At 41.7% G+C, this 121,896-nt stretch overlaps 3 protein-coding genes across 3 annotated transcripts; all 3 read left to right on the forward strand.

The window, feature by feature from the left end:
• The first annotated feature begins 6,794 nt into the window (after window positions 1-6,794).
• On the forward strand, window positions 6,795-71,091 carry DDAH1 (dimethylarginine dimethylaminohydrolase 1). Its single transcript, XM_056845006.1, has 6 exons — window positions 6,795-7,107; window positions 43,397-43,496; window positions 45,757-45,830; window positions 46,218-46,337; window positions 69,428-69,571; window positions 70,634-71,091. The coding sequence occupies exons 1-6, from the start codon at window positions 6,802-6,804 to the stop codon at window positions 70,748-70,750; spliced, it is 861 nt and encodes a 286-aa protein (XP_056700984.1). The 5' UTR covers window positions 6,795-6,801; the 3' UTR covers window positions 70,751-71,091.
• A 21,131-nt stretch (window positions 71,092-92,222) lies between these two features.
• Window positions 92,223-105,819, forward strand: BCL10 (BCL10 immune signaling adaptor). The gene is made up of 3 exons (XM_056845121.1): window positions 92,223-92,309; window positions 101,423-101,711; window positions 105,424-105,819. The coding sequence occupies exons 1-3, from the start codon at window positions 92,223-92,225 to the stop codon at window positions 105,786-105,788; spliced, it is 741 nt and encodes a 246-aa protein (XP_056701099.1). The 3' UTR covers window positions 105,789-105,819.
• Window positions 105,820-113,372: 7,553 nt separating this feature from the next.
• On the forward strand, window positions 113,373-118,231 carry C2H1orf52 (chromosome 2 C1orf52 homolog). Its single transcript, XM_056845233.1, has 3 exons — window positions 113,373-113,627; window positions 116,301-116,508; window positions 117,853-118,231. Exons 1-3 carry the CDS (start codon window positions 113,373-113,375, stop codon window positions 117,930-117,932), a joined length of 543 nt encoding a protein of 180 aa, XP_056701211.1. The 3' UTR covers window positions 117,933-118,231.
• Window positions 118,232-121,896: the final 3,665 nt, after the last annotated feature.

Below are 121,896 nucleotides of genomic sequence, written 5' to 3' on the forward strand. Positions count from 1 at the left end.
CACTCACTCATGGGGGAGCCATTAAGAACATGATTTTAAAATAAGATACATAATTGCGTCAATATAAATAAAAGTCACTCATCCCTTGAGTTCAACCCAGGCTCGCCTACTCTTCATAGCTCGCCATCCAAATTTGGCCACTTTAAAGGTTAGCTCCATGTTCTTATCTGAGAGCATGTTAGAAAGGCAGATTGCTTTGGATCTCCCTGGGAAGCCATCTATTACAGAGGAGATGGTTTCACGTATCTTGCTATAGATTTTACAGTCAAACATGACATGATCGAGGGTCTCTATACTCCCATCAGAGCAAGGGCACAGACGTTCACTGTAAGGCAACTTTTTATATCACCCTTCTGATATAGCTGAAGGAAGAGCATTACAGCGCATCAGAGTAAAGGCCCTCCTGTAGTGAAGTGGGTAAGATATGACATTGGGGCCAAGATGGTACGAGTGCTTCGGTTGTAACACACATTATTAACTCTGTTTAGGGTACTTCCAGACAAAAATAAATTGCATGTGTCAGTCGAACTGGATCGGCATGCTTAACACCTTCAAACTCACCTAATCTTCATTCAGACTGCTGCTAGTTAAAATGAAGAAGCAGAATCAAAGGGGTAATAGCTTGCAGTATTATCAAGTCAATCAACCTGGGCTTCCTGCTCATTTGTCTTCCTTCTTTGATCCTTCTGGTGCTAGAGAAGCTGCCATTTGGAACTGTCCTTAGAAGAAGCACAGGTACTTATTTCACCTAATGCTCCATGATGGATCTGACATTTTTTCTGCTGCTATTTCTCACATTCAGAAGGAACAGCAATTTCTGCAAAACCGGCAACAGGGAAGGTATTGGATGGGAAGGGGAAAACACTGCTGTAAAAATATTCTTCAGAAATCAGCTTTGGACAATGTTGCTGTGTATATGTATACAGTCAAACTCGAGGGAATAGACAAAATTGTGAATCCCTGTGAATACTTAGCAATTATAGCACCATAATCTGTATTACTAAATGTAGGATAAACAGGGAGTTCCTTGAGCTAGTTACACACATCTTAAAGCAAAATGCTGTCTGCTCAGGACAAGAATTTGGCCAAGTACACCTGAAACAGAACAAGGCAATAGAGAGGATTGTACTATTTCACAATACAGCTGGGAGGATCACATTTTTAAATGCTTTGCCATGTTTTAAAGAAGACTCCCAGCAAATAAAACCTGGGAAAGCATTGAAAGGTATTCCCTACTTACAAACAGTTTTTTAACAGAAGGAAGAATTCATAATTTAACTCTCCACCTGCACTCTGACGTGGTACAGTCCACTCCATATCACCTCATTTTGCTTCAAACGTAGACCCAACCATAGATATCTGACAATAAGACTTCTAGGAGCTCATCTCTTCCTGTTCTTTCCTTTTCCTGCTCATTCAAACACGAGTGCAAAGTATAAACAATGTGAGACAAAGTAGTTCAGAAGCAACTGTGAAACTCTGGGTCATAATATGAAATGACCAGGGGCACAGATGGCATTATTATCAAGTGGACTGGTGTATCTTCAAAGTGCATGCTTGGCAATATCTTAACGGATGTTGCTTGGCAACAGCTTAAAGGAGTCATCCTAAGGTTTTCAGCTTCTTTGATAATCTGGTCTTATTCCACTTGGGAGGACTGCAGGCCAGAATTCATATCCTTCTTGCAAAGATTGAAAAGAACATTACTCAGTTTTCTGTCTCACTATGGTTAGTCTGAAGTCAGGAATAAACTGTAATGCTCTGAAATGACAAGGAATCTTTCTTGAGTGGGCAATTCCCCTACAAGGGTGAAGTTGAGACAAGTGCTTGGTATATATGGTGTCTGAGAAGCAACAGTTTTGCAGCTGGAATGGGCAGAAAGTGCTGTGATTTTGCTGAAGGTGAATCACCTTGGGGTACAAGATCAGATAGGAGGTACCTGATCTGCTACCTTGTAGGAATACCTGTTTACTTCCTTTTATTCGCAATTTGTATACAAAGCAAATATTACAAAGATACTGTAAAATCTAACAAAAAAGCCACATAACATCTTTTAATAAGACCATCCAAAATTACACAACATAGTATGCAAGCTCTCAAGTTCTATAGAGCACTTTGTCAGATTCTAATGGATTTTAAAGGGAGGGAGGGAAGATATTTTAGGGCATGATCATAAGGCCTCTGCATATTGGATAGAATCTTTTATTGACTCCTAATGGATGTAGGGTGTGGCTGCAGCCATGACATTTTGGGAAGAAGTAACAAAAGAAGGATGTCAGGCAACTGAAAGCACAAAGATCAGCAGCTGATCAAATGATTCTCTGACATCAGATGAAACATACAGCTCAAAAGACTGAGAGCACAAGAAGCAATTCAACAAGGACAAGTGCAAAGTTCTACATCAGGGTAACAAAAATGAGAAACATGCATATTGAATGGGGGATACACTTCTGGGTAGCAGTGTGTGTAAACAAGATCTTGGGGAATGGGTAGACCATGAGCTAAACATGAGCAGCTAGTGTGATGCAGCAGCAAAAAAGGCTAATGCGATCTTGGGGTGTATCAACAGAGACATAACATCCAAATCACAAGATGTCATAGTTTTGCTGTATACTGCATTTGTCAGGCTGCACCTGGAATACTGTGTGCAGTTTTGGAGGCCTCACTTCAAAAAGGATGTAAACAGAGTGGAGCCGATGCAGAGGAGAGCAATAAGGATGATCAGGGGCCTAGACACCAAGCCCTATGAGGAAAGGCTGAGGGATCTGGAAATGCTGAATGTGAAGCAGATGTTGAGGGGGAACATGATTGCTCTCTTTAAGTATTTGAAGGGCTGTCATTTAGAGGAAGGCAGGGAGCTCTTCCTGTTGGCAGCAAAGGATAGGACTCATAGTAATAGGTTTAAATTATGGGTGGAAAGGTACCAGCTGGATATTAGGGGAAAGTTTTTTTTACAATGAGAGTAGTTCAACAGTGGAATCGTCTGCCTAGGGAGGTGGTGAGCTCCCCCTCACTGGCAGTCTTCAAGCAGTGCCTGGAAAACACTTGTCAGGGATGCTCTAGGTTGATCCTGCATCGAGCAGGGTTTGTACTAGATGGCCTGTATGGCCCCTTCCAGCTGTATGATTCTATTAAAATACCATGGTAGTCCTTATGTTAACAGTACTGGGAAGGTAATTTTAGTAGATTGCAATTCAAACATGATGTTGTTGTTTTTTAATACATGGGGATCATCCCCAAATACAAATTCTTCTTTGACCTGGCCCAAATAGAACAATGGATGAAAAAGGTGTTGTAGTCCAGGGTAAGAAAAATATCTTCTTTTAAAATTTGCCAATTAAATCATGGTACACGAGCATTTGGCATTACTAGGATTTGATAGGACAAGCAGTGCTTATCTTAGCCAATTTATAGTAAAGTAGAAAAGGCATTTCTGGGCTCTTGAATTTTACACTGATAATGTGGGAACCAGGTAAAAATGTACCCTAATGGAATCTGCCACCTGAGCAAGTGCTGCTTGTCAAATATAGACCATGGCTCAGTGGTAGAATGTGCTTTGTATGTAGAGGATCCCAGATTTTATCCTGTGTATCTCCAGCTGAAGGATCTTAAGCACAGAGATTGAGAAAATCTTTTCTGTACCTCAAAGCTTGGAGAATGACTGCTAGTACTAAGATAAATAAATCCAAGTATTTGGGTAAAGGTAGGTTGTGTAAAATAGAAGAAACACCACTGTAGATTATAAAATCAGGTCCAGCAAATTATGCCTTTTAGGGGGGCATTTCCCCTATTATATAGAGGCCAACCCAGATTTGCCACTGATCATACAGCCCCAGGGAACCGTAGCCAATCAGGAAGTGCATCTGCTTGATAGACCATGTTTTCAAGCATGTGCTTGTTGCATTCATACTTCACATTTTCAGAAGTGCACTTGAAACATCTTAAGTGTGCATCTAAAATATATTCTGTAAAGTGGCCCATAAAAAAGGTGATACATGGGAAGCTTCCAAGTATTTTTGCTGGAAGGATAACAGATAACAGCAACACAGTCTGCAATCCTAAGCACACTTTTCTGAGAGTAAGCCCTACTGAATAAAATGGAACCTACTTCCAAATATGCCTCCTTTGGACTACTGCTGTAAACTGGAAGAGTTTCTGGTGATTCCTAGAGAGCGTAATATCATGTCCATGTTTTCATAGGAAGTGACATGACACCTTTACCCAACGGTGATTTTTTAATTTTGTTCCTACCGCTGGCTGCTGGAGTACCGGCGGGCAATGGGAGCTTGGAGCGTGAGATGTCCTACCACCAATGGAAAAACGGCAGACATAAGGAAGGATAACTGACGGAATGCCAAAGAAAACAAAAGTCTTCACACACTGGCAAAAATGGCAACAGAATGGTTCAGTCAGGTCTTCCCGGGGAAAGAGTTTCAGAGTTTTGGTGCCATGACTGAGAAGGCCTTCTTCTGGGTTGCATCCTTCTAATCTCAGAAGGCAGCAGCACTCAAAGCAGGGCTTCAACCAGAGTGGTCATGTAGGTTCCTAAGGGATTAGGTGGTCGTTTCAGGTATGTTGTTCCCAAGCCATATAGGGCTTCAAAGGTCAAAACCAGTCCCTTGAATTGTGTCTGAAAAGAGATTGTAATGTGGGCCCTACAACCAGCTCCAGTCACTATCCAGTTGAAGTTTCTGAACACTTTACAAGGGCATCCCCACACAGAGCACATTGCAATGGTGTAATCCAGATGTAACTACAGCATGCACCACAGTGGCCAGATCTATTATGTCCAGGAAAGGCCACAGCTGGCTAAAAGGCACTACTGGCCACTGTTGCAGCCTGCTTATATAGCAGTTTGCCTGAGTCCAAAAACATCCCCAAACTGTAGACCTGTTCCTTCAAAGGGAGTGCAGCCTCATTCAGAATGGGTGACACTTAAAATCCTGGCCAGACCTTCTGCTCACCTGTAGCACTTCCATCTTGTTGGGGTTAATCTTCAGTTTATTAACCCATGTCCACTACAAAACTGCCTCTAGGCATTGGTTGAGGGTTTTTACAGCCTTCTTGGGATCAGCTGAAAGTGCAAGGTAGAGCTGAGTGTCATATGCATATTGATGACAACCCAGCCCAGATCTCTGGCTGACCTCAACCAGGGGTTTCATGTAGATGTTGAAGAGCATAATGGGCAAGATGGAGCCTTGTGGGACCTCATAGGCCAAGAGGCTGAGCAGCAAACCCCCAGCATCACCTTCTGAAATCTACCACCCAGGTAGAATCAGAGCCAGTCCAGAAAAATACTGTGATCGATTGAAAGCCACTGAAAGATCCAGGAGAACCAAGAGTCACACCTCCTCTGTCCACCTCCCAGAGTAGGTCATCCACCAGGGTGACAAAGGCTGTTTCAGTTCCATAACCGAGCCTATGACCAGATTGAAAAGAATCCAATCAATAATGTGGCACCTATATTGAATGAGAAAGCCAGTTCAAGCATCAGGGGTACATTATTTTGAATTTGGTAATTCTAATTCAGCATTTTCACTGATTAGATCCTCCCTTTAAAGGAAAATGGTAACCTTTAGATCAGCAACAGAATGCTCTGGAAAACTGACATATTCCCCATTTATTATATTGTCGAAGGCTTTCACGATCAGAGTTCATTGGTTCTTGTAGGTTATCCGGGCTGCGTGACTGTGGTCTTGGTATTTTCTTTCCTGACGTTTCGCCAGCAGCTGTGGCAGGCATCTTCAGAGGAGTGGCAGGCATCTTCAGAGGAGTAACACTTGTGTCTCCCCATTTATTCTTTTGTGTAGGGACTGCCCTGCTTTTCCAATATAGAGAGCTGAAGGGCGTTTCTGACACGTTATCGGTGCAATCTTATGGAGAGTTACTCCAGTGCAATTTATGTAAGGAAGTTTTGTAATGGCCTATGGCTAAACAAATAAACAAATACTCCTCCTCCTCCAGTGCAGTCCTATGGAGAGTTACTCCATTTCAATAGACTTAGACTGGAGTAATTCTGAATAGGATTGTGCTGCATGGCATATATTAAATTGGAGGATGAGCATGTGACTGAGCCCAAAATGATAAGGCTGATGCTATCTATGACAACTATGGTCTCATTCCTGGCAGAATGTCATTTTAAAACTTTTTATTTCTTGGAATTTTGCAAAACAATAAATAAAAATAACAATACAATAAAATTAATTTTAAAAAAGGACAATGGACAGGAGGTGCCCTCTAAAATCTACTAGTGTCAAAATGTCATTCTGATGAAGAACTTGTGGGTGTCTGAAAGTTTTCAAAACTAGAAGTGGTGTTGCCCAGAATTTATGTATCTGAATACGCAGATTAATAGAAGTGGTCTTGATTCTGTATCTAGTATTAGGTACAAAGTCAATCTGCACCAGCAACTGCGTAAAACTGACCTACTGAACAGAGTGCAGTTGACAGGTATCTGCAAGGTTGCAGACCAGAGCACAGGTAATTTTCTTGTTTCCTTTTGGCCAGTTTGAACCAATCGGACGCTGCGACCAAAACCGTGAGCCAATGGGTGCTTCCTTGGACGCGGGCTGCTGGAAATGTTGGTGTCGCTTGACCAATCCCAAGCAGCTCCTGCCTCTCGCGTGCGCCCACCTCCTCCTATTCCGAGGGGAGGAGGGCGCTTGCTTCAGCAGGAAAGGAGGAGCGGGGAGACGCTGGGCAGCCGCTGCGCCTGTCCGTGCGCGGAGCCAGACGCGAAGGCGGGCTGCGGTGCCTGCCGCGGCCGCCCTCCTCCCTCCCTCCCGCTGCCCCTCCGGCGACATGGCCGGGCTGAGCAGCAGCGCCTCGGGCTTCGGGCGGTGCAGCCACGCCGTGCTGCGGGCTCTGCCCGAGTCCCTGTGCCAGCACGCGCTGAGGCGCGAGACGGGCACGGAGGTGGACTTCGCGCGCGCCGAGCGGGAGCACCAGCTCCTGGCCGGCGTGCTGAAGACCAAGCTGGGGCTGCAGGTGCTGGAGCTGCCCGCCGACGAGAGCCTGCCGGACTGCGTCTTCGTGGAGGACGTGGCCGTGGTGTGCGAGGAGACGGCCCTCCTCACGCGTCCGGGGGCGCCCAGCAGGAGGAAAGAGGTAGCGCGCGGCGCGGGCTGGGGCGCGGGGCGCAAAAGGCTTCGGCAAGAGCGGAGGGGAAGAGTTGGCCCCGCCCTCCCTCTCTCCCTCCCTCCCGCCTTCTCTGGGATAAGCGAGTCAACTCCCCATCCCAGCAAAAGGTGTGGAGACGGGGAGCAGGGAAGGGGAGCGCCTCGACGGCGCCGGCAACAGCGGCGCCAGCTTCTGCCGCTGCACCTTGGGATGGGTCGGGCCGCCGCCCAGGACGGCCAAGGAGGCGGCCGTTACCTCTCGGTGACTTTGAGCGAAAACGCACGGTGGCTTGAGCCTCCTTTCTTCCCTGTTCCAGCCAGGGTTCAGCCAGGATCGAACGCACGAACGTTCGAACGTTCGATCCTGGCTGAATCCTGGCTGGAACAGGGAAGAACGTTCGTGCGTTCGATCCTGGCTGAACGTTCTTCGAACGTTCGTGCGTTCGATCCTGGCTGAATCCTGGCTGGAACAGGGAAGAAAGGAGGCTCAAGCCACCGTGCGTTTTCGCCCAACGGTGGGGCCCGAAAGGAAGGCTTGTGGAGGGTGCTAGGCGTGGGCTGAAAGGGGGGTGGGGGGAGGGTGCAAAGAGCCCTGCGCGCCTCTTCCCTGAAGGCGGACTTCTTCGGGCGCGCTGGGTGTGGAGTGCGGTGCTGTAAGGCGTGGCAGGCTGAAAGGAGGGGAGGCGGGAGAGAGAATGGCAGAGCGCAGGAAGAAGATGCCCAGGGCAAATGCCGCCTCTCTGGTGTCCATCGCGGACTCAGAAGCCCTTCCATCACTCCTCTTTCACCAGGCTTGCGCAATAGCTGCAAATTGGGCTTGAGGGGGGGGTGGGGGTGGGGGTGGGGGACGAAATATTTCTGAAGCTAGCATTGCCTTGTAGTGAATCTCAGTTTTCATCTGGTGCTGGTGGTGAGGGAGAGATACTGAGCCCAGATGCGTTGGGGAGGGGGGTGGAGGCTTGTTTTAGAAATGACTGCAGTTCGACTGGTCTGAAAGGATAATTTGGCTCCTTTCTTTGCATCCTCCTCCCAGTTTAGAAGCAATGAGGGTTGTTGTTGTTTTTTTAATAAGTGAGAGGGAACAAGATCTTGCACATATGCTTTTAGGGAGTACCAATGGCTTTTGTTTCAGAGTAAATCACAGCAGGTTTCTTTTTAATGAAGTCAGATCAAGGGTAATGCGCATCACATTTATCACAAATATTAAAAACCTCAGGAATCTTCACAAGAATTTTTTAAAAATTCTACCCTTGCATGAACAGTAGGAAAGTTGGGTGTGGATATTACTGAAGAGACACATTTTCTGCAAATTCTGAACAAGGTTCTTTAAAACACAGATTGATATGCCTTTGGAAGTACAGGGAACAGCCATTTGAATTAACCTTAATATAGTTTGTCTTTGAAAAAGTGCACACATTCTCTTTATTAGCCTGATGGCTCATTGAAGGCATATTGTATTTCTGCCCACAACTACAAAAAGTTGAAAGATGCTTTATCAGCCATACCAGTATAGATTTCTGTTTGGTTTAACTAGAATCTGTGGCTTGTTCAATTCTTTAACAGTTTTCAGTCCTCTGGTAACTTGAAATGAAAACTAATGTGCACAGCTGTGCTATCTTTAAATGAGGCGTAGTCTTTCTGCAAGAGACTCTTCAGCTGCAGATATGAAACCCTTGTGTCCTGAATTCATACAAAATTAATAATTCATGGTTTCTTTGAGTCATAATATTCTTAACTGAACATGACGTTGGGCAGGTGTATTCACCATATTAAGTATAAGATTCCTTGCATAATCACACATTGTAAAGGCTCAGATTGAGAAATAGTGATTATTTTTGTATTTTACTTGTATGTAAGATACATAAATATCTTACAATATTTATGTATCTTACATAAATACAGACTTCACTTACTAATTAGGTCAAAACACATCTGTTAAGAGTTCTTTCCTTCCTTGAGTGATTTTGTGTAATTTTGGGGTCATCTTTAGACTCCATGTAGGAAAATCATTGAAGTAGATGGCTCTGTGGGAACATGTGAGCTAATTTATTTTCATTTTACTTTGTGATGTGTCTTCCATTTTAGATGATCATACAGATTTTCCATAGTTTGCTTTAGGACTGTGAAGAGCTCCAAAAGGATCTCTTCAAACTGGAGGAATCGGCATTAAAATGACAAATGAGATTCAATGTGAGCAAATGTTAAGTGATGTTTATTGGGGCAAAAAATCCCAAGTTCACTGATGGGATCTGTGCTGGCAGTGACAGACCAGGAAAGGGATCTTGGGGTGGTAGTGAATCACTCGATGAAGACGTCAACCTAGTGTGCGGCTGCTGTGAAAAAGGCAAATTCCATGCTAGCCATAATTAGACAAGGAATAGAGAAGAAAACTGCTGCAATCATACTGCCCTTGTACAAATCTAAGGTGAGACCACACTTGGAATACTGTGTACAGTTCTGGTCACCACACCTAAAAAGGGTATTGCAGAGCTTAAGAAGGTGCAGAAAAGAGCAACCAAAATGATCAGGGCATTAGAGCAACTGCCCTATGAGGAGTGGTTAAAACGCTTACCATAGTGCTGTTTAGCTTGGAAAGAAGGCAGTTAAGGAGAGACATGATAGAGGTCTATAAAATTAGGCACGGTATGGAGAGAGTGGATGGGGAGAAACTTTTCTCCTTCTGTCATAATACTAGGACGTGGTGTCATCTGCTGAAGCTGGAGGGTGAGAGATTCAAAACAGATAAAAGGAAGTATTTCTTCACACAATGCATAGTTAAATTGTGGAACTCCCTGCCTCAGGATGTGGTGATGGCTGCCAACTTGGAAGGCTTTAAGCGTGGAGTGGACATGTTCATGGAGGAGAGGGCTATTCGTGGCTAGTAGTAAAAATGGATACTAGTCATGATGCATACCTATTCTCTCCAGGATCAGAGGAACATGCCTATTCTATTAGGTGCTGTGGAACACAGGGAGGATAATGCTGCTGCAGTCACCTTGTTTGCGGGCTTCCTAGAGGCACCTGGTTGGCCACTGTGTGAACAGATTGCTGGAATTGATGGACCTTGGTCTGATCCAGCATGGCTTTTCTTATGTTCTTATGTGTGCTGTAGTTTGGTGCAATTTTTATTAAAGTTCCCACATATAAGTTGGAGCAAATCCAAGTATATTTTGCATCATTCGGTTTTGGTGTGCTGAAGTGCCCCATGAGCTGTAATTGGTTTCCAGGGCATAAGACAGTCATGTCGGGAACCACCTAAGCAATCGGTTCAGACAGGCAGGGAGGAGATCAGCCAGCCAGAAAATGAAATAAAAGCAGTCAGCAGAGTCTGATTTGGGAAATGGCTGAAACAGATTAGCAGCTAAGAAAAACTGGGCTGTTTAATAATACAACAGCAAAATATAGCAAACGTTGTCCATGCAGTACCAGCTGCTGAAAATCAGCAAACAAAAAAGTATATTGCATGAGTGTTATCCAGAGACTGTTGTGGAAGTCCCATAGGAATTATACAGCATTTCACATATTTGAAAAATGTACCATTGACTTCTATATGATGAATTTACATCAGAAATGACAGAATTATGTGCAGCAAGATAATTGTTAGTAAGCTGTGAGAAAGACATTGAAATCTCCTGTTAATTCAAAGTACCCAGAAAGTGCACCACAAAGTGTTTCATTTCTGCATAGTTCATTGCTCAGGCTTTGCATCCTTCCAGACAATGTCTGCCAATACCAGGTAATTTCCCATGTAACAACACTGAAAGTCAGTGTGCTTGTGTTATTTGGTTACTGCTGATGAAGAGATATGACAGAATTAGCAAAACTCACAGGAGATTTTTCCTACAGCACTCTGCATTAGTCAAGCTCTTGTTTTGCTTCCTTCCAGTTAAAGGGCAGACCCAGAACAGAAACTCTTGCAGATGTATAGGGCTGGGGTCTGTGCAGGCCTCACAGTTCTACACATGTGCTAAATGTAAACCTTTTAAGGTACATGAGTGGGGTCCTCAAATTACAAGGCAGAAAAACTGTGTTCTGGCTTACACCCTGTGTTAGATGTAGTCAGCTATTGGTCCCTAATCCAAATAAGGTCCCTTTAAGGGTACAGCATACCTTTGCCAGTTACAACTCTTTCTCCTTTTCTTCTTTTTACCAGAAAACAGACATCTCAAACACCACTGGGGAGATTATATCACTAGGGATGAGTAAGTCAAGGAAGAGTAGGCTATCCAGAATCCATAAAAAGCATGCATGGTTATTACAGAGAAGCAATTTCACATATCTAGTTTCACTTCATATTGCCATCAACAGGAAAAGGGGAGAATTGAGAGAAAGTGAAAAAGGAGGGAGAGAAGATGAGAGACTGGAGTGAAAAGAAGCAGGGCTAGATAGTTGGGGCACATGTGAAGAAGGGTGCGCCTGTCTTTATCTTAGAGTGATATGTTAACCTATTATCTTAACTGTACAAGACTGCTGAAGGTATAACATGTATGTTATGGTAAGGTACTGGTCTAATTCTTTTTTATTCATTGAGGTGTTTATAAGTAACTGATTATTTATTCTTTAAACCCGTGGCCTTCTTTCTTCTTCAAACAAGACCTCAATGATGGTTACCCCCTGAGCAAGTGACATTTTAGCATTCTTCTTTTCTTAATCTGACAGGACAGTAGATTTAACCTAATGCTGTAGTGCAGGAGTGTCAAGCTCATTTGTTACGAGGGCTGGATATGACATAAATGTCACTTGGCCGGGCCGGGCCATGCCTCACCAGCCCAAATCGGGACTGGCGGGGGTGGCTGCCTTGGCTGGTTCGCGGGCCGGATAAGAGCTCTCAAGGGGCCAGATCCAGCCCTTGTGTTGCATGTTTGACACCTCTGCTGTAGTGGGTATCTTATGGGTACTTGCACTGCTCTGTTGTTTTGTGCTGGCCAATGGCCGTAACAATAAATGTATGTATCTAGTAGGTATCTGGTATGTTCAAATAAATTGGAAATTCGTGGGGGAAATATGAGTACTGATTATATATAGTACAGCCTAACTAAAGTACAAACCTCAGGTTTAGATAATACGGTTCTTATTACAGACCCACCACTTCAGCGGTGGGGCAGCAGAAAGGCAAAGCACAATACATGTTGGAGTGAAATGGCCACAATTTTATTAGTTACAGCTGATGGAACCCTGGTGCGGCATAGGGGCAACAGCATTGGCCAACCCGCTTGCCAACCATTTAACATTGCATTAAAATTTCTTAGTTGCTCTAATCAAAACAAACACAAAATTTTGAACTGTTAACTTCAAGATTAAATACAAAACCAAATGTCTTATCCATTTCTTATGAACCTAACTTCATAACAAAATCTAGGAAACTTCATGCTTAAGGAATGCAGCCTGGTATTCAGGTGCAGGTGATTGATTTATTAACTGTGGGGATCCTTATGTTTAGAGCATGCTGAATTATTGTTGAAACTTAAAATCATGCCAGATCTTTCACAAAAACTGTCTGGCGGTACACCTCTCCCCAAGTTTTTAAATCTCACCTAAAACTTTCCATCTACTGTTCTACACAGGAGATGGGGGAGACTGTTTGTTAAGGAATTAAACACAAAATTACATAGTTGCATTTATAGAATTCACAGTGGAACAAAGGTATTGAAGAGCAAATGTCCAGCTGGTATGTACAATATTAAAGGAATAAACTGTTGACTGTGAGCTACTAGCAAGACTCGGATGTAATAGTGAATTTGCATGTACAAGACATTCTAAAATGTCCATTTAATTATTATCTTGGGTCAAGGAAACTTGAAAAAGACATTATAGACCGGGGTGTCAAACATAAGGCCCAGGGGTCGGATCCGCCCCCTTGAGAGTTCTTATGCGGCCTGCAAGCCATCCATAACAGCCATCCCCCCACACACTATTGATCTGGGCTAGCAAGCCTGCTGTGGGCTCGCCAGCTAAGACAGCCATCCCCCCAGTCCCGATCTGGTCTGGCGAAACCACTGCTGGCTCGCCAGCCAAGGTGTCCACCCTCCTGCTCCTGATCTGGGCTGGTGAGGGAGGGATGGCCTGGCCCCACCAAGTGGCATTTATGTCATCATCTGGCCCGTATAACTAATGAATTTGACACCCGTTATGGACATTTCACTTTCTCTACTTTGAAGTAATTGTAATTTGCCATACAAAATAAGTTAGATGGACACTGAATTAGAATTTTTGCTTGTGATGGAACACTCAATTTTCCCAATGCGCACATTGTAACTTATCCAGATTGAAAGAAAAAAAGCACACAGCCAAGTGCCCTAAGGATGCAGTTGACCTAGGTAATGGAATTTTTTTGTCAGTTGTGCTGAGGTATGCAGTCATCAAGTGAGACCAAGTTGTTTGAACAGTCCAAGGATCCAGAAAACCCACGGCCATAACTTTTTGGACATGACAGGAGTCAGTGCTCATTGGAAGAGGAAGGAAATTTGTCTGAATCCACAAGAAATGCACAGGATGAGCTAGCTGTCTGACAAGCCCTTGCCTGAACAGAAATACACTATAGTAGTTCAAGTGTGAGAGCTGAATAGGCCTCAAAGCAAGTCACAGAAATTAAAAACTACGAGAGGACCGAAGAACATACACAAAGATGGCAACTTTTTTATGATAGATACTGATGTTTAGAAACATGTTTATTAGACAGAGTTATTAAGAATAAGAATTGATGTAGTACAAGAAAATTGTATTAGAATTAGGAAATAAGGACACTAATAGTTAAGAGAAACATTTTATGTAGATGATGAAGTAGTCCGTGTGCTGGTGAAAAACAGTGATTGTAATTCTACTTTCCTTTCCCCATTTCCCTCTTTTGTATTTTAAAAAACATAATAAAAATTATTTTTTAATTTTTTTAAAAAATGTGGGTTTCCATTGATTATGACACCAGCTGTAATGGAGGGAGTGTCTAAACGTCATTAAGCATTTCCCTATGGTAGTAAAGAAACAAAACAGCAGCAAAGTCACTGTGGAGAGAATATCAGATAATTAAAAAAATAAGTTCATTTCATTTTTCCATTCTGTGGTTTTTTTTGGGGGGGGGGACGATACAACACGATTGCAGTATATACATTGCAGTTTACAAAATATTACAGGTGGGGGGTGTAAAACACCACTTTGACCTCATGACCCCAGTGAACTCATTACGGTTGAAAATACTTATAGTGTAGAGTTACAGATTTAAAATGAAGTTTTCGTTTTCTGCCTCTCAGGGTCAGTTTGAATCCACTTTCTGTTAAAAACTAGATATAGAAGCACAATTTAGGGAATTCTGAATCATAGCTCTTTGCCATTGTAGTTGTCATCTGTAGTTCAAGAAGAAGAAGAAGTTGGTTTTTATATTTCAATTTTCTCTATCTTTAAGATGTCTCAAACCAGCTTATCTTCCCTTCATATCCCCGCAACAGACATCTTGTGAGGTAGGTGGGCCTGAAAGGTTTGGAGAGAACGGTGACCAGCCCAAGGTCACCCAGCAGGCTTCACATGGAGCAGTGGGGAATCAAACACTTCTCTCCAGATTAGAGACTGCCACTCATGTAGAGGAGTGGGGAATCAAACCCGGTTTTCCAGATTACAGTCCACTGTTCCTAACCACTACACCACACTGGCTCAAGAACTAAAGGCAACGAGAAGAGTAATACAAGGAGTTCTTTTTTTTCTTCCCTGAGACATTTTTTTTTAATGATCTGAACTGATTTCTTACTATCAAGCTCATATTCACTGAATTTCAGTTGATAGAGAGTCAGTATAGTGTAGTGGATCTCCATTCAGTTCACTGGTGACCCTGGACCAGTCTTATGCCTTAGCTCCATTTGGGGCTCAACAAAGCATTGATATATTCAGACAGTGACTGAATTAACTGATCCAAACTGGCTTCAAATAAAAATGGTTCTACAAACTTATTAAAGTCCTGAGAAGGATGTTGAAAGATTATGATCCGCTGAATATAATTTCCACACACACACCCCGCACAGAGTTTAATTCAGTGGTCTGGAGACATGCAGCTGGTTTTTGCTTACATAGAATTGAAATGGCTTACATAGAATTAAAGTGGCATAATTTACACACACACACACACACACACAATTGTAACAATGAACTTGACAACTAGGGTATAACTGTTGGGACATTTGTATTAGACTTATATATATTTAGAAACAACATTTATTGTGTGAGAGTTATGTGCCATCAAGTTGCTTCTGATTTATGGCAATCCTAAAATTAATGACCTTTAAGGTCTTACGAACTGAAGGCTGTGGTTTCCTTTACTGAGTTAATCCATCTCATATTGGGTCTTCCTCTTTTCGTGCTGCCTTCAACTTTTCCTAGCCTTATTGTCCTTTCCATTGACTCTTGCCATCTGATGATATAACCAAAGTATAATAGCCTCAGTTTAGTCATTTTAGCTAGGGAGAAATTGGGCTTGATTTGATCTAGAACCCACTTTTTTGTGTTTTTGGTGGTCCATGGTATCCATAAAACTCTCTTCCAATACCACATTTCAAATGAATCCATTTTCTTCTTTGTTTTTCAGCTTTCTTTATTAGCACAAGAAATTATCAGTTAAAGTGTCAGAAGATTTAGATGGTTTTTTTTCCTGTGTAGAGCACATGACCAAAAATTGAATAAGGCACATATTTAAAAATAGCTCTAACTTGCTCCTAGTGGTTAAATCACAAAGTAGTGAGATTAATTGTAATATGCCTGTTTTAAATACCAACAGCTGTCCCCCCAATAATTAAGCCTAAAGTCTTCTTAATAAGCTTAATAGCTGTTTAAATGTGTGAAGCCATAATTAGAATTTCACATTCACAAAGATTCTACTCAAAATTACATATGGCAACAAATGTTTCTTGACTGTGATACAACTACTGATTATTAAGTTTAATTCCTTAACTGATCAGGGCAGCAATGGAAACTGCTATCTGAAAAGGGCATTTATATTCAGAATCTGGTAACATAAATATATTTAAATCTATTTAAAAGGAAGATGATGATGCTAAAGATGTGTTGCTCCATAGTCCTAAAATTGGTATATAGGTGTGCTGTTATTTCAGGCCTGCTTGAACAGATGACAGGATATGCTATTTACGTTCTTGTTTACAACACTCCGATTACATAATCTCAATAGATTTCTGGAAAAGTTCACAGTTTTGACAGTCTGATACTATGTTTTCTCCAACACTGAGCACCAATGAGTTCAGTGGTGCTTAATTGTGAGTATCAAAAGATAGTTAAAGGGCGTTAATGGTTAATTATATAACGAGTGATATTGAGTAGGGCATCATTCAGATGTCACAACAAACGTCTGTTGGGCCATAACGACACAAACATGGATTGTCACCATGCTTACACATTCCCCCCCCCCCCAAGCACAGAGCACGATCAAAAACTTTCTGATTTTGTAAGCTTTGCATCAAACTCTAGCTGTGATGTCCCAGTCTAGGCATTGGGGTTTGTTTTCTCCTTGCAGTCAGGATTCTAAATTGTTAAATTTTGGTTTGTGGTTTGTAACTCCAGCTTACCTAGATACCCGCCACCAATTGCCATCTGAAATAAAACCATTTTATGAGCATTCTTGAGTGAAGGTGTCCTCCACACCCATTCTGTAGACCATGTTAGAGGGATGGACCTACCAAAGAAAAACCTAACTGTTGCCATATGAACTAGAAGAAGGCTGTCTGAAGAGTGTAGTTAGTGAATGGGAGAGAATTGTATACAGAGAGGTGCAGTTTGTTAAGTATAAGACCATGAAGCACTTAAAAAGTTATAACCAGTGCTTTGAATTAGGTCTGGAAGCAAATAACCAGTAAAATCTGGCAGTTTGTTTTACCTTCACTGTTCAGTGTTTCGAGTGAGAGCAGGTTGCCCAGAGCCAGGCAAGTAAAGGGGAAGGAGTATAAACAGAGTTGCAATTGTCTGAGAAAAAATGCTGTGTCCCTTTAGTAGGGCCTTAATGGTATGTTATTTACCTCCCTGCCATGAAAAGCTTCAGCTGCCCGTTTCTACACATTAAGCCTCTATAAAAGACACAAGCCATTTTTCTTCAAGTCTTTTCACTGCTCTAAGTACAAATTCCATATACTGTAAGGGTTCCCCTGCCTAGACTTTGTTGCCCATTCTCAGATTTGGTTGGACCACTGAAGAGACTGTAATACTACCAGGACTGTATATCTGTGATGCTGGTGGGATTTTTTTTAAATAGTAGAAGATCATGTGATTGGAAAGCTTAGTGCCAAAAGATGATAAATAGTAAAGTGAATGAATGCCAGTCCTCCTTGCCATTAATTGGGTGAATTGGCTTCTTTACATTGCACATTAGTACCAGCAGTGGGCAAAAACGCATGGTTGCTTTATCCTCCTTTAATCCCTGTTTCAGCCAGGATTCATCCTGCATTGTTCACCCTCTTGAAAAAGGATGTGTCGTCACATCCAGACTAACCAAAGTGGTTATCATCAGCTTGGTATACTTGCTGTGGTCCTCAAGCTTAATTTGTCTCAAGAACCTCAAACTCCCAACCCAGGTTTTTACCCTTCTGCACACAAAACAGCCACAGCACAGGAGGTTGCTGCTTCTAGCAGTACTTCCATATGACAAGCCATTCATACATGCTTACCACAGTGATTATTTTATTTTCTACATACCACTGCAAACCTTTATTTTTAAAGAGGCTTGAATTGGCTTGCAGAAAATCCTATGCTGTGTTGTTACACATAAGTCTGTGTCGAGGCTGCACTATGGTACTGATTACTTTAGTATAGATGTATTTTTAAGGATCCAGGAGAAGGAAGACAAATTTTTCCCCCTTCTTAAGCGTGAAACAGCTTAATCTGATAGTTTGGGATCCAGAGTAGAAGGATGAGTCATCTTTGAGATTCTTCTCACCCAACTTGATGTGCCAGTATAGTTATTAGATAGTGAGACTCCGGTTCAAATACTCACTCTGCCATGGAAGCTAGGGTAAACTTTGGTTAACCTTGTGTAGCCATGGACGCTTGGTTGACCTTGGTTAACCTTGTGTAGCACGAAGAGATGTTGTAGGCAGGTGGTGTGAAAAAACAAGAGCATGTGCTGAATTTTGTATTGAAAAGTCTAGGCTCCTTAGCAGAATGTGATTTAGAAGTAACTGATTATTGTGTATTAAAGATGCATTTTAAGAGTCTTGTGGAAAAGAAGAAGTAGCACCAAATAAAAAAGAATATTGTTAACAGAATATTATTTCTGTACCCCTATAAGAGCAGTTTCACTCTGTGAGATAACCTACATTTATTCATCCATGAAGTACACACACCAGCAAGACATTCTGATTGTGTACTGTGAATAGAACAATCAAGGTTATCAGAGCTGGGATTTTGGGTAAGAAAATGTGTCATCAGATACCAGGCCTACTTTATAGTGCCATTTTGGCATGGAGCAAAAGACCAGCATGCAGGAGAACAATGGATTATGCCAGTACTGTAGGTGCCTGAGCCAGAACCTTCTTTAAAACCTGACCAAGAAATGAGATCATGTCAGTCAGTCTGGAGCAGAAAAAAGGAAAATAATATGTAATAGTAACTGAGCTAGGTATGCCGTCTGGCATAAAGTTCAGATATTTGAGGGTTTTCCCTATGAAGTCTTGATTTAAGAAAATTATGTATAGAGTCATGGAACATTTGAGTGGGTGTCCTAAAACAGCTGAATGAGTCTATGGAGCAATACATTGTAAAACTTTGTGTAATAGCGCTCTCTTAAAAAACACAGAGGAACAAAAAACGTGAAAGCCCCCAAAAAAATCATTTTAAAAATGTTTTGTTGTAGCATTTGAAATGAAAAGACAGATATTTATTCAGCCCTCTTGAACAACATTTTCTCTGACAAATGAGTGATTGCTTTTAAAAACCATGTTTAAAACTGCTGCAAAGCCCCTAGGCCACCAAACCCTTTTACTTGGCATACTGGACTGGTCCTCCACCTTGAGGTGCTGGCAATGCTGCCAGGGATAGTGTTCTGGTAGGAAGCAAAGTGTGCAGTTTATGCCCACCATCACCTCCAAAATCCATGTATCCATCAGCTGGGTTCAAGGTGACCCTCTGAGGTGCTGGCAGTGCTGCAGGGACATAGTACAACCTTTATCTCTCTCCTTCCCTTTGTCTGCTAGAACAGCTACATCTTTACCAGCAGACAATGCAATTTTTTCCAGCTCTTGGGCCAAAAAAGTTGCCTACCTCTACCATAGATCCAAGATTGAATAGAAGTAATAACAATGGTAGTTTATTTGGATTATTAAACAAATAACACTGTCAGAACTCAGTATTTTAAAGTACCTTCAAAAGCTGCAGAATACAAAGCATCTTCAGGCATGTAGGGCAGATTAAAAGTCTGCGAAGAACATTGTTCCCGTAATATGATGGCAAGACCTTTGTACCACTCAACTTCAGCCTTCTGTTGTGACTTGCTCATTGCAGATTCCCCCTTGTTCCACATCAAGTAAACAAATACACAAAAACAAGGAACACGCTAACATGAAACAATTGAGAAGTTTATTTCAGGACATGCAAACGTTTTGTTTTCTAAATTCTAGTTCCATGCAGAAGACTTTCCTTTATGTTGGGTAGACTGCCATACTGTGTTGGGTAGACTGCCATAAAGATTGATTGATCTCTTGATCCTAGAGTTGCTGTCCTTTTAAATAGATGCTTAATGTGTGGAAATCATGGCATAGAGGTAATTATCATCACGTGGTAAATAACATCTCATTAAACCTCTGCTAAGGAAACAGAACGCTCTTCTCCAAGCAGTTGGCAACCTTACTTAATCCTGTGTGTGGTTGTTTCCTCCTTTGACACACACACATGAATTCTGATATGTTGTGCTGAACCTCTGCCAATATGTTTTGTTGTTTATTTGGAGCCTACTAATTATTCCCCCCTTTTGGATGCACACCTTTATGTGGTAAGGGGGTTTGTGTGAGTCAGTGAAGCTGGGAGCAATGCCGTAAGGGGTCTAGACCAGTGATGGCGAACCTTTTAGAGACCGAGTGCCCAAACTGCAACCAAAAACCCACTTATTTATCACCGAGTGCCAATGCGGCAATTTAACCTGAATGCCACCCCCAGAGGGGGCCCAGAGGGAGAGGCTAGGGTTGCCAAGTTCCTCTTCACCATGAGTGGGAGGTTTTGGGGTGGCGCCTGAGGAGGGCGGGGTTTGGGGAAGGACTTCAGTGCCATAGAGTCCAACTGCCAAAGTGGCAATTTTTTCCAGGGGAACTGATCTCTGTTGGTTGGAGATCACCTGTAATAGCAGATCTCCAGCTAGTACCTGGAGATTGGCAACTAGTTCCTTAGTGTTTTCTCTCTACATATAAAGACAAATGGAAAGGTGTTTGGAGGATAGCTTGTGGCACTTCAAAGGTGGAATAGGACTGCACGCCCCTCCGCCCGCACAGACCCAGAGGGTGCCGGAGAAGCCGCTGGAGGGAAAGAAGGAAGGAAGGAAGGAAGGAAAGAAGGGAAGGGAGGGGGAAAGGGAAGGAAGGGAAGGAGAGAAAGAAAAAAAAAGAGAGAGAAAGGGAGAAAGAAATGGAGCAAGGGAGAGAAAGAAAAGGACAGAGGGAGACAGAAAAAGAGGCCATTTATGCATGGGAGGTTTTGCCTTGGATTTGCCACTCGGTGGGGCGCGGTGGCAGGCTTGTGAGAGGCGAGCAGGGTGGGGCAGAGGGCGCCTCCTTCGCACCCACCGACCAGCCATGCCCCTCCGCCCGCACAGGCCCAGAGGGCGCCGGAGAAGCTGCCGGCCATGCCGAGTGTGAGCGCTCGGCTTCTGTTCCCCGCTCTCCCACCCGCCTGGACGGCCGCGCACGCTCCAGCGGCGGCAATGGCGGCAGCTTCTGTGGGAGAGTCCGGGGGCCACCGCCAATGATGTCGGAGGTTCCCCACCCCTGGGCTACAGCCTCCCCCAACCCTAACCCAACCCTAACCCTAACCCTAACCGGGGCGGGGCAGAGCCGGAAAGGCCAGCGGCTTGGAGGAACCGTGCGTGCCGGCAGAAAGGGCTACGCGTGCCGGAAGTGGCACCCGTGCCATAGGTTCGCCAACACAGGTCTAGACTCTGTCAAGAGACTAACCTCCTAGCAGAGTCACTCAAGATGGAGTGGTCGTAGCTGAGACACTAGATGAAGATGCATCCATCCACTTCAGGGACCAATGGCCACATCAGCAGAAGAGAACAGGCAGTTCCAATGGGGATGGGGGCAGAGGAATCCTTGAAGGTTAGCTACTGGGCAGCAGCAGTAGTGGAAGGTGAAACTGGCAGAGGATCTTTCGTAGACAATGGCAGCGCCACTACAGCTAACCCTGGTTAGTACTGTACAGAAGAAGGCACTGGTGAACCACTTCTGACCATCCCTTACCCTTTGATGAGACAATCCAAAATGAAAAAAGATATAGCGCTGGAAGATGGGTCCCTCAGGTCGGATGGCACTCAATCAGCTGCTGGGGAAGAGCAGAGCACAAGTATGAGTAGCGCTGTTCTTAATGATGCGATTGGACTAAAGCTGAAAGGACGTTCAGTGGTTGACGTGAATGGATGCAAAAGGAAAGTTTAAAGCTGTTCGAGGAATGTAATAGGAACATGGAATGTGAGAATCATGAATTAGGGTAAGCTTGAAATTGTAAAACAAGAAATGGAATGTTTAAACATTTCAATCCTGCGAGTAAGTGAACTAAAAAGGACTGGATTAGGACATTTTCAGTCAGAAAATTATGAGGTGTTTTACTCGGGGAATGACAAAAACAGAAGAAACAGAGCTATAAGGCAAAGTCTGACCTATTGATATCAATCAGACTTCAGGGAAAGTCTATCAACATAACCATCATTCACGTTTATGCCCCAACTACAGATGCTGATGAGGAAGAAATTGAAAGTTTTTATGCAAGTATTCAGGAAGAAATCCCCTGATTATTTTGGTTGCTTTTTTCTGCACCTTCTCAAGCTCTCCAATATCCTGCTTTAGGTGTGGTGACCAGAACTGTACACAATATTCTAGGTGTGGTCTCACCATAGATTTGTACAAGGGCAGGATTGTAGCAGCAGTTTTATTCTCTATTCCTTGTCTGATTATGGCCAGCATGGAATCTTCTGAGGAGAGAGGAGTTCCTGGGGCAAAAGCAGATGGATAGGCACAAAGCTGTTATTTACTTCATGCTACAGTTACTGCTGCTTGTGTTTGGTCATTTGGACACATTAAACAAAGCTCTTCAAAAAAGTAATCTACAGTTCCATCAAGCAGAGCTTGCTTCTGCGAAGGAGAGTACAAAGCAACTGCGGAACAACTTTGAACAGTTCTGGACTGGTCGCAGACAGTCATGGCAGCAAAAGAGGTTTAGAGAGTCCTACTGTTCCTAGGTGCAGAAAGCCTGCACGACATATTGATGCTGGGTGTGATCCTCACCAATTTCAATCTCCTAAGGATTTCTACAGGAAAATCTTTTATGAAGTCATTGATAATATCTACAGCAGTTTACACAATTGCTTTTCCTCAGATGTGTCCCAACACATGAGCAAAATTGAAAAGTTTGCCATAGGAGAGGATGATAGTACATACATTCTATACTTCTATAAAACTGACTTGGATGCTGCCCGACTACAACTTAATCGGGATATGTTTTTGGATATGGCAAGGGAGAGGAAAGTCACTTTTAGCTCTTTGTGATGTGATTGATCTATTCAGCGGAGAACCAGGAAAATGTCTGCAGCAGCTACTACCAGAATTAGCTAAATTTATCAGAATAGTCCTTGCCATACATGTTTCCTCCTGTGCCTCAGAAAGGTCATTCTCATGCCTTTAAATAATAAAGCTCTTTCTATGGTCATGCATGAGACAGGCAAGGCTCAATCACATGGCTCTTCTTCATGGACATAAACAGATCTGTCAGGAAACTGATGTCAATGTTATAGCTGATGAGTTCATTCAGAGAACATCAGTTAGAACAAACACATTCAGTGTCATAGAATCATAGAGTTGGAAGGGGCCACTAGGGTCATCTAGCCAACCCCCTGCACAATACAGGAAATTCACAACTACCACCCCCAAAAACCCCAGTGACCCCTACTCCACACCTTGAAGATGGCAAAAAAAAAAAAAAACCTCCAGTATCCCTGGCCAATCTGGCCTGGAGGAAACTTGTTTCCTGACCCCAAAGTGGTGATCGGCACTACCCTGGGCATGCAAGAAAGGGCCACGAGAGCCAAACATTGATGTAAACCTTCCTGCCCTCCCCTAAGGTCATAGAATCAGCATCGCTGACAGATGGCCATTTAGCCTCTGCTTAAAAACCTCCAAAGAAGGAGGTTTAAGTACAAGTTATTTTGAATTGTTACATCTTGACAAGTGGGTTGTAACTAGATGAAGCAATCAGTTTAGGTTTATCACTAATCATACCAACACATGCCAACTATTGGGGTGGGGAGGTGAAGGGAAATTGGGAAGGATATGTTGGATATGGCAGGAGGGGATGCTTGTGGGAGCAGCAGGAGGAGGTAATAAGGGATTAGGAGAATATTTGATTTACTGTAATTTTTAAAATGTAAATAAAGAAGCAGTTTGCGTTGTTAATTAAAAGTTAAAGTTGTATTTCAACTGTCTGAAGATCATTTGTTGAAGCCCCCTTAAATTTCTGGGAAGCCCCCCTAAATTTCTGGGAAGCCCCTCCCTAAATCCCCCATGGCCCTGCCTCCATAGATAGTGGCAATGGAGGCCCCTCTCTGTGATGTCACTGGATCCTCCCTAAGGTGTCATAGTAATGCCTCTGGTCCAGCCCCAGCCCCCCCCCCCGGGAAATTGGAAAGTCTAAGCCCCTGCTTGGAAGACTCATTCATAGTAGTTTTACTGTCTGGAGATAGCAGTGAGGAGGTTGGGGAAGATCCTGTGAAGAATTATCTGTTCATCTACAGCAATTGCATGAATTTACACAGTCCCTTCACATCAAGCAGTACCACCCACACACAATGCCAGGCCATCGCAAATAATCCTAATGCAGACCTTCCTGCAACTGTGACATGAGAGCAAGAGATTAGAAGTTCGTGTACAGCAGATAACTCAATCAGGTGAATCCAATTACACAATTCAGATCGCGTCACATGTATGACATATGGTATATTATTCAGGAATAAAGCATTAGAATGCTTTCTAGAAAGGTTTATTCGTTTTTTATAGATGGCTAAAATTCCTCATTACTATGTATGGGTGTGAAAGCTGGACAATGAAGAAAGCTGACAGGAAGAAAGTAGATTCCTTTAAAATATGGTGTTGGAGGAGAGTTTTATAGATAGATACCGTGGACCATCAAAAAGACAAATAAGTGGATTCCAGATCAAATCAATCCTGAACCATCCCTAGAAGCTAAAATGGCTAAGCTGAGGCTGTCATACTTTGGTAACATTATGAGAAGACAAGAGCCTCAGAAAAGGCAATAATGTTAGGAAAAGTTGAAGGCATCAGGAAAAGAGGAAGACACAACATGAGATGGACTGACTATAAAGGAAGCCATGGCTCTCAGTTTTCAAGACCTGAGCAAGGTCTTGTCCTGTTAACAACAGGACATTTTGGAGGTCTTTAACTCATAGGGTTGCCATAAGCCGAAAGTGACTTGATGGAACTTACCGGTAACACACAAAACACAAGGCTGAGTCAGTCCCAAGGATAAGTAGAGAATCAATGGCACATATCTCAAAATACTGGTGCAGCAGCTCACTCAAGAAAGTAAGCCAACAGTCACAAACTACAGATCAGTAAGCTTTAAATGAAAAATTCAGTATACAGAAAACATTTACCCATTGTACATCACCCCCCTACGCGCACCCAAAGAAACATGTTCCCACCTCTTTATAATACACAAGAGCGTTCTCTCTCTCAAATCCACACACAAAACAGACGCATTCTTTCTCTCATGCGTGCGCACGCTTACTTTCTCTCCTATGGAACACTGTTTCCCCCCTCACTTGAATGTTGCTTCTGCCCATTTCTCACCTTCTGCTGTTGCTTAGCTGACTTGGCTCTGTGCTTGGCATCTGCAGCAATTCTTCCTCTGCTGCTTCCTTCATCCCTGACTCCAGGATGGGAAGTGAGCTCGGCAGGTGGCCTTGGCTCGCAGCCAGAAGGATCAGGTAGGAGCAGCACTGCTGGCTGAAGCAGCTGCTGAGCTTTGGGTAGGGTTAGATGATTTGAGGGAGCAAAGCAAGGGCCAGTGACATTGGAACCCTCCTTCCACTACAAGGACTGAGCCCTCTTCCCTCCTTTGGTGCATTCGCCACCATTCATCCCTGTGCTCTCTGTTAAGAGGAATCACTCTCTGCCAGTGGCGGACTGGCCATTGTGTCAGCTTGCCCGATGGCAAGTGGGCCCCCTTAAACATTAAACAATTTGTTAAAAATAAAATTAATAAAAATTAAATGATAGCCTTATAGTTGTGGGTTTGTCTCCTGGCAACCAATATTTTTAGACCCAGTCCGCCACTGCTCTCTGTATACATCAGAGGAGGAAGGGTGCTAGTCCTGTTGGAGTTGTCACTGTCCAAACGGAGAGGTCTGGCAGTGGTGTTTGTGGTTGTACAGGCGCACATTAGGGGTCAGCTGTGGGCCCTCCATCAATGCTGAGTCCTAGGGTTGCCAACTCCAGGACAACTGGTTATGGGGGGGGGGGTTTCTCAGTGAGGCATAATGCCAGAGTCCATTCTCCAAAGCTGCCATTTTCACCAGGGAAACAGATGTCTGTTATCTGGAGATAATCTGTAATTCCAGAAGGTCTCCAGGGCCCATCTGGAGGTTGGCTACCCTGACACTGACCCCTGGTTAGAAAATATGAGGGGGGGTGTTTTTAGAATTCATGCCTGTACAAAGCCTCTTGTCTTTCACCGACTTGTTTTTAGCATGGGTTCTTGACTATACCTGAATTTACTAACGGTTTGATAAGAATACCTTGAATTGAAATGTGTCACATGCCCCAATCTAGCTGAAGTTAAGTGAGTCTCACAGTACAATCCCAAACAGGGGTTATTGCCTCCCTATCCCATTGTTTTCAGAAGAGTGTAACCTTGTTTAGGATTGCACTGTAAACTACTATGCTCTCTGTAGGATTTAAATGGGTTGTAAATTCAGCTGGACATATAAAGATTAATTTTAACAGAATTGGGGCTACAGCCTTTTAAGAAATATTGCTTCACAAAGGTAGCAGTACATTCTACTCTCATGAACCCCCAGAGCAAAGAGTTATGAAACATCTACACCGTTTGCTTGAAGAGCATTCTGGTCTTTAACAATAAACAGAAATCATAAATTTAATATTGGAGTAGCCTTTAATAACATTTTAAGCCAATGAGACACAGGACAGAAGACAGTAAATTCAAATATCCTAAAAAATGAGTGATTTAATTTTCCGCTGAAACTGGGTTTTGGCTTGGATAAACAAGAAATGGAATGAAAGTGCAAAATACCACAAGAGTGTCTGCTGTTGTCTGGCCCAACCAGAAGCAGGAAATTCTTGTGAGATCCTGTCTCCTGAGATTGTCAGCCAGCTCTGAGGCTTGCCTGTTGCTAGTTACTAGAGAGCAAGGAATGTAGATGAATGCAGCATCTATGAAAATGTAAAAAGTAATGGGTAGCTAGAAATTTTTTTTTGCATTGTTAAGGAAATAGCCCTTGGGTTTTTGCTTTCTCCTCTTAACATGTGGTAGAATTTGCTTGTGCTTTAGCCATCTGGCTTTGTTTTGCTAAGCTCTGCTGCTCATCCTGCAGTACACCTGGAGCCCTCTTGGGGCAGACCGCAAAGAGGGTTGAAATGGTATTTCTGGCCTGAGAACAATTACATGAGCAGAAAGTTATGCTTAGAAGCTCAGTAATGACAGAATTGCCCAGTGGGGAATTCAGATTTGTCTTTTCTGAGCATTTCATAGCAAGCCTCACCAGACCAGGAAACAAAACTATGAGTTATGAACATGACAGAGATACAAGGGCAGGAACGTGTGGAAAGAGAAACCAAAGGAAACTTTGTAGGTCTGATCACTTGGCAAGGAGATATAACCATTGCATATGCAGTTCACATGCTTAGTTACTTTGCAATGCCCCACCTCTTAATACCTACCTACATGAAGCAATTTCAGGATACTTTCCGCAGTATCGTGTTATGCAGATTTTCAGCGCAGCCCACCTAGAGTTGCTTGCCAGCCTCCTGGTAGAGCCTGGGTAGGGTTCCCAACACCAGGTTGGGAAATCCCTAGAGATTTGGGGGGTGGTCTTGGGGAGGGCAGATTTTGGAGAGGGGAGGGAGCACCGCAGGGATGTGATGTCATAAAATCCATCTTCTAAAGATACCACTTTCTCCAGGTGAATGGATCTCTGTAGAGTGGAGATCAGTGTAATTCTGGGAGAACTCTAGGCAACTCTAGCCCTGGAGATCTCCCAGAATTTCAGCTACAGAGTTCAGTTCCTTACAGCCCTTGGAGAAAATGGTTGCTTTGGAAGGTGGACTCGATTGTATTATATTCTGCTGAGGTCACTTCCTTCTTCAGGCCCTGCCCTCCCTGGGCTCCACTCCCAAATCTTACAGAATTTTCCAACCCAGAGTTATCAACCCTAAACCTACCACTCCTTGCTATTTCATTTACTACTCAAACTAAGAGGAAAAGGCCCCTCGCAAGGCGGCAATTCCGGTTGTAAACCGGAAGTGCCGCGCGCATGCACGTTTGCTTGCTGACCCTCAGGTGGTCGGCGGGCAGAGGGGCAAATGGGGGTTTACCTGCCGCCACCGGGCACCTGGCAACCCTAATATGGCAGCAATGTTTTTCACATCAGTCAGCTGAGATGGTGTAATGGCACAGAACCTTAGGAACAGTCCAGGTTCTCAGGGAAGAAAATGTCTGCCATTGATTAACTATTAGGGATGGGAAAGTTATTAATTTAGCTGGGATTGTATCCTAAAGTAGGCCTTAGAGATAGAAAGATAAGGATAAGAAATGTAACTGAGAACTTAAAAAGATCCCAGAAGAGAGGGAAGTTTAGGATAAGTGAGGAAAAAGACAGAGGAGATGAGGCTTATAAGAGATGCAGGAAGTGTGAGCTGTATTTCAGAATTGATTTGAACTAACCACCACATCTTTAGCTGCAGGCTTCTAATATTAAGGGCTTGCCTGAAAAAATTCATGAGGCAGAACTAAACATGCAGGAAATAAGCTTTCCTTCACTATCCCTACCCACCCAAATTATGTAATGGCTCTTGAGTTCCCATGCTTCATATTTTACTTTAATTGAAATATTTCAACATCTGTAAACAACTAGTACTGTTTGTTTTTTAACTTTAAGATCAATTAGGTTTGATAGACCAAAAGTTAATTGTAGGAGAAAATGTTCTGTGCTGGGTAAGTATCTACTTCCATGAAGTATGTTAGTTCCAGATGTTAAACTGCTGTTTTTTCAGAAGCCTTGTTAAGTTGCCAGACCATTTTGATTTTTGAAGGATTTTCCAAACCCCAGCTGATTATCACAGCATGTAGGAATCCAGATTCAAAGTTTGGCTATGAAGTCATCTCAGCAGCTGCAAAAAATATGTGCAAAGAGACAGGTTCATAGAACTATTCTCTCATGCCCTTAAAAGGTAAATTTTAAAAAAAGTGGATCTCACATTCTGATCAACATACTTTATAGCCTGGTACTTGATTGGCATTTCACTACTGGAAAGTACAGCATCAGACTCCACAAACGTAATGGTGTCCTCAGCATCAAGTGCATATAAAATCCAGAACCCTTGTTGGAGGAGAAAGGGATGGAAGTCCAATATATTATGGCAACTCCCCACATCCAGCCATCAAGCCTCTAATGATGCTGCACCAAGAAACCTGTCCGACAGAGCTGTCACAGTGCGTTCATGGTGCCTGCTGTAGTCTCATTCTTAGGAAGTCTGCTAATTTTGGATATTTCTGTAACCATCTCATCCTCTGGCCAATAAATTATTGAAGCTGCATCCTTGTACTCCCTGCTGATCTACCATATTCCATTGTTGTTCTCACTATTCTATCATGCCCACCACATAACCCCCTGAGAACAATATCTTTTAACATCAGCAACTTCTAGACAAGGGCTGTTATGCCAGCGAAGAAAGTCTTGCCTCTTCCAGGATGACAGGGTGAACTTGTGCATTGTTGCAAAAAGAATGGTAGCTTATCCATTCTCCCACTCATCAGGGATCTGCACCCTTCCCAACTCTTTTACCTTTGTGTCAGTTTCTTCCCTTCCATACACCTTTTACAGGCATGAAGGAAATGTGGACAGAGGCTGGTAGAGCACAGCAAGAACCAGTTCCTCATACAAGAGCTGCAGTGCCCTGGTTGGGCCCATTTCCTCTGGGCTAGCAGCCACAGGTGACAGCCTGGCACTTGCATGCCACTTGGGGCACTGTGCATTCTTCATGATGAATTAAATGTTGCCTTTGACTCAGCCACAGCAGCTTTGGACAGATGGTTCCAGATGGGATTCTTTGGGATCCTGCTTGTGAGATAACTAGGTTGCGTGGTAGACGTGCAATGCCATCCTGAGCAGATATATATCATAAGCCCAATAACTTGGATGGACTTACAAGGGTGTAACTCTTCTTAGGATTGCATTGTACACCACCATGGGATATACTGATTTTGATGTCTGCTGAATGTCCTCCTATGAGGAACGAAGATGAAATTCTTCCTTGGTAAATTTTTGTTCTTCTGGTAGAACAAATTTTTATACAGTCCCACTCAGTGTCTGGCTCACTTGTATAGTGGAAAGGGTTGGAAATTGGGTGAGAGTTCATCTTTTTGAGCACATTTCTAATTCATATCCTGTTCTCTTAACTGTGTTTAATCTGGATTGGAACCTGTCAAGGAACTATAGAAAGGTCTCATCATTTCAGGTTTATTAGCTTGCCTACGCAGTCCTAGAGGTGAATGCCCTTCTGTGGGACCATCTCTCCCATTACCCCCCCCCCCAAGAGCCTTGCACTCATCTGGAAATAATCTCTTTGTGGTACCCAAGAAATATGTGGTTGTCCTCAACCAGGTCCAGGGCTTTTTCAGCCCTGGCTCCAGCTAGGTGGAACACTCTGTTCAGTGAGACCCAGGCCCTGCAGGACCTAGTTCAGTTCTGCAGGGCCTGTAAGATGCAGATGTTCTATTGGGCCTATGGTGGAAGATAGCAGTGGTTTTCCATCAGCTGGTTTCCCTCACTCCCTCCCTTCCCTTTTTCTCCTTCCTCCCTTTCTTCCGTCCTTCACATCTTTCCTTCTTCTTCCCTGATTCCCAGCTTCCCCTCTTCTTTATGGTCCTCCCTAGTTCTTTTGATGGACCCAGTTTAGACCTCATGCTTCCCAGTTGTCTCTTAGGTCTCCCTGTTATCCCCTTCCGGGACCAGTCGCTTTCCCTGATTAAGAATGATTCCCTCACTTAACCTACTTACATTAAAATGAGGGACCACCACTAGGGAACCATTTTTAACTATTAAGTTTTTAAGGTTCATATTGTTGATATCAACCAAATTGTGTGTGTGATTATGTTGATGTTTTAATGAATGTAAATTATATTGTTAGCTACCCTGAGCCCAGCCTTGGCTGGGAAAGGGTGGGGTAGAAATTAAATAAAATTAAAAAATAAATAAATGTCAACCACTCTAGGTAATATGCATTATATTTCATAAATTGTGTAATCTGTGCCTATGTATTGTAGCACAGATGGTAGTGGTGCTTAGCCAGTGTGGTGTAGTGGTTAAGAGCTGTAGACTCTAATTTGAAGAACTGGGTTTGATTCCCCACTCCTCCACATGAAGCCTTCTGGGTGACCTTGGGCTAGTCACAGTTCTGTCCAAACTCTCTCAGCTCCACCTACCTCACAAGGTTTCTGTTGTGAGGAAGGGAAGGGAAGGCGATTGTAAACTGCTTTGAGACGCCTTAAATGTAGAGAAAAGCAAGGTATAAAAACCAACTCTTCCTCTTCTTCTTATTAGAACAGAACTGAATATAAGAGTCAGTGCTGTGGCTGTAGTTTGAAGCTGAAATATCATATCCCAGTGCTTTTTTAAACTGTAACGAATATTTTAGGATGGTTGAATAAAAGACTGAATTTTGGCTTGACAGACATTCCGTGCATCTAGATATGAAAACACATACTTCTGTTTAGGTCATATTCATGGAGGATTCTACAATGCTTACAGTATCTCCCACATTGTACAGGTTAAAACAGTTAAGCAACACATCTAAAACTTACAACAACAACAGCAGTCAAACTTGTGCAGATTAAAAAGACCTAAGTGGATAAAACTACTAAAATTAAAATCAGAGAGGAAAAAAAGCAAAAAGTATCCTTAAAATTAGCAGTCATAAAACTATAGTGTGGCAAAGGTTAAAAAAGACTGAAATGTAAAGCATCAAAAGCATAGTGAGGCAATTAAATTCATGTAAAATTTTAGCCTGGTGAAAATCGTAGCTCATTCTTTTGTAAATCAATGGAAAATAAGATTTTTAAAGGGAAATTGACAGTTTTATGTCAGTAACATGTAGACCATGACAGAAGATGATGAGATTAGTTATTTTGTTTTGGTTATACTTGGCCTGAGAGAAAAGTTAATGATCGCTGCAACCAGACTTGAAGGGGTGGGGGATGGGGGGATGGAATGGGAGGCCCAATAATTCTTTTCTTAATTGCTTTGTTTCTTTTCAGTTTTAAAAGGAATTAACCCTATGACATTTAAAAATGTAAAGGTCACCTGTGCAAGCACCAGATCATTCCTGAGCCATGGGGTGACATCACATCCCGTTTTCTAGGCAGACTTTTGTTTGCAGGGTGGTTTGCCAGTGCCTTCCCCAGTCATCTTCCCTTTACCCCCAGCAAGCTGGGTACTCATTTTACCGACCTCGGAAGGATAGAAGTCTGAATCAACCTTGAGCCGGCTACCTGAAACCGACTTCCGTCGGGATTGAACTCAGGTCGTGAGCAGAGCTTGAACTGCAGTATGGCAGCTTACCACTATGCGCCACGGGGCTCTTTATGACATTTACCTGGCATCTATTTGTGAACTGGTGTTTTGCCAGTATGATAACAATATAAGAGCCCCACTGGATCAGGCTAAGAAGTCTGTCTAGTTTTCATCACTGTCTAGCCCAGGGTTCCCCAACATGGTGCCTGTGGGCACCATGGCACTCACCAGTACTTCCCCTAGTGTCCAGTTGTTTGTGTTGTTTGGATGTCAGAGAATGTGAACTAGGGGTGAGCACCATTCCCCCCCCCCCCCCGATATTTTGCCACCTCCGAGACCCAGCAAACAGGTAAGTGAGGGGGAGAGGGAGGGAGGGGGAGATGGAATTCCCCCAAGGTTTTTTTTTTTTTAATGGCGGCTGGGCTGAAGTGGGCCAAAAATGCAAAAAAAATGGGAACCGCTTTTTGTCTCCCTTAAATTGCTGTCATTTTTTCGGGATAAAAACCCCTGAAAAATACCAATAAGGTATTTTTTTTTTTTTTTTTTAAAGTTCAACTTTGCTGAATGCACATCTTTAATGCAAACCCCTCCCTTGACACAGTTTGATTGATTATGTGCCCTCCTTTATTGAAGATGTTAGTAAACAACAATAGATCCTCCCCCTTTCTGCTCATTTGTATGGTGCCACATGGCTGTATTTTTATCTTGAGCCTGGATAACCTTGTGCCCTTTCAACCCCTTTATAAGTAAGTCTGTTGTTGAAAAGCAGATAGAATTTATCATCAACCTGTATGGTACTCCACAGCAATATATGCAAATACAAACTTACACTTACCTAATAGGTTCTCTTACACTAAACTATGTCTGAAAGATTTCTTTCCATGGATAGGTCTATGTTTATTCTTTACAATATGCTGTATTTTCTTTAATCAAGGCTTGAACAAATATCCTGGTTTGGGCTTGTTAATATTGTAGTATACATTAGGAAATAAAAGTATTAGCCTTAGGCTTCCTGCCCTCTCTGCTTCCTTCCTTCCTTGAGCCATGTTTTTGGCAGCCTTACTGCACTTGTGTATTTAAACTAGCAATAAGCTATTTGAGTTTAATCTTGGCTTCCATAGATTGAAATGAAAAGGTTCACCAGAGTCACAGTGAAAAGTCTATTGAGCTCGCTGTTAAAAATTTACATAAGGTAGTAAGAACGGCTCTCTAATGGCAAGTTTTAAATATCTATTCATTCCAGTTCTTCTGCTCTCAAACAAACAGCTGGAATATATAGATGGGAAATACATGTACAAATGATATGCTGTATTTAACATTGGTCTTTAACCTTTGTATTCTTACAGTATTAAGGATGTACTGTGCATTTCCCATTTTAAATGCAGCCCAGAAGGTTTTGCATCAGTGTTATGGATGATCCCAAAGAGTTATTTGAGATGTGAGGATTGCCTTTCATTCTGTATGAGGCAGCATAAGCTAGGGTAGGGCTTAAACTGACAGTACTGAAGCGCTTTCCAAGTATGATTATTGATCTCCACTATGTGCTTATTTGGAATCACATTTTACTTTGGTGAATCACATTTTACTTTGGGAGCCAGCGTGGTATAGTGGTTAAGAGCGGTGGAGTCTGATCTGAAGAACTGGGTTTGGTTCCCCACTCCTCCACATGAGTGGCGGAGGGTAATCTGGTGAACTGGATTTGTTTCCCTACTCCTACACACGAAGCCAGCTGGGTGACCTTGAGCAAGTCACATTCTCTCAGCTTCACCTACCTCACAGGGTGTCTGTTGTGCGGAGGGGAAGGGAAGGTGATTGTAAGCCTATTTGAGTCTCCCTTAAGTGGTAGAGAAAGTCGGCATATAAAAACCAACTACTCCTCCTCCTCCTCTTTGTTCTTCTCCTCCTTTTCCTTCTCCTTCTTTGATGTGGATTAGCTATGGTGCCAGGTTCCTCTTATCTAATGGCAGGAGGTTTTTGGGGCAGAGCCTCAGGAGGGTGGGGTTTGGGGAGGGGAGGGACTTCAGTGCCATAGAGCAGGGGTGTTGAACTCATTTGTTACAAGGGCAACATATGACATAAATATCATTTGTTCGGGCGGGCCGTGTGTACCAGCCCAGATCGGCCACGTGTACTAGTCCGCAGCAGGCTCGCCAGACCAGGAGCAGGGTGGGTTGGGAGAGGGCTTCCTCAGCTGACGAGCCCAGCGTGTACATTGCCCTCCCCAGAAGCCCCCAACCTTGGGGGTGGCGGAGAAGGGCGATTTGTGCACTGGGCTGGAGCTCCCAACCTCCAATTCCCGCTGCCTGTGGACTTGGACCTCCCTGTGGAGTTCCCAGCCAGCAAGAGGCATGGGTCAGAAGGCCCCCTCAGCCCAGAATCGGGAGTGAGGGGGGAGAGTGTGGGGGGTGGCTGCCTCAGCTTGTGGGCCAGATAACAGTGCTCAAAGGGGCGGATTCGGCCCCCAGGCCTTATCTTTGACACCCCTGCCATAGACTCCAATTGCCGAAGAGGCCATTTTCTCCAGGTGAACTGATCTCTATCGGCTGGAGATCAGTTGTAATAGCAGGAGATCTCTAGCTAGTACCTGGAGGTTGGCAACCCTAGGATTAGGACTCATACATGGACTTTCTACTAATTTAATAGGGTGATTCTAACCCTGTGCATATTCCATTCCTTTTTTGTTGTGAACGGGAAGGATTTAAGTCTGTTTATATTTGGTTTGTGTGAATTAACACATTAAAATAGTCCTTATAATAGCTTTGTTGATTGTTATATACATTATTTAGCCATATTTAGGCTCTTTTGATTTAAGTTACTTTATATATATTCACAGTTGACATTGAGCAGGAGTGCTGTATAGTACTGTCAGTGCCTGGAGGTTGGCAACCCTAGGATTAGCCCAGTCATTTGTTGCACTGTATAGTAGAAACGTAATGACATTTCTGTAGTTTTGTTCCATTGTTTTATGGCCTTTTGCTCCTTTTCCAAGCATCTCAGTAGTCCCTGAGTCTGGGAGCAGGGGAGTTTTTTGCTGAATAGGGAAACTGCACTGCACGCTAGGTTCTGTGTCCCAGTCCTGGCCCTGCCCTTACATCTACGGCTGTCTGCTGTGGACTGTCTGCTGTCTCTGCTACTGCATGGGTTACTATTTAGAGATTTGCCAATCCTGAGGACTAGCTTGACTACGCACGTATAAGTAGGCCACCTGACAGTTCGAGGGAAGCCATCCACACCAGCAGCAGAATACAAGTCCAAACATTTGCCTCTATAATGACTCCTCACCATGAAAACTGAAAACCATTCCTTGATCCTTCTACCATGTCTTGGGAAGTTCTTGGTGGAATGTTCTCTCACCCAGTGTCACTTCCACTGCCCAAGCAACACAAGCAGTTGCTTGGGGCGCAACAGGGAAGGAGGCAACCGGCATGGCTTAGGCCTGCTGTCATCTCCAAGCCTGGCCAGCTCCAAACATTGGCAGTCCCTTGGAGGCAGGGCAGCATGAGCTGGGAGGAGGCATTTGTTCCCACTTCACTTGTGCCACTGGTGCTCAGAGTCAGTGGAAGCAAATGAGAGCAAGCGTGACCTCCTCCACACTCATGCCGCTGCTGCTCAGCCTCAAGATGTACCGTCGTGGAGCTGGGCATCCATGGGGCACATGCTGTGCTGTGGTCCTGTGCTTGGGGTGGTAGAATGAATTGAGCCAGCACTGCTGTGCTTCCGGTGACCCACCCCTCACTCTGTTTATGATGACAAACGCCACTGATCATTTGTATAGATTGTTTTAACTGATTGAACAGTGTTGAGAGAAGTCAGGCATAGCATCTTCCAAAAGGGGGGCGGGAGGATGGATCGAACATTTTCTTCAGTATCCATCCAGAAGGAATTCAGAAAACTCCTCAGTTTCTTATTTGAATGTTCCAAGAAGAAAACAGTGTTTTCCAAAGGTTGTAGGATTCCGGGGATGGGGGTGAGAAGCCCTTGAAATTACTGTGTTGGATTGGGTAAATGCTTTGAGCTGACATTTTAGGGTTCCATGATATCATTTTCCATTTTTTCGTGATTTCATAAATTGATTCGTATCCTTTGTTATTCAGCATCATGATGCAACACTGGAAGTAATAAAGGGCCAAGAAAGAAAGAAGGTCCTTTTAGGTCACTTACAAAGTACTGCTTATTTCATGGTATCTTCATTTTCTGGATTGTATTTCAGAAGACATTCTATTCCCACATAACTCTCAAAATATATTATTTTCTGTCTAAGTTACCAGTAACACTATTTTTCTTATGCAATTGGGAAAGGTCAGGCTACATATCTCTTGTAGGGAGTGAAACCTGGTTGAACTTTTAAAAACAGTCTAATCTTTTCTCCCCGACCTCAAACAGGAATCAGAGCATGAATCATTAATTGAAAGTTTATGTTGAAGACTATGAAATCTTTTGAAAGATTTGCAAAGAAATTGCTCTTTGAAAGGAGATTTATTTGATGACTGTTTGATAGCATATTGTCCCAGGAAATGTATATCAGATTGATGTAAAATGTAAGCTAGTGGGGAATAGTCACCACCTAACTTCTTTAAAGCTCTAATTTAGATGCAAAGAAAGGTTGACATTTGGCATCTTGATGCAGTAGGCACAATGAAGAAATTTAGGTCATTGAATTTCATTAGCAGAATACATGTGACTGGAAAATGTTCTAATTGGCCTTCAGAATATGAACTCCTTAACCAAAAAGTGGCATCTAATTGACCCAGAGATATGTATTGGTGGGGGATTAACAACAAAAAAATTTCAGTCTTCTGTGATTCCCTACTCTTTGCGTGTTCCTCCATTTTATTGAGGTCAGTTATCTTATATATCATGCCCCTCCCCACTTTTTTTTTTTTTGCACATAACAATGTATATGATGATGGTGTTAGGGTCATGATTACCACAAATATATTGAAGGGGAGAATGAAATGAGCTTGTAGCATGAAATTGACAACATTACGTTTTTATAGTTTCTCCTTGGTGCCTTTGCTACTGTATAGACCAGTGGTTCCCAACCTTTTTTTGACCAGGGGCCACTAGGACTTTTTTGTTCGGAGCAGAGACCCCAAGGTTCAAAATAAAAATTCCGAGAGTTTGAAAATAAACTTTAATCATAACTGTTAGTGAAACATTAAACTTAGAATAATATTTGAATATATATATTTTATAATAGAGAACTTTTAATTGAAAATATTAATTTATTATGGGTTTATGACTTTGTTTCGCAAACCTTAATTTAGTTCTCGCGGACCCCTGGGGGTCCACGGACCCCTGGTTGGGAACCAGTGGTATAGACAAACAAAAATATTTGTGCACAGACAAAATGAAATACTTCATAAAGTGCAGTTTTTTGTTTGTTTTTTTACAGCTGGTGTCATGCTTAATGAAATCTCCAAGGTTTTTGATGTTTATTTGTTTTTTAATTCTGTGTCTGACTTCAGGATTTTCAGTCCCACACACTGGATTGTGTGTGAGTGTGTGCGTGTAAAGTGCCGTCAAGATGTAGCCAGTTTATGGCAACCCCAGCAAGGGGCTTTCAAAGCATGTGATTAAGCAGAGGTGGTTTGCCATTGCGTTCCTCTGCAGAGTACACACTGGATTAGTGCCGCACATTTTTTAATTCAGACAAATATTTCAGTTCTGGCTATTACATGTGTGTGCTAAATTCCTCAGAAAATCATGCAGTTGTTCTGCAATTCAAGGTATTAAGTGGATGAGGCAGTAAATCATTCAGGAGGTTGTCAGGATTATCTTAGACTCAAACAAGATGATATACTAAATGCATGGCTGTCACTAAGCCTGGCAAGCTTATTTCCTTGATTGATTAAATTGAAACTTTTGACTGGGGCCATTTGTGTATATAGTACCTGGTTAACTTTTGGTGTTTAATAAAAAATATAATTTTCATCATGATCATTAAAAGTAGGTACCTAATAGTACTTCCTGCTTAAGAGGTATTTCAGCTAGTTTTAGTGCAATCCTATGTGCAATCTAAGCCGAATGATTTCAGTAAGTGTGTAAGATTTCACTGTTTAAAACAGTGCAGCTTCTGAAATGGAATAAATGGTCCAAACATCTTGTGTCAAAATCTAAACAAACAGGACAGAAACAGTAGTACTGTACAAAGTAAAATCTGGCATCTTGGTTGTTAGGGGAAGAAATGCTCCTGTATGGCTTGATTGTTATCAACATCTTAAAGTGGGTTTATTAGCAATTTAATGGAATATTGGTTATTCAGAAGCAATAATGGCTCCAGTTGAAATGTCCATTATGCTCTCTCTTTCCCATACACTTTGGAATGTGGCAGCTGAGCTTTCAGCAGGGTTCATGAATTTTAAATACTTTTCATTGCAAAAAAAAAAAAGAGGCACATAGCGTGTGGTTAATGGTGGACTTGGAGCTAGCAGTCACTCTTGGTATTATGAGATATTAGGTGTCTCAGAGATAATGAATGCTTGGCTTATGCAGGTGCATTCTTGGCCCACCGTGCATGTCCAGGCAGAATAGACTGTGCCTCACTGTGTCCAGCATCTAACAATTGACTATTTTGTAGTTGTGAGCAGAGAAGTTTTTACAATGTAGTTCTCTTAGCATTCTTGTATAAGATTTAAATTCTCTTATCATCATCTCTATCCAACGAAATATTTACTGGTATTTTGTAGCAAGCTAACAAATGCCAGGAAAGGTTTTCCATAGCTTTACAACCTATTTCTATGTCTCATTCTTTGGCAACGTTCTGCATTCTGCAGAAATCTCCCCCTTCATCAACCAGGACACATTTTTAGGGAACTGTTGTTGTTGTTTTTTAATTCCAAGCCATCAATGTAATAAGTACACCAGTGAATAATAACCCATACATACCAAAGTGTGTGTGTGAGTGTGTGTGTGTCTGTGTTTTTAAATCAGCAACTCTTTTTAAATTTACACCTCTTGTGTCAAGTGCTTTACAAACTGGGGGAGTTTCAAAGCTAATTTAGGAAGCAGTGGGGAAATCTGCTGAAATTGAAACTGATAGAAAGTGCATCTTTGATTGTGTTCATACTTATTATCCAGTTAAAGGAGTGATACGTGATAATTGCTTAGCCCCTAGGAGAGCCAGCACGGTGTAGTGGTTAGAATGTCGGCCTACAGTGTGGGAGACCAAGGTTCAAATACCCACTTTGCCATGGAAGATCACTGGGTGACACTCTCAGCCTAACCCACTTCACAGTGGAGTGTTGTGAAAGTAAAATGGAGAAAGGGGAGAATGGTATACATGAAGACAATTATAATGATGGGTGATGTTTGTATACAGAGAGGTAAAGCTGCATTTGTACAGACATGGGTGGGGGGAGAAGTAAATTTTCCGTTGCTAATAAAACACTTTGGATAATAAGGTCAGATAGTCTTGTTAGTTTGTAGCAGCAATAACAGGAGTCTATTTATTGGCACCTTAAAGAGTAACAACTTATCCTGGAATAAATGTTACTCTTGAAGGGGCCACTGGACTCCTGTTTTACTGTTTGGATGTTCACATCTTGCTTATAGAGGTCAGAACTAAAACCCACATAATTTCTGTAACAGCCATTTGACCAAGAATGTTAAAGAATTTCATCAGAACAGGCATAATTGTCAAAAGTCATAACTAGAGACCACAAAATACTGGAAAGAGTTGTTTCCGGCCTGTTTATTTGCTCCAGTAATCATTTGACATATTTATTCAGAGGCAGCTTGCCTACATTACTATTTGTTTCTATAGAAGAGGGGGCTTTTGGTGGGGGGAGATATATTTACATAATTGCCCCTAACAGTTACACAGCAGCAAGTTCTGAATATTCATGAAGGGAGAAATTCATCCCCCACTGAATGACATTTTAGCTCCAGCGTGGGTTTAAGCTACATATAGCTATTGTGCGGGCCATCTTAAAGAATGCACACAAAGGCAAGCAGAATTGAAACATTTTGATATGGATCCAGATTTTCACAAAGGCATTTATTCAACATTTTAGCTTCAGACCCGTTTTGTGAGATGTTGCATGCTGTTTGCCCTGGATAGATAAGAAAACAAAGTATCAATTTCTGTGTCTCTTTCCCCTCCTTCCTTCTGCTCATCAACCTGTCATTCTTATTCTCATTTCAAAAACATTTGTTTTGCTGCCAGAGCTGAGGTAACTTAGTGCCAGTAAATAACTTTTTAAGAAATGGTTTTAATTTAAAGCACATTGGTATGAATATGGAGAGGATGACTATTTTGCATAGAGCCGTGGTGATAATTGATGAGCTGTATCTTTGGTGCTGAGACTAATGAGTTCCATTTTTAAGTTCAGGGGCTGAGGAAACTACATTTTTATAAATGCCATCAAACACATTTAATGTCCTTTTCCTTCAAACGTGGTTCAGCTGGCTTAAACCCAGGGTCTTTCAAACAGATTTATTATGGATTAGATACATTCCATCTCACAACAGGAATGTGCTTATTAGGGGGAAAAATCACTACACAATGCAATAAAGGCTTAAATATTCAGCCACTTGATATATTGATGGTTACAAGTTATTATAAAAGTCTTGTACGTTCTCAAACCTAAATTTGAGCATATATGAACTGGCATTCTTGAGAAAGATGACTTCTACATAAAAAGGTACCACTGTGACAGTGGCAGAAGCAATTTATCTCCTTTTATAAACAGATGTATGTAGTCTGACCAACATCTGCCCTTTAACAAACAAAAAAGTTGTGCAAGTTTTTCAACTTAATGAAGTCTGAGTGGACAAGATAGGCGTATGAAGGGCCCCTGTTGGTTAGAGCCTGTGATGTTTCTCTCTTTCAACTCCCTGGAGCAGATTTGCAATTCTCTTTTAAAAGTTTGTGGGTTCATTAGTATGTAGGATTAATATGTAGTGAAATAAATGTAGGTGTGTTCAGACGTTAAAAATGGGAGTTAACACAGTGCTAGCCGAAGGAAAAGCTGATACTTTTGCTCCTGAGTGCTTACGATGCCGTGTAAAGTTCACCATATGAAAGCAAGCATTGAATCCCCTGATAACTGGTTAAATCAGCATATTTTTGTGCTGTATTTGCTTTGTGCAGCATTTTGCAGATTAAAAAGCTTTTGGCTGTCTAACCCTCCCCCTTTAACTTTATTCAGCCATTTCCTGAGAAATAAAATATTGTGAAGAAGATCAAGGAGCAAGCCTAAGCAGAGGTACACCCTTCTGAGTCCGTTTAAGTCGTTTTAGAATTACACACACCTTGTGGAAGACATGGAAAGAAAATGAAAAAAAAAAACCCTTTCATCTGATCTGACATGCAACCGTGATTTTCTGTACAAAATTATCAGAGCAGATTATTTCTGCTCCAATGTAACCCGCTTTAAATGTGAGTTCAATATATTGGAACATTTTTGTTTAACATATTACACCAAAATCTTAAACAGTGTAAGTAATTTTTGTAAAAGGCCTAGATGACCAAACTTTGACATCTGGTGGTTAGGACAAAATGTTTAAATAGTGATGCCTCCTCACTTCTCATTTCCAGCCCTAATTCTACTAAAGCAAGAATAGCATTAAGTCCAAGCCCCATATTTTTTTGGTAAATGTTTCCTTTGAATCAGTATGGTTGTGAAACTTCCCCTATCTCTTCTGTACCAGGAAGATAAACTAACCTGTTCTTCAGCCTCAGCTCATTCATTTGGCATTACTCTCCCAGCGTCATACACAGAGAAGACACTGCTCTCTTTGTGCTACTATAAATCTTGATATTCCAGAAACTTCCCTTTTAATTCTCTCTCAGCTGCTTATCTTATTGCCACTACTACATCCCATAGCAGTGAGTCTGACATACTGGATATAATCCAAAGAAACCTTTGGTTGAACCTTGTGTCACTTCTTTCTTCTCCCTGGTCCTTTCACAGAAGTGATTGACTCACATGGCAAACAACTTTCAATGTGCACACAGTGTGGCTGCAGCAACATCGTGGTCACAAATGCTTACTGAATTTTGTAAGGTGGTTTGCAATTTTAAAACACGTAATCCTTTATAAACACACCATGTTTGTTTTATTGTCCTTGGGCAGTCACTCAACACTCAACAAAGCAACTGCATGGACTGACCGAAGTCAGTATTTCATGTTTATTAAGGAATAAGTGCTTTCATATGGTACAAAAATTGTACTAGAACGGTTTCTTGCTTATCAGGAAGAGGGCAGTTTGGAATAGTGGAATGGTTAGTTGCATGTATTGTATATTTTATATCTCCATGAATTAGTATAACTGTCATTTTTTTAACAGGAGGACAAAAAATCAACTGCTCTGTCAATGAATTTTTCTAGGTCAGGATTGATGCAATAGTATGGTAACATAAGGACACTCAAAGATTTTATTCAGATACCCATAAGACTTTACAGAAACAAAAGTCAACCAGATTTCCTGACATTTAAAAAATCCCTTTTGAAAAATATGCAGTGAAAGCCTTGTCTATACCAGAACGATGTGGGGTACTGTTGAAAATATAGTGAGCATTATCCTACCACTTGGCATGCAGAAGGTGTAGGACTCCATTTCAGTGGCTCTTTCAGACCCCTGCAGATATCAGTTGCAGGATTGCAGGACCCATGTGGAGGAGGAACAGCTGTGTGGGTTGGATGGGCGGGGTAGAGTGAGGGAGTTGAAATTGCTTCTCCCTTGAACAGATGTGAGGTGAGCTCAAGCAACTTTGAGCCTGTTAAACAGTTACTTTTTCTACAGGAGGTCATTGCTTCTTTGTAGGGTTGCAAGGTCCCTCTTCGCCACCAGCGGAGCCTAAGGAGGGCGGGGTTTGGGGAGGGACTTCAATTCCATAGAAGTCCGCTTTGGCCATTGGACTCTATGGCATTGAAGTCCCTCCCAAACCCCACACTCCTTAGGCTTGCCCCAAAAACCTCTTGCCGGTGGAGAAGAGGGGCCTGGCAACCCTAGTTCAGACATATCCAAACAACTCAGCAATCAATTCGCCTCCCTGTGCTTACAAATGGCAAATAGGAAGTAAACTGAACCAGCAGGTATTTCAGTATCTCTAGTGATATCTGTTAAATGGGAAAATAATCTTTAACAATATCTGAAAAACTGTATTACCTTTAAAAAATAATTTCAAGGACTGTGTTCTGGTTTGGTTAATGGATGTTCCCAGTGAAGCAAATGTGCAGTCCAACCCTATTTAATGTGACTTGATCCCAAGTAAGCATTGCTGAGAATGGCAAACTTAAATGGAAGTCTAAATTGTATATTTTTCATGCAGGTTGATGCAATGAAGAGAGCCCTTGAAAGCCTTAACCTGAATATTGTAGAGATGACAGATGAAAATGCAACCTTAGATGGAGGAGATGTTTTATTTACAGGTAATAAAAAACAACTCTGCCATTTAATGTTTGGTTGTGCAAAACTTATGATAGAGAACTGTTTAACTTCTGTCTGCAGTTTTTATTGATATAACAATTTTATGAGCTTGTTTGTTTGCCAAACAGCCTTTGAGTATTGCTCTAATGCAAAATATAGCTCTAATGCAAAAATTCCCTAATGCCAGAATCACAAGTGAAGTATACAAAGTACAACTAATTACATTAGTTTAGCTCTTAATCAGTTGCTGTAGTGGAAGTGTACTGTGAAGTGTGATAATATACTAGTCAAGAAGAAATTACTCTCTTGGTAGACAAATACTCTGCTATAAGTGCATAATATTCTAATTACAAACAGCCATGTTTGTATTGATAATTTTTCAGAACTTCTGTACGTTTGGTAAGTCATCACGTAGGATTGGAACCAACCAGCACCTTTACTCAATTTCACCTAGTTTCCCTCCTTGTACAGGCTTCAAATCATCCCCTACGGCTTTTGAATGTACAAGTCCCCAGATTCCTGGCATAATGTTTTTTGGTAGCCAAAGAGGTCCCAGGAGAGAAACTGGTTGGATCCAACCTATAAACTGCTCTACCCACATCAGCAGGTATAAACATTGCTCTGAGCAGTGTAGGAGGAGCCATAGAGGAGACAGCAACCATGCTACTCTAAGTAATATATAAAATGAATAATGCTCTTAGTCCAGTCCAAGCAGCAAAGCTGCCATGATAGGAGGTTGCTAAAGAAACAGGGGCCCTTAGTATTAATTGTGTGATGTGGCAACTGTGGAAGTAACACGTATCTGTGGTCAGGTTCCACTTGCATCATGAATGTATAAGAGTACTGACAGCTAACACATGAGTTACTTAGACTGCCCGGGTACTTCCTGCATCAGCTTCTATGACCCACTATCCAGGCCCAGCTTGCCTGTGGTATAGGCTATTACGTATATTGGGGGGGGGGCTGCCATCCTTAATTTAGAGTTTTTGAAGTAATGTTATTTTGTTGATTCCCGAGAATGAAAACTCAAGAAATTGAAGTTATCGTTTTATGTATCAATTTTGTATTAGTGCAAACAAACCTTTAGTGCAAAAAAACTGCCACCGTTAAGCTGTGGCTCCGTATTCACTTCTGTTTTGATCTTTCCACATTACTGCATGACATGCTAAGGGATTCCTACGTCTCCTCATGGTACCAATTCATTCGGCAAAAAATTAATTCCTTAGGAATTAATTTAGACTCACTAAATAATTATGGTGAGTCTCAAATTTTCTTCACCATCTGGTAAAGAATTAGGGACATTGAAAAACAGATCATAAATGCAGGCCCCACTATGACATGTTCCCCCTGTTTCCACGGACTGAGGACTTATATGCCTGGAGGTGCCCCCTACATACAAAACCTCACTAACCCCCTTCATCGGCGGGCTTTATGCTTGCCAGATTTAACATATTTCTCAGCAGTTCTCTCCGGGAGACTCCACAATATCCCGTTTAGAGACAGATTATGTCAATTTTGCCACCTCGAGCCCGATTCCATAACTCCCACCTTACTGATTTGCCCTTTTTTCTCCGGTTTCAGAAATCGTTTCATAGATCCAATCATTATGAATCTCCCTGGCCCAGCAAATAGGACTACCCAACTATTACTAGCGGAGAGTCCCCCAACTCTACAGAAGCAGTTGCAGAATATTTGGCAAAAACTTTAGCTACTGATTTTAACACTGACAAGTAATAGCTGTGCCAATTGCTTGTGTTCTTTGGTGCCTATAGTGGAACTCTACTATTGTATTATATTGAACTTGAGAAGTATTGTACTATTTTAACATGCTCTTTCTATGCTCTTTTTATGCCATTAAAGTTTTTTGACTTTAAACTTCTCAGAAAAGGGTTTTGCTGTTTGTCTTATTTGTCATGCCTTTCTGAAATTACAAAACCCAAAGCCTGTTTATAAGGATACTATAAAGTGTCAGAAATTGAAGTTGAATGGAAAATTATACAGAAAAATGCAGAAGGCCGACCAGTATTGCTGTGATGTGATTAGTACAGAATTTTAAATGGGAAGGGTGATATTGGTTTTCTTGCAAAGTACTACTTCTAATATTTTAAAACTATAGTTAAACTCAGTGTTGGATAATCATGTGTGTTTACTAATGGTCATTTCTATAGTTAGTTAATTATTTACTTAAGTATTTAATTAAGTAAAGTGTGTGTGTATCTAAATCATCTAGAACATAAATATGATCATCTTTTCTGTTTTTAGGAAGGGAATTTTTTGTGGGTCTTTCAGATCGGACCAATCGTCGTGGTGCAGAAATTCTGGCAGATACCTTTAAGGTTTGTAGATGTTAAGATTGCTGTCTTTACTAGGTAGTTCAAACAGTAGAGTATTTATACAGCATGAGGAGGAGCTAAAAATAAGAAGCAGCTATGTGACATGTTACGTAACCATTTTAAGACTACTAGCCGGCAACTGACACTTATGAATAAAATTACTACAACTCTGTATGGTTTCAGCACGTTTAATCCATTGTATCAGCTTCTTACCTTGCTATAGAAAAACATGCTATAGTTTTAGAGTTGGTTCTGCCCTGTTTAAGTCGTTAAGATATACGCATTCCTTTACGAAGAAACTGCAGTTTATCGATGTGGTAATTTGAGATTGCTAGCCTAATTTGAGATTGCTAGTCTAACTTCCCTTGCAAATACCTACATTCTATACAGGATTATGCCGTCTCCACAGTCCCCGTTTTTGGTGCTTTGCATCTGAAGAGTTTTTGCAGTATGGCTGGGCCAAACCTCATTGCCATTGGTTCAAGTGAAGCTGCACAGAAAGCCCTCAAGGTAAACCATGCTGGAAATCATGTGTGCTGAAAAATATTGCTTTTGCTCCCTGTTGTTTTCTTATAGACTCTATATAAGGGAGAACCTCTATATACACATAAATTTGCCTTATATTGATTCAGACCATTGATCTATCAAGTTCTGTATTGTGTGCTCAGACTGGCAGCAGCTCTTCACAAGTCTTTCACATCCCCCATTTTCTAATCCTTTCAACTAGAGATGCCAGGGATTGAACCCGGGCCCTTCTACATGCAAAACAGATGCTCTACATATGAGCCACAGCCCCTACGCAAATACCAGTGAGCCTGCTCCTGTAGTTTTCTGACCTGATCTACCTTGGTGGTTGCAATTGTAGCACTTTGCTTTTTATTTCCCCTGCTTTAAAGAGAATTTTTGCAGTTTAAAATATAGTTTAATGTTTGCACATAAATCATAGTGTACTTATTTTATAGAGTAAGTAGGCTGAACCTGTAATTGAACAAATTAAATGTGAAATAACCGTAATATGTCAATCCTGATAAGGAACAAAGAGCCAGAAAACCATTTTTCAACTGTCTGGCCAAATGTAGTAGTATCACATTTAGAAAGCTTTTTGCTGCTCTGTGTTAGAGTCATCATAATATCCAAAAAGGAAAACTTCTCTGGGAGAGCAGGAGCTCAGGGAATAAAGCCAGGTAATGCATTTGAGAATACGCATGCACTAGAGTTATCCATCAAGTACAGGGCTTTCTGAGTCAATTAACTCTCTTTCACTTAACAGATTAATTAACTGATTAAAGTAAATCTTTTGGTATATCAAAACAATGACATTTTGAAGATATTTAATTAAGAAATTTTTTTTTTGCAATTAACACAGACAAATCTGTGATTATTGACTGCAAAAAAATCATTTCCTAAATCAAAAGATAAATATAAATATAACATACATTGCCATCAGAAGCATACATCTTTTACATGTGATGGATGTGATTTTAAAATACCTGCTTTTTAAAATATGCAGTTAATCTTTTTATAGGAGGTGCTCAGTAGCAGATAAGTAAAGAGACCAGTAATGATCAAGACATGCTTTGCCAAAGGGAATATTTGAAGCCTGGCGTTTTCAAAGACAGGGCCATGTCCGCACTGCACGTTTGCGGGCATTCCTTGCATGTTCCCACTTCAACTTACCCGAAGGATTCCGAGGACGTCTCCAGAGCGCAATTTCGCCGCGTTAAGCGCATCCACTTATACGGCGAATTAAAAAAATAACACGTCCTCCACACCTGGTGCCTGAAAGTGGGAACATGCAATGCGTGTTCGATCCACTTCCTGCTGCCAGCCCACTTCCTGCTGCCAGCCAACCCCCGCACTCCCCCCGCCTCCCTTACTAACGCTGGACCAATCGCCGTCCTTGCTTGGAGTGCCGACTGGACATGTGTTGGAGCGTGCCGGTCTGGGCTTTTCAAATGCAGCAGAGAAAGGCAGCCCGGTGGGAACAGAAATTTAAAGTCGTATTGGATTCTTTTGTACTGGGCGTGTGTAAATTGCAAGGTATGTTTCTAGTGCATTCACAGGGCAGATTAGTCATTAAAGTGACTGACCTCTGCTCACACTTCAGACTTCCTCTCGCCCTCAGAATCACAGGGCTGGGAATGTCTTTGTGTCATACTGAACCAGCTAAATTGACAGGTCTCTGGGAACTCTTGGGATTGACTAGATTCCAGTGATGGCTGCTTATATACTGCAAATGAGCAAATTGTATTCTACCTTCAATATGTTGTCCTAATTGATCTTCAGTATCTCCATCATGATTCTAATATTCATGGAGCCCAAGGCGGGGTTGAACAGGAATGTGATGGGGAAAGTATACCTACCATCTTGTTTGGGTCTGTCTGTGGGATCCAGTGGACCCCCTCTTAGCTGTAATCAACTGGCCTTCTTAAGCAAGACTGCACAGAGTTTGGAATGAAGTGCCATTGGTAACACCCAACTCTTTTTAACCAAGTATTGCAAAGGAAACCACATCCCAGCAACTCAACTCTCTGAGTAACATGAAACTTCTCTTTTGCGGGATTACTGGAGAATACTGGCTATATTGCAGTCGAAGACACATTGTTGACTTACACTGCCTTATGGGATGTCCCCCAGAATTGTGTAACAGAAGATTAGCTAATTGTCTTGAATTACCAGAAAGGCCCACACATTCCTGACAGCGGGCTGTAACCCCAGTTTTTTCCATAAAACTGTAACAACGTCCAGATGGCTGTTTTAATGTGTTCATGTTGGATGAAACAAATGAATCAAATCACAAACATATCAAACAAAAGCACTCCCCAGAAGTGTGAGATGCAACAGTATATGTATCCCTAACACTATTTGTTTTAGGTTGTTAAGATTAAACTAAGTTTTTTTTATAAATGTGCTATTCAGCTGAATGTCTGCAGAGAGCCCTACATATGTACAAATGCGTGTTCTCTTCCTGCAATCAGAAACTTGAGCACATGTATACAGCCCATGTGCGTTCACTTATATGTGCACAGTTCTGTCTACAGATGCTCAGCTGAATGTGTAAATGGTGCAGGCAAAGCCTGTGGGTGCAGTCATTCTCAGCCCAGTGAACTTACACTATACTTTTCTTAGCATCTACATAACCCTGCAAAAGTCTGGGTGTTGGCCTTCTGTGGCTGCTAGGCCCTGATTCAACACATCTGTCCACTAGGGTTGCCAGGTCCCTCTTTGCTATCGGTGGGAGATTTTTGGGGCGGAGCCTAAGGAGGATGGGGTTTGGGAGGGGAGGGTCTTAAATGCCATAGAGTCCAATGGCCAAAGCAGCCATTTTTTCCAGGTGAACTGATCTCTATCGGCTGGAGATCAGTTGTAATAGCAGGAGATCTTCTGCTATTACCTGGAGGTTGGCAACCCTACTGTCAGCTGATAAGGCTGAAGCCACTTCGGGGCATGTTGCAGTAGAAATAGTTTCCCTGAAGGGTTACAAAATGTGTTTGAATGGGAAAGGGAATAGCAAAGTGTAGAAAATGCAGTTGAAACATGTATTTGCAGAGATACCATATACCCATTGGGGTGTGAGATTTCCTACCCCCAGCTCTTGTTGTGAGTGGTGGTGGACGAAACATTTTTTTTAATCGCATGACAGTATTAGGTCATTTTGCAGGAACCCAGAAATGACATCACTCTGCTCTTTGAGTTGCTAGGTTTTCTATTTTTACCATAGAGTTTCTAGTGAGTTCTAAAGCAGAGTGATGTCACTTCCAGATTTTCCCTGAAGTGATGTAACGCCATTTGCACCCCCGCTTCCACTGGTTCCAAGCCACTGACTAGCAACCCTGTGTATTTCCCACTCCACCCATATTTCCATTAATTAATTTGTACAGAACATTAATTTGTACAGAATAGCATAGTTTTCACAGTTTTAGAACATTTCATTTAACATTTAACATATTTCATTTAACATATTTTAACTAAAAATTGTAAATGTTTGCAGGTTGCCTTTAATTAAATCCCCATTTTTCAGTAGGCCGGAGTCAACAAAGCTTGCTGTTGAAAGGAGACAGCAATTCAACTAACCTGTGCAATGCTAGATCCTTCTAGCTGCCTGCCTAAGGATAGTAGGACCAAGGAGTCTCCTTAGACACATTCTTTCTATGTTTTTGGGTATGTGTGTGACTAATTTCTCCAGCTTGATTGGCAATTGGATCTCTACCCCAGCCACTTTTCTGTGAGTGGAGTTGGCCAGGAATATAAGGGAAAAAATGGATTTGTCCAAAAAGAAATCAGTAGTCTTTAATATCCCATATCTGTCTGTTGACCTCATGCCTATTCTACATTTATTTATTTAATTATTTATTTATTAAAACATTTAATATCTTACCTTTCCCTGTGGTTCAAGCTGTCTTAAATGTAAATTTTATACCATCAAGTAAATAGTCATTAATTGTTTCAGAAAGCACTACTTTCCTCTTACCACGAAGACTATGGCAGCCTGGAAGGGCAAACTTCGATTGCACAGGGAAATTACACAAGAGTACATACTTTCTCCCTCACTACTGCTTCAGCAATCAGATTAATAACCCCAGATTGCTGCTTTGAAAGAAAAAAATCAAAAACTACAGGAGATCCTAATCCTGAATTTCCCATGTCACATCAAGCTTCTTCTCTGCAGAAACCACTGACAACTACCTATTAGGTATTTTTTCTTTGATGTTATCTTCTTTCAGTCCCCCTCCTTTCTTGCTGTTCAGTTTACATGCTTAAATTCAGTTGGCTAGGAAGTTGGAGCAGAATATATTTCAGACTGGAAATCAGACATTTTAATTTAGGCATGAGACAGATATACCTATAAAAGGATTCCCCTTATTTCGCCCTGCGGATAGAATGGCACTACTTATGGTGTATACAGCAAAATAAAATTGCTCTAAAAGGATATGAAATATCATCAGGATCATTAATTTGTTTGTTATACTCTTATTCATGAGGGTTTTCTTTGTCTAGGATAGCTTTTAGCATTGTCCTGTAATAACATGCGGAATAGCAGGTTGTGTGGAAGACAGTGGTTATCCATGCATAGCAAAGCAAATGCTATTTATTTCCTTTGTATAAACCTTATTAGTATTGTCTAGCTGTTCTTAATGACAAATTCCTCTCAAAAGTAACAGGAACAACAATCTATAGAATTTTAAAGCTGTTAATCTACAAAACTGAAACGTGTATTTATGAACATCTAGAGGCTTTCTGTGAGGACAAACCCTCCCCACCTAATAAAAAGAGCATTTTCTTTAAAGGGGAAATATATTGGTGTCTTTTAAGAACTAAAATCTAGATCTACTTGCCAATCATATAGTCCCTGATAAATACATGATTACAATTGTTGCACAAAGTTCTATTTTAATTCCACTATTCATGTTTCTAAGTTGGTTTATTGCCTTTGTATGCCTGATTGTAGGCTTCCTAGACCTAGAGCCATCGGGTTTGCCATTGTGAGAAACAGAATGCTGAAGTAGAGGAATCCTTGTAGGTGGTATCCATGACTGATGGGCTCTATCACTCTGTACTCTATCAATCACATTTTTATCCCACCCTTCCTCCAAGAATTGCAGAGTGTTTATGTTTATGACTGAGGGGGGATTTGAATTCAGTTCTTCCCAGTCCTAGTCTGACACTCTCACCCCACCACGGCTATAGTCTCAAGCTATTTCCAGTATTCTGGGTATGCATTTTCCTCACTGTGTCAGATTATGACTCTGGTGTTGAGCTTTCTTGTGCTTGCTGCCACATTGTGATTATTTGAAGCTGACTTCACTTGGGATAAAAAGCAATCTTACTGGTTGCTTATAAATGCTCTCTCTCTCTCCCCCCCCTTCTCTCTCTCCCCGTTTACATTCTTTTAGAGAGGAGATGGGGAGCTCCAGAGCAAACGAGTTATTTTCCAGCCACTGTGCATTGTAAACTGAGAGTAGATTTGAATGGACAATAATGACTTGGAACCCTTGTTATTTATTTATTTAGAGAATTTTTATGTGGCCTCTCCAGGGAACTTGCCCAAGGCGGCTTACAAAGTGAAGTATAATAAAACATTTAAAATTCTTAATTAAAAGCCAGCATTAAAAAGAACATAAAAAGTAGATAATTAAGCAGCATAGAATAAATACTAGTTTCCAGACTAAAGCACATGATTAAAATGGTGATAAAACACCAACCCCTTAATGAAAAGGGATGTTCTGGGTAAACAGAATACCAACAAGTGGATAATAAACTGCAGTTGCATGAAACTTGGAAAGGGGTCGCAGACTCCAGAACTGAGGTTTTTGAGATCCAAAATAGAGAGTCGAACCTGAGATTTCATGGGATTGATGAGGAGTTCGGGAAAGATAACTCACTACAAAGTTTCACAGAACTGATTCAAGAGTATTTACAAGGGAAAAAAGAACCATGTCTCATTTACAATATTTACAGAATAAACACCAGCTTTGCGAGAAAAAACAAGGTACCAAGGGATATCTTGGTTAAGTTCTCTCAGAAGATAACAAAAAATACAATTCTGCAACTACAGAGAGAAAGTTCTCTTGTCTACAAAGGTAAACAAATCAATTTTTCAAGATTTACTGACTTCAGTTGTTAAAAAGAGGACAGAATTTCAACAATTAAGGCAATTCCCACTGAGAAGAGAAATAAGATACCGTTGGACCATGCCAACAGGCCTAGAAGTATTTTTACCTTTGGGCAGAAGAACTGTCACTAACCAAGACCAAGCTGACCTGCTGATCAAAGAATTGCAGATCACGGAAAATAATGAGAAACCGAGACCAAATGAGAAAGAACAAAGCAGTTCTTCATCTAGCCCAAAAAAGACACTGAGAAGACTAAAGAATAAACTGAACCAAAACAAAAAGGGAAAGACAAGACTCAACAAGAAAAAGACAAAGCAGATCAAAAAGAAAGTTCAAAACTAGACAAAGCAGCCACTTATTAAAAAATAGAGAAAATGGAAAAAATGAAGTTTATTTCTTTAAACATTAACAAACTTAATGTACCATCTAAGAGAAGCAAAGTATTCCATCAGCTCATAAAGCAAAAGGCAGACATAACATGTATCCAAGAAGCACATATCAAGAAATCACATGAATATTTATTGAAGAATAAGAAGTTGGGTCAATCATTTATCTCCTCAGCAGAAGAAAAGAAAAAGGGCATTGTTATTCATATAAGAAACCCGCAATTGAATGTGATTACTGAAATTAAAAATCCAGAAGGAAGGTATCTTTTAATAAAGCTTAGATCGGTGGAGGGGAAATTTTTGGCACTGATTAGTATTTATGCACCAAGCAATGGTAGATCTCATGTTTTTGAGAAAATCTTTCAGATTGTGTCAAAGGAACAAGAAGGATAACTAATTTTAATCGGAGATATGAAGGGTGTATTGAACCCAAAAGCTGACAGATCTAAAAACCACAAAGGTGGATGTCTCCCCCAAAATGTTTTAGAATACATGAACAGTCTGTAATTACAAGATGGAGAAGCAAAAACCCCACAAAAAGAAGTTACACCTTCTATTCTAACAAACATAACTCATTCTCAAGGATAGTCATGTGCTGGATTTCGAAGACTCTCTTGAGCAAATTAGAGAATGTTGAAATTTTACTGAGAACATTATCTAATCATAACCCAATAGAACTGACATGGTCTTATTTTAGGCCAGAAAGAAGAAGATGGAGGCTTGAAGACAACATCCTGTTAAAAGAAGAAGTAATACTTCAATGTAAGAAAGAACTCAAGGAATTCTTTGAATTGAATAAATCTCCAGATGTCTCGTTGGCAACCATATGGAATGCGAGGAAAGCCTATATGCGAGAAAGGTTGATTACTATAAACTCCAAGCTTAAAAAACAAAATTCAGAATGGAGAAATTGATGGGCAAAATAAAAAAAAACTTGAAGAACAACATATCAAAACGAAAAAAAGTATACTAAAAGAAATCAAGAGGAAAAAAATAGAAATTGACATGATTGATACAGAAGAGATGCAGAAGAAATTAATGTTTGTTAAGCATAAACATTTTGAATAAACCAGGAAGATATTTAACTCACTGTCTTAGAAGAGAAGCTGAGAAGAAAACGATAACAGGTGTTAAACTGAAGAAAAAAATAAGTTTCTTAGAAAAAGACATTCATGACCAATTTTTAAATTATTTTAAAAATTTGTATAAAAAAATAGATGGGAGTTAATTTCTTTTTTCTGTTTTAAATATATTAATATGTTATCTCTAGATTTCTCAGTTTTCTCTATATTGAATGTATCGGGAAGGGGGTCACACTTAGTGTGCCTGAGGGGACTGTAGGCTGAGAAATCTCACTTCCTGTAAGGCATGGTAGATTCTTTTCTTCATTTGATGTTTGGCAGAAACTCTGACCCAAAATTCTGACCCAAGGACTTGAATAATGGCCCCTGGTCCTCAGGATGAAAAGGTTCCACATCAGCCCCTTTACTGAACTCTGAACTACTACTTATAGCTCCAACTACTGACTTCCCATTAAAAAATATGTATTTTCCCTTTCTTGTACTCTTTGAGAACAGAAAAGAAAATGGTTTTTATTAAGAAGAGCAGATGTTCCTAACCACATAAGATTGAATAAGTCTATTGTGAATGCAGACAAAAGTTCTTTGCATTTTTTTACTTTGTTCCTGCATTTTACTCCTGTTTATAATTATTTAGACTTTCTGTTGTTCAAATTGTTGTGTTTTTCTTTTGGATATGTTAGTACACTGCGTAAGGTAATGGTTTTTGTATGTGAGGAGGGGCAGGGAGAAGCATTAAAAAGTATTGCCCAACGTTTGCAGTCTGAATTGGTACAGTTCAGGATTCTATTGCCTAAATCTGCAAACTCAGTCTACATATTGTACAGATTGACTCTTAGGATTCCTTAGCCTCAATATTAATATTAGGCTTCCAGAATACTGCTTGTTCATGGAACTAATAGATATCCAACATTACAGCTTAGAAAAACAATGTGGTGATTCTTCCTTAGTTGTAATAGGAAAATGGAAGAGATACAAGAGACAGGCATCTATCAGAGCAATCCTAAACAGTTCTACTCAGAATACTACTTAGGTCTATTCACTGCAGCTTACCCTCAGCAAAGTTTTCTTATGACTGCACTGTGTTCTTCCAGTCTCTACAGAGTCTTTGGGCACTTTCACACAGCCCAAATAATGCACTTTCAATCCACTTTCAATGCACTTTGAAGGTGCATTTTACTGTGTGAACTGGCAAAATCCACTTGCAAACGATCGTTAAGGTGCTGTGAAAGTGGATTGAAAGTGCATTATTTGGGCTGTGTGAAAGTGCGCTTTGAGTCTTTGATTCCAGCTCCATTCTAGTTCCTGATACTGTTTCATATTTTATTGACTTTATCTGGAAAAAATAACTATAATTCACACTGTCTTCCTGGATAGTATTCTAGTAGGCCAATGGTGCTCCTGAGTTACATCAGGAATTTGAGCTCTTTGAAATTTTGAGCATGCGCAGTGTAACTTAGATTTTATCTCAGCCAACAGATGTATATCTCCAAATTACAGTTTAAAATGGCCTCCCTGTCATGTGTGTTTTTTTAGAGTCACTTTTTAGCAGCCCGTAGAGTCCTGCTGAGGCAATAGTTGAAATGATGCCTATTTGTGATGTAATTCAGTTAAAGTTTCATTAGCCCTGGGGACACAGGCTAGACAAAATCCCCACCAAGAATTACTGAAGGAACAAAACTCTACTTTATTCTTATTATGCAGTCCTCCTGCTCATCCTTTCCTTCACATTTAAATCTGCAGATTCTGCTTGTTTACTTAGCTGGCTGGGCAAATATAAGTGGTCAGCTACTAGGGTGCGTATAATCCTGTAGAGTTTGTATCAGCATTACCAGGCAGCATATTTTAGTGTTCCCTGTTGTAGGTACCAGAAGCTGTGGCTTATTCAATATTGAATCCAGTAGCCAAAGAAGCATCTCTTGTGCTTCAAGCCATTTGTCATTTTCAAGCACTTTCAAGCACAGTTTTCCAAAGGGCTTTCGTATAGGCCTGTCTAAATTTCTTTTCAGCATTAAGTACTTTTGCATAAATGCCATGAAAATATATATATTGATGCCTATTTGTTAGGATAGTTCGTAGTAAATATTTTCCAGTTCACTAGATGCTGTTTGTATAGAGAAATAAAGAAGTGACATCCATTACATTACAGTCTTTTTGCCAATGTGGAGCATTAGAAGCTTATGTTACACAAAAGGTATACTGGTCATAACTCTGTTTGCTTGTGGGGAGGAGGTGGAACAGGATTGAAGTGAGTTTAGAGTTGACACTGGTGATCAAAAGGTTTGCTGAAATTATAGTTGCAAGTTTCTCCAGTACTATAAGTCATTTGAGAATAAAAGAGTAAGACAAGTAGGGGCAGTATGGAGAGGGATATCTAGGGTTGGAATATCTCCTGGATAGATTAGGGGGGAAATGCTACATAGAGATCTAAACATGGTCTTTGACCAGTGAGGCTTTGGAATGTTTGTCATTGTGATCTGAGGTTCATGCAAAGGCCTTTCAACCTGGGACAGTGCCAGATATTTTGTTAACATGTTACTTTGTTAATTTTGGAAACTTAGGGATCTTTTAGATGTTGATTGGATGTTGACCGCAGTTAATAGATGCTAGGACCAGCACATTGCCCTCCTAAACTGCTTCCACATAGTGATTATTCTCTCTTGGGCTCTCATTGCTGCAGTGAATGGAGAAGCGTTCACAGTGGCAGTGGGTGTTCCCTGTGGTATCCCTTCATGCCTGCCACACAAACGCAAATGCTCAATTTTATGGCTTTTTAAAAGTTGGCAGTAGGTATATTACCACAGCGTTATGACACTACAGTGCTATACCTACTACCATTGTTTTTTAAAAAGCTGACATCACCAGTGGTATAAGGGCAGGTGGCTGGTACAAGGGGATGTGGGGGAGAAATGATGCTGAATGTGGGCAGTGGTGGTCCAGAAATCCATACCTTTTCTTCCACGTAGTGATCAAACCCATTTTTGAGCATGATCTCCCCGTGAACAAGGTGCGTTCATTTGTAAGCACATTGTTGTGAGTATTGTGATCTAACACGCTGTCGCAGAGGAGACAACAAACTCAGATCCCGCACTAGCGTGCTGTTATTGTTGGTCATTACCGTATTTTTCGCTCCATAAGACGCACCTAGTTTTTAGAGGAGGAAAACAAGAAAAAATCTTGTTTTCCTCCTCTAAAAACGCGGGCAGGGAGCGGGCGCGCCAAGCGCTCAGAGCGGGCGGGGAGGAGGCGGGCGGGCGCTCCAAGCGCTCAGAGCGAGCTGGGAGGAGCCGGGCAGGAGAGGCACGCCAAGCGCTCAGAGCGGGCGGGGAGGAGGCGGGCGGGCGCTCCAAGAGCTCAGAGCGAGCTGGGAGGAGCCGGGCGGGAGAGGCGCGCCAAGCGCTCAGAGCGGGCGGGGAGGAGGCGGGCCGGCGCGCCAAGCCGCCCCCGCTCCGCTTCCCAGCTGGGAGGCGAGCAAGCGCACAGAGCGGGCTGGGCGGGCGCACAGAGCCGGCTGGGCGCGCTGGAACGGCGCGAGGCAGCTTTCCCCGGCTGCCTCCCAGCGCGCCCAGCCGGCTCTGTGCGCACATTCGCTCTATAAGACGCACCCACATTTCCCCTCACTTTTGAGAAGGAAAAAAGTGCGTCTTATGGAGCGAAAAATACGGTAATTCATCAGGGCCATCAGAAAGCACCTCCTGAGATAGGCAATCAAATCTATTTGAGTGCTTAAAAGGAGCGAAGTAGTCCTCTAGCTTCGTTTGCTTGCTCTGCGGGGCTGAACATTCTTCTACAAAAGGGTAAGCTCTCTTCACCCCCATAATTTAACTTTCAGCTTGCTTTACTTTAGTTTGTCTCTCCAAGGCCGTTTGTAATCAGGCAACCAAACTCCTCCAACTGACCTGTTGTATTAGAAACAAAGAGCTGGAAGGGACCTCAAGGTCATCTAGTCCAACACTGTACAACGCAGGAAATTAATAGCTACCTCTCCCTCCACTCCCCCAGTGACCCCTGCTTTATGCCCAGCATCATTCACGCTTTATTGCAGCATCACTGTTCAAAAATACTTTTGCATAACTTGATGTCAGGAATACATAGTCCCCTAATAAATTACTCCCTGTGAGATGTCATAATTTCTCAGTTTATGATCCTACAGAGGGTTACTGTGGTAATGATTACATACACAAATATTAACAACCTGACGAGAGAATTATTTCAGGTAGAGAATCAGCAGATAGACACAACAACTGCTGATTTGTGTTTAAGCCAAACTACAAAGAATGAAAGAAAAGAAATCCCAAAGTCATGGTGAATGGCGTTTTAATGGGAACTTTCCATGAAGCTGCATCCCCCTTTTCCCGCACTATATATCAAAAGTTACCTGTGCTATCTAATGTTTTAATTGTTGTTTGCAGCAGCCTATTATTCCTTATAATGGACACTTAAGTACACTTATAAGTCAAACTTATACGCATGGTGTAGTGGTTAAGAGCAGTGTACTCTAATCTGGAGAACTGGGTTTGATTCCCTGCTCCTCCACATGAGCGGTGGACTCTAATCTGGAGAACTGAATTTGTTTCCCCACTACTCCACATGAATCCTGCTGGGTGATCTTGGGCTAGTCACAGCTCTCTCAGAAGTCTGTCAGCCCCACCTATCTCACAAGGTGTCTGATGTGGGGAGGGAAAGGGAAAGCGATTGTAAGCCACTTTGAGACTCCTTGAGGTAGAGAAACGCCAGGTATAAAAACCAACTCTTCTTTTTCTTCTTACTGAAAACAATGACATTTGTGTAAATGAGTAGGTTCACACTTAATTCAGCCGTGTGTGGGCTCTGTTCTTGATTGAAAAGTATTACGCTTAAAATGATATTTTTATGTTGATATGAAAGTGCTACATGTAGTGATTAATCAGAAATGGCACAAGTCGCACAACAAGCAGCAATCAATGAGAGAAACATGCAATGCTTATCATGGTTAACCCACCATAGCTAAAATGGCTTCAGAAATAAAACATGTAAGCAACTAAATTTCAGGCCCACTAATTAGGGTTGCCAACCTCCAGGTGGCGGTTGGAGATCTCCCACAATTACAACTGATCTCCAGCCTATAGAGATCAGTTCACCTGGAGAAAATGGCCACTTTAGCAATTGGACTCCATGGCATTGAAGTCTCTCCCCCCTCCAAACCCCGCCCTCCTCAGGCTTTGCCTCAAAAATCTCCAGGTATTTCCCAACCCAGAGGTGGCAACCCTACCACTAATTAAAATTTGCTTCTGTCAGATTAAACCTATGAAAAAATAACACTATTAATCATCATATTCTGTGACTCCTCTTTAATATTCCCATTCAGATATCCTTGGCAGGAAGGGAACTATCATTGGAATCTGTAAATTTTAGTTTTCAGAATTTATTTCCAAGTAATTGTCATTCACTTGCTAGTACAAAAGATTACATATTAGGTATATTGAACTGAATTTAATTATTATTATTATCCTGCTTTTTCAGACAAGTCTGCTTACCAACATGGTTTACAGGAATGAAAAATAATTAAAATTAGATCAAAGTTCAGTATACATGTTTTGTGGTGAGGGTTGATAGTTCTCATCTGAACTGGATTCAGACATAGTAGGGGGGTGCTTCTTCCTCTCCTCCCTCTAATTCAGGCAGGAGCGATGGGGGCCTCTTAACTTGACCTGGACCAACACATAGCAGAACAATGCCTGAGTGCTTTTGCTTCCTCTCCTCTCTCTGATGGTCCTCTCTGATGGCAGTGGAATATAATCCTGCCTGTGCCTGACCAACACGGTAGTTTTTTTATTAAGAACAACGGAGTTTAGGAGGATAGTTAATTTACACAAGCTCCCGTTCATTTTAGCACATCTGCCTACATCATCCCTGCATCATTTTTTGTGATATGTTGACTTGGAATGGTCCATCTTAAGTAGTCATTTACTGGATCAACCTGGGGTGGGGGTTGTATTGTTTAGAAAGATTTTTGAGATTTAAAAACTGCTACATTCTAAATAGGGACTGTAGTTGTGCTAGATATTAGTTAACTCCAAATAAACTTAAATAAAACAATGAAGATTGTAAATGGAAGTTGAAAGAAATTAATGAAAAAGAATGGGAGAAACACAAAATCTGGGTTCCTCTGTACTTGAGTGCCCAGTCTTTGTCCGCTTCCAGGAGTTAGATCTTGTGATTGAAAAGGCTGTCAATCTGACTTACATAAATAAGAATTTTGCTTCCCAGCTGTTGTTCTTGTTTGCTTTCTTTTGCTTTCCAGAGAACCAGCTTCCCTTCCCATGTTCATGTTCCACAGGACAGGATGTTAATTCTCAGAAATTTATTTAATGCAGCAACAATTTGAGCCATTTCCTTGAGCTCTTTTGTGCCACATTCTTTTGCATTCTGCAAGAGTTCCTGTGCAAAGGCTGATTCTGAATCATCACCACAGTCATGGTATAAGGTTATTATAGATGAGGCAGCACAGCATAGGCACATGTTAAAAGTATGCACAGCACAAATTATGTGCATGTATCCACAGCACTTGAAGTGGGTCTCTTAAAGACAAAGAAGAAACACTTATAGTTGGATATGTGGGAATCCTGGCTGCAAAGTTGCTTTTACTAAAACAGCATGAAATTGTTTGTTCTGGAGAACAGTTCATATTGGAAGGAGGTATTTAATGAACCGTAACTGGTTCATGCATAGTTGGGTGTATGAGTGGCTTCCTACAGATTAGCATGGATATATTTTCAAATGCACTGAAGAACTATCGGCTTTAATTTAGTTATTCAAATCAAGTTTCCATATTTAGTTTAAAGGAAGATATTAGCTATTTAGTACACTTCTATCCCACTCTTTCTCCAAGGAGCTCAGGATGGCATACACTGTTATTCCTCCTGCATTTTATCATCACAACAACCCTGTGAGGTAGATTAGGGTAAGAGAGACTGACCCAAGGTTTGCCAGCAGACTTTGCATCATGGTGTAGATTTGAACTTTAGTCTCCCATATTCCAATCCAACACTCTACCCACCATACCATACTGGCTTTCACTGATATTAAAGACAAACACAAACTCCTAAGTATCTGGTGGCTCAACTACAGTTTCTGAAGTGATTGGGCTAGATGGAGGATCATGCCCTAATGGAACAAATCACAGCTAAGGAAACTTCGCATGGATGAAGAATATTCAATCTGTCTATAGTCTGCTAATTACTCTGTAAGGTATTACTTGTTTCCATAGACAGCATTTGGCCAAGTATATTTTGTAAAACACAATTGGGGGGAATTTGTGACCTTTGGAAATCATTTTGTTTGACATCAAAAAAGCATGACTAAGAACAAAGAGAATGTTGATCAAAAATTACCCTGTCCAGGAGGGACAAAATTCCCAGAACAATCCAGCATACAGGAAATGCCAGGTTGCTGGTATAGCTGGTCATGCAAAGGTTTTCTGGGCAGGAAACCAGACTCAAATCGGATTTGTTTCTGTTATCTTCATAAACAAGGAAGTTTCCCCAATAGTACATATTACATAATGTACATAATGTAATCTGGCAAAATGAATGTTCATTGTTTCTGTTGTACAGAACTGAGTTAAACACTGAACCATCATCTGCCTCCAAAATCCTTCTGCAAGAAGTAGAGGAGGAAGATTCTAGTAAATCCCATTAAAAGAGAGATTGCGGCAGGATGAGTAGAATTTCCTGTTGGTGGAGGACTTTTGTGCAGTCTCTGCTGAGGGTGAAATGTTGAGGAAACTGGATTGCTCCCACAGCCCTGGTAGCCTCCAAATGGCCCTGTTGTTTGTAGACTGACCCGCTGCGCTGAATTTTCAGCAGATTGTTCTCAGGCCTATCTGCACATCTGGCTGGGCTATCTATACAGTGACCCACGTCTGTCCTGCATGTGCTGTTGGGTTGGGATGACAGTGTTGTTGTTCCCTATGCAGAGCCACTGCTGGGCAATGTGGCTGTGGCTCCTTTTGCATAGACTTGTGTATTGTCATAGTACCATCACAGTGCTTTTGGTTTTGTCAAGTGTTTGTCTTTTTCTTTCTTCATTTGCTTGGCAGGAAGGGAAAAAGAGTAAGTAGCAAGCTGAGCAGTATTTGCTAGGCAGTTTCCCTCAAGAGGAATAGAGGAGGCTACCTTCTTTTGCACCATTATGTAGTAACTGCAAATATATTGTTTTTCTTCAGTATATACTTCTCTATTTTGAAGGCTCAATATGGTTAAAAGTATGAATAAAAACAAACCATTATATAGTCTTATTCTCATGTGGTCACCCAGGTACTGTCGCAAGCATGGATAAGAGTAACTGCTCACTCAAAAAGTATTATGTGGATAGTAGCACTGTTTTAGTTTTTCAGAAATCTCACACAGAAAAAAAATTCTGAGTAGTTTTCTGTTTTGCTGCTCTTTTTTATTCTAAAACCAGCACATATTTAAAAGATTGCTGTTTCACAGTGGATGAAGCATTGAGAGAGAACTGTAGACAAGGGACATAAATGCATAAAACTGTCTTATACTGAATCAGACCATTGGTCTGTCAAGGTCATTATTGTCTACCCTGAGTGGATGCAGCTCTGCAGGATCTCAAGTAGAGATCTTTTATATCACCTACTACCTAATTCTTTTAATTGGAGATGCCAGGGATTGAAACTGGAACTGCCTGCATGCAAAGCTGAGGCTCACTGGCTGAGCCATAGCCCAATCTTAAAATTTGGATGGGGTAGACTTGGGCAAAACATTATGAAAATTATATTTTAGGAAGGCTCAGCTGATATATTCTGCCTTCAGGTTTAAACATGATTTGTATAATCACCTAAAGTGATCCGTTTACTGACATGACAGGAAACTGAGTACTTCTTGTTTACACCAACCTACAGTATATCATGTAGTATGATGTGGATGTCCGCATAGACAATTTGCAATTTTTTTTTTAGTTCCTCTACAGTCTAGTTCCTCTACAGTCAAGGATGAAACAAAAGCGAGTCTGAATACAAAGACAGCAGGTCTTTTCATTGCTTGCAGACTTCTAAGTTCAGCTGGTAACAACACCTCACCTGTTTTTACTTATTAGTGCAAGGAGGCTTTGTTGACTGGTGAGGTTTTTCCCCTGCATTTCACCTTTTTGGCCCTGAGTGATGTTACACAGGTTAAGTCCATGTTAGATGTTCTTCAGATCACTTGTTCCAAGATCTACTGCAGGCACATTTTGATTCGGTTCCCCTCCCTCCATTTAATGTAGTTACTAAGATAGTAAACATTTTTCAAGTGGCCTTAAACTTGTTGGCTTAATATTCTTCCAGAGGCCCACAATGTACATACATCTGCATCCCTGCCACTGGGATAGCCTTCAACACAAGACGTTCACTTCTATCTTTTTTTTTGGAATAACATGATCATTATCTCCACATTTTATGTGTCTGATTTGCTTTCTAAATATTACCATCCTTTGTCCCAGTGTTTGGTCTTGGTTTAAGTTGCTGTTGCACTTGGGGCCTTACGTACCACGGAAGGTATTGCTCAATACAGGGTTATATTTTCCAAAGAAGCACTGAATACTGTAAACAAAAGCAAAAGGTGTTTGGTTTCTGTGCCTTCTGTTTAAATGATCTTTTGCAACGGAATCAAAATACATTCCTGAGAGCTGAGCAACAGCTTCCATAAAAATTACAATAGCAGGTTTTGATTTACTTTTTTCCAACAAGATTGAGACGCCCCACTGCACCAGACTAAACCAATCCTTGGTTTTTTTGCACTAATACCCATAGTTTTATGCTAATATAATAAATGATGTACATGAAGATGGAAGCTAGACAGATCAATTAATTGTGAATAGAGCTAGTGGCTTTTGGAATAACTCTTCACCAAGGCAACCTGCATTCTGTGCCAAGAATTAAAATAGCTGATAAACGGTGCAAATTAAAAAATATTTTCAATCATTTGCAAATTTTTGTGTAGCTTAGTCTTCTGCTAATTATTTTGAATTGTATGATTGTTTTACTGGTGTTGAGTGTTATTGGTATGAAATAGCATTTCTGGATCAGATCAAAAGTATACTGAGTCCAGCATCCTGTTTCTCATAGTGGACAGCCAGACGTAATAGAGATATCCACCCTCTGCAGTATGCCTCATACCCTGAAATACCCTGGATAACATGGATATCCCATGGAGGTAATATAAGAATACAAGAGGTGCCATTCTGGATTAGACAAGTAGTACATATAAGTAATCCAGCATCCTGGAGTGGTGCTGCAGAGCCAACAACCCAGACATATGTCTATTCCTCTTTTAAATCCATTCATGCTCATGCCCAACTCTCCATCCATTGACAGAGAATGTCATAATTTATGTAACTCATTGAGTGAAAAAATACTTTGCCCATCCGGAATCTATTGCACCTGAACTTTTAGGGGACAGCTTCTCCTTTGTACTTTTTCCATCCCATGCAGAATTTAACAAATTCCATTCACTTCTTAGTTGTCTTTTTTCTAAACTGAAAAGTCTCGGATTCTTCAGATTCTTCTTGTATGAATGGAGCTCAGTGTATGTGAGTACAAGGTGATGCACTTTCTTCAGCGGTGAAACATCTGTTTTTGAGATACAGCAACTAGAGAACAATATTCTGGAAGAGGCTGCACCATAGACTGCTTCGGATCCTGAGATGTTCAGAGAAAAGTCAGGCATATAAATATTTAAAAATAAATTAATATAGATCTATACAAAGGCATTACAATATCAGCCGTTTTCTTTTCATAGAATCACAGAATCGTAGAACCATATGAGTTGGAAGGGACCACTAGGGTCATCTAGTCCAACCCCTTGCATAATGTAGGAAATTCACAACTACCTCCCCCCCACACCCCCAGTGACCCCTACTCCATGCCCAGAAGATGGCCAAAATGCCCTCCCTCATGATCTACCTAAGGTCATAGAAGCAACATTGCTGACAGATGGCCATCTAGCCTCTGCTTAAAAACCTCCAGTGAAGGAGAACGTACCACCTCCCAAGGAAGCCTGTTCCACTGAGGAACCGCTCTAACTGTTAGAAAATTCTTCCTAATGTCTAGAGAGAAACGCTTTTGATTTAATTTCAACCTGTTGGCTCTGGTCTGACCTTCTGGGGAAACAGAAAACAACCTGGCACCATCCTCTCTATATGACAGCCCTTCAAGTACTTGAAGATGGTTATCACATCCCCTTTCAATCTCCTCCTCTTCAGGCTAAACATACCCAGCTCGTTCAACCTTTTCCTCATAGGACTTGAGACCCCTCACCATCTTTTTTGCCCTCCTCCGGACACATTCCAGCTTGTCTACATCCTTCTTGAATTGCGGTGCCCAAAACTGAACACAATGCTCTAGGTGAGGTCTAACCAGAGCAGAGTAAAGCAATACCATCTCTTTGCGTGATCTGGACACTATACTTCTGTTGATACAGCCCAAGATCGCATTTGCCTTTTTAGCTACTGTTGACTCATGTCCAGTGTTTGGTCTACTAAGACCCCAAGATCCTTTTCACATACACTACTGCTAAGACAAGTCTCCCCCATTCTATAATTATGCATTTGATTTTTCCTACCTAAATGCAGAACTTTACATTTATCTTTGTTGAAGTGCATTTTATTAGTTTTAGCCCAATTCTCCAGTCTGTCAAGATTATCCTGTAGCCTGTCTGTGTCTTCTACTATATTTGCTACCCATCTCAATTTATTAGTATCATCTGCAAATTTAATAAGCATCCCCTCTATTTTTTCATCCAAATCATTTATAAAAATGTTGAACAACACAGGGCCCAGGACAGATCCCTGAGACACTCCACTAGTCCCTTCTCTCCAAGTGGATAAGGAACCATTAACAAGCACCAGTTACAGATCCTCTTAACAGTAATAGGATCTAAACCACATTTTCCCGATTTGGGAAATTCGGTTCCTTTCCAAATACTCCCCAGCATGAAGTTTTTCACCACTGCAGCACACAGAGAATATTTTCACCAAGCTGTCCACCACTACCGCTACCCCAGCATCTCTTTCCCTCTGAGTATCAGTATATATTTAAAGTTAGAATTCTTGGTCCAGTTTCCATCCATCCCCTTCCTCTCATGTACTTTGAACTTCATTTCCTATGTCGTTACCCAGTCTCCCAATTTGGAGACATGGGAGTTCTTCACAATCTTGGTTTTCACCTTCCTGAATAGTTTTGTATCCTCTTTCAACTTGGCTCAGTGGTAGAGCATCAGTTTGGCATACAGAAAGTCCAGGTTCAACCCAGCATCTTCAGTTAAAAGGATCTGAGACTGGCAGTAAGTGATGTCAAAGACTTCTGCCTGAGACCCTGGAGAGCTGCTGCCAGTCTGAGTAGACAATGACCATGATGGGCCAAGGGTCTGATTCAGTATAAAGTAGATTCCTGTGTTCATGCTCACCCCTAATTCCAGACCATACATGGACAGATTAAATAGCACTGGTCCCAGTGATCTTGCAGGACCCTGTGCTTACTTCTCTTCACTGTCAAAATTATGCATTATTCCTGCTCTCTGCTTTGTGTTGTTTAACCAATTTTTGATCAATAAGAGGACCCATCCTCTTCTCCCATGACTGCAACGTTTATTCTGGAGTCTTTGATGAAGTACCTTATCAAAAGCCTTTTGGAAATCCAGTTATATCCAGTCTTACCACATGCTTACTTGACATGCTTGTAAATTCTTCTCAAAGAATTTCAGCAGGCTTTGCTCCTCTAAGAGTTTAATAATTCTGTCTTTAATAACAATTTCTACTAGTTTACCCCAAACAGGCATCACTTCTGAGTTCCTTTTTTAAAATGTTTGCTACTTTCCAGTTCTTTAGTATTGAAATTACCAAAGAGAGAGAATAATGAATCAAATAAATAGGGATGTTTTAAATCTTTTCGTGTTTATACATGTTCTCCTACTAAGTAGTACTCTAGCAACAACTGTTTGCTGTACTAAGGAAACAAAAATGACCCTAGACAGCCATAAGGATTTCTTTAAAGATGGTAGAAGAACATGAAGTTTAGAGGACAATGATGATATTTGCTCAGGAATGCATGATATTCCTTACTGTAGTTGTACTCATAAGTCAGCTGTACTGTGGCTCTTGTAGCCAGACATACCAAGGAACGGTTGAAAGATGTGTGCACCACTTTGGGGGACACTGCTGTGAGTCAGTTGTTGTTTTTCAGTGCTCCATTTGCAGGCAGATTAACATGGTCTTTATGCAGTATTTATCAGAGGAATATCCAAATGTTTAACCTGTATGTTTTTAGAGACCTGTAATGGGTAAAGAGACAGTGCAGTGGTTCTTGTAGGTTATCCAGGCTGTGTAACCGTGGTCTTGGAATTTTCTTTCCTGACGTTTCGCCAGCAACTGTGACAGTTGTGCCAAAAACTGTGGCGAAATGTCAGGAAAGAAAATTCCAAGACCACGGTTACACAGCCCGGATAACCTACAAGAACCAATGAACTCTGACCGTGAAAGCCTTCGACAAGACAGTGCAGTGTTCAGCAGCTGACCTCTAAACTATGTATTCTGTAAATGAGGAGATTAAGCTGAGTATTTTTTTTTTAATTAGGGGCAACAAATGTTTAAGTGAACAAACAAACAAAAAGAACTCAGGGGAGGCATGGCTCAGTGGTGGAGCATCTGCTTTGTATGCAGAAAATCCCAGGTTCAGTCCCTGGAATCTCCAATTAAAAAGGTCAGGTAAGTGATGTGAAAGACCTAGACTTGAAATCTTGGAGAGCCACTGCCAGTCAGAGTAGACAATACCTGATGTGGGTAGATGAATAGTTTGATTCAGTATAAGGTGCCATGTAACATGTAACACTCATTATCAAAGAGATAAGTAGCAAGAAGTATGCTGATAGTGGGCAGGACCTGGAGAAACAGAGTGGAGTTTCACTTGTAGTACATCTTCCTGTTGCAGTCCTCTACATCCCACTGCGAATGGCGTGGGATGTAGCGTGTGGAAGTGCGTTTGGAGGAGGGAATCCTCTTTCTACAAGCAGAAGTTACTTGCAATAGCATAAGGGGGTGTTGGTTCCAACTTTTTACTCTACTTGTGGAAAAAGCCAATGACTTAGCCATATGTGTTAATAAATTGATAGTTTCCATTTTGGAAACTCTAGAATGTTGACTCTCACAATGGCTCTGATTGTGCTTATTGTAAAACAGCTGCTAACAGCCACAGCCTGGCTCTAGTGATTATGATTTTAAATCTAATAAAGATTTGTTCTTTTGGTGAAGGATGTCGAAATGTCATAATCCTATAATATGTTTGTAATGAACCTCATCAACTATAGCAAGGCAAACTGTGTGTTAGATATGTCTTAGAATACATGAATATGTATGCATATACACTAGTGTCATTTCACATGCACATTCAGGGTAAAGACAGATGTGATATAAAAAGATGACTCCCAACATGTACTTCAGCTAGCCCAGCATCACCACTGAAAATAAGATACAGGTAGAATATCCCTTATCCGGACATCCCATATCCAACTGATCCGAAAACCAGACACTTTGAGCCGGCATGCAGGCAGCTCCGTGCTGTCTGCTTTCAATGTTTCCGCTCACCTAAAAAAATAAAATACAGTGTACACCTGCATCGTAGGTGAAGACTGAAAGGCTGTCGTTGTTAGTTTGTTACTTTTTGTTGTTCTGGTTTAACAGCTGCTACAGGTATTCTGGTGAGATAGTTACACCTTTGCTTTCTGATGGTTCAATGTGCACAAAACTATTAAAAATATTGTTTAACATTACATTCAGGCTATGTTTATAAAGTGTATATAAAGCATAAATGAATTTGGGTCCCATCCCCAAAATATTTTATTATGTATATGCAGATATTCCAAAACATTCCAGTATATGGAGGATTCAAAATACGGACCACTTCTGGTTCCAGGCAGTCCGGATAATGGATACTCAACCTGTATGAACATACTAGCCAATTAAATCCTGGTTCAATTATCCAGACATGTCCCCTCTGTGCTTTCTTATTTAGTGCCTACTCCTCTTCCTCCAGCTGGGGAAGGTTAAATAAAGCACTCCAAAGCTTCCCATTTCAAGCAACTGTCTACTGGATAGTTTTGAATTGCAGAGTGAATTTAGTGGTATGTACTTTAAGTGTTCGGATAAATCTAAAGATGTTTATATTTAAAGCAACCTACCTGCTTTAAACTTCTAAAATTCAGGTGTATGTTTTTTAAACTTCGTGAACTTGTTCCAGATGCTAACATGCTTGATTTTCAGTGATGCCAAGCATGAGGACACACAGTTGCACATATTACTTTTAGTGTCCACTATTATACAGACATCTTAAATTGTACTACTGACTGCTACTTCACTGTGCGCTAAGATGTCTCCCATTTGAAATGCCGGCCACAAGGCAAGAGGCTTCCTGGTTTGGATTAACCTCTATTGAGCAATTATTATTTTCATGTGGTTTTATTTTTTAACTACATTTCTCTGTTTAAATTTCATTACAGACTATGCAGCAGATGAGTGACCACCGCTATGACAAGCTTACAGTTCCTGATGACAGTGCAGCAAACTGTGTATATTTAAACATTCCTGGCAAAGGCCATATTTTGTTGCACCGAGCCCCTGAGGAGTATCCAGAAAGTGCAAAGGTAAAACCAACAATAATGAAGCCTTGTTCCTATAAGGTAGCAATCTATCCTACGTTTCAAAATAGATGTGAGGAACAGGGCAGAATTTATCATGAGCCTGGTGTTCAACCACTGCCAGCATAGGGTTGCCAGCCTCCAGGTACTAGCTGGAGATCTCCTGCTATTACAACTGATCTCCAGTCAATAGAGATCAGTTCCCCCGGAGAAAACGGCTGCTTTGGCAATTGGACTCAATGGCATTGAAGTCCCTCTCTTCCTCAAACCCCGCCCTCCTCAGGCTCTGCCCCCAAAATCTCCCACTGATGGCGAAGAGGGACCTGGCAACCTTATGCCAGCAGTATACAACTCAGTTGTTATGCTGCTATGTACAAATAAGAAAGGGAGAAGGCAGATGAAGCCTCATGATGCAATAATGTGTATGAAGCTAGCTAGAGTTCTAGTTGATGGAGCTTGTGCTTTTGTTGAGGAACCCTAACCTGCTCCATGTAAAGGTCCATCAGCTGGTGATCTCAAAAAGGTGATCCCATTGTAGAGATTATTCTTTTGTTTTCCATCCTTTTGGCTGCATACAGAGGAATCAAATACTTTTTCTAGTTCCTTACTGATCTATTATACCTCCTCAAGAATTCCACTGCACTTTACATTTCTCTAGACAGATGGATTCATGCCATAGGTGGGAATACTGGCTGCTCCTGTCAAATTTTCAACCCATTGAGCCAGTTCTAGATTAGATGCTTTTTTAAACTACCTGATTTTGTTAGGTCTTCCTCCACAGTGTGTCTGTTCCTTTCATTTGAATGAGGAATAATTTTGCTCATTTTTGCTCATTTTCGGCCTGTGACAACTTTAATAATTTGTTAGGATGAGAAAGCTTACTCCTGTCTGTCAAAAGTACTTCCAAAGAGGGGGTATGTTTGAGTGTTCCTGCATGCATGCACATAATGGACTTCTAAATAAGAACAGTTGAGGGTTACTAATTAATCTGAGGCAAAGGCAAAATTGTACTAGTGCAACATTTATTCACACATGTAATTCTTTTTCCCTCTTTTTTTTCCTAAATAGGTCTTTGAAAAACTGAAGGACCACATGCTGATCCCTATAGCCTGTACAGAGCTAGAAAAAATAGATGGATCACTCACTTGTACTTCTGTCCTAATTAACAAAACTTCAGAATTATGAATTTACAGACTCCCTCCCTTGTAACTGGCAATAATGTACATGCAAGGTAGATGAATCTGTATCCACATTTATTGGTTTTCTTGACAATCTACTGTGCCACTGTGCTACTAACCTTTGTTTACAATGGTTCCCCTTCAGATGGTAATTAAGGTGTGCATATGGTTTTTTTTTCCTGATGTAAAAGGACTCTGCAGCATGTTTGTCTGACATAACAGAAGACCATTATGATGTTTAGTGGTTTATATAATTGGTGTGAAACTGATCTAGGAACTAGAAGCATGGGCTACTTCTAGCGTTACTTTTGATTGACCCAGATCTTAAGACCCATGTCTTAATATCACTTTACAGTGGTTAGGTGCAAATTAATCTTTTGTAGGCAAGTCTCCCTAGGGCCATATGACCTGCTCTTGGCGTAATTTTTCTTGACCATCTTCCACAAACCAGTATTGGACCTGGCAGGACTGGGCTGACCTCTACACCCTTGTGCCTGATGTCCCAGGATAAAATGGTGCTAGGGCCTGATAGCAGAGTGCTTAATTTGCTGCTTCTGTTGCTGAGGATGATGTCACAGAAATTTTGTAGCACTTCCACGAGGACCTTCTCCACTCCTTTCCCATGGAGTGCCTGTCTTGTATGCCCAGTATTGATGAGCAAGAGCTGCCAACTACATCCTTTTTAATTAGTGAAAAACTGTCACAGGAAGATCTCCAGAGGAATGGACAGAGGAATAGCAGGGAAGAGCTGCCTGCCTCATTTCTCTGTGGCCATTATTCTGCTCAACAATCACCATCCATGACCAGGGGTGGGGGAGAGATATGGTCTTCAGCCAGCTTTGGGGAAGGATTTTGAGTGGGGAAATGTTAGGAATAAAGGGGTCAAGCGGCTTAACCCATTTGTCTGCTCTAAAACATCAGCAAGAATAGCCCTCCTCCATTCTCCTGCACCTGTCGGGATCCATTCTGTTTATAACATGAATGAGAGAACTACTTTAACCAGAAACTCAATTCGCACTGCAGGTGATTTTGTTTCCCTTTCTTTTCCACATTAGCAACAATGAAATGTTCTCATAAATGACATGAGAGAGGCTTGCATATGAAAACAGTCTTAAGTCTTGCATATGAAAACAATCACGGAATGAGCATGAATGTAACTGACATTGGTCTTTCAGATCTTAGTTAATAAAGCGTAATGTAGGAATCAGCCGTGACTTAAATCACTGCAGCTTTTTCTTCCTACCTTTGTCTTTTGTTCAGTGTCTCTCTGTTTGCCTCATTTTCCTTCACTTCTCTTCCTTTTGCCTTCCTTTGCTGTTTATAACTTTTCTCTTGCTCTCTTCCAGACATAGAAGTTATAGGAAACATTTAAAAAGAAAGAAATTCAATAGCATTATGAACCTGTGCTTCTGTGTAGAAGTCTGTGTAGCCCTCCCTGCAGTATAAAACTAATGGTGTTTATTATCCCATAGTATCATGTTGCTGCTTGTGCACTAGGGTTGCATTTGAAGAGAAGCATGAGCAGAATCTTTTGCAAACTGCAGGTGGCACCTGGGGAAAAGCTATTGCAAATGTGGATTCAAAGGGGATTTTATTCTGATAGTCTTGAATTACAGCAAAGTTTAAATCACTTGTAAGTATGCACTAGAAGCTGAGACAGTGACTAGCTTGTTTACCTTTTTAATCACTGGAAATCCTTATAACTCATAAATTAATTTTATACTGGCTGTGTTTTTAAAATAATGAGCATAATAATGCTCTGACACCCAGATAATTGGCTTAGCAAAAGTTATTGATAAATTATGCTCTGCTTTTGAGGGTGTTTGTTTATGTTTTAAATTTTTATTTAATCAACTTTCTTAAGAGCTAATGCTAAACCTCTTGGAAAAGTCTGAGAATGAAAAATGTGGAAGATTGGTCAACATGTTATTTTTACTGAAGTATAGTCCTCTGAGCAACGAAAATAGTTATTTTCCAACAGGCTACCATGAGTACTTTATTTAAGCACCACAGTTGTTGTGCTGAGAACAATGGATATTTTATGGGGTTTTTGTTTTGTGTGAATTTTTACTGTGGAATTCAATTGAAATGTTTGCTATGGCAAATTTTGCCACGCACTTACGGCCTTACTCATATGTTTTTCACCACACAAAAGAAAAGAAAATACAATTGCATTCTCATGACATCGTTAACATCTTAAAGAATGGAGAGATTATGTAACTAAAGTATGGATTGGAACTCTGGGAGCTCACATACAGTCTGACTGTTTTATCAACTTCCTGGTAAAGTCCATCATTTTGCAAAGCTATGTCTGGCTAACAGTTGAGATGTAATATCAGGAAGTTCAAATAAATCTGATAGGAAAAGTAAGCAGAAACTGTTCATGTAACCATACAAAAATCTAAGAAATGTAAACTACTGATTCTTAAACATGTTCTAATTAATCTTTTATTTCCTTTAATGAGAAACTGTTCTCTCTCAAGAAAGGTAGAAAACATCTTGTTTGCCTGTTAAGTGTTGATCATGTTCTACCAGAAACCTTAAAATGAGTTTACAGGAAATGCGTATGGTGAAACATAGAAACATCCACAGAAGCATCAGTGCTGACACGGATGGAAAGGATTTAATTTGGAAATGAGGGCAGTTTCACCTTATGAAAGTATATTAGTAAGAGGTGATAACCATGCAAGAATTATACAGAGCTTCATAACAGCATTTCCTTGGGCGGCGGGAAGGGCTTATTCTTCAACAAGCCCTCATCTTTCACCATCTGAAGAGAAAAGGGGAATGGGCATGAACCAGTACTACCCTCTGACTCAAACCCCCACATCACAAAGGAGAAGAGTTCTTCTGCTTTGTTACTGCTATAATTCTTGCCACAACAGAGAGCTAAGCCAGCTTCAGGTTTCATCTTTAAGATGGAGCCAGAGTTTGAACATTCCTGAGCAAGGTTCAGTGTTCTTGGCACTTCCTATCATTTGTTTTCCACTCAGTGTTCAGTTGTTAGTAAATTTCCAGTGTAGTGTGCATATATCTTTCCAAATGAAATTTTGTGGATAAAGTATGTCTGCTTTACACCTAGGGTTGTCACATCCCCCCAGCAACCAACAGGGTGAGGGCTTGCCAGTATTGGAGGCCAGTATTGCCATCACTTCTGGAAGTGACATCATCATGTCAGCAACGTCAAGGGAGACACTCGGGTATTTGGCCAAAAATGCTATGGCAAAGGCTGTTTTTACCATAGAGTTTTGCCCAAATTAGAATCATAGAATCATAGAGTTGGAAGGGGCCATAAAGGCTATCTAGTCCAACCCCCTGCTCAATGCAGTATCAGCCTAGAGCATCCCTGACAAGTGTTGGTCCAGCCTCTGCTTAAAGACTGCCAGTGAGGGGGAGCTCACCACCTCCCTGGGTAGCTGATTTTACTGTCGAACAACTCAACAGTAAAAAACTTTTTCCTAATATCCAGCAGGTACCTGTTCGCTCGCAATTTAAACCCATTATTGCGAGTCCTATCGTCTGCTGCCAACAGGAACAGCTCCCTGCCCTCCTCTAAGTGACAACCCTTCAAATTCTTAAAGAAAGCAATCATGTCCCCCCTCAACCTCCTCTTCTCCAGACTGAACATTCCCAACTCCCTCAGCCTTTCCTCCTAGGGCTTGGTCTCCAGGCCCCTGATCATCCTCATTGCTCTTCTCTGCACCCACTTGATTCGGTCCACATCTTTTTCAAAATGAGGCCTCCGAAACTACACGCAATACTCCAGGTGTGGCCTGACCAGAGCGTCTCCCTCAACATCACCGATGTAGTGATGTCACTTCTGGAAGAGAGGACATTGCACTTATGGGGCCAGGGCCTCATTTTATGCCTGGTAATACTCCCGCCAGCCAGCTGGATGATGCCGGGGGAAGGGGGCCCAAATCAGGGGATCCCTCACCCCCAGCAGGGGTCTGGCAACCCTATTTACACCTGACATTGTTTTTATGATACCTCACGACTTGTCTGCAGCTGACGTTTGGAGTGAAGAATAGGGAAAGCAGCTGGGAAAACCATGATATGTTGCATGAGAATAGAAACTCTTGTAACAGGTTGCCTGAGAGCCAGCTCTCTCATCAGTCAGGTGACTTAATTGATTGCCGTGCATCTGACAGTTGCAGTGGTATCAGTTTTTCTGATTTTTATCATAACTCGTTATTGTGTCCTGAATCAAGAACCATCTCTCTCAACAACAAGGCAATATCAAGAATTTGAAAAGTGTATATGTAGAGAAGGAAATATTTATTGGACTCTCATTCATTCTGTGCTTTCTCCTGATTGGCTTGACCATTCTATCCATTTCTCCTTGTCACAATATTGATTACTTACATAAACACAAGGAGTATATACTCCAGGTAAGTTTTCTACAAATCAGTTTCATAGCATAGCAAAGTTTCCTGTTCAGGCTGAAACTACATTTTATAGGGATCTAGGATTAGTGCAAAATCCAGTAACCTTGTGTCTTAAATGTCTAGGGTTAGTGTGGCAGGATTGGGCATCTCCCAGGTGACCTGTAGTACTGCAGCCTGGAACCAGCTGGGTAAGGGTCTAGAGTCCATTGGTCCCATTCCACCAAGCACACACAGAACTGTCCAATCAGTTCAGCCAGTCATTTATTCAGTCCTTCAGTCATACAGTGCAAGAAAGTAGTTGACAGCACTCTTCCTGCTTCATGGTTCTAAAGTTCCCCTCACTATTCCATCTGCCATCCTCAGCAAGCCTCTCCCTAGCCTTAACAAGCACCCTGGCTTGGCTGACCTGCTGCCCCACCTACTCTCAGCTGCTGCTAATTACTGATGGCTTGTCCTGCCTCTAGGGTTGTTAGTCCTCACCAGCTCCACCTGGGGTTTTTGCCTTTTCTGAGCAGGTTTCTGAGAGCTGCTAGTTTCCCCTTTTGCTTTCAGCTGTGACTCATGGATTTCCTTCTGAGGAGTATCTCCTGGCCTCTGGTAACTGGGCTCCCTTTCTAACCTATCCTTGTCACAGTTAGTCAATGTGTGGTAAGAACAGAGGAAGAGACTAGGGAGTTAACCGTTTTCTGTGGCCAATCCCATATCTGCCATAGTGGTGTTGGTTTGGGGGAGGGTTTTTAACCTGAAGAACTGAACATTTGCCTAAACAAGAAATAGTGGCTTAAACTTTTGTTTGGCCTTGACACACAGGGACAGCAAAATTAAGTGGCAAAGCCATTCTTGGAATGCATCATTTTAGGTTTCAGAAAGGGAACAGCATTTTTGTAATAGTCTCCTACATAAAATGTAGCCTGTTGAAGAGAATTGTTCAGTGTATCTTTCTGCACTGGCAATGGCTGTTACCGCACTAGATATTCCCAGCGATGTATTAAGAGTTTGGAAATGTTATAAAAAATACTGTTCGCACTTTCTGTGTATTCCCACCGATGTATTAAGAGTTTGAAACTGTTATAAAAAATACTGTTTGCACTTTGTTTGGCCCCTTTAGCTGTGAAGACGTCTTCCAACCATTTTTTAACCTTGGCATCCAAAAAACCCTTTTAAAGCAATGTTTTTATAACATTTCCAAACTCTTGATACATCACTGGGAATACCTAGTGTGGTAACAGCCAATGTGTTTCTTCTATGTGCAGAGAATCTTTTGTGGGATCATTCAAATATACCACGTTCCAAATGCAGCTTGAAGTAGCTGAGTACAGAAAAAGGTTTACCACTCTGTTGATGGTATAAATTGGCCTCATATCTGTTTCTGACATCTAACTTGACCCCTCTCAAACAACCCAATTCCATGTTAAAATGTCCTGAACAGGTTGAATGAAAAAGTAGCAAGCCTAACACTATTGTTAGAGCACTTACCATGTCCAACTTTTTCGTTGTCATTGTCCAGTATATGCCCAGAACTTGGTGCCCTATATCCAACCAGGCAGTTAAGAAAACTTAAGTATCTTTAAGTTTTCTCATGAAGAGCAATGATATTTGCAAATCTCCCCCCCCCCCCCCACTGGCTGCATTTTGTTCGGGGGTGGTCAGTGCAACTTCAGGAACAGCATAACTAAGGTCTGCACTAGGAAGAGAGAATCAGTGGACATCGCCACCCCATCTTGAGAAAACGTGTCCTGAAGTTTTCTTAATGTGGTTGTCTATAGACTGGTATTTTTTTACTGAACTTTGGTGGTAATAATGTTGGCCTCTCTGTTCCAAGCCTTGCTGCCTGGTTTGTTTTGCATGATTCCCAGCTGAATAGTGTGATGCAATATGTGGGTTTTCTTGTTGGACAGAACATGATCAGTGTCAAGTAAGACTCCCTTCTTTGTGCCAATGAGAAGTTTGTATACATGTTGTACCTTAGTTTTGCTACCCTTGGCATTTTTCCAGTCCCACCCACACCACAAACTATACACTCAGCTGAATCTTTCACAGATGCAGTGTTATAGAATTATAGTGTGTATTTTTTAAGGACACATGCAACACAACAATCCCCTTGAGATGGGCTCATAACTCATGTAGAACACCATGTTCAGTTTGGTACAGAGTGGTCAAATTTGCTCCTTCTCTTCCTTCCCCTAATTTACAACAAACTGTCTTTTGGTACATTCTAGCTGCTTAAAATTAATCTGAGTAACAGTCAAAAAGTCCTCAGCAATTGGTACGTATCCACGGAGAATAAGAGAGCCTATTCTGAAAGTAGTTTTCATCTCTTAGTAGCTGTGAACAAAATATCAGGGACCTCATATGAACTCCCAGAAAACCTGCTAGTGAATGTCTGATGATGTAACTTGTATGGAGTTACATGTGAATCATGTGCATTGTGTTTCTCTTCAGAACACAAAATAATGGCTACTAGATCACCACAGTATTAGACTATAACCTTTGAGAGACTCTTATGACAATACAGAATTCTGTTACCCACTATGTGTATATGTGTGCCAAAATGTTAATGCATTTTATGGTCTGTTAACACTGGAAAAAAATTGTTCTGGGTTTTCTTTTTTGTTTGCTTTGATTTTTGCAGTTTCAGTACTTCAACACTATGGAATAAATTGTCAGCTGTACTTTAACTGTGTTTGGGTTTTTTTTTTTAATTCTGTCATATTACTTGAATCTGCTGTTTCATCTGAATTTTCACAAATGTTGCACTTTTAGTAAATAAGACTTTTAGTGCAATCCTAAGTAGAGTTAGGTAAAGGTAGTCCCCTGTGCAAGCATCAAGTCATTACTGACCCATGGGGTGACGTCATATCACAATGTTTATTAGGCAGACTATGTTTTACTGGTTAGCCTTCCCCAGTCGTCTACACTTTACCCCCACCAGACTGGGTACTCATTTTACCGACATTGGAAGGATGGAAGGCTGAACCAATCTTAAGCAGACTACCTAAAACCAACTTCTGTCGGGGTCAAACTCAGGTCATGAGCAGCTTTTGACTGCAATACTGCAGCTTATCACTCTGCACCACGAGGCTCCTGAAGTATTGTTACACCCTTCTAAATCTGTTGAAGTCAATCCATTTTACTAACCTTATACTCCCATTTTAAAAAGCAGTAATTTAAAAGTAATGTTAATTTTAATAACATGCATGAAGCAATTTGGCCTAATATTACACACAAAACAGATTCCAAATTCATCCATTACCCAAAAAAACACAAATACTTATTAATTCTTTACTGATGGCTTTAAAACCATTTTCCTGGTGCACGTTGCACATACCCCAGGGGTTGCTGTTCGCCCTTCAGGGGGAAATTGCAGGTACTTATAGAGTACCTATTAAGTTTTCCTTGCAAGGAAAACAGCAGTGGGGAGGGGATTTCCCTGCTTTTGAAACTGTCTTCTATGGATACAGGGACAATGGTTACCTCTTGCCCCAGCTTTGAGCCTCAATCTGAATTGACTCTCCCACTTTTCCATTAGCAGCTTAAAAAAAACAAACAGAAGATTTAATCACAAATCTGTTGCCATCTTTTCCAACCCTACCCTGTGGCCTTTAAAAATACTTTTGTGGGTAAATTCACTTCATCCCATCAGCAAACACCACTGGAGCAGCGTCTGAGCACTCCAAATGGGGCTGTTGGCAGCTGGAGGAGGGGGAGTTGAGAAGGACAGAGAAATAGCAGCTGTTTGGGGAGAAGCAACCCTGAAGTCTCTATAATATACAAACTCATAAAGATTGGTTTCTCAGTGTTTGCACACCTGTGTTCATGGGATTTCTTTTGAATGGATGGCATCTTGTATTGCAGTGGGACTTACTCCCAGTGCCGGATTTACGTATAAGCTAAACAAGCTATAGTTTAGAGAGTGGGGGCCCCAAGAGAGTGGGCCCCCCAAAAAAATTTAAAGGAAAAAAAACTGGATGTACATTTCCAAAATATAAGATAAAAAACTAATATAAAACCTACAGCAACAGTGTTTTGTGTTACCATAATATAGCATAACTATATACCATATAATTACCATTTACCATATAGCATATATATAGCAACACAAAAAACAGCGACAATTTGTTGTTGACAAAGGAAAGCTGAAACATATAAAGGGCCCCATTACCTTCAATAGCTTAGGGCCTCATCAAACCTAAATCCGGCCCTGCTTACTCCTAAGTAAATGTGTGTTAGATGGCAGCCTTCAAAAGCAAAAAATAAGGATAGAAATAATACAATGTTAATACTTTATTGATGACTCTAGAGCCATTTTCCTGGGTGCAGGTCATACACATCCCAGAGCTTCTGTTTGCCCTGGGGAAAATGGTACCCATCAGAATATAGGTAAGGAACTTCTCTTGGCAGTATACTGCCATCTAGTGACAGCCACTGGCCTGGAGGATTATTAATATGCATTATAAAAGCTTATGTATGGCCATTTCCATTGTCTTTTGCCTTTTATGCACAGGATGTTTTGGTTGCTTGCCCCCGCCCCCATTACTTCGAGGCTTTGTTTTCATTATGCATGTTTTCTTCAGCCTTTAGAAGTGCCTTGCTCTCCCCTCACGTTTTCTCCGCGTTTTCTGGATGTTGTTTTAGCCCAAATTTATAAAGTCTGCCTCGATCCCAAATCAAAAGCCAGTCCTGTGCATACTTAACAGTTCAAGTTTTTCTCCCCATGCCCATTCTCGCTTTTCCCTCCCGCTTGACTTATCCCCTTATCCAACCCATCCCCTCAAAACCATCTTTTTTTGTGTGTGAGAGAGTGTAAGGCTAGCCAGAGAGCGGTAGAATACTATGAGGCGGCTTATTTGGTCAGTTTCACAGCAAGTGTTTGTCAGTTAGACCTCAGCCGACTGGAACAGAATGGGGATGATTTGCCACCCTCCCCTTATATGCATCCTCTTTAAGATAGGCATGAAAGCCATGTTTGTTTGTTTGTGAGTGCAGGGCTATAGATATAATGCTGGAATAATCACAAATGACCTATACGGCTGCTTATTTCCCAAGTCTCCATTTAACGTCTTGTTCAACTGCCCCCCCAGATGGGGAGAACTACTCAGCCACTCAGCTTAGTTAAAATGAAATAATCCCACCTGGGGCTGGTGACGTATGTTTAAAAAAACAACAGCAGCTAATTACAAAGCAGTATTTGCAGGGGTGGGATCTCACACGTAAGTTCCTTTTCGTCGTCAGCGATCTATCGCCAAATCAATCTATCACTAGATCACATGCGTGATTTTAAAAAAGGGGTGCAAGCTGCGTAACAATAACAACATCAGTGACCACTCCCCCCTTGATTCAGACGCTCCGCATTTTCACTGACACATGCAGAAATTTACTCCGAGTAATCCCAATTATTCTGGGAATTTATTTGGGGGGAAAGCCCCTGTGCAGAGCGATTTGAGAATTCGACTGCAAATACTGTGCATCGAGAGAGCAGCATAACCAATGGAAACAACACAGAGTGCTCAGAAGTAAAATGAACCAACTCACAAAATAGACATATCACAAATTTGATTGCTGGCTAATTTGACATGCATTTTTATGGATAATTTTAGAAATTACTGCAACACCATAAAGTCTTAGCAGGTGGTACAGAAGGAAACAAATTTTGTCTTTGAAAAGTGTAATATCACACAGATACAATTGGTAGGCTGTAGAAGAATGTGGGCAGGCCATATCAGTTTATCAATGGCAGCTTGTGCCAATATGACATTAGAGAAATGTTATCTGAATCATATACCCTTACAGCTGGCACAGGATAGGGCTGTGCTGTAACTTTTTACAATATTCCTTGAGACCTGCTGAGCAGTTTTAAAGGATATGCATGTCCTGAAGGAATTCCTTTTTCTTGTCATGAAGTGAAACCCATAAAAACAATGTTCATTAAGTATAGGGATTTTTTTTTAAAGCAGATCATTAAGTACATATCACCTTCCTTGAATCTTAAGTGCTAATTTTGAAAGAGCCCAATGGTGCAGAGTGTTAAGCTCCAATACTGCAGTCAAAAGCTCTGCTCACGACCTGAGTCCGATCCCAACGGAAGTTGGTTCCAGGTAGCCAGCTCAAGGTTGACTCAGCCTTCCATCCTTCCGAGGTCGGTAAAATGAGTACCCAGCTCGCTGGGGGTAAAGGAAAGATGACTGGGGAAGGCACTGGCAAACAACCCCATAAACAAAGTCTGCCTAGAAAACGTCGGGATGTGACGTCACCCCATGGGTCAGGATTGACCCAGTGCTTGCACAGGGGACCTTTACCTTTACGTGCTAATTTACTGTTGCTCTAGTTCAGACCAATCTATGTCCCTTGATGTCTAATTTGGATTAATTTCCCCAACCTTCTCCAAAGGGGATTGTTGGTTTTTTAATGAATGCTGGCACTGGGGAAATTGTATTATTATGGAGAGGGAAGAGACCGCATTCAGGTAAGCATTCAGGTAAGCGTTATGAAGGATAGAATGGGAAGGGAGAAACATGACTGAACAACTGATACCTGTAACCCTAATACTTGGTTGTATCCTCTGCTTGCCGTCAGACGTCTCCCAGGTTAGTTACACCTGAGACAGAATGTGACAGCATCAGTGGAAGATGTTCCTCTCTCTCTACTATGAAACAATCACTTTGCAGAAAACTGGGGCTTTTATGCTTCATTTGCCATAGAGTGTACTTGTTCAGTACTCAAACTGGAAGCTGAATGTCTACTACTAACAGACGTAGATTGGAGGTAGGAAATAAAAACATTAATTATCTGATTTTGCTATATTTTGGGTTCAGCAGTGACTGAAGTTTTAGAAGTTCAGGCTAAAATTGTATTTTAAAATAAATATATTGGAAGGTATCAGGGTACACGTAGCTCAGAGTCTAGCTAGAATAGCAGAGTTCTAGTACCACAGTGGTGTGCATATCCTGCCATGTTATCAAACAACCTATGCTAAAGAATAGCATAGAATTGGACACAACACCATGTGATCTTTTGTCCTGACTTTTTGCTCCCCCCCCCCGCCTCTGGGGAACAAAGGGGCCCTGAAGGGGAATGCTTGGTAGCGTGCACTCATACACACATTCATTACGCACTCATTTATCTGTTGTGAGACTCCATGAGTTTTCTCATTGCTGTGGTACTGGAAAGTAATGTTTCCCCTCTCCAGGTCTTTCCCCAGAAATTCTGGGTTGGCTGCCTTTCTTAGCCTGCTTTGCTTTCATATGTTAATTATCTGGAGCAATTTGCTCAATGTCTGCCTTCTACTTATAGCATATACTGTTGTCTAGGTCTGTGGTTCTCAACCTTTCATATCTTATGTCCTACCAATCACCATATTGAAGACTCTGCATGCCACCATGACAGGAAGAAAGAAAAAGCCCACTTTTTCCAGGAAGGATATTTATGTGTTTATAATTCTGTTGTTATACTTATCATATACAATAAGTCATGAAGATATAAAAAAATTGCAGAAGCGCAAAGAATAATCCCTGGCATGCAGGACTGGCAGGCAGAGATACATCAAAGACACTTGCTGGTGGACAGGAGGAACAAGGGATTAGGAGAAATTGTGAACTATCCCACATTATATGGTTGGTTCAAACGCACGGGGAGCCTCCAGCAGCTACTTGTTTCAGACTTACAGTGGGATGGGCTGGCGTCATGCGTTTGATTATCCAGTCTTAAATATTGTCGGATTAAAATATTGTGAGATAACAGAGGAGCGAACAAGGAACATTCTGCCCATGCGTTAATCCCCACAGAGTGTCCAAGGTTACTACTAGCATGCCAAAAGGTCACAGATGGATAATCTGTGGCTGGTAGAGTTGGTAGGAGATGATACATCAGATTTGCTGGTAGACATGGGCAGTAAAACCGATTGAATTCTTAATAATTGTTATTAAAAACCCTGCATGCTACCTAAACTATTTTCTCTGGAGCACCACATATATTCTGTCTTCCCAATACACTTACAGCACTTCAGGAAAAGACTGCTGTCATTTCTATTTCCCAGCTCTTGAGAGCTGCCCAGGAGTCACTATTAAGGTACCTATGCCACACAGAAGCTGAAAGGTGGGAGACGAATTTTGTGGGAAGCCATGTGCTTGAGGTGGTCCCGTTGCACAAAGATGCCTTGTGAATCAGAGAGGAAATCAAAAACAGAAAGATCATGCAGAGTTAAGTTTACTGTGGAAGACAGCAGACGTTAGCAGCGGCACCAACAGAGCTGAACGCTGTTACCTCATTTCCAAGGAATCATCTTTGGCAGCAGCCAAAGGTTGCATATATTTTGGAAGATATCAACATCCATTATGTCATATTGAAAAGCCATATCATGGTTTAAAGGCCAGTTCTAATTAAATGCATAATGGTCTTATTGTAAAAGTGTTGAAAAGGAAATAATTTGCATAGATAGAAAATGGAAGATAGCCAGGAAGGACCCTCCCCCCCAAAAAAGTTAGAAAATAAGGAAGAGCTGCATAAAAATGCTGAACAGCCTTGTCTCTGTGCTCATGGTATCATCAAAACAAGGACAATCAACTGAATTGCCGGAGGATCTAAGCCTTTCTTCTAGTGTGCACAGTCCATGTTGTCCTGTGATTTGTTCATATCCATACAAACTTTGGGGCCCTGAGAGCCATCTATAAAAAGCATTTCCATGCATTGGCTACCCTGCAGTTCCCAAAACTGAATGGTCCTAATTGACAGAGAAAGTTGATATTCCCAGAACTACTGCTGGCTGATAACTTGCTCTTGGGCTTGTCATGACAGAGGGGAGGGCATTAGACATCCTTGTGAAATGGAGATAAGTCTGAAAGAGAAAAGCAAAATACAAGCAGAGCCCTTGTATCGATGAGGCTATCAAAGTACAAGTGCCTCTTTGAGTACTTCACAGGCTTTTAAAAAACACTCTTGTTATTTCCTTATATTCTCACAACCGCATGTGGAAAACTTTGCAACGGCTATATTGTGGTGAGGGCTGAACAGCAATGCTTTCTGGTTTCAAAGAACTAGTTGTTTACTTTGTTTATATCCCACCTTTATCCCCAATGGGAACCCAAAGCAACTTACATTATTTGCTCCTCCATTTTATCCTCACAATAGCCCTATAAGATAGACTAAGCTAAGGGAGAGTGATTGGCCTTGGTCACTCAGCAAGCTTCCATGGCAGAGTAGGGATTTCAAAGCGGGTCTCCCAGATCCTAGTCTTGACACTCTAACCACTACACCACACTGGCACTCAGCTTTCCCTCCTCCACCCCTGTGGCAGCCTCTCCCTGGCAAACACCTGGCCAAGCTGCGGTAATGCGGTAGCAAATCACTCGGGTGAGTTATGTGGTGGCCACTGCCAGACACAACCAAATTGCACAAGTTATGCAGAAGCTGCCCCTGGGCCCAGATGAATTGTTTTGCATCAAGTTGTCTGGTAGCTGCTAACACGCTTGAGTGAGTCATGCAAATTGCATGGTAGCAGGTTGCCAGTGGCTGCTGCTGGGCCAGGCCCTGATGAGTCTTCCCTCCAGGGCAGGGCGACAGGGGTAGATCTGGAGGCCAAAATAGCCCTGAAGGGGGCTCTCCCCCCCCCCCCGTTTTGGACAGAAACCAAGATTTGAAGACTGGCAATATTATTGTCGAAGGCTTTCACGGTCAGAGTTCATTGGTTCTTGTAGGTTATCCGGGCTGTGTAACCGTGGTCTTGGAATTTTCTTTCCTGACGTTTCGCCAGCAACTGTGGCAGGCATCTTCAGAGTAGTAACACTGAAGGACAGTGTCTCTGACACTGTCCTTCAGTGTTACTACTCTGAAGATGCCTGCCACAGTTGCTGGCGAAACGTCAGGAAAGAAAATTCCAAGACCACGGTTACACAGCCCGGATAACCTACAAGAACCACTGGCAATATTGTTGTTTTGCCTAGCAACTCCCACCCTGGTCACTGACTGGTCATCCCTTTCTTAAAGGAACAGGTGCTGCTTCTGTTATTGTGAGGGTAGTGAACGTCCTCTTGGTGATTTTTTTAAGATTTCAGATTTTTCTTCCAACCTGATGCTTTTCTCAGGTTTGTCGAAAGAGCTGTCTTGTGTGTTTATGGCTTCAAGTTTCAAATTTAAGTATCTATAGAAGAGGCTACACTGTGAATTAGATATATTTATTAATGTCCTTGATTAGAAGCCATGCCAAGTATATCATTCTATGAACAGCTCTACTAGGGCTGCATAAAAGGAGGCTATCACAAAGCTCTGGAAACTGAATCAGCGAGACTCACTTCTTAGAACTATCCCTCTAGCATTTAGGAGGATGATTCAGCTGAAACTAATACTCCTGTAACAACTGGCTGGTCCAATTTTCCCTTTATTCACTTCTAGCAGTGCCAGCAAAAATTAACAATATTGAACATGCTTAGGACAAACGTCTGGACCTCACTGAGAAAACTTTCATACCCAGCCACATTGCTCAGCCTTCTAGCTTTTGTAATCTGCCATGACACTTTCTAACTAGCTGCCAAAGCAGAGCACTTTACTATTGTCATAGATATACAAAATTGATTGTTCAAGACATTTCAGTCTTTTCTTCCAGATATCTTCAGATCATTTGTTACAAGAGACTCTCAGTCTCCCCATTTCCTGAAACATTCTAAAGAAACAGGATCTGTTCACTCAAGATTCTCTTTATCAAACTTATCTGATTTCCTGAGGAGCAGAAGAGAACAGAAATAGGTAGGAGCCTTGGGAGAAAGAGTTTTGTATGCAGTTCCCTTGCTAGGCCATAGCACAGCAGGCATTTGCAGTGCATGCTATTCTCACTTTGGCACAACTTTTCTATATAGCAAAACATAAAACTGGAATAATTAGCATGTTTCCCACAGACTCTAAAAAAATATTTGCAATGTGTTCCACTTTTATGGATGGGCAGGACTGAAAGCTTTTGAGTTGAGCAATGGATTGATTTACTCTATTTATACCCTGCCTTTCTCCCTAGTGGGGACCCGTAGCAGATTACATTGTTTTCTTCTTCTCCATGTCATCCTCACAACAACCCTGTGGGGTAGGTTAGGCTGAGAATGTGTGACTGGCCAAAGATCACCCAGCCAACTTCCATGACACAGTGGACATTTGAACCCGGTTCTCCCAGATCTTAGTCCAGCATTCTAACTTCTACACAACACTGGAGGGCAACAGTTAAGTAGCCTGTCTCCGCCTTCCCTTCCTCTGCCCAGGCTACTCTGGGTTAAAACAAAAACCAGAGGAAATAATTTATTGAAAATATTTATACCTAGGGCTGGCAGCTCTGGGTTGGGAAATACCTGGAGATTTTCAGGGTGGAGCCTGAGAAGGGCGGAGTTTGGGAGGGGAAGGACTTCAATGGGGTATAATGGCATAGAATCCACCTTCCGAAGCAGCCAGGTGAACTGATCTCTATCATCTGGTGATCAGTTGCAATCCCATGAGATCCCAGCTACTACCTGGGGGTTGGCAACCCTATTTATGCTTTTCCTTTCTAGCTCCAAGGCAGCTCCATCTCAACACTCCGTGCAATTTGGCCTACAAGTTTCCTTTATCAATACCCTTTTGCAGTGTCAAAATTGCTGTTTCAGTTGGCTTCAAAAATCTTTTTAGTGGAATATAGGGCATTTGTAACAGGTGGGCAGGAGGAAAAGACAAGGAAACTGAGGGGAAGATAGTTTTCAGTAAACCTACAGTTCTCAGTTTTCAGTAAACCTACACTTCTCAGATGTGAGAGGAAGTAGGAACTGGGAGAAGGGGATAGTCCTGTGTGAAAGAGATTAGCTTGGATAGCAATAGAGTGGAGACTGGGTTCTCTGATGATGGAGTGTTAAAACAATGCTGTTTCTATATCATAATCCACTGCCCTTACAGGGCACACACTTTCACTCTCCATGCAGGGTTGAAAACAATGGGCTTAGACTGGAATAATCATATGTCCACAAGAAGGTGGTGGATCAGCTACCTTGGTCTGGCATTAAAAATACATTGGGGCTATTTCTGACCCTCTTAATGTCTATTCTGTTATTGACCTTGAACTCTTGAATGCCAACCAATGAAAGCCAACCAAAATAAAAAAAATGGTTAATGAAGCTTCCAAAAGTGTATTACCCATGGTTCAAAAACTAATTCCAACAGGCAATTATTGGTGACAAAAAGGTATGCAGCTTTATTAACAGAGAACAACCCTTTACCCAGTCCAATGACCTTAATAAGATGGGAAGTCGTCTTTTGGAGGCAAGCAAGCCACTCTGTGAAGTCACACCTCCTGTCAGGCCGCTGGGCCTCCTTTTGCAGGCGATTCTTCTCACTGGGGGCCCGAGCTTCACTCTTGTCTGGAGCCCTCTCCTCTCTCTCAGCAGAGAGCTAAGCCAGATTTATTGTCCCATCACCAGGTGCTCATTTTTTACAGTGCTGTGTGGAAGTTAACCCCCTAATGCCCTGAGATTGCTCTCACATGGGGAAGGGCTGCATTGATCACCATCTACCTCCTCATGATTCTTCCGCAGTTTCCACTACAAAAAGATACTCAGATTTGACTTTGATAAGTCTTCCAAGGACAGGCACTCCAGACAGCCATAAAAAAGACAACAGCCTCCCTCTCTTCTTTTAGTGTCTGAAGTTGTTTCAGAAATACTCAACAGGATAATCTGTTTTGCTTTTTTTGATATCACAACAGGACAGAAGAAAAAAGCAGTTTTGTACAATTGTGCATCCTTAAAAGTGTTATACCTTTATTTTTATTTATGTACAGATTTTAATATAAAAAGACACAAGAGGAGCACCCATAATGATTTGTGGTTGATGGAAACCCCTACTCCTTCCCCCATTGGACCCTGCTTTCCTACTCTTGTCCTGGCTCCCCTTGTCCACCCATTTTCCCTCCATCAGTACTGGTTGTGCTTCCTCACCCTCCTACCCCAGTCACCCTCTCACCCAATCTTTCTTTCAGCCCATCCCATTGCCCAACTGCCCATCTGGTTTCTCCTCCCACACTCACTCATTCTTTCAGTTGCTGGCTCTCCCCCCTTCATAGCCCCTGCAGTTTTATCCTCCCCAGTCCTTTTCCCCCAACTCAATTCCTCTTCTTTTTTTCCTTCCTGCAGCTCTGGCAACCAAAACTGCTACCGGAAGTTCTTTTTTATGATATCTGCACATGCTGAGAATCACTATTTGGTTTGTCTGCAATCCTGGGATCCCTCTCCAATTTGCAGAAACAAACCTTAGAAGCATTTATTTCAGATGTATATACCATATATATATAGTATATGTCTATCTATATGAAACTTTAGAGACCCCTTGCATATTTTTATCTGCACATGGGGGCATATTTCCCTATTACTTATATGATACAAAAATTCAAACAATTAAATAAATGTAATTATAGCATTTCTACACATAGTGAGTAACAGAATGTTGCCTCTTTTAATCACAGAGTAAACACCAATTAGACTCCTAATATATAATAAGAATTACTGTGTAACAATCAACAGTGTTTTTCTTTGGTGGCCCATATTTAGGCATTTAACTGTCTCTTAAGGCCTTACAGTAGACGTTGTTGCTGTTATACCTAAAGGCAATGCTCGGAAATTAAATGAGAAAAGATTGCTTGCAAAGCATCCTGAAATATGAAACAGCAGAGACCTCTAGTGGACACCCAACAATTAGCAATGGACCAAATCTGCATCAAGAGTTGATCACATTAGCAACACACTTTCATTAACCAGCTGCAATGGCTAGTATTCTAAAAAACAACTGCCACATTCAAAATATTTCTGGAGCTACCAGCCTTGGAGTAGGCTAAGAATTATTTAACCAGAATTAAAATACTCCATTGTTTACTAATGTAGGAGCCTCATGGTGTAGAGTGGTAAGCTGCAGTACTGCAGTCCAAGCTCTGCTCATGACCTGTGTTCAATCTTGACGGAAGTTGGTTTCAGCTAGCTGGTTCAAGGTTGACTCAGCCTTCCATCCTTCCGAGGTCGGTAAAATGAGTACCCAGCTTGCTGGGGGTAAAGGGAAGATGACTGGGGAAGGCACTGGCAAACCACCCTGTAAACATAGTCTGCCTAGTAAACGTCATGACGTGACAACATTCCATGGGTCAGGAATGACCTGGTACTTGCACAGGGGACCTTTACCTTTTATTCTGGATCAGATCAATGCTCTATCAAGTCCAGCATCGTTGTCATACCTAGTAGCCAACCAGATGCACAGGAAGGCCTACAAACAGTGAGGAGGCAACGTTTCCCTACGTTCTTGCTCCCCAATGCTTGTATTCAGATGGTTATTGCCTCTGAACATGATTCCATTTAGTCACTGTAGGTAGAAGCCAGCATGGTGTAGTGATTAAGAGTGGCAGATCTGGAGAACCAGGTTCGATTCTTCACTCCTCCACGTGAAGCCTGCTGGGTGACTGTGGGCCAATCACAGTTCTCTCAGAACTGTCTCAGCCCATGCGGAGGCAGGCAATTGGGGTTTGATTCTCCACTCCTCCACATGAGTGGCGGAGGCTAATCTGGTGAACTAGATTTGTTTCCCCACTCCTACACATGAATCCTGCTGGGTGACCTTGGGCTAGTCACACACTCTCAGCCCTACCTACTTCACAGGGTGTCTGTTGTGGCGAGGGGAAGGTGATTGTAAGCCGGTTTGATTCTTCCTGCAGTGTTAGAGAAAGTCGGCATATGAAAACCAACTCTTTTTCTACAGGGTTGCCATAAGTCAGATGTGACTTGACAGCAGTTTCCACCACCACAGGTAGAAGCCACTGATAAATGGACCCATCCTCCATGAATTTGTCTGATTCCCTTCTAAAGTCAACGAATCGAGTGGCCATCCGTGCCAATCACTCTTAGTACTTCCGTTTTCTCAGTTCTGAATGTACTTTCCATTGTAAGTTCGAATACTAAAGAGGGAGAGAGTTCTTTCTGTCCCCTTTCTCCACCCTATGCATAATGTTATACGCCTCTGTCATATCCCCATTTGGCCACCTTTTCACTTATAAGCCCCCAGTTCATTAGCCTTCCCTAGGGATGGTGCTCCAGCCCATTGGTTAATTTGGTTGCCCTTTCCTGCACATTTTCCAGCACTATAAATTCCTTTGGGGGGGGGGGCTGTTGAGATAAGGTGACCAGAACTGTAGACCATATTCCAAATGCAGTTACACCAGAGACCATATAAGAGCATCATGATAGCGACCCTTCCCCTAATAATCTCTAGCATAGAATTTACTTGCCCTTTCCACTACTGAGTCAGCATTTTCATTGAGCTATATTCACCATGACCCCCAAGATCTCTTTTCTCTCCAGTCATACCCAGTACATAACTCACGGTATATACTGATAGTGTATTTTCACTCCATTCTGCCTCAGCTTATATTTACAGTTGTTATTGTCATAGCACATAGGGCACTTTACAGTTTCATAAACCAAAAGGAGATAAACCTCTACCCCTGTAGGAATTTACAATCCGAAGCAGACACTGGGAAAAGCAGACATGGGGAGTAAGTTACAAGAGGAGGCAGAGACGGAGGTACACAAACGTATATGCTATTCCCGGCCAATGCTAAAGTGGGGTTCAGACACTGCGGGAGATCCCAAGACAGTTTTCCTCCCGTGCAAGCCTATACAGAGTAAGGGGGTTACCGCACTTTGTATTCCCAGCTGATGTATTAAGAGTTTGAAAATGTTATAAAAAAAACATCGCTTTAAAAGGGTTTTTGGATACCACAGCTTATAAATGGTTGGAAGACGTCTTCACAGCTAAAGGGGCCAAAGTGCGAACAGTATTTTTTATAACATTTCCAAACTCTTAATACATCGCTGGGAATACAAGTGCGGTAACCCCCTGCTATTCTAGTGGGGTAATTCTTTAAGAACACTGTATAAGTCGATTTCACATATCCATAAAATGACAGTCTAGACTTGCACTCTCTAGTAAGCCCACACTTCGCGGACAGGCCCCTTTTACACGTGCTAACTCCGAACTGATACCGCTCACTGATACCGTTAAGGGTTTTCCTCCGATTTTTTAACGGGACCATGTAAAGGATACTCATTGATCTAATCCCTTATTCATGCTTTGTATTAATTTTTATATTAGGTATTGATTTCATAATGTTGGATATGACAAGAACAGATTAATTAAAATAATATTGGGATTAGTTCCGTTAGCAAAACATTGTACAATTTAATTTTAGACGGGAGAGGGAGAGGGGGAAGTCCTTTGATTGTTAAATTAGAATACTATTTGTTTTTTCTCGTTATTATTATTATTATATTGTCTTTATGGATATATTAAATGAAGGAATATAAAAAATTATTATATTATTTTAAAGGGTTTTCCTCTGGGACCACAGGAAAAGTCCACTTAAGTAACCCGCCGTCGTACGCCACCACAGCCGCCAGATTGGTATATGCTAGGAGATGGAAAATGGCTGAGATACCAAATAAATCGGAGTGGATAGAAAAAAAATGATGGAACTAGTTGAAATGGCAAAACTTACAGCGTCAATAAATCAAAAAGACGATAATGAATTTGCAACTGAATGGGAGGCATGGACAAATGACTGTTTGAATGAACTTAACTGTGATATTAAGAAATTTATTTTGATCTAATTCTGATTTGTTGTAGGGGATATGGACGATTTGTTATAATAGAATTAGGCAATAATTACAAAGAGAGCAACAATGATAATAAAGAGATAGAGGAGGGGAGAGGGGAAGTTAAAGAAATATACATTTGATAAGAAAACACTGTTACAATATAATTAATCAATGGCTATGTAGAAAAGGAATATGAAATGATTTTGGGGGGGAAATAAAAAAAAATTATAAATAAAAAAAGTAACCCCCCGCCGCCGCGAGATCCCCGACGCAGAGCACGCTCGCAGGAGCCCCGAGAGCAACACGCACGCGCAGTTCACCCCCGAGCGAGCCTTCGCCCTCCCCGAGCGGGGCGTGGCCAGGGTGGCCTCAGCGCCGGAAGCGCCGGTCAGTTCGCGGCGGAGGCCGGCTGCGGGCGGTTGGGCTGTCGCCTTTGGCCGACGGCGGCCGTTGGGCTCCCGTCATGGCGGCCTGTGGGGTGCCCACGGCGGTAGCGACCACTGCCGAGAGGTCGCTCACCGACGATGAGATGGCGGAGGTGAAAAAGGAAGTAAGAAGCCGTCTTCATTCACCAGTGGGCTGGCGCGGAGAGGAAGTTGGATGGGGGAGGGGCGCAGGGGGAATCTGTGAGGACGCCTGGATGGCACCGAGGACGAAGAGGATATAAACCGAAAGGAGCACCGTTTTTTAAAAGCGTGCTCTGGTGAGGAGGAAGGAAGTAAAGTGCAGATCTGCTTGTCGCAGCACGACTGTCAGGCCTCAGACCCTGAGAGACTCCCGCCCCTTGAAGAGTAGAAAGGGGAAATCCCGCCAGGTGTGGCTTTTCCTGTCGTTGCAGCCCTGCGATGGGGTGAGGAGGGGAGGGAAGCTGCACCTGGTGAAATTCTGCCTTTTATGGAACTGTTAAGAGGCCGAGAGGAGGGGCCATTCAAAGCTGCTTCCTGGTCCGTTGTGCTTCTTCTGCTTCATTACTTTATTTCTTTGTCTCCTAAGAGAGGCCGGGACCTCCTTGGCAGTTCCAGGGTTAATCTATTATAGCAAAGCAAAATAGAAGTCATTAAGGACTGAGGACCTGAGCTCACCGGACCTGGAACAAATACTGTTAGTCCTTACAGTGCCACTGGACTTCTGTTTTATTTTGGGAGTTCTGACCCTGGCATCTATGGTTGAAGGCTGTAGTAGCGACAGTAGCGGGCTATTTGCTATAGTGTAGATAGGTTCACATAGTCGTGTTGGGTTCAACAGTTGGGGAAGAAGCCACTTGTATGTGTTACTGGTGGAGGGGTTTGTCCCGGTCTTTGCACTCCTTTTTTTCTCTGCCTCCTCCTCCAGCCTCTCGTTCTAGATAATAGGTGAATAAAGAAAGGATCGTATAGGGAGAGGAGATGATTGAGGGAGTCATGAATGCCCGCTTGCTGTTTTAGGATCACTGAGAGTTAGTTGCACTCTCACAAAAAACACTGTACCCAGCAATATTCTCAAGAACATAGGAAGAAGGGGATTTATTTTAGGAAAATCCCTTTTTCCACAACACAGGAGTGGAGGCTGAAGGCTTGTTAGGCTTGGAAAAGCATCAGAGGGAGAAGTTCATCAAATTGCATAGTTTCTGCTCCAGCTTACACATTTCTATGTAGGAGTTTCTCCTAGAGCGCTGATAGGAAATCCCCTATTTGTAGCTGAGTTCTGTCAGCCATGAGTCACTGAAAGCAGTTTTTGGCTTATAGTAGTTACCTCTTCCTCCTCCTCCTCTGCCTACTGAAGAGAAATTGTACATAGGCCTTAAATTATAAATCCAAGTCCATAGTGATATTATGTATTTGTTACTAATGGCTGTATTGTGATCTTGCTCCGAGAATGACGGAGCTGATGTCACATTCTCTGGAAAAATTGCATTTCTTCCCTGCTTCCCCAGTTTTAAGTACTCATTGGTTCTTCACCTTAATTGAAAATAATTTTTGAATTTTCATTGTAGGTTTACTTAGCTTTACAGACTTCTGTTCATAACACACATCTGTAAAATAGACAGATCTTGGTATGACTTGAAAACCAGGAGGAGTATTCAAAGCTGTAATTTTCAGGCTAAGTGTCAATCTTTTATGTCAAACCTGTAAGTTTGGTGAGTTATTCTTAAAGTTGCTCTTGAACCCTAGCACCTAAGACTAGAATGCCTACTTCCATGAATTTGCCTGTGTCATGAGATCGTCCAGTGAGGCTTTGCTCTGTGTACTACCTTTTTCAGATTAGGCTAATGGTAATAACAGTACTGCCCCGTGGCGCAGAGTGGTAAGCTGCACTATTGCAGTCAAAGCTCTGCTCTGGCCCTGAGTTCGATCCCAACTGAAGTCGGTTTCAGGTAGCCGGCTCAAGGTTGACTCAGCCTTCCATCCTTCTGAGATCAGTAAAATAAGTACCCAGCTTGCTGGGGGTAAAGTGTAGATGACTGGGGAAAGCAATGGCAAACCACCCTGTAAACATAGTCTGCCTAGTAAACGTCATGACGTGACATCCCCCCCATGGGTCAGTAATGACCCGGTGCTTGCACCTTTACCTTTAATAACAAAACAGTGCCTTTTCTGCTGTGGTGTTTCCTTATTGAACTTTTTCCATATGCAGTCTTTGGGACCTTCTAGGAAAATGGCCAAATATATTTTTTTTGTTTTATGGAGGGAACTGCATAACTTTTATGGAATTTTATAACAGCTGTAATTCTCTTGGAGTTCTGGTTAAAGAAGAAGAAGAGTTGGCTTTTATATGCCAACTTTTGTATCAGATTCTGCTGGTCTTTGACAGTAAATAAATTTGAATTTGATATATGCTGACTTTCTGTACTACTTAAGGAAGAATCAAAACGGCTTACAATCACCGTCCCTTCCCCTCCTCACAACAGACATCCTGTGAGGTAGGTGGGGCTGAGAGAGTGTGACTATCCCAATGTCACCCAGCTGGCTTCATGTGTAGGAGTGGGGAAACCAACACGGTTCTCCAGATCAGAGTCCACTACTTCAAACCACCGCTCTTAACCACCACACCACGCTGGCTCTCCCTGTTAATTCTCTTGGTCCTCTCAGCCACTTACAGTACCATCTTTCACGGTGGTCTTTTGGAATACATTTCTGGGTGGATACTGGGAGGCACCATTTGCGGTGGTTTTGGTCCTACCTAAAAGGTGGATTTCAGAGTGTGGTGCTAGGGATTGCTGCTCAGCCCCTTGACCTATGGCTTCTGATAAGTTTCAATCTCATCTCCAACTAAAGAAAGGGCCTTTTCAGTCATGGCACCAAAACTTTGGAACTCCCTCCCAGGGAGATTGGTCTGTCTCCCTCTATTGTATTCTGCCAGCAAAGACTTTTTTATTTTGTCTGGCATTCCCTCACTGACTCTTATTGGCCCTCCTTTCTGTTTGTGTGTTTCTATGTGTTTGAATTTAGGTCTTATTTTATTGCTTTACATATTTTATATATATTTGTATTTAAAATGATTGAAGCATTTTAATATTTGACATGTTTTAATGGATACCAGCTTGGGAACCCTGAATTGGGTGGAAAGGCAGCCAGCAATATTGTGACTAAATAAAATATAAATGATGCAAACCTGTCTTATTGTTAAAAACAGACGACAAAATCTAATGGTATGATCTTTGTCATACAGGATAGCCTTTATAATGTGCTCAGAATAGTATAATCAGTACTGTGCTTTCCCGTATATTCTGCTCTTTAACAGAAGCTCAGGCTGAGTAGAAGTGTAAAATATATGTTAAATTGCCAGCATGGTGTAGTGGTTAAGAGCAGTGGACTCTAATCTGGAGAACCGGGTTTGATTCCCCACTCCTCCACATGAGAAGCAAACTCTAATCTGCTGAACCAGGTTTGTTTCCACATGAAGCCTGCTGGGTGACCTTGGGCTAGTTACAGTTCGCAGAACTCTCAGCCCTACCTACCTCACAAGGTGTCTGTTGTGGGAAGAGGAAGGGAAGGTAATTGTAAGCTGGTTTGAGACTCCTTAAAGATAGAGAAAATCGGGGTATAAAAATCAACTCTTCTTATATGCTCAACCATTGAATGTCAGACAAAGGAAAAGCTGTACAGTGCTTTTAAAATATGCTTAGAATAGGACCCTTAAGAATGTTGAGCAATTACTAAAAATAAATATCTGTATGTCCTTTAAGTTTGGACTGGGTATGATTTTCCTGGGAGGATCCTGTTGATGTTTTTGATCAAAAGGAGAGGTAGAGAAAGATCTGGTTTTCAAGCAGAGTCAAAACTATAGAAGTTAAGATTGGCACATTAACTTTTCCCTGATAGGTGGTAGGAGGCTAATGTAAATGGTGGCAAGTGTTTAATGTACTTTTGGTTAGCCACTTTCTGTGGAACTTGCTCTTCCAGTTTCAACTGCTGCAGCTTCCAATAGTATTTTTAATTGTCCTGCAAACTGTTCATCAGTGTTGGTTCTTGAGGCTACAAAGGTTTGAGTAATGACTGTCATGTCTGAATTAGGGAAAGAAGGTTACAGATGTTTCTGAGCATTAGTGTGACTTGAGAGTCAGTGTGCAGTAAAGAATCCAGGAGTTTACCAAGGTTACACCTCGGTGAATGCAGGAGACCAAACTCCATGTCTCCAGGCCTTCTAAACACACATTAGTGGATTTCAATTTCCAGTCCCTGATATAGCCACTCCTGTTACACAGAACTTTGAACAAATGACAAGAATAAATGAGAAAAAGAGCACAGCGTGAACAAAATGACAACTTTTAGCTCATTATGCATTCTAACAGTGGGAATACTGCTGGTCTAGTTCAGTGGTGTTCAGGCTGTTTCTCTTCTGAACCTTATCAGAATTCCTCAGTTAGAATATCAGTAATGGTGCCCTAGAATCTCTGAAAGATCTAATTATGGATCTTTCTATGCAATGTGTGGCTGTAAAGGAGAGTTCCAGGGTATACTTTTCATTTACACAGGGCAAAGATGAGGCCAATTATATCTGAACATTGTCCCATAATATGTTCAGTAACTCTTGGAGGCTGTGAGGCATTTATTTAGTGTGTGTGTTTTTTTAATGAACAGGTTACTGTGGTAAATGTTCCCTGAAATCAAAAAGTTTTAAAACTTGATCATTTGGTAATCAACAAATTAATAATTGTTTCAGGGTTATGATGAAAAAGGAAATTCTCTAATAAACAAAATACATGCCAGATGAATCAGGATGAAGTAGTAGCCCAGGTTGTCCTAGGCATTAGCTTCCTGCCTGTTGTGTTCGTATTTCCTGATTCTATAATGATCACAGAAAAGACAGCTTCAGAGTACAATATTGAAGCATTTGAATTTTAGCTCTAAGGACAACTGGATAAAATGAGGCTGTGCAGCAAGCAGTGTAAAAGAAAGCAAGCCATGGCTTGTTTTCCATCACATTAGTTGTCTCATAACTTAGATTTATACATCTAATTTTGAACTTGGCCCCATAGTGTGGGTTTTAAAAGTCTGGGAACATCCAGGTTTTCAGAAATATCCCAAAATGTTCTTTTAAGGTGTGGGGTGGGGGGTTAAAACTGAATTAGAGAAGTGATGTGTGCACAAGCACAAACATTACAACTCATTCAAAAAAGCTGAACAAGGTCTCACAAGAACTTATAGGCTACCTGGCTGAAAATGGCTCAGAGCAGAAAACCTGTCCTGTGTGGTTTTCAGCTCCAAGCCTTCCTGCCACTGGCCAAATGATGGGGAGTGGGTGGGTCTGGGCCTGGAACAGAAAGCATATCCTGCATGCTTTCCTTTCGGATTCTTCCCCCTTAACCACTTGGCTTGCAATGGCTGCCTCTGGGCGGGAGCTTGGACTAGAAAGAGCAGCCTCAAGGCCAGCTTCCCCCCCCCCCCCTTATATGGCTGCTTATTGCAGTGGGGGCACAACACTGGTTTAACTTTATTAACTTTAACTTTATTAAGCTCAGTCACCCCAGAAATAAAATGTGTTTGGAGGGATATTTTAAAAATGGAATGTATTCTAGAGAAAATGCAGTTTCCTGGTTCTGTTTGGTTTGCAAGTAAGTATTTGCGAGAACATGCCACACTCCCCTATCTGCCTACTCACCCCATGACTCCCCCTCCATACTTCTGTAGATCTATGCGAAATACTTGGCTGAGCAATTGTGCTGTTCCCGTAAAACCATACAACATATGGCATTTTGGGCAGGGTACACATGCAAGGCACTCTTTTTTTTAGGTTACCTGCCAGTAGCTCAGTGGACAGAAGTGAGAGTGAGAGAGCCATACACAGCCATACATAGCCCTGTGAAAACCCTCTGGCAGCTATATGCACCCCTCTATCCCAAGGGCAGTGTTTGATATCACAGTGAATGTTTGAGACATGGGCACTGGGGTCATGTATGAACATTGACAATTCCAAATCAGTTTTCATCATTCCATGGTCTACAGCAGGGGTGGGGAACCTTTTTCCTGCCAAGGGCCATTTGCACATTTATAACATCATTCGGGGGCCATATCAGGTGTAGATCTCCGAGTGGGGGGGGGAGAGGCTAGGGTTGCCAGGTCTCCGGCCACCACCTGGAGGTTGGTAACCCCAGGGAAGGCCTAGAGGGCGTCCCCGCTCCCCCGGTCCTCCCTGCTCCCAGGCGGGAGGGCAGCCAGCGGTGGGCCCGAGCAAACGAGGCGCCATGGGGGCGCAGTCCGTGGTCAGTTGGCAAGGGAGGAAGGAAGGAAAACAGAGAAAGAGGAAAAGGGAGAGAGGGAGAAAGAAATGGAAAGAGGGGGAGAAAGAAAATGACCGAGGGAGACAGACAAAGAAAGAGACAGAAAGAGAGGGAGAGAGAAAAGCCTCCCCACCCCTACACACCCACACGCCGGCCCAACACGACCTGGCCCAAGGCTCCATGCCCTCCCCCCCCCCCAGAGTCCACAAAAGGCCCCCCGAAACCCGATCAGCTCCTGCGCCCATGCTGTGCCGCCGGGAGCTGTGGGCCTCTTTTCCCCCTCCCTCTCGCTGCTCAACAGCCGACAGGCAGCGAGAGGGGCTTACAGTGTGCCCTGGTGGCTACAGGGGGCAGCCTTGGGGGAAGCATCCCTCCTCCTCCTCTCGCCGACTAACAGCCGTCAGTTGGTAAGAGGAGGTCCAAAGGGCGCCGGAGCGCACCTGCAAGCCGTGGCCCCAGGAACACCCTCAGGGAGGGCTGCCCTGCCTTGCCCCTCCGCGGCAGGGCCCTGGAGCTCCCGAGGGCCACAAAAAATCTCCTCGGGGGCCGCATATGGCCCCCGGGCCTGAGGTTCCCCATCCCTGGTCTAGTTTCATTTTGGCAGCTTTTTCTGCATGGGCTGGTATCTGTAATTTTTGAATGTTAACGAAGTTCATCAGGCATTATTAGATTTTGTGGATTCTTAAAACAATACAAGAAAATGTTGAAATTCATGACATTTTAGACACTTCAGCATTTCCATCCCCATTTCCCTCAGAATTAGGCTGTGCAGGCAGCTGGCATAGCATTTCTTATCTTTTCACATGTTGATAAGCACCAACTGTTAGGCATTCACTGTGACAATATATGCCTGATTAGCTGAAAATAATTGTGAGCTCAGGAGTTTAGGCAAAATGTTTAAATACAAGGCTGAAACCAAAACTCTGAAAGTAGGGATTCTATTCAGCACTGTGACTGTGTAACAAAACTAAATCTGTAAAACCTGGTCCTATCTGTGCAGCCAAAGCAAAATAGCAAATTAAGGCCTAGTTGATCTGGAATACTTTCATGACATTAAGCAATGGCAAGTTCATTGGTTATTCATACAGTTTACTATAAATTTACAATAAGTAGTGGTGGTTGTATGGTTCTAGTCTCTCCTCAAGAGAGAGAGAGACCTAGACCTCCTTTATTTTGGGCCTGTAATTTCCCACTACTCAGGCTTTTCTCCTCCAGCCTGCATCGTTCTGGGCAGGGAAGAGCCACACAGGGACGAGCCTCACACCTTTGCTTAAGAAATATAAACAAGTTTATTGGTTTCTGAGAGAGCAAAAAAGAAAATAAGCTCTCACACCGTTACAGGCAATTTAAAAGGAAAATAACAAACGCAAAGCAACTAGCAATCTACTCTACTTACAACGCAGAGCTGGGCTGTTACCGCACTTGTATTCCCAGCGATGTATTAAGAGTTTGAAAACATTATAAAAAATACTATTCGCACTTTGTTTGGCCCCTTTAGCTGTGAAGACGTCTTCCAACCATTTATAAGCCGTGGAATCCAAAAACCCTTTTAAAGCGATGTTTTTTATAACTTTTTCAAACTCTTAATACATCGCTGGGAATACAAAGTGCGGGAACCCCCCTGGTCTTATTCCTTCTTACTATCAGTCACTGTAAAACAAACAGAATCCCGAACCAGGACCCCTCCCCCTGGAGCAACCTCCCTTTTTCAGTTAACTGCCGACCTTGGTTTCCTGCCTCCTCATTAGTTTCACCTGTTCTCAAAACTATCCCAGCTGTAATTCCTGGGGGGTGAAACTCTCAAGGCTGGATTGCTCCATGGCTTCCTTACAGTGGTATGTAACGCAAACAGATGCGTAGTGGAAAAAATTTCTAGTGCTTTATTTTTCTGTGGAAAACTTTGCCACGTCGTTTTGTAAAACTAGTAACAATGAATGGACGCCATTGCCAAAATAATATTGGGCAATCTTGGCAGTTTCAAAGTTGCTGTGTTTTTCAGATAATTATCCCCAGCAATTGTACGATTAAGAACATTTATGTTGATATATATATTGGGGCAGGATAAAGTTATGAATACTCATAGTAATCCAAATTAAAAATCACGTTATAAATTCACCTGATTACCTTTGCAGGTCAAATCAAATCCCAAGCTAGGATTCTTATTTCTATGCCTCCTCTCACAGGGTGGAAGAGAGATGAGTAGTGTAAGTAATGGTACCCAGAAGGACAGTGAAACTGACTTGCTCCAGTGACCTCCATGGAAAAGAATTAAAGTCTGTCGAAACAGCTGAGTGGACAGCCACATCCATGGCTTCTCCTGCACAGTGCTTTGCGTGTGCTAAAATTAGTGTTAACAGTCCTAATGCTTAAGCTTTCCTCCTCCCTTAAATTTTTAGAAGTATTATTCTAATTAAAATAATTTAGACATAAATTGTTGAATTGCACTAAAATTTAAACTGTACTTGATTTATTTATTTCCTAATAAAATATTTCAGTTCAAGTATTTGTTGCTGTTGGGACATAAAAATAACACAGGGTGGTTTAATTTTGTTTATTAAACATGCCAAAATAAACATGTTAAATTGGATCATGCTCTATTTCGGGTATCAGATAATTTTTATGGAAAATCCACATCCCTGGATATAAAATATTTCAGCGTATGGCATTATTGTAATACTTAGTATTTTGGGTGTGTTTTTCCTCACTGCTCAATATGCTTAACTTGCATTTTCATACTCTTTAAAGGGAATTATGAGGTAGACCACCCAGTGAATTCCTGGTTGAACTAAGATTTGAACTGTAGATTTGCTCTGTGAACTAAGCACAGCACTGTGCCAATTCCTAAATGGAACAACTTATCAAGTTTTGCATATTTTTTTAATATTGTAGTTACTATTCATATTAGTCTGAAATAAAAACAATATGATACAAGTTTTGCAAACTTTGTCTTATCTTTATTCCAGGTCTTAGAACAATTGCGGCGCTATCTGTGTGAGAAAATAATTGCAGAAAGGCACTTTGATTATCTGCGTTCAAAAAAAATACTCAGTCGAGAGGACACTGAAGAAATCTCTTGCCGAGCCTCAAGCAGGAAAAAGGCTGGGAAGCTGCTGGATTACTTAGCAGAACATCCAAAAGGACTAGATGCTTTGATAGAATCTATTCGATTAGAAAGAACACAGAATTTCCTGTTACAAAAGATAACTGATGCCATCTTGAAAGCAAAAAATGAAAAACTTGAAGGTCTTAAAGGTAATAACTCGGAATTACTCATTTATTCCAAAAACCTTTGTAAAAATTAGTAAACTTGCAGCTGAATTTCTTGCAGAAAAAAGGCTGCATAAATTCAGGTAAGTAAATAGAAAAGCAGCCAAATTTTGCCTTCAGTTGCAATGATTTTAGTATTCTTTATGCATAGGGTTAAAAAACTGAGGATGTTAGCTAGTGACCAAGCTGTAAATTTCTGGGAGTCTAGATACTTTAAAAACTATTTTGAAGATTTGCATGTACGTTTTTTTTGGGGGGGGGGGAATGTTTGTTCAAAAGTTGGAGAGCTCTCCTATGACTCAACCTGCTCAAATGTATAGACAGCCTTTTGAGATTATTTTAAACTCATTTATTTGTCTTGGAAGAAAGAAATCTTGGCACAAATTGCGTTCTGCTAGTTTAACAAATCTTGACATTGACAACAGAATAGCACTGTTGTTTGCATTATATATATGTCATAACATCTCAGTTTAAGGAAAACAGAAAATTTGCTGTATGCGTTTATTCTCCATTGGTGCAATAGCAAGATGCTTAAAAAAAAAAACACCTGTATTTCTTTATGCCCATGAATGTGTGTACTTCATCTGTAAGTTAAAATCTTCGTTTACTATGTCAGCACTCGAAAGGGTGAATGGGCTTCTTTTTTTAAAAAAAATGTGTGTGCTACTTTCTCATATACGAAAATCAGACAAAGGTTTCTGAGTTTAAACACAGGAAAATGGACAGTAAATTGCCATTGATCTAAAGGCTTGTGCACATTAGTTTTTTTGGTTATTTTTCCTTGTAGAACACCTAGATCTCAAATACAAAGTTAGGTAAGTCGAGCAGGAGATTGCATTCTGAAATGCAGGCCACATTATTCATTTCAAAAGTTAATGTGTACAGCTTGGTCCCATGCTTGCTTCCTCCCAGGTAAATCTGCGTAAGATTGTGATCTTACATGCTTTTTATCACTTATAAAAAAGCAAGTGATTGTTCTCCAGTTCATTGGATCAATAGCGTTTGTACTTGAGAAAATACATTTTTCAGTTAATACCATTAAGGTAGAGAATTTTCTTCTGTTGAAGTGGCTAAGCCTAAATAAAGTGTTATTCACATTTGGTACTACTTAAATAGCCACCACAACAATTTTACAATTGATAATAAATGTTAAAAGCTGCCATGATTTCATGCAATTAATTATTTTGGTGACAAGTGTTTCTGCCCCGTAACTTCACCTACATTCATCCTCTGCACACACACACAAAAAGAGTGGCGTAGAGGTTAGCGTCAGACTGGAATACAGGAGATCCAAGTTCAAATCCCCATGCTGCCACAAAAGCTCACTGGGTGGTTTTGGGTCGGTCACTGTAACCTGCTCTACAGGGTTGTTGTGAGAATAAAGTGGAGGAGGTGAGAATGATGCTGTAAACTGCTTTGGGTCCCTACTATAGAGAAAAGCAGGGTATAAATACTTAAGAGGAGCTATCATAGTTCCCCTGCTGTGTGTGTTTGCTTCCACTTCCTGTGTGCAAAGTAAGTAGCAGTAGTGTACTAGCCCGACCCTTCGCCCCTGCAAGCTGATCCCAAATTTCTTTGCCACCATTGCTTCCCTTGAACCTCTCTGTTTTTGCCAAGCCTAACTAATTGTAACTGCTTTTATGGACCCAGTAAATGGCAATGTGCTCATACTTACTATGGAGCACTGCATATGTCCAGCCAATACACGCAATTAGATTTGATACCGTTTCAAGTTTTAAAGGTTTAATAGCAACTTAAATTCCAGTTTCTATCCAAAGCTACTACACATTTGCATTTCAGGATGAAACTACTGTGGCTGTCCAGGAATAAGAAATTTAAGTCACTGAAGTGCACACTGCCAAGTTTAAATAATTAGTTGAAATTGAATTAAAACTTGATCTTCCACAATATTGATGGGATTTGAATATTAAGTTTTGGAACCTATTTTGTATGTCAGTGAAATTGATAGCTTTGCATGCTTCATATTCCCATAATGATGATAATGATAAAATTCTTTGTTAATTTGTTAACTCATACTCAAGAGAAATTCTTCTCCTGCAATATACTCACAGTGTGTAAGCACATTGACTTCAAAGGACATAGGCTGTTACCACACCAAGCACTTACCGCATATTATCCTTGTGGTTGATCTCTGAGGTTTGGCAGCACATTCAAAATACCTGTTCCCATTGTCGGCCCTTTCACCATGGTATTCCTTCTACCTGAGAACCTTTCCATACTTTCCTGCTTTTGGGGAATCATGGCATTGTTTGTGACGTTGCAGGACGCTCCCCTCTCCTTCCCTCCTTTTTCTGTTTTTGTTTTGCGTGTGTTCTAACAATGGCGCGATGCTGCGCTATGATTGGCTGCGTCTGACTGGGGTGTGTCCCTTCTTTTAAAGTAACATTTCCTTGAAACGCCATCTCAGGAATAAACTAATGTGTTTTGTCTTGCACCCGTGCATGGTGGGTGCTGTAGAGCCGGCACAAAGGTCACAGAGGCAGTGAAACGCCACCAGAGGACAACACAGGATTGGTGGGGCTTTCCATGAAGGGAAGTCAGGCGCTCCAAAGCAGCTCCACATGGGGCTGCCGAGAAACAATAATAATTCTGCAGCTCTCAAGGGAAGGGGGAAGAGTTAGGGCAACGCTCCAATGATCCTCTGCTAGTCCCAGTTCATTAAAATCAGGACCCGGCACAATTCAAGGATGGTTGGGGGATCGTCCAATGCTCCAACATTAGTCCAAGTGCATTTAAAAAAAAATTAAATAGCACAGAAAATGGCCACGGAGGGAAAGAGGAGAGGCGGGGACAGTGGGTGTGGACAACAGAGGTGTGGAGAAATAAATAGCATCTCAGTCTTGTCTGCACCTCAAGGGAAGCCGTCTGGGAAATGGAGAAAGGGAAAATATCGTCCTGTAAGCATTTGCAGAAACCACTACGATTAAACGACTGGAAAACAGTTCCACCCCCAAAGAGTGGGGGGAATGTGAACATGAATAAATAAAAGTATCTTTAAATGTTTCAAAAAGTTGGTGCGGTAATGACCTTGGAATGGTATAACTCTGCTTAGAATTGCACTGAAATTACTTGTTAGAGCCTCAGAAATTATGGGTTTTAAGACAAATGGCCAGCTAAAAATCCCACAGTCCTAAAACTGATGTATGTTGAGCTATATGTACTGTAGGATTTCTGAAGGTGCTTTTTTGATGCACTCAACAAGTCATTCCTTCAAGGAGAATGCTAGTGAATTTAGAGAAGATATGGTTGGCAAAAAAAGTGAATGTTGGCCAGCGGTTCCCAATGTGGGGCACAGGCCCCACAGGGGGCAATTTGAAAGCTTGTTTAGACCAGGTTAATGGTCTTTTAAGACTTCCTCCACGTGAATAGTTCACTTTTTGAATAATAAGAATTATATGTAACCGGGCGGGGGGATCAGAATTTTAGAGATGCTTAGGTGGGGCATGGCCAAAAAAAGGTTGGGAACCATGTGTATTCTTAAGAACCACTATGAAATTGATCTGAATGTATGTAAAGATTTTAATGTTTACATTTAAGTTTGCAATCTTGCAAGTAAAAATCAATTTTGGAAGAAGATTGCTTGCTAGGTGATCCATATTATGCCAACATTTAGTATTTTTATTACTTTTTAAGCACTATGTTAATTGTATGCAAATCTGATTTATTTCTTTTACAGAGTTGAGCTGTAGCAACTGCAGGCCTTCGTTACGTGAACAAACAAACAACCTCTCTAGGTCACAGTCAAATGAATCTAATTTCTTTGAAAAACAAAAAGACCAAGAATGTACCCACCTTCCTCATCCAGAAATGTTTAGTACATCTGCTTTTGTGTCAGCTGCTTCTCTTTGTTCAATGAATTTACCCATTACTGAAGTTGGAAATGCAGAAAACTCAGTTTTTTCAGCTGTCCTTCCTGGACCGGGAGAGCCTGGAGCACCACCTCTTCCACCCCAGTTGCAAAATGAACAAGAGGAGATATGTTCCACTTCCAGTGAGAATCACTTCCTGCCTTTGAGATCCCGCTCACTTCTTCCACAGTGAACTATAAGGTTCCTTGATGAATCTTAAATGGTAATAACGCTGCACCGAATGTCTTATACAGTTTCACAAAAAAAGATGTTTTTAAACTGTGAAATAACAATTGTTTAAGAATGCTGAGGATAATCTGCTTTGAAAATAATTCATTGAACCTGATAAATAGTTTAGGAGGTGAAGCAAAGCTGCATATTTTCTCTGACATCATAGCACAGTTGTTTATTCTGCTTTGATTATTGCCACTTAAATGCCTTTAAAGGGACTTCTTTTTTATTCAGATAGGGAAAATGATGTTCAGGCTATTTAAAAATAATTTACATTACAGGGTTTTTCAGCTTTCTTACAAAAAGGACATTACTCCTCTTAACAGTAGATGTTTAATCTGATAATTTGAAGCACTTGCCCAAACATATTAACTCCTGACCGCCTCCTAGATGTTTCCCTAGTGGATATTATTCAAGTGCCATAAGGAGGAATTTTTAGCACAGAAGGAAATCTATAGATTTCTTACCTCACTGTTACTGGCTTACATTGGAAGTAAGTTTTCACTTGTGCCTTATTCATGTATGCAAATTAAGTTGTCTGGAAACCACACATGAATTTGCTGCAGAAAAGGTAAGAGATTGATATTTGCTTGATTAGCAATGGGCAGAGATAAAGAAAAGAAACCCAGCAGCTGTGGCAGGCATCTTCAGAGGAGTAACACTGTCCTTCAGAGTTACTCCTCTGAAGATGCCTGCCACAGCTGCTGACGAAACGTCAGGAAAGAAAATACCAAGACCTCAGTCACACTGCCCAGATAACCTACAAGAACCAATCTCCCTCAGTCATCTGGAGGAGTTCCTTGTGGCCAGGTCACAGAAAAAGGGGCGGGCATTGGGGCGGGAACTTCTATTACTGTAAAGCAGCTTATAGGATTTGCTTTGGTTCATTTTATGAAAAGTTTTCTAATTATCTTTCCACAGTAGTGAGAAGGGGTGTGAGACTTAGCTTATATGTAAACATGCGTAACAATGAAAAAATGTGATATTATTTTAGAGGCCGTATTTGTTCAGGCCATATTTGTACAATGTAAAGAAAATATTCATGTTTTGTGTACTATTGGGGTAACACTGCAGTATTTCAGCTAATCCTTTTCAAATATTCTCTTGCAGTAGTTGTATGCCCACTATTTGGATCGCAGGGAGATAGTGCCTTTCAAAACTTACCAAAAGGAAGCTGGCTTCCCATGGGGCCTCTGAGATGCAATAGATTGTAAATGTATCTTTGCATTATTTTGTTTTTAATTGTTTTTGAAAAATCATGTTTAATTGCACTGATAGCCTGGTTCTTATGCATGTTTATGCAGAAGTAAGTCTCACTAACTTCAGTGCAACTTTCTCACAGGTTAAGTAGGAGTAAACCTAATAAAATTCCTAATGAGTGCAACTTTTAGTTGTGTATAATGTGCTGATTACTGCTTGTTGGAGTACTTGAGTTCTTTCATAAGCTTGTTCTGTTTTTCTCCTAAAGGTGTGACCATTTCTATTACAAGCTTCCCTACCTCATAGCTTACCTCAGCTCAGACTTTTACAGTGGCATTTTACAAGGCATTCTGTGTCTGGTATATTTGTTTATAGAATCCATACATTCACATAAGAGTGGACTAGTGATTCCCATTGCTGACTTAAGTATACTTTTGTGGATATTAAATACTCCTATGATTACTTCACTCTTTTCTGAAGTTTGATATGAGATGCAATCTATACTGTGTAATCTTACCATTACTATGTCATATTCAATGTAGATTAGGGTTCCCCAACATGATGCCTGTGGGTGCCATGGTACCTGCCAATACTTCCCTTGGCGCCCACCAAGCTTTTCCGAAAGTGAGTGGAGCCATTGCAAGGCAGGGCTTGTTATTGACTTCCCTCATTCAAATGAAAGGGTTTCCCATGGCTGCAAAGTAAGGAGGGAGATATTGCATTAGGCTCCATCTCCTGCTGCAGCTGTTGTGGGGTGGCACTCTCCACTCCCTCTAAAACATTCCGTTGGTACTCGCAGGCTCAAAAAGGTTGGGGACCCCGGTGCAGATCTTTGGAATTATTATATATTTTTAATGTTTCAAACTGAACAGTTTTTAAAACAATTACTTTTATAAAAAACGCAACTGAATTGTAAAAATTAAACCTTTGTTTGGTATTTTTGTGCTTACAGGTTGACTCATTCTTCCCAAATACTTCCATACATCTCAAATTCTGTAATCTGGAATATAAGAGGCATTTGTTCCTAAGGTCTCTTATTTATTTACAAAATGTATATCCCACCTTTCAGCCCTTACATGAGCTGCCAAGGCAGCTAACAATTTAAAATATACATGGTTATAAAACTACTAAAATAACCCCCCTCCCAAACATACCTTATTAAAACAATTTTTAAAAGAGTAAAAATATAAGCAAAACGTTAAAATATTGTTTAGGAAGGAGGGATCATTGAGCAAATACCAAACAAAACAAAGAAGTCTTCACCCCTTGGCGGAAGATAGCAACAGAAGGGGACAGACAAATCTCCCTGGAGCGAGAGTTCCAGAGCTTTGGTGCCATAACTGAGAGGCTCTCTCTAGGATTGCCACCTGCCTTGTCTCAGAAGGCAGGGGCACCCAAAGTAGGGCCTCTGAAGATGGCTGTAATGGTCAGGCATGTTCATAAGGGATTAGTTGTCCTTCAGGTATGTTGGTCCCAAACCATATAGGACTTTGAAGGGCAAGACCAGCATCTTGAATTGTGTCCAGAAACAAATTGGAAGCCAGGATAGGTAGACCAAGACTGGGAATAAGCTTCAGTTTATTAGCCCACATCCACTTCAAAACTGCCTTCAGGTGCTGGTTCAGGGTTTCTACAGCATCCCTAGGATCAGCTGGAAGTGTGAGATAGAGCCAAGTGTCATCTCCATATTGGTGACAGCCCAGCCCAAATCTCCAGATGACCTCTCCCAGAGGTTTCATGTAGGTGTTAAAGAGTGTAGGAGACATGATGAAACCTTGTGGGATACCAAAAACCAAGGGGCTGAGCAGTAGCCTCTCACCACCACCTTCTGAACACTATCCTCCAGGTAGGACTGGGACCACTTCAGAATGGTGGCTCCCAACCCAGATAGGTGGTCCAGAAGGATACCATGATTGATAGTATTAAAAGCTGCTGAGAGGTCCAGGAGAATTAACCGATTAGCACTGCCTCATCCAGGAAATCTTGGAATTGTCCAGATTGATAATTATATAAGATATTTGGCTCAGCTTTGCTGCTGATGGAAACAACGAAGGTGGGGGTGGGGTGGCAGCTTCTACACAGCATCCTCCTACTCTTGTGCATCCTCTGGATTTTCCCCAGTTTTTCTGCAATTTTTCAGAAACTCTTTACTATAGGAATGTCACATCAAATCTGGGGTGGTTGCTGTGTGTATATGGTTTACAGATGACCATCAAAGCTTTTATCTATCTGAGTAAGGCAAAATCTCTGGATATTCCTAAAGTATGGTGAAGCATCCTTACTGAAGCTAAGCAGGCCTGGATAGGACCTGGGAATAAAGCTACCTTGAATACTAAGATAAAGGAAAGAGAGAGTTTATTTGTTTATATCTTGTCTTATATCCTTAGATTCAAGGTAGCTAACAAAGCAACATGTTGCAAACTACACAAGATTAAAAAAGGATATAATTGGCATCAAAATAAGAATACAATACTTTGCCCCAGAGAATGAGAAAAGTTATGGGGTCTCTTTGGAAAACTTGCTGGTGGTGCATGATATGCATGATATGAGCTGTCTTTTGTACTATGTCTATTAAAGGTTATTGAATTGAATATGCAAGCCCCTCCCCATAACTTCTGCTGCTTTCATTTTGTTGATGGGTATTGCTTTTCGTTAAATTGCATTAGTTTTTGCAGTGTGATGTGTGCTGCTTTTCACAGCCTCCTACACAAGCTTTCAGACACTTGAGAAAGAGTTCAAATTCAAAAAGGTAGTAAAAATGTTGATACCTACATTTGTGAAGTGGACTGTGTGCCTAGTAATAAAAGAAAGAGAGAGAGAGAAATTGGTTACTGAAGATGAGAGAATGATCAGAGGGATGCAAAGCAAAGTATACCGTGTTAACAATAAAATGTGGTCTTGGTGTAGATTGAAGGTGATATAGATGGAGTGGTTAAATGAGGCATTGTAAATTTCTGCATTACTGTCAGTTTTAAGACAAGATCGTTTACAAACATTGATTTGTCATCTTTAAAAAGCACAGTTGGACTGTGACATTGTATTCTGTAGATTTTGGTGTTACATTTGGAATGGATAAGCAACTATTGGTGTATATACTTGAACAAATTCTGATAAACCTATCCTATGCCCACAGACACTGAAGAAAAAGAACCATTAGACTCATACAGAGAAGTGGGCAAGAAAAGGGGCTGAATGGCATATCCTTACTTTCTGAAAATAGCATAATAATTTTATCAGTACCGACTATTAACACATTCGTTTTGTAAGTGTTGTGGGAAGAATGTCACCAAGTTCCTTATCTTGGTCATGAGACACTACAGTGAATTCCTTCCTTATCCACTCACCCAGCCCAGAGCACTTGTTAAAGTACACAGACTAGAAGGCGAAACATTGACAGAAGGGGATAGTGAGAAACACTTGGCTTGGTGACAGCTCTAGAGTCTTAATCTTTGAAAGCAATTTATGCTATGACTCCTGTCAAGTGGTGTCTTTGGCCAGTGGCTGCCAGAAGTATTTAGTGCTTGCACAGAATCTACATCAGATTGGATCAATTTTCCTGAAAGTATCAAGGACTAAGTGTGCCTTAATTCAGCTGGGTGACTGTAGTGGAGTGGCCTAGTAGTGACTAATTTTTTTTAGCCCTAACCTTTCTAGGTTGGCTCTGGAGGGAGCATAGGAGCTTTTCAGCCAATTGTTGCTTGTCCGTCTCCTGCTGCCTGTAACTACTATATCCCTTTGGCAGTTCCTTAAAAAGGTTCTAGGGCAGGGGTCCTCCAACCTTGTGCCTATGGGCCACTTTTCTGGTGCCTGCCAGGTATTTTCAGAAAGTGGGTGGGGCCAGCAGAGATTCTAATTGGCCACTGGAGATCTGAGATACTGCCAGATGTTTCTTAGTTAGCTCATATTTATACTTGTATGTATGCAAGAAAGTATTTTTAAACAATATGTTCATTTTTTAAAAGCATCCTATTAAACAGTTTCTGCCTGAAATGCAGATGAGTTACAATCAGAGTTAAACGTAACCTCGCTCCCTGACATTTTGTGGTTGGCTATGCCTCTTGCCACAACCATTTTGCAGTTGTGCCCACCCCCGTGTCAGATTGCCAAGGTGCCCACTGGCTCAAAAAGTTTGGTGACCCCTGCTCTAGGGAAAGACTTTGTTGGAACGTTTTAAAGCCTCTGTCAAAAGTAAGCAATGGGCTAGAGATGGGTCCAAGCAATGAGGCCAGTTTATAATGGCTGTGTTCTGAAATCATCTTAAAAGTTTGCCGTTGATAACGAACTAGAACTACCAGAGACTGTTCTCCAAGTCCTACGCTGCTAACGTAGGGTTGCCAGGTCCCTCTTTGCCACCAGCGAGAAAATTTGGGGGTGGAGCCTGAGGAGGGAATGGTTTGGGGAGGGACTTCAATGCCATAGAGTCCAATTTGCATTAACTGATGTAAGAGTCATACTCCATGAACTGCAAAGTTGCAGTCGGGTGAGTAGAAATTGTAAGAAAAAATATTGATGTCAGTTTCATAGTTGCTGAGAGGGGAATGTGGATATTATTTTATTTTATTATTGTTATAGATAAAGGAAATATATAATCTGAAGAAGCCAGCGAAACAAGATAAAAACCCGGGTCTTGTCATATTATTTGGCAACGCTTTAGCTGTGCACAGCGGCGACAGCAACGCTTAGCTGGGCACTACAGCAATATAAGTAACCTTGCCTGATTGGCCAGGAATTACCAGCTGACTACAGGAGCAAGTGCATCTCTTTGGCATTCGCGGAGCGAGGATCCACACAGCCGCTTTGAATTTAATGTTTAAAAATCCCTGGCGAACCACATTACTATACAGTGGATTACAATATAGTTAAGATTTTGATCTGCAAACGGCAAGGGACTGCAACGACACAGGATCATGTTGATCTCAGGGGACTCTGTGCGTATTGTTTACAATCAATACCCGTTTGTTATATACTGTGTAATGGTGTGAGAAATAGCTCACTGTGTCATTATTTTGTATTGATATGGCAAACAAGGGTTCGTGGGGGGAGAGAGAGACCGGAGATCGTTATTTCAAGAAAACAGTTTACTTGCAGCTGCTGACTCAGAGGCCCTAATGGGCAGAAATCTCTGAGCCCCGATCATACTGAGGAAGGGATATTTATCCAAATTCAAGATATGACAACCCATCAACATTCAGGGTAGCGCTGATAACACTCCAGACATAGAGGCGGCGCAGTACAGTTCAGTTCTATCCAGTTCTTGTTATGGTTTACTGTAACCCTCCATGACTCTTGCCCCAATTCCTTAGCACACAGGCATACACACACAGAGACATCCTGCCCAGCAACAAGCTATTCCCTTGCTGTCTTAATACATTTCAATACATTTACAGAAAGGAAAAGAGATTATTACAAATTGCTAAATCAGTGGATCTTCCATAGTCAGGGGAAGTCTACCTTGCTGTCACAGTATGTTGGCATAATCGTTTTGTATAATTCAGTTCAATACCCTTATTGGCATATGAGAAAATAGTCAGAATAGCCTACAAACTGTCAACATTAGATTTAAAAGTTTCATATATTTAAGTAAGTACTTCAAGAGTAGTAGAAAAGGGCAAGAGTCCAGCAGCACCTTCAAGACTAACAAAAATATTTTCTCACGAAAGCTCATAGCCTACCAGAAAATATTTTTGTTAGTCTTGAAGGTGCTGCTGGACTCTTGCCCTTTTCTACTACTCTTGAAGTACTTACTTAAATATATGAAACAGGCTCACGAAAGCTCATAGCCTACCAGAAAATATTTTTGTTAGTCTTGAAGGTGCTGCTGGACTCTTGCCCTTTTCTACTACTGCAGACAGACGAACACGGCGACCCACTGGGAATTAACTTCAAGAGTAGTAAAACTAATTAGCATTCTAGTGGCTGCGTACTGATAATTTCTCAGGGATTTTTTGCACAACTTCCAGGCGGTCGGCAACCCTATGCCAAGGTGACATATTAAACTCAGACCAGCACGAATGCTTGAATAAAACATTGCTTTTGTTTTTTTTTTTAATATTTTTTTCATTTTCTTGATTTAAAATCTCAACCTATAAAACATTATCCAATGTTAAAAAAATAATAATACTATAATATATAATATAATATTATTCTTTTGACGCGCCATGAGCGTCCTGTTCGATGTTTGCAGCAGCCTCCCAAGGTAACTCCCGCGGAGCTCTCAGCAGAGTGCTGGAAGCCGGAAGGCCGCTCTCGCGATCGACGGCGACCGAGGCTTCGCTCCGAGCCGGAACCTTCCGCTCCGCGTCTCCTGGCTGCGGCGGACGGATGTCGCGGCGACACCAGCCCCGCCATGGCAGGGGCGGAAGGCAGGGACCCGCTGGGCTTCTTCGCGGCTTACGGCAGCGACAACAGCTCGAGCGCCGAGGACGAGGAGGGCTCCGGCTCGCCGCGGGAGGCCGCTCCGCCGCAGGGGGTCCCTGGAGGGAAGCCGCTCTTGCCCGGGCCCGACGAGCTCTTCAGCAGCGTCAACCGGCCGGCCTTTCTCTACAACCCGCTGCATAAGGAGATCGACTGGGAGAGCCGGGTGGTGCGCGCGCCCGAGGAGGTCGGTGCGCGCCAGGGGCCCCGGGTGGGGTGGGGCGGGAAAAGGCTCGAGACTGGCAAGGAGGGCAAGGGTCCAGCAGCACCTTAAAGACGCTACTGGTGCTCCTGGACTGTTGCCCTTTTCTACTACTGCAGACAGACTACCCACTGTGCATTATCTTCATGGCAAGGAGGGGCAGCCCGGGAGATGGAGAAGGGAGCCTCCATCTCCTCCTCCTCCTGCCACGCCCCCCCAATACCTGATTTTTTTTGGGGGGGGGGGCTGGAGAGTGGGCTGAGGAGGAGAAACGGCGCCCTCCTGCTCCTAGTTCCTGGCCCCAACGAGCCTTTGCCGGCAGCGCACAATCCCGATCCCTCTCGCAGGCCGCATTTTGGGGAGGGAGCGACTCCGGGGCCGTTTACGCAGGGCCGATTCTGCTCCTCGCTCAGGGCTGATTTTTTAAAACCCGTCCTTTAAAATGACTCGTCGCGGTCCCGATGCAAGAGGAGAAAGTCAAACGGATTCCACCCCCACCGCCCCCACCCGCCTGTTCCTTCGTTTGCATAGCCATTCGTGAAGTGCCCTGGTTGTCTTATAGAGTCCGATGAAGACAACTAGGAGGAGGTTAAAAGGAGCAACAGGTCTTTATTTAGCTAAACAGAGACCCTGGGGGTGAAATAACCCCCAAATAAGATGCAGAGTTACTCACCCGAGAAACAAAGGAAAGTCAGTATCGTTTATGCATTCTCATGGGACAGGCCCATGGCTGCTGCCAAGCAGATTGATACACAAAAGCACCAATGCACATTAAGCGTCTACTTCACTCTAATTAGCATAACCTATAGATATTGGCCGAAGTGAGTGCCTGATCTTGTGAGCTCGGTAACCAGAAACCACATTCCTGAAGATGAACGTAATTCAGAGCTCTCTACTGGTGAGAGGCCATACCAGACACAGAGAGCATGATTTGTTGGTTCATGGCTCCCGGATGCCAACTTCCCAAAGCTTCCATGTCTGTGCGTATGAATACATAGTGTTCTAAACCAGCCCTTATATCTGGGCATTACATTTGCAGTAGTCCTTTGCATAGCTAAGCCCCGGCTGGGATTCTGCATGCTTCAAAATATTGTTGAAGGCTTTCACGGTCAGAGTTCATTGGTTCTTGTAGGTTATCCGGGCTGTGTAACCGTGGTCTTGGAATTTTCTTTCCTGACGTTTCGCCAGCAACTGTGGCAGGCATCTTCTCAGAGTTACTACTCTGAAGATGCCTGCCACAGTTGCTGGCGAAACATCAGGAAAGAAAATTCCAAGACCACGGTTACACAGCCCGGATAACCTACAAGAACCAATCTGCATGCTTCCTTCAGTGAATGCTTCAATGCAAATACAAAAGGTCGCGTTAAAGGGGCTCTTAAGACACGCAAAGCAGGTATGCACCAGCTTCTTGGTGACGTCTGAAACGACAGTTCAGCGTGAAGAAATAAAAAATATATATGCTGAGCACTTCATCCTGGAACGCACTTCTCATTACCAAGCATAAACGGCCTGGGATAACCGGCCGTTCCACGGCAGCGGCCCACTGAGATCTTTCTCAGTAAAGGAAATCTCCAGTCTGCCCTGGCAGCAAGACTGGGCAATGAGGGAAACATGATGGCCAACATAGTGCCATGGCTTTTAGCATCCCTTGCTTCTGGGTATTTTTCACTTCATTTTTGTTTGCCTTGTAGATACCAAGATTTGCTAGGACTTGGAGCCTCGCCTTGGCAAGAGAGCTTGAGCCTCTTAACGTGGTTGATTTAACTCTGTGTAATATTTATCGTTTAGCATTTGTTGGGTCAAATATCTGTTTTTACTAGAATTAAATAGAAATTTAGTGGCACCTTAAAAGGCTGGCAAAGCTTATTCCAGCACAGGCTTTTGAGAATCAGAGCTTGCTTCTTCAGGCAAGCAGGTGTATTCATCCAAAGTAGGTAAATCTGTACTGGTGAGTTCAAGCAACAGAAGGGGCGGGGGCAGAGGAGAATCTAGGGTAAAACAAGAGTCAAAGGGTAATCAAAACATTCCAAGTGGGTGAGGTCTGCTCCCAATTATCATTAAATAAGTAGTAGTAGAAGAAGAGTTGGTTTTTATACCCTAAGGAGTGTCAGACTGGTTTACAATCACATTCCCTTCCTCTCCCCAAAACAGACACCTTGTGAGGTAGGTGAGGCTGAGAGAGTTAGGAGACTAGTCCAAGATCACCCAGCAGGCTTCATGTGTACAAGTGGGGAAACAAACCTGGTTCATCGTATTAGAGTCCACCGCTCTTAACCACTACACCACAATAAACTATAACAAAAACTTTAGAAATGTCAGCTGGCTAGTCTTTCTCTACTGTGAGAGTTGGGTCATACAGATGCCCAAGGAGATTAGGAGAAACCAGGAGGGGATCAGCTCATGGTCCAATGGTCATAGAATCATGGAGACATACAATAATTGAAACATAGAGTTGGAAGGTACCTCCAGGGTCATCTAGTCCAACCCCCTGCACAATGCAGGAAATTCACAACTCCCCCCCCCCTAAAGCCAGCCTCCAAATTAGAGCAACTCTTGTCCATGAGTGCATCTCTGCCTTTAAAAAATAGTCTAATACTCATCTCTCCCAATTAGTTTTCTGGCAGTACAGTGTTTTAATTGTTGTGTTTCCTTCAACAGCCTCCCAAGGAATTCAAGGCATGGAGTACAAATGCTGTACCACCCCCTGAGACTTACAGTGTTAAAGAAACAAAGCCCCCACCGCCGCCTGAACTCGATATGGCAATAAAGTGGTCAAATATGTATGAGGATAATGGCGACGATGCTCCAAGGCACGCAAATAAAGTCAACTTCTTACCAGACAAAGAACAAGAGACCTTCCAATCAGGTAATGCCATCTAATTTTATAGACAAGAAAGATAAAAACTATCTGAATTTTATTACTTTGTGAATTCATGCAATGTGAGTTATTCTTTCCTTTGAGGATTTGTGTTTCCCACTTTAACATTCCTTTCCTTTGATATTTATTTTGTATAGTAGATTTTGGAATCCAGTAATGCTAGGAGCTAGCAATACATCCCATAGCTCCTTAAACCGTATAGCAAATATAGAAAAGGCAGTGTGTCATCTGATCCAGTTTTACACCCTAGAACACTTTTTTAAATGTTATGGAGCTTGAAGAAAGAGGAACTTAGGCACTTCTGTTTCCTGTTCCCTCTGTCATCTGCAACAGAGCTTTTGCATTTCTCCACCTCTTTTGCACAATACATAGTATCATGGACAAGATTCACAAATTTAAGATCTTCCCCCCAAATCACTGTCCCTGATTAATTTGTGAAGCTTATATCAAGCAGAAAGCCTGGGATCCTTGTTGGCCACAAATATGTGCTAGCTCAAGCATCCCTGTGCCTGTCTTCATTCAAAAGAACCTTAAATGATAATTTGAAACTTTCACATACTTTCAGGTAAAGATCATAAAGAGAAACAGCCACTCTTAAGGGAACCTCTCCTCTTTATCTTAGATCAGAGTCCCCAGCCTTTTTGAACTTGTGGGCACCTTAGGAATTCTGACACAGGGTGGTGGGCTCATCCACAAAATGGCTGCCAAAAGAGGCGGAGCCAACCATAAAATGTCAGAGAATGAAGTTATAATTCTAATATTAAACTTTTCAGGCAGAAGCTCTGTTTAATAGGATGCTTGTTTTAAAATATTTCCTCATCTACGCACAGTTTACCTTCACTCACGTAGTGAAGATTCTTGTGCTGTGGGGACAGCTGCTGCCAAGGCAATGTTTTTAGAAATCTACATAGCCAATCAAAAGCCCTGTTGGGCAAAAGCTCCATCTGGCCTCTGCCATTTTCTAAAAACATTTAGCAGGTACCATGTTGGGAACCCCTGTCTAAGGATGTGTACTTAAGTTGATTCAACAGTCAGTAATTCACTGGTAATTCAGTCCTAAGCATGTATATTCCAAATCAATGGGGCTTACACCATAATAAATGTGTTTAGGCTAGCAGCCTTGGGAAATGAATTTAATACAAAATTTGATTTGACAGTCCTAGCTCTTATTCTTCATTAATGGACTCATTTCACTTTGAAACTTTACTTTTCCACTACATTAATCAGTCAGTCTGAGAACAATTGAAGCTGCTGTATTTGCATCTGTTGCTTTTGAAATCTTTGGCAGATATCCACTTCTTTTCATTGACAAACAATGTCTTTTATTTGAAGATGATGAAAAAGATGAACCTGTTTCAGTTAAGAAACGCAAGCTGGACCCTGAAGAGCAGACAAAGAAGAAGAAACGATGAACTGAACCAAGTTTGACTCTGAAAACTGTTTTTATTGAACACGTAGGACGACATCTGTTGGCCTTTAAGATCACTACTGGCGCAAGAGAATAAAAATGGCATCACCATATGGCACACAGCATATTTAGGGGTTGTGTAACTTCTGTGACATGTTTATAATCTGGAGTTTATCACTTGGCATTGTTATAGATTTTGTACTTACAAATCCAAAATGTTTCAGCTATGGATTTTTAATTAAAACAAAACGTCTTAGAATATTGTGATATCTGTCTGTGTTCATGCAGGCTATGGAAATTCACAGTATTCTTATTCAGCCACAAAACTGGTAAATGTGGTAATTATTTACTGAACTGTTGTGGTTAAAGATTTTTTTAAAATGAAGAAGTGACATTTTTAGGAGGGAGAAAATGTTTGAAATATTGTGTTACAGTTATGATGCTAGTTTGGAGTGTATGTAAAGAATGTACATAGATCATCAAAATAAAATTATTTAAAAGGGTATCTGCTAATATCAATTCGAATACATTCACTTATTAGCAAGTAGGTATCTTTGATTGGGGTTTCACTGGAGTGTGTTTGCACTGTTTGTAATATACTTCTAGAAAAACAAAGTCTTTAAAGTATCTCTGGACTCTGGTTTTGTTGTGCTACTTGTCTGAATATTAATAAGATCTGAGCTCCATCAGGCTGAAATAAAATTGTTTTTGATTATACATCCATGGTGAAGGTTAAGTACGTCGTTGGTATGCTTTTCTCAGAACGGGAGGTGGAACAGATTACGTCAGATAAACCACAGACAAATTATACCTTCTGCAGGTTAGAAAAGGTACTTGGTACCCCCATATGACTTTAAACCAATGTAGCAAATAGAAAACATGTGGTGCCTTTTGTGTTGATGCTGAGATGTGGTTCATCCAGGTTTTTGGAAGCAGTTGATAGCACAGATGAAATACAGGGTTGACTGTGTGTAACCTATAGATGGACTCTGTTGTCAATAGTTTTGTATAGTTCTTAACTACTGTGCTATGGGTTTCAAACAGAAATCAGATTCTGCCCTTATACTTACTGTGGCAATGATTTTCATGAGGGAGGAAATTACGGCAGTTAAGTCTTTTCATGAGCTCTGCTAAAATAGTTTTGATCTTGTCCTAATGGCAAATGAAATTTGTACTTCTGGCACTTCAGCAGTTTCGAGCCTGCTCTAAAGCAGCAGTTCCCTGTCAACTAACATGTTTGTCAGGATGGACAATCAAGTCATTCTCACATCTGGGGCTGGTAAACATGACTGAGTAGAAAATGCCAATTTGGTGTGTGTAAAAGAATATACTTTGTGTAGAATATACTTTTATACTAAAAGTGGAACATGTAAAATGGTCTGATTTAACAACTGACTTGGGAGAGTCAGTTTATGCAAAATCACTAACCACTTGTGGACAGCATGTTTGTAGGTGACAGCTGTTCTGCTGAAGCAGTCTGTGTTCCCAGAGAACAATAAGTGCTGTAAATAACCTGGATCTTTGTGTTCTTTCAGTCAGCAGTGAAAAGTCTATGGTCTGCTTGGAAAACAGACTTCTACTCTCCCAGGCATGAAAAATAAGTCAAGACATACCCTTAGGGTATAATTGTTGAGCTGGGATCTTCCCCATGCTACAGCCACACTCCTTTTGAAAGATGATGATGTAAACTGCAGCCCAAGCCACTAAATTAATAGGATAAATGAATAAGGCAAAGCATTATTTTAAATAGATCGTTCTAGGGTTGGAAAAATTATTTTATGCTTTCTTAATTTTGTTTGCCTAGATATTCCAATAGAGGGTGCTAAGTTGATGTTTTCCAATTTCAGTTGAACTTCCAGTAATAAGGGAACAAGTTTTGTCTGAGGGCGGGGGGAGGAATAACCTTTCCCTCAGCTAGTTCCTATGAAAAGGCACACCCTCTGCCCTGGGTACTTGCTTCAGCTGACCTAGATCTTTTGTTTCTGCTTAATGGTCTTTACTAAGTTCCATTTTGTTTGTTCTAGCCAACTTCTACACAAAAGTAATAAAAGCCACCCCCCACAAACAGGAGGTGTCCAGCATGTTGAAGACCAAAATATTTTATTCTAGCATAAGCTTTCATGGATAAGGGCTCACATGAAAGAATAATTGCTTCTGGAGAAGTGGGCTGTAGCCCATGAAAATTGTGTTCTGCTTTAAGGGGCTTGCAAGACTTGCTGTAACAGCATGGCTATCCCTCTGGAGCAACCCCCCAGCAAAGCTTGGGGGAGGGGGCAAAAGTGTGACAGAGCAGTGCGGTGTAGTGGTTAACAATGTTGGATTAGAATCTGGGAGACCTGGGTTTGAATCTCCACTTGTGCCATGGAAGCTTGCTAGGGTGACCTTGGGCCAGTCACGCTCTCTCAGCCTAAAGTTCCTCACAGGGTTATTCTGAGGATACAATGGAAAAAAGGGGAATGATGTCAGCCACTTTGCATCCCCATTGGGGAGAAAGGCCGGGTATAAATGAATTAACTAAGTTTAGTGGGGCAAGAGCCGCTTCGACTTTTGATCTATTGTATTTTTATTTTCCCCTTCCTCCAAGGACCTGTTTCTTCATTTTATATTTGCTGCATTTACAGCAGGGTATATTAGGCTGAGAGAACATGACTGACACAAGATCACCTGATGAGCTTTATGGGTGAGGCTCCACTCACACATTGAAGTATGTCTGCTAGTGACTTAATTTTATGTACATGGACTATTGTGTGAACAGTTTAATGCTGTTTGTCATTCCTGAAAATATTGCATCTCTTCATGCAATAAAATATCATTAATGTTGTACTGGTATTATTCTGTGGCTCAGAACAGCTTCCAGTGATCTTGGTAGACATTTGATCATATTTGTTTTATGAAGCTTGAATCATGCATAGTACTGAAAAATCAAATCTTGAAAGGTCCACAACCTTAGGCAGTAAATGTTGATACACCTGAGTGGTATAATCACAGATTTTTAGTATTCCTTCATGTTTGATCAGTAGGATATTGTGTAGACCCACACACACACAACCCAAAGAGTCATGGGAAACTAGTCAAACTTTTAACACAGAAACATAACCTATAGTGTCAGTGGGGAAATAACAGTAGCTAGTTGGATGTTCTTCCTTTTCAGACATAGAAATAGTGGTTCTGTCCCTCACACTTCCTTTTGCGAGCCAATTGGCAGGAATTTGTATTAATCTAATAGACTAACATGAGTCTAATTTAATTAATCTACTGTACTTAAAGTTGAGTTAGCATTTGCCTGGCTAGCTCAAATTTCATGTTTGAAATGTAACCTGCTCCTCTGTCTTACTTCTTGGTCCTTGTTGTTCTGTTAGTATTGATACCTTTCAAGGATGCAGTTACACCCAAAGCCACAATGAAGAGCGTTCCCTGTCAGAGCAACTGAGTCTCCCAATCTCCTTTGCCTGTCCATTTCTTTCCTACCTATAGCGCACAGATGTGTCTGTCTACAGGTTTTGCCCCTGTCCTCCTTCCTCTGTTTCTTCAGCTCCATGTCTCTACCACCTGTCCCCCCTGCTTTTCAAGCCGTTGTCTACTTTCTCCCATGTCCTTTAGAAAGTAATCCTCTCTTCCTTCCTTCCTTGTAACAAATGATACCTTACAACTGTGAGATTTCTTCAGCAGCTTCTCCCTTAATTTCCTTCCTGCCTCTATTCCTGATCTCCTCTGTTCTTCTCTCAGTTTCTGTTCCTCAGTCCATTGCCTGCTCAGTATCTTTCCTTCACTTTCTTGTATTTTAGCTCCCCTACTTCCCAGCCTACCTCACAAAGCAAAGTCTATGCACCGTTCCAATTTTAGTGCCAAAGCAAGCACAAGTAATTTCAAAGTAAGCTTGGAGCACAGCCAAACTGAGGACATTTCCTTCTCTCACAAGAGTTAGCCTACAAACATTCTGAGTCTTCTGATTTATGAGCAGTGACAAA

This window comes from Euleptes europaea, chromosome 2 (assembly GCF_029931775.1).
Source record: "Euleptes europaea isolate rEulEur1 chromosome 2, rEulEur1.hap1, whole genome shotgun sequence".
Taxonomy (NCBI): Eukaryota; Metazoa; Chordata; class Lepidosauria; order Squamata; family Sphaerodactylidae; genus Euleptes; species Euleptes europaea.

Bases quoted from the DNA above. Each gene is read 5' to 3' on its own strand.
- BCL10 (XM_056845121.1), top strand. From the start codon at position 92,223: ATGGCGGCCTGTGGGGTGCCCACGGCGGTAGCGACCACTGCCGAGAGG. The intron at 92,310-101,422 runs GTAAGAAGCCGT...TCTTTATTCCAG, and splicing joins TGGCGGAGGTGAAAAAGGAA to GTCTTAGAACAATTGCGGCG. The intron at 101,712-105,423 runs GTAATAACTCGG...TTTCTTTTACAG, and splicing joins AAAACTTGAAGGTCTTAAAG to AGTTGAGCTGTAGCAACTGC.
- DDAH1 (XM_056845006.1), top strand. From the start codon at position 6,802: ATGGCCGGGCTGAGCAGCAGCGCCTCGGGCTTCGGGCGGTGCAGCCAC. The intron at 7,108-43,396 runs GTAGCGCGCGGC...TTTTTCATGCAG, and splicing joins CGCCCAGCAGGAGGAAAGAG to GTTGATGCAATGAAGAGAGC. The intron at 45,831-46,217 runs GTTTGTAGATGT...CATTCTATACAG, and splicing joins TTCTGGCAGATACCTTTAAG to GATTATGCCGTCTCCACAGT.
- C2H1orf52 (XM_056845233.1), top strand. From the start codon at position 113,373: ATGGCAGGGGCGGAAGGCAGGGACCCGCTGGGCTTCTTCGCGGCTTAC. The intron at 113,628-116,300 runs GTCGGTGCGCGC...TTCCTTCAACAG, and splicing joins TGGTGCGCGCGCCCGAGGAG to CCTCCCAAGGAATTCAAGGC. The intron at 116,509-117,852 runs GTAATGCCATCT...TTTTATTTGAAG, and splicing joins ACAAGAGACCTTCCAATCAG to ATGATGAAAAAGATGAACCT.